This window comes from Odocoileus virginianus, unplaced genomic scaffold (genome assembly GCF_023699985.2).
Source record: "Odocoileus virginianus isolate 20LAN1187 ecotype Illinois unplaced genomic scaffold, Ovbor_1.2 Unplaced_Contig_11, whole genome shotgun sequence".
Taxonomy (NCBI): Eukaryota; Metazoa; Chordata; class Mammalia; order Artiodactyla; family Cervidae; genus Odocoileus; species Odocoileus virginianus.
In genome coordinates, this window is record NW_027224328.1 from 391,905 (window position 1) to 536,083 (window position 144,179).

A 144,179-nucleotide genomic window follows, 5' to 3' on the forward strand; every position below is an offset into this window, starting at 1 on the left:
TCTGGGCTCTGATGTCCTCATCTGTAAATGAGAAAGTAAAATTTCTAAGTCTTGTTTCAGCTCTCAAGTCACAGAATGTCTTTAAATACATTTTCCCCTCTCACAGGATTTTTGGTCTAGTGCCTCAGTATCGTTTTACTGGTGAAATGTGTCCATTAATATTTACTCTAGTTACCAACATCTTTGCATGGTGGTGGTGGTTTAGTTGCTAAGTCATGTCCGACTCTTGTGACCCCATGGACTGTAGCCTGCCAGGCTCCTCTGTCCCTGGGATTCTCCAGGCAAGAATACTGGAGTGGGTTGCCATTTCCTTCTCCCTGCACCCGTTTCATTGAAAGCATGGAGTCTTAAACCACTGGACCACCAGGGAAGTCCCATTATGAGTTAAATTGAAAAAAAGAGAAAAAAGCAGCACTGATGATATTCTGATTCACCTCCTGTGACAATCACTAAATGACAACTCCAGAATCCTGGCTTCCAGTCTGTGACTCTCACTTTAGTTCTATCTCAAGCATTGATTCCCTTTATTTTTGCCAATCATAGTTCTGGAATATGAAAGGTGGCTAGATCACGAAGATAACTTGAAGCAAATAAAATTAATGGTACCAGCAAATAATAAAGACAAATGGTCTCTACAATGAGCCTCTGTGGGTTGAGAGCCAGGAGGACAGAGGTCGACCCTTCACCTCTTAAAGGCTCCATCTCTCGAAAAAGAGTTGATAAAGTTTCCTTTTATTACCTATCGGCCCACCTATATTGGGTCAATTAAATTTAAAAAAGGGAAACAAGCAAATGAAAAGACAAAAGAGAGGCCTTTTCCGTACTTTTAATTACCATTATTGCACCAATACAGCATACGTATGCTTTATATACATATATCTTAAACATCATTTTCAATTTTTCAGCAATTCAAATACATAATATATTATCATCTTGAGAATACAAAGAACACAACATACAGGAAGATTGAAAAATAGGTTCCCAGTAGTTATTAGTCACTAGTGATTCTATAGACTTTCCTTCTAGTGTTTTCTATTGGAATTTTTAAATGTCCTGCCATGGCTCTGTAAGAATAGAGCTGCCTGGAACGGGAAGCAATGAAAACAAAATGGACCCAAAGTTAAAAAAAGAGTCAAGAAGGAAATCTAAGAGAGAGAATCTATTTAAAAACTAAACGTAAGGACTCCCTTCAGCCAGTACATATCCAAATAGGTACTAAGGGAAGAGGTGACATCCTCACATTCACTCTCAAAATTGCCCCTTGACAAATCAGATAGCTGGAGCCCGTTCACCCAAGAGCGGGACCCCTTCACAGCATTAATAAAAGGAATGGTGGGCGGACAGAGGGAAAGTGGCAGGAGAGCTACCTGCTTCTCACATACCCCTGGTGACAAGTATCACAGCCCTCATCCAGGCAAAATCTGTCACAGCTAAAGCCATGGCTCTCCAGCTTCCTTCATCAATGACAATACATGTAATATAGCAGCTTTCTGCTGAAGAGCTGGTGGATTCAAAAAGTGTTTATGAAAAGGGGCCAGATACCCAGGCAGCAAGGCAATGTGGGTACTGATCAAGAGTTAAGTGCATTCAACCTCTCTACTCTACAAATGAGGTTAAAAACCCCAAACCCTTTAAACTTTCGGTCAAATAATGGGGCTGTTACAAAGTAACACCGGGCTTCAGAGGCAGCAGCAAGATGGAGCTGCAAGAAAGTGACTGCTTCTCTAGAATATAACTAGGAAAACACAGCCCCTTGAGCCTCCTTCATCCAAGAGACAACCACTGATCAAAGATGCTGCACTGCTCAACAGACACAAGAGTGGAAGCACCACCAACACAACCCTCTTATCACAGGAAGGGATGTGTAAACGCGCTAGAGGGTCAGGGGGCTGCACCCACAAACTGGATGTTCACTCAACAGGACAAGCCTGGGGGAGGGTACACAGCAGAGACCCAGGACGCAGGTCTTTCCTCAACCTACCCCCTATCAAAATTCTGAATCTGTAAACACTGAGGTCAGTCTGTCCATTTTTAGAGTCTTCGGCTAATGGAAAAGAAGTTCCAAGGTTTTTGTCTCCCCTGAAATTGCTAGAAAGGGCTTCACAAAGAGGCACGCCAGGGTCTTGAGATGATTCTGAAATAAGAATTTAAAGATGGAGAAAATTTTTAGAGATGGTAGGGACTATTCCCCCCTCAGAGACCCTGGCCTTTTGAGCCCTATAGAGCCAGCCACAAGCATCATTAAGACCCACTGCTTCCCTGCCTTGACAGGGAACAGAAGCCAAGAAATACTTTCTTGGCTGCACTCCAAGGAACAGCATAAGGGGGGTGACACCACCAGCCTGAATGCAATGGAGAAGCTATGAGAACGATTGTCCAGGATTTTGGTTCTGGGGAGGGAAGTGGCTCTGAACCCCCCTCTCAGATTGGTGCCCTCAAAGTCATTGTTATTCTTCACATCTCTCCTGAACATCGTGCCAGCGCTCTTCAGAACTGGACCCAGTTGGATGGCTGTGGTGCCTGGTTCGGAACAGAGCTGCAAGAGTGGAGAACAGAGACAGCCAGAAGCATATTAGGATAGGGACTCCATTCTTAACAGTTTCCAAGAAATCTCTGCCCAGAATTTCTGAAACTGTACTTCAGAGCAATTCTGCTCACCAAGCCCTGCACCAGGCTACCCAAGTTCCATCCTGCCTGCGTGCATGTGTGCTAAGTAGCTTCAGTTGTTTCCAACCCTTTGCGACTCCATGGACTGTAGCCTGCCAGGATCCTCTGTCCATGGGATTCTCCAGGCAAGAATACTGGAGTAGGTTGTCATTCCCTTCTCCAGAGGATCTTCCCAACCCAGGGATCAAACCCACGTCTCCTGTGTCTCTCTGGCACTGCAAGCGAATTCTTTACCACTGAGCCACCGGGAAAGCCCAAGCTCCATCCTACAGTAATCTTATCCCACCATCCCAGTACTGCTGCACTCCTTACCTAGAATTCCTCCCAAACACCATGTATGACCTACAGATGCCCTGCTTTCCCAGATCAGAGATGTCACTGGACTGGCACACATCACTGAGAGCCCAGTTGAGAGGATGGTGGTTTCCCTACACTAATACCTGGATGCAGTGCTGAAGTCTCCCCACAAGTCATTGCTTGCAGAAACTGGAGCTGGTGCTGGTGTCGTGACAGGAGCCGGAGAATCCAAATCTAAAAGGATATCTGAGTACAAGGTAAGAGAAGAAACAGAAACAGGGAAACATAAAGTTATATTCACACAAAAACCTACACACAATTTCACGGCAACTTTACTTGTAATAGCCAAAAATGCAGTCAACCCAAATGTTCTTCTGTGGGTGAAACATACTGTGGTACATCCATATGATGGACTACTATTTAGCAATAAACAGATTGTTGACATATATCAAAACAACCTGATGAATCTCAAGGGAATCATGCTGAGTAAAGGTTATATACTGCATGATTCCATTAACATTCCTGAAGTAACAAAATTAAGAGATGGAGGACAGATTAGTGACTGATTGCCAAGGGTTAGGAAAAGGGGACGGGGTGAAGAAGGAGGAAGATGTGGTTAAAAATGGGGGACACAAGGGATCCTTGTCCTGTGGAACTGTTTGGTGTCCTGAGCCTGGTGGTGGATCCAGGAACCTACACCTGATGAAACTGCACAGAACTAGAGCTGACCCGTGAACAATGTGGGTTTGAACCACATGGGTGCACTTATGCATGAACTTTTTTCAATAAACACTCAGTACAGTACTATATGATCTGTAGTTAATCTAATCTACAGATATGGAACCACAGATATGGAGAGTTGACTGTGAAATTATACACAGATTTTCTACTACATGGGACAGAGGTGGGCAAGAGGTGGTCAGTGTACAAAAGCTCCGCATTATTCAAGGGTCAACTGCACACACAAATGAGAATACCTAACCATGAAGAAATCTAAGGAAGATCGGTAGACAGTCTCACTGTCAATTCTGCAAAATGTTACCATTGAGGTTAACTGGATAAAGAGTATATAGGATTTCTTATTTTTTACAGTTGCAAGTGAAACTAGAATTATCTCAAAACAAAAGGGTGAATTTAAAAAAAATAAATAAATAAACCTTAGATATTATCCTCAGTGCCTTCTGGCAACACTTACCAAAGGAAGTAGCCTATAACCACTTTTACCTCAAAAATTCCAGAAAGAGAAAGTCTTCTCCTATAAGCAATCACTTATAATTGATTAATGATATAATTTTAAACAAATAATATTAAGTTATAATTAACTAATTAATGCTATAACTCTCAGAGTCTAATACTAGGTTCTCTAATCTCAGGAAAATTCCTTTTAGAATTCTAATTTCTCATCTTTTAAATGGAAATGACTTTATCTCTTCTTGTTTCCCACCAGATAGTAAGGAAGAACAAAAATGTACTCAAAAACCCAGATGTTGTCTAATTTCCTCTCAACTACCCTGTGAAGAAATGGAAAGGATTGAGAAATAACATTCACTGAATGATAACTACATGCTAAGTACTGAGCTCATCATTTTACCCTCAAAGTCTTGGGATAAGTTTTACATCTCCATCTTACAGGTAAGGATACTGAGGCTCACAGAACCTAAATGTTACCAAACACATCCAGATAAAAACAGAGCTATGACCAAAATCTTGGTCCATCTGACTCTTGGGCCTACTAGCATTTCACCAAGGTCCAATGAAGGAAACAGTCTTTTTAATATCTACCCATTTTTAGAAAAAAAATCAACCAGATACCATGACTCTCAGCTCACTAGAAAAGCTTTAATCCCTTGCTGGAGGCTGCCAGAGTCAACTTGTCAGAGCCAAGTGCCTTTAATAGCAAAACCACTGACATTCTCTTCGGCAAACAGGTTATTACCAATAAACCCTAAGCTATGATTTCTCAAAGTTAAAAGTACTAGAGAGATTTACCTGCATCACTACCTCCATGACTGGATTTTGGTATGGGTGGTGGAGTGACATGATTGCTGATGGCAACTGAGGAGGATGGAGGGGGAATTGTGACTTTGCCTCCAGGTGGGGGTGGGAGTAAGCTGAGGCCCCCAGTCCCTGCAGTCTTGGGCTTAGAAGCACCTCCTTTCTTGGTTGTAATGTTCTACAAAAGAAAAAAAGGAGGGTGAGAAAAAGAAAGAGAAGTCATAGCCTTATGGAAATACAAGGAGAGGTGAGGGGAACCATACTCACCCCAATACTCAACTTGATGGTCTGCCCTTCCTTGAAGCCCAGATCCAACTTGGGACGACTATCCATTTCCTGAGATTCTTTGGAAATCTCAGATTCCTGTTTCACCCACCTTCAATAAAAGGGTACATTATTTTATCTTGGATTCCCTGAGAGCAGAGTTTGACACATCAATCTGTGGCTAACTTATGTGAAACATAATTCCAGAAAGCAGAGTAAGGGAACATGAGACGTAGAAAGGAAAGGAAGAAAAGCCAAGGAAGAGGGCAACTGGAGCTCAATACCACTGGGGAACTATATACAATGGCAGATTAAAATGTCCCTCCACAAGAGGGCAACTGGCCACCAATCCCCATCCCCGTGATCAAGGGCCACCCCTGACGGAGCAGGCCGGTTGCCCCCCTCACTGACTGGGTGGCTTTCCACAACCTCAGCAAGTTCTGAGGCAGAAAAACCTACCCTTTTCTACCAGTGTGCATGGTGCTAGTCACCACAGCTAAGACAAAAGCACAAAACATGTGAGTTAGATGGAGTGACAAATCTGGCACGTAACTCCCCACTATCTCACAGAAAGCCCTGCTGCTACTGTTACGCCCTTCCTCAGCCCCCTAAGAGCTATGGGCAACTTCCCCAGAGGCATAAACAGCAGCATCTTCCCAAACCAGTGCACAGTAGATTAAGAACATATTCCAGCTATAAGGATAGACTAGATACAAAGATAATGGAAGAAAACAGTGAACGGGACGATTCATAGTCATAAGACCTAGTCTACGAAGTAGAGAAAGCAGGAGGTTAAGAGACAGTGCCCACTCAATGGAGGGGCAGCATTCCCCACACACTCAACCTGGTAACTCAGGACACGCTTCACTCACTTGAAGTGATCTTGCAGAGAGACATTGAAGTCAAAGGCATCACCCCGATCTGAGAAGCCAATGCCAATGAAAGCGCTTCGCCCTGTGAAAAAGATAGGAATCCTCCCAACAGGAAGCATGCCTGGGGCAAATGCTACCCAATGAAAATATAATAGTTACCATAACTAGACAACCTCTGTGAAAGATTCTCTCAGGATTGGCAAACTGCATGCAGTCCATGAGCCAAATGCAGCCAGAGCTTGTTTTTGTAAATAAAATTTCACTAGAACAAAGCCATGCCAGTTTGTCTACATATTATCCACAGCAGCTTTCATACCATGGTGACAGAACTGAGTAGCTATGAGAGACCATGTGGCCCAGAAATGTTTATTATCTTATTTCTTTAGAAAAAAGTCTGCCAGCCTCTGACTGGAGAAAAGATGCCTGCCATAAACATTGATGATATAAAGTAGTCCCACAAAAAACCCTGCAACAATGAACAGGCAGTATTTGCCAGTTCTTTGGTTAGACATATATTCTGATTTATTTACATCTACTTTTAATCACCTCTTGAACTTGTGTTTACAACTATTACAAATAACACATTAATCCTTCTCCTCTAGCAACTGGAGTTAACTTTGGACAAAGAGAAGAAAAATTTTAGTAAACTGAAGATAAATGCACTGGGACACACTTCCATTGATGTGCATTAACTATTTTCCGAATCTCAATTCATTCAAAATCCCCAATCCCTTACCAGTTCCATCCTGGATCCGGATTACAAAGTAGCGGCTGGAATCGGTCACTGTCTCCACGGCAATACCAGGATATTGTTCTACTGGTGCCTGAGCAAAGAGTTCCCCTGACAGGTAAGAAAAAGACTTCTTTAAGCAAAGGAAGCAAAAAGCCTAAAATTCAATTAGCAAGTATTTCCACTCCAGTCCCCAGTTTGAAAATATTTATAAAAGAACACCAAACCAATATCCTTAATATGGCAGAGGGTCACCAGTAGATTACCTGAAACTTTATCCTCGAGTTTGATATAAGCAACCTTCCCTTTTGAAGTGATTCTGAGGCGACCAGTCCAATCAGGTTGATCTAATTTCCAGTCAGATGCCCTAAGATAGAAAAATGTAAAGTCTCAGGCCTCCGGTCTATGTCTTTAATTTGCCAAAAACCTACACACAATCATTTGCCATATTTCTATTTCCCTGTTCTGAATTACTTACTCTTTCTGCCTATTAAATAATCAAAAGACTAATTCATCATTCTCTCTACAAAGATGCCTCAGGTTACAACACAGTCCAAAGCAAACAGAAAAAAATGTTACTACTGAAGTCCAGTAAGTATCACTAAAAATATGTAAAACTACAAAAAAAAAGTAATTTAAACATTTATCACAATGACACTATTTTCACACTGAGGATAGTACTTTATATAATAGTATTTTGCTGATCAGGGAACAACAAAGCCTACTAAATGAAATATCCTGGGTAACAGAAGCCTCCCAAATCCCTAAATGTATTATCTTTCACTGAATTCAACCAATATTTACAGAGTGTGTATTAAGTCACAGGCACTATTCTAAGTACTTGGGATACAAGAGGGAACAAAGTTTAAAGCCATCATGAAGCTTACAGTCTAACAGGAGATAGATAATAAAAAAGAAACAGTAAATATGTAAAATCATTAATAGCTCAGAAGGTGCTAAATGCTAAGGCAAAAAGAAAATGCCAGGGCAGAAAAAGGAGCTCAGGAAGGTAGTGGGAGAATGAATAGCTACAGCTTTCAAAAGTGTGGTCAGGGCAAGTCTGACTAACAAGGTGAAATGTGAACAAAATGTGAAGGAAGTGAGTTACCCATGCAGATATCTGGAGGAAAAGCATTCCGGGTGTAGGAAACAGAAGCTGGTGCAAAGATGCTAAGATGGGAGCAGGCCTGCTATATTGCCCTCAAGCAAGGAAGCCCCTGTGATTAGAATACAGAAAGAGATGAGGTGGGAGAACTAACTGAGGGACAGATCATGTAGGGTCTTGCAGGCCACTCTAAGAACTCTAGCTTTTAGTCTGAATGAAGAAGCCATTAAAGCAGAGATGTGACATGATCTCCCTTTTATTTCAAAAGGATTAGTTTGCTGCACAGAGCAGAGATGCAGCGATATGAATGCTAAAGCTGGGGATTAGCTAAGAGACTACTGTAGTAATCTGGGGGAGTCACCATGGTGACTAGGAAGAGAAAGGAGAAGTGACTAGACAATGGATATATTTAAAGCAAAGGCAGCAGGATTTTCTAATGAATGGATGCAAGGTAAAAGACAAAGGGAGACACCAAAGATGAAGTCAAGGATGACGCCAAGGTTTCTAGCCTGAACAGAGGAGCTGCCAATAATTGAGATGAGAAAGACCACAGATAGAACATCTCTGGAAATAAAGATTAGTAGTTCAGCATTGGCTCTGTTAGGTCTGAGATGTCTAATAGATTTTCAAGAGGAGATACAGAGTATACATGTGAATATATGAAACTGGACTTCGGAAAGACATGTAGATTAGAGATACAAATGGAAACATTACAAAACACTGAATACTTATTATCTGTGTTCTAGAAGAATTTGAATGAAATCTAAGACATTATTTAAACATGAACCAATTTTACAAAACACTGCATTTGTGATTCTGTTTTGCAAGTAGTGTGGAAAAGGGAAGGCAAGGTTAAAGTTAATGACTCATCCCTTGGGAACCTAGAGACTAACACCTGCAGTTAAGAAGGTAACAATAAAGTATATCTGGGTAAACATATGTTTAACAAGATGGTAAGCAAATGGCAGACAGGAAGACATGAAAATTTAAATTAGGACAAATTCTGAACAGGATTTTACAACATACATCTTTGTCATGCCCTTCTCTCTTGATGTCCTGTCTCAAAGTCCCCCAAGTACCTGAGTCTGATCCAGCTCAGAGCGTGCTCTAGAAGTCCTTGTCTATTAAATTTTTTGAATGAGTCGTTACTTACTCCACTCTTCTGTCATGAGGTAGACATAGTGTGAATGGGCTACTGAAAACACTAGGAACAAGTTTACTAGATGCGCTTCTTTGGACAGGTTCCTTGGTTTATTTGTATGTCTAGTGGCCAATATTTAACAAATTCTCAGTAAATGAATGGATATTCACGCAGCAGTTTTCCTTAGCCATGAACCTTAACTCCTCTCCAACTCCCCAGACCTAGCCAGGGGTACTCTTGGTTTTTACTGGTCTTCGAAACTGACTTCACCTATTTTCATCTACCTTGGCAATAAATCTTATAGCAGCTATATGGAACAGACATGAAAGCCTACTCTGTTGTTGCTGTTCATTCACTCAGTCACGTCTGACGCTTTTGGGACCCCACAGACTGCAGCCCGACAGGCTCCTCTGTCCATGGGATTTCCCAGGCAAGAAGACTGGAGTGGGTTGCCATTTCCTTCTCCAGGGGATCTTCCCAACCCAGGGATCGAACTCACATCTCCTGCACTGGCAGGGGGATTCTTTACCACTGAGCCACCAGGGAAGCTCACTAAGAAGGCTGGAGGTTGAAAAAACTACTCTCTCTAAATGAAGAAAAGGACAATAGCACAGTAACAATCCTTATCTTCAAAGTCCAGCATTCTTTTCATTACATTAAAACACAGTGTAGGGTTAGTACTGATTTAGTTGAGGAGACGGGTAACGATAAATAAAAAAAGGTTTTACAGGTTAAGAACCATTTTCTAATCATTTATAAGTTTCCCATCAACCTAAATTCTCCTTCTGTAAGTCCAGTCAGTGAAAGTCCGAGAAGCGACAGCTTTACAGGTGAATCAACAGTTTATACAGGTGAATCAAAGTCAATTATTCCCTCTCATTTCAAAGAAAGCATTTCTCCTGCTTCCTATAAAGTCCAGTTGTTCCTTTAACGGCAGCCTAGAGAATAAATCATGCTCATAATATAAAATGAGTTCTGGTAAACAACAAAAAAGATTACACAGACACAAAGACAGAAAAGCACTACTTATGAAGTACCTGTTCCAGGAGTTATTATGCCCATTCTTGTGAAAACTGAAAGAATCTCACAAAGTGAATAATATTATACCCATCTTTACAGATGAGAAAACTAAAGTTCAAAAGATTTAAGTGACTTGCCAGAGGTAACCCAGCAAATAAATGAGAATCACGATTCAAACTTAATTCTGCTCTCTTCACTAACAGTGGTTGATATAAAAAGCCTCTTGTAGGATAAAATGTCAGTAATAAGCATGGAAAACATAAAATGACAAGAAAAAGGGTAAAAGAGGAAAATTAAGAAATTGCTTTGATGGCTCAGTGCAGTTAACTGACATAATAAAGGATAAAGTAAAAGTGAAGACAGAGAATCTAGATGGGTAAAAGGTATTTTTAAAAGCGTGAAGCAAAAGAAAAAGGCTTCCCTGGTGGCTCAGTAGGTAAAGAATCTGCCTGCAATGCAGGAGACCTGGGTTCAATCCCTGGGTAGGGAAGATCCCCTGGAGAAGGGAATGACAACCCACTCCAGTATTCTTGCTTGGAGAATTCCATGGACAGAGGAGTCTGGCAGGTTCCATGGGGTCACAAAGAGTCAGACTGAAAAAGAACTGAAACCCACTCCAATGTGTACCATATCTTTTAGGAAGAATTAATACCTAAAGTTACAGGTCATCAGCTATTTTACCTTATTCAACAGATCAATCAATGCTACTTTAAGTGTAACCTATTAATTCTTTTCAGTCAACATTTACAGAGTCTCCACTATGTGCAGGACACTGTGCTAGATCCTAGAAAATGATTAAAAGATCTTCTAAAGTTTAAGAAGACCTCAAGTTGTTCATGGTCTAGTCTGGAGAACTGGGGGAACAACCAACCAATTAGAACATAGAAGGAAGGCAAGTGAGAGAGTCAAGAGCAGGTACTATGGAGGCATGCGGAGCACACCTAAGCCAGAGCAGAAAAACCAAGGAAGGTTGGCCAAAGGAGGAGAGGTCTCAGTTGACTCACAGGTATTAGTCCCTGTGACTATCATCAAAAAGCATGTAGAGTCTTATTCACGGTCAGCTGGGGTCTGATTGAAAGCTTGAAATTAGGATTACCTTTTAAGATACAACCCATAGGATTTAGTGCACAGGTCAGCAAGCACAAAGATACTGATTCACGATGAAAGCACCTCTGATAAGGAAGCACAACATAAGACACACAGAGAGGGTAACTTTTAAGCCGAGGTAACAAATGCCAAGAGGAAAATCATGCTGGTGATGTGAGTCAGAAAGAGAAATCAAAATGCTGTATTTATAGACTGCTTTACTGTTTACCAAATCCTTTTTAGGAAACTCATTTTTAATTATTTTTCACATTTATTATGATTTCATTTAACCCTCCAAAAACTTCTAAAGGTACAAAGCTAGAGCAGGTTTTATTATCACCCCCTCCCCATTTTTTTTTTTTCTATTTTACAGATGAGAAAACTTAGGCTGGGAGAGGCTAAAAGATTTGTCTCAAATCACACAGCTGTTAAATTGCCAGGGCTCACACTCATATTTTTTTAACAGGTAACCCAGTGAGTTGCATGTTAATTCTTTGGACTGCATGACCGTAACTTTCGACAGCATCCTCAGGCCCTCACAGTCACTGGATTACAAGGTGGTTAGTTAGCCCTCCAGATAAAATGCTGTCTTAACTCTGAAAGTAAAAGCTGTATGAGAAGATAAGAGGGAAGGACGGCTTGAAAATACTACAGTATCACCTATACTATAGTATCTTCAATATATAGAAAACACATTGAAGAGAAACAGACTAGACAACCACTGGAAAACTTAACATCATTTGCCCACTAACAAAAGTGCTGAAGGGAAAAATCAAACGGTGGATGGTGGTATTTGGTGGCAAGACTGAACGGCACAAAAGACAAATTATCTCATCCAGAGAAGGGCCTAAGACACAATAATCACCAACAAATGCGCACGAGATATTGGAAAAGGGGGGTGCGGGGGTGGGGGGTAGGGATGGGACGATAAGGGTGACAACCTGAAGGACGCAGGGATGAGCGAAGGAAAGGTGACTGGCCGAGGCGCAGACACGACAGGAGGAGGATAATGGGGAGCAGATGGGTAATCCAGAGGGTTCCGGGGGGAGAGCGGTGGGAGGGTACAGAAAAGTAATTTTTTTTTTTTTTTTTAAGAGGGGGAAAGAAAGATGTCGGCAGTCCAGAGTGGGGGAATAAATGGGGGAAAGGGTGACAAAAACCCAGGTGGCCAGGCTAGCAAGGTAACAAGCCAGAGGCGGCAATGGCAGGGAAGGGCGGTCTGCTACCTGAGAAACAAAGTGTCAAGCTCAACCGGGTGCGCGCGTGCCGCAGTGACTCGAAGTTAGTACCTGTAACCGCGGTTGGAGGCCCGAGGCGGAATCCGGTAGACGCTGACGTCAGGTTTCACACACAGTACAGACTCGTACTCCAACTCGGACGCCATCTTGACTCTGCTCGCAGTGCCGCTGGGGGCGGGGCGTCAGCGCGGGGGCGGGACGTAGAGCCGGGGTGTTGAGTTCTAAAACAACTTCCGCTTACGCACTTCCGCTAAGGCTGCTTCCGCGAGAGTTCGGCTGGCTTCCTGAGATTAACCTCCGTTGGCTCGGGTTGGGGAAGCCATGTTGAAACCTGGAAACGGTGAGGTTGCGTGAATCACCATCTTGGGTAATGGCAAGGATGCCCTCCAAGTGCGTGATTCATGTTAAGGATATCTCCATCCCAGAAAAGCGAGGAGGGAAAGCGCCATCTTGCTCTCGGCAGGTACCAGCAGTGCTGTGGGAGAACGACGACCATCTTGAAGCTTGGCGGATTTTTTTTTCTTCCAAGTCACTTTTTAACCGTAGTTTCCAAGCAGAAAGGAGGTATCCGCGGGTCCGTAATCCCAAATTGGATACCTAAAGAAAGTGTATGACCCAGGCCTAGACATGGTGGATTTTAATCTTCCAGAGTCCAAACTTCAAAAATGCCGGGCCTGATCCATTGCCTTATAATAACTCCTTTTTATCTCAGAGTTTTGAGAATGGCACCTGTTGAAATAGTCTGCCACACTTTCAGTGTGTACTTGATTATCGTTTGGAAAGTTTACCCATGTTAAGCTGTAAATGGGCTTCCTTGGTGGCTCAGGTGGTAAAGAAGCCTCCTTTAATGCAGAAGACCTGAGCTCTATCCCTGGGTCCGGAAGATCCCTTGGAGAAGGAAATGGCAACCGATTTCAGTATTCTTGCCCGGAAAATCCCATGAACAGAGGAGCCTGGCAGGATACAGCCCATGGGGTCACAAAGTCAGACACGACTGAGTGACTTAACACGCTAAGTTGTAAATGGGATCAATTCAATTCCTGACCAGTTGAGACAGCATTATGAATTATTTAATAGCCTATGTTTGCTCTCAGTTTTATTATAATGGTAAATTCTACTGCAGTGTCTCCATAAACACCTGCCTTGTACACTCCAAATTTAAACTTGCCACAACAGTCACCTAATTGATTTAATTAGCACAGAGGGCAAGTGGAAAACCAAGATACCAACTCAAGTCTGCCTAATTACAACAGTGGTGTAGGCACCACTTCATCATGTTGACTGGTTGGAAACCTGTCTAATTTGTCTGCCCTGCATAACAAAGTGATACCTTAAAACTCTAAAATGAATCATAAATATCTAGCTATTATAAGGATATGGGGAATCAACTACTCACTGTTTGCTGGAAGGTAGTGGTATAGCATTTCTGAAGGTAAATTTCGAATTAATATCCTGTATGTAACATTCAATGTGGCAAATCCACTAATGGCTATTTTAGGGCAATAATTTTGTGTGTGCAAAATAATATATACAATGATGTTTATTACAGCATTGTTTGTAATGGTGAAAAATGAAAGCTAGGTAAATGAATATCAACAGAAAATGGTTAATGGCATATCTATTACTATAGGATGCTTTGAGATGTGTGTGTGTGTGTGTGTATGCTGTGCTCAGTCATGTCTGACTCTTTGCTACCCTGTGGACTGTAGCTGGTCAGGCTCATTTGTCCATGGGATTTCCCAGGCAGGGAAATTGGAGTGGGGTGCCTCCTACTCCAAGGAATCTTCCCGACCCAGGGATGAAACTCAGGTCTCCTGGATTACAGGCAGATTCTTTACCATCTAAGCCACCAGGGAAGTCCTTGTGAGTGTATAATACAGGCTTCCCTCATAGCTCAATAAAGAATCTGCTGGTAATGCAGAAGGCCCTGGTTCGATTCCTGGGTTGGAAAGATACCCTGAAGAAGGAAATGGCAACCCACTCCAGTCCTCTTGCCTGGAAAATCCCATGGATGGAGGAGCCTGGTAGGCTACAGTCCATGGGTCTCGCGGAGTCTGACACGACTGAGCGGCTTCACTTTCACTTTTCACTTTCATGCATTGGAGAAGGAAATGGCAACCCACTCCAGTATTCTTGCCTGGAGAATCCCAGGGACAGAGGAGCCTGGTGGGCTGCCGTCTATGGGGTCGCACAGAGTCGGACATGACTGATGCGACTTAGCAGCAGCAGCAAGGTGTTTTTATTCTTCAAATATCTCCCACTAAACTATCAGCTACATAAGGCAAAAACTTTGCCTTTTCAGCACATAGCACAATGCCCTTCACACAGTAGGTAATAATGGTTGAATAATATAAGATTTATACTGAAGTACAGTCATTTAGCTTATTTAACTTGGCCATTTCTCCCAAATCCCCCAATTTCAGGGTCTTACATATACTTTGCAAAAAATTCAAAGACTATGAAAGAGACTTTGGGGGGGAAGGGAGTGATGGAGATACACTGTATCTTGATTGTGGTGTTAGTTGCACAAAATGTATATGTTAGTCAAGACTAAATAAAATGTGCACTTAAAATGCATGCATTATGTTATATGTAAATTATAACTAAATAAAATGTATCTTTAAAACTTTAAAGTCCATCTTCATGCTTCTCAAGATCCGTCCTTCTGTTGGTCTCCATTGAGTTGACTACTAAACAATTTTTTGTATGTTCTTTCTGGTATTTTCTATGCATTATGCATTTGTAAGTGTATGTGAGTCTATGAATTTTCACAAATGGAATCATATATGCTGTCCACATTTTGATTTTTACCTGACGATACATCAGGATACCGTTTTATATCAGTACATATAGGTAGACCTCAAACTTTTAAACATTTCATGCATTCCATTGAAAGACTACCTATAGATTCTTTTCAAAGTACCTGTGAATTAGATTAATGAGATTTACTTTCAAAGAATCAGCCTATTATTAGAAAGTACATGCATGCATGCATGCTAAGTCACTTCAGTCAAGTCTGACTCTTTGTGACCCTATGGACTGTAGCCTGCCAGGCTTCTCTGTCCGTGGGATTCTCCAGGCAAGAATACTGAAATGGGTTACCATGCCCTCCTCTAGGGGATCTTCCCACAGGCATTGAACCATAGTCTCTTGTGTCTCCTGCACTGGTAGGTGGTTCTTTACCACTAGTGCCACCTGGGAAGCCCAGTACTCTGCTACCCCATGGACTGTAGCCTGCCAGGCTCCTCTAACCGTGGAATTCTCCATGTAAGAATGCTTGAGTGGGTAGCCATTCCCTTCTCCAGGGATCTTCCCAACCCAGTGATTGAACCCAGGTCTCCAGCATTGCAGGTGATTCTTTACTCTCTGAGCCACCAGGGAAGACCCAGTAGAAGTGCAGGAACTTTAAATTAGGAGAGACCTTTAGACATACTGCCCTTGGTCTGGAAGATCCCCTGGAGGAGGGACTGGCTACCCACTCCAGTATTCTTGCCTGAAGAATTCCATGGACAGAGGTTACAGTCCATAGGGACACAAAGAGTCAGACACGACTGACTAACACTTATAGACTTATTTGGTAGTCTTTTCCAAGCCATTTTTTTAAAAAATATGAGAACCCAATGCACCCATACAAACTCAAATATATATGCCTGAAACAAAGATTTCCCAAAATGCTAGTCTTACTAAACCTTTGTCAACAAAGGTCCATCCATAGTCAAAGCTATGGCTTTTCCAGTGGTCATGTATGGATGTGAGAGTTGGACTATAAAGAAAGCTGAGCACTGAAGAATTGATGCTTTTGAACTGTGGTGTTGGAGAAGACTCTTGAGAGTCCCTTGGACTGCAAGGAGATCCAACCAATCCATCCTAAAGGAAATCAGTCCTGAATATTCATTGGAAGGACTGATGCTGAAGCTGAAACTCCAATACTTTGGCCACCTGATGTGAAGAACTGATTCATTTGAAAAGACCCTGATGCTGGGAAAGATTGAAGGTGAGAGGAAAAAGGGGCGACAGAGGTTGAGATGATTGGATGGCATCACCGACTCGATGGACATGAGTTTGAGTAAACTCTGGGAGTTTACTCAAACAGGGAGGCCTGGTGTGCTGTGGTTCATGGGGTCGCAAAGAGTCGGACACGACTGAGCAACTGAACTAAACTATAAACCTAATGGCAGTTTATAGTTTCTATTGTATTTTATTCTAGTTTCTGCTGTTCTCAACCCACAAAATTGATTCCAATTTCAGTTAGTACATCTGAACTTAGAGTGAAAAGGTAAAAAGAGGTCTAACATTCCTCACCATTTAACAGGTTGGGAAAAAAAAAACGTACTAAAGAAAGACCAAGAGTATAACTGATGATTAGATCATTTACTTAGGCCCTTATGAGCATTGAACTCTGCTTTTTTAAGACATCTTATAAACTCTCCACTGGCTGTACAATAGTGTCTAATGTCCTTAGTCAGATGCTTCTTCACCGTCTTGCCCCAAGTTTTCCTTCCAGACTCATGTAGAGCCACTTCTTCTCACCCTTCCTTCCTCATCTGCACCTCCAATGTCCTCTCTAACTTACCTGCTCACAGTGCTGTAATTTCCCAAATGCATTACTTTTATTCATGCCAAACGTATTTGCAAAGACTGAAATGCCCTTCCCATTCATTCTTTGGTAAAATGGCTTCAGATTCAAATTAAATGTTAGTTTGGGAAGCTTTCTTCAAATTCCTTGAATAGAACTAGTAACACTCTCCTCTGTGCTCTCACAACATTTTTCTAAATCGGTTTTAGCCCATTGCATTCAACTGTTTTTAAGTATGTTTATTTTCCAAAAGAAAGAAGCATATTTATATTTCCCCAGAATCTATCATAGTTTCCAGAATATAATAAAAGCTCCATACATTTTTTTGTTTGTTAAATGAATGATCATTTCTGTCCATCTTTACAGGGGTGATTTGTCCTTTCTCAATCAAGAAAATTTCAAATGTCTTGACTGGAATTCACCTCTGCCCACCGCTAGAGGGTAGTAGCCACACAATTCCAAAATTCTAGACTGTCTATGGTAACTGTGCAAGAAATCAAGCCAATTTTCTCACTATTTGTGACTTTCTAAGTATATGTGATTTAACCAAGCTCAACAAAAGCATTTTTGCTGGAAATGATGGAGGCCTTATCCATCTCAAACCTTGATTCCTTTTAAATGTGTTAAACATGAAAATAGAGGTCGTGGTTTTCTTGCCTTATACCAGTAACATATTTCTCTGCTCTTTCTTCTTTGCACATACACAAAAAGTTCTTTATCATAGGCTTTTAAATTCTGGTTTACTTTTGCTCCATCCACTATTATTTATCATGAAATCATACTTGTTAAAGTACAATTTTCCTAAATCCTGGAGTTGCTACAAATGCAGTTATAAAATTGTAATGCAACTTGAATCATAGTTTATGGATCTTGCTTACTTAGAAGGGATCTTAGGGACCTTGTAGTTAAAATTCCACATTTAAAATTTTGTTATTTTGTATTGGGATGTAGCTGATTAAAAATGTGATAGTTTCAGCTGAAGAGGCTCAGTCATACATATACACGTATCCATTCTCCCCCAAGCTCCCCTCCCATCAAAACTGCTCCATAACACTGAGCAGACTTTCCTGTGCTATCAAGTAGCTCCTTGTTGGTGTTGGTTATCCACTTTAAATATAGCAGTGTGTACATGTCATCCCAAATTCCCTAACTATCCCTTCTCCTCCTCCTTCCTCCCCTCCCACCCAGCAACCATTAAGTTCCTTCTCTAAGTCTGTGAGTCTGTTTCTGCTCTGTAAATTACTTCATTTGTATCATTTGTAAATTACTTCATTTGTTTCATTTCTATTTAGATTTCAGGTGTAAAAGATGTCATAGGTTATTTCTCCTTCTCTGTCTCCTTCTCAATACGACAGTCTCTAGGTCCATCCATGTTGCTGCAAATGACATTATTTTATTCTTTTTAATGAGAAATCCCACATTTTACATACGAAAGACTTGCATACTAGACTTATTAAATGATCTATCTAAGGACATAGGTGGTGATGCAGTGAGGACTGGAACCTCATGTCTCATGATTTGGAAACTTATTTTTTACCACTTTACATTATACAAGAAGCATACAAAAAAAAAAAAAAGAAGAAGAAGCATACAACATACTGGTTCAAAAATAGTACACATGTAATTTTGTGCACACGTTTGTTTCTCATTTATTATAAGCCATAATGATACCTTCTCAAGTACACAAAAATACATGAGATATTTATTACAGTACTTTTGCAGTTAAAAAATAGAAATAATTTAAGTGTCCATCAGTCCGAAGTTGATCAATTCCATAAATAAATTATGGTACATCTATCAGTGAAGTACTATTTGTGTCTGTCAAAAATTGCAATTAATCTGGATGTTCTGATCTGAAAAGGTAAACTGATAAGGGAAAACTTCAAGAAACAGAAGAAAAGGTATAATATTAAGTCATTTGTATAAAACTGTGTTAAAAGTACTTAGGTTTGATAGGCATAAAATAATTATGGAATTATAGTTGAGACACTTAACAAGGACTGTTATTTCTGGGAAATGAAGAAAGGGGGAAAAGGGAAATTCTTTCCCATTTTATACCCTTCTTATAATGGTTATAATAACTTATCAAAGTAAATCAAGAACTGTTCACACAAAATTTTTAAACTTAAAAGTATAACCACATATTGCTTACAGAATCATACATACATAGAAAATGTATAAAAGTACACACAGAAAGAAAAATAATTACATCTGGGGAAAAGGGAAGATAAAAGATTTGGGATAGGAGTATATACATCTTTTAAAAATAACTTAAGTAAATAATATCAAAATATTTAAGATCTTAATAAAGCTGATTAGTTGCAACTTGATAAAGCTGATATTAATGATATTTTTTGTATACTCATTTGTCTGTTTTAAGTATTTCAATATAATAAAATGAAGAGTCCAAAAGGTAAAAATTAAATAATGAAGAGTTGCAGAATTACATGTATACTTTTATATGTATATATGTGCGATGTTCAAAAACACACATATACTTACACATACATATAATAATATTGAAAAAGATATAAAACCCACATTTAATATCCTAGGTGATATATAAGACATCATCTTTTGTTCTAACACTTGGTCACTGATCCCAGTTTCTGACACAAGGGAAACTCTTGCGGTGACTCTAGGTGGGTTCTTGAATGGCTCCTGGATTAGGGCTCTGGAAAAACCAAGCCATGATTCCGTGAGTGCTCAGTCTTTACATAATGTCCAACTCTTTGTGACCCCATGGACTGTAGCCCACCAGGCTCCTCTGCCCAAGGGATTCTCCAGGCAAGAACACTGGAGTGGGTTGCCATGTCCTCCTCCAAGGGATCTTCCCGACCCAGGAATCAAACCCAAGTTTCCCGTGTCTCCTGCATTACAGGCAGATTCTTTACTGCTGAGTCACAAGGAAAGCCCAAACCATGATTAGAAGCTTGGGATTTTCAGCCCCACCCTGCACACTCTGGAAAAGGGGAAATGGCTAGAAATAGTTAATAATTGAACATGCCTATGTGATGAGGCCTCCAAAAAATTGCAATAACATGGGGTTGAGAGAATTTTCAGGCTGTTGAACAGATCCATGTACTGAAAGGGTGACACACCCCAAGTCTACTGGAGACAGAAGCTCCTGCACTCAGGAACCTCCCAGACCTCACTTTATGGATCCCTTCGTCTAGCAGTTCATCTGTGTCCTTTATCATGTCCTTTAACAAACAGGTAAACCTAAATATTTTTTCCCAGGGGTTCCCCAGGTGGCGCTAGTAGTAAAGAACCTGCCTGCCCATGCAGGAGATGTAAGACATGCAGGTTCAGTCCCTGGGTTGGGAAGATCCCCTGGAGAAGGAAATGGCAACCCACTCCAGTATTCTTACCCAGAGAGCTCCAAGGACAGAGGAGCCTGGAGGACTGAAATCCATCTACTAAATGAATTACTGCCAAATAATTGTTTCCTGAGTCTGTGAACCACTCTAACAGATAATCGAACCCAAAGAGAAGAAAATCATGAGAACCCCTAATTTGTAGCCAAGACAGAATTTGTGGATAACATGGGGAACCTACAACTTGTGATTGGCATCTGAAGTTGGGAGCAGTCTTATGGAATGTACATGCATGCTCAGTCATGTACAACTCTTTGGGACCCTATGGACTGTAGCCCACCAGGCTCCACCAGGCTCTTCTGTTCATGGGATTCTCCAGGCAAGAACACTGGAGTGGGTTGTCATTTCCTCCTCCAGAGGGATCTTCCCAACCCAGGGATGGAACCCAGGTCTCTTGTGTCTCCTGCATTGGCAGGTGGATTCTTTACCACTATACCACCTGGGAAGTTCAGCCTTTAACCGGTAGAATGTGATGTTATGTCCAGGTAGATAGTGTCAGAATTGGGTTAAATTGTAGGACAGCCAGCTGGTGTTGCAGAATTATTTGATGCAGGGAAAGAACACACACACATTTGGGGACTTCCTTAGTGGTCCAGGCAGGGGTACAGCTAGTTTGACCCCTCATCAGGTAAGTTTTGCACAGTGTAGCAAAGGAGGAAAAAAAAAAAAAAAAAAAACCACCTTTGGTGCCAAAAGTGTCAAAAATGAATGTCCTGTGTGAAAGTAAGAGAGACATATGGGAGCTAAAGACCTGGTGTTTTCCTTGCACAGAGGGAAAAACTGGGTGGTTTTTCAAACCAGTATCATTTTGTATCATCACCTTGCCCATTTCTAGTGGAAATAAACCAGGGAAGGAAAGGCAAAGGAGAAAGGAAACAAAGAGGACATTTTCTAAATAGTGCACAAATAAGATAGTTAACCTAAAACATCCATCGAAATTTACTCAAAACTTTATCTACACTTCAAACATTTATGAGAGCCATCTAACCCTCAATAATCCTGAATCCTGTCCCACCCCCACCAATTTTCTTACAGCCTCTCATTGGACTAGATGAACACAAACTAAAGCCTTATTCCTTGTCCATTTTGGGTTTCATGGAACTAAAGTCATAAAGGGTGTTCAAGAAACACTCAGTTTACTTCCCTTTCAATCTCTCTTCCTTAGGTGGCTACCAGCATCTAAAACAAAGCACTTTCATTTCCACCATCCTGACCTGTTTATTGGCTTTTGAGCAGCAAGTAACTGGACCCCACACCTTTAAGTAACAAAACTAGTAATCCTGGCCAGAGCCCACAACCACCAGCAGCTGCCAAGGTCACCTGCCATCTTCGTTGCAGAAGGCCACCAGAGTTGTCTGCGGCTACAGAAGTCAGAAACTAAATGATTCCTCTTTCAGTCTCTCTTTCTTTTATATTTTAATATTTTTAAGGTTTATTCTATGTTATGGGTTTTGTTCTTTTATTTTAAAAACATATTTGCAAACTTTTTGCACAAACTAAATGTCCATAGATGGAGGAATGGATAAAGAAGATGTGGTACATATATACAAGATAATATTACTCAGCCATAAAAAAGATAAAATAATGTCATTTGCAACAACATGGATGGATCTAGAGATTTTCATACTGAGTGAAAATAAGTCAGACAGAGAAAGACAAATATAACATCACTTATATATGGAATCTAAAAATAATGGTACAGACAACTTATTTGCAAAACAGAAAGAGACACAGATGTAGAGAACAAATTTATAGATATTAAGGGGGAAAGGGGCATGAGATAAATTGGGAGATTGGATAAAATAGATAACTAATAAGCCACTGTATAGCACAGGGAACTCTACTCAATACTCTGTAATGACCTATATGGGAATAGAATCTAAAAAAGAGTGGATATATGTATATGTGTAACTGATTCACTTTGCTGTACTGCAGAAACTAACATAACATTGTAAATCAACTACACTAAAATAAAAACCAATTAAAAAAATACAACCATTCCCTTTTGTCTTCACTTCCCAAGAGCATATGAACATACCCCTCTGGCAGAGCCTATTCAGAGCCTACCAAAGTGAAGGTCTAGGAAATGCAATACCGAAACTTCTCATAGAGAAATAGCAAGAAAGAATGGAAATGGGCTTGAGTATCAATAAATAAAAATCTGACACAATCCCTGTTTTGCAGGCAAGGAAGTGAAAACACAGAGGCTAAATAACTCTTGTGTGTGCGTGCTAAGTCACTTCAGTCGTGTCTGACTCTGTGTGACCCCATGGACTGTAGCCTGCCAGGCTCCTCTGTCCATGGAATTCTCCAGGCAAGAATACTGGAGTGGGTTGCCATGCCCTCTTCCAGGGGATCTTCCCCACCCAGGGATCGAACCCACGTCTCTTATGTCTCCTGCATTGGCAGGTGGGTTCTTTACCACTAGGGCCACCTGGAGAGCCAGAATAGCTCCTGAACGATCACACAGTTGGTAGGTGGCAGAGCCCGGATTCAAACTCGGGGTCTCTACGTACCTTTATAACTCCCACGTGTACTTTTTGCTCAAGGCAACCCACTTGATTTGTATCAACCACTCGTGTTGGTCTTACCTCCACCTTAGTTTGTGTTTTGCTCCTGCTTGAAATGGGAGAATTATGGGTTGTTAGATGTAAAAGAAATGTTAAAGATCATTTGGTCCAATCCTTTCATTTTATCTCTAAGAAAAAAATTCTAGGTCAAGCATCCAGCCCAAGGTCAAGCAGTTAAAGCTAAAACTAGAACTCACTATGCTGATTATGCATTTACTATCCTCTTTTCTAGTTACGTTTGGCTAGTGGGTCTTCCCACTGGGTATTTGTCCTTAGTCAACTGTACCACCTAAGGCAACTGGATGCAAAAATGCATTCTGTCCACTCACAGTCTGGGCCTTCCCGCTCTAGTCTTGGTACATTCCTTCAAGAATGTCGTTACCGTCTGGTAAGTGTCAATGAAATGTGAGGAAATAGGAATACGCATCAGACTAGGCTTTGGTTTGCCACAAGTAGCAGCTGCCTATATCAATTACAATTAGAGCTATTAATTTTGCTTTTCATTTTCCCAGTTCCTCTTAGCTTCCCTCTGTTGAAATGTTGAGATTTTGGCTGTCAGAGGCAACTGCAACATTGCCTCAGGGATCTGTGGAGGAGGGGAATTGCTCAGTGTAACATTTTCATTTTCAGAACGAAGTAATCAAGTCACTCATATAAAAGTATGCTAGTCACTCAGTCGTGTTTGACTCTTTGCAACCCCATGGACTGTAGTCTGCCAGGCTCCTCTGTCCATGGTATTTTCCAGGCAGGAATACTGGAGTGGGTTGCCATGCCCTTCTCCAGGGTATCTCCCTAATTTAGGATCGAACCCAGTCTCCCCACATTGCAGGCAGATTCTTTACCATAAAAGTGTATTCGTCTACGAAAAATCCAAATTCCAATGGCTTTTGATACCATCTTGGATTTTGAAATAACTTAAATCTGTCATTGGCATTCAGAATGCCCTTGGCATGTCAGTCTGTAATGGTAGTAAAGACCTGTTAAAACACTTGAGCCCAACTTTATTAACCAAAACGGATACCACCAGCTTTATCAGGATTTTTCAAGCCAGGTATTAACCCAAGTCTCCTGGGTTGCAGACAGATTCTTTACCCACTGAGCTACGAGGGAAGCCCCTATCTTCTAAATAAAGCTTGCTTTATTTTTATTCTCAAAAATTGAGAAATAAATTAAACTAGAATTCAGATTTCTAATCTAGAGCATTTTTCACCTCGAGAATTTTCTTCCATGAAAAAATTTCCAGCTAATTCTAAACTCGACCAGTTGTCATCAGTTTCATCCTTTGCTTTGTAGCCATAGCATTTGTCTACATTATAGTATTGGGCATTTGGTTATTTTTCACTTAGAGTAAAATTATAGATGGTCTAATGGGCTTCCCAGGTGGCTCTCATGGTAAAGAACTTGCTTGCCGATGCAGCAGAAATATGAAACTCGGGTTCAATTCCTGGGTCAGGAAGAGCCCCTGGAGAAGGGCATGGCAACCCACTCCAGTATTCTTGCCTGGAGAATCCCATGGACAGAGGAGCCTGGTGGGCTACAGTCCATGGGGTCGCAAAGAATCAGACATGACTGAAGTGACTTAGCATGCATGCCTGCACATATATGGTCTAATAATGAATCTAAGCGTTTTTTGTTAAGGAAACTTTGTCATATATTCATTTCTAATTCTCTCAGACAGAGCAGGACAGAGAGTGTACAACTCTAAAACTTTTATTTTGACCAAGTGAATACAGATTTCTGTTATTGAAAATGTAGAATTAATCAGTGACTCGTAAAAGGTTTTAATATGGCTGTGTTGCAACATATATTCAAAATTTCAGTCTTTTCAAAATATCTTATCTCTGCTTAGAAGTCTATAATTAGATACTAAAAAGGAACAATACAGAGGAAAATCACATATATTGCTCCCAATTTTTCCATAGTACACCATGAAAGTGAAAGTGAAATTTGCTCAGTCATGTCTGACTCTTTGCAACCCCATGGACTATACAGTCCATGGAATTCTCCAGGTCAGAATACTGGAGTGGGTAAAAGTGAAAGTGAAGTCGCTCAGTGGTGTCCGACTCTGCAACCCCGTGGACTGTAGCCTACCAGGCTCCTCTGTCCATGGGATTCTCCAGGCAAGAATACTTGGAGTGGGTTACCATTTCCTTCTCCAGGGGATCTTCCCAACCCAGGGATACATTGGAGGCAGACGCTTTAACCTCTGAGCCATCAGGGAAGCCAGTGGAGTGGGTAGCCTTTCCCTTCTCCAGGGGGTCTTCCCAACCCAGGTATCAAACTCAGGTCTCCTGCACTGCAGGTGGATTCTTTACCAGCTGAGCCACAAAGGAAGCCCATGTTACACCATAAAACAACTAATACTTATAAGAAAGGACAGAAACCCTCCAGAAATAAAAGCCCTGTCCACAAGGTGCGCTCAATTGTTTCCTTCTTGATCTGCAAATCTAAGTAATACAGCTGGAAGTTCTCCAACTGGCTTTTGTTCTTAATTTTATCTATTTGGCTGCTGTGGGTCTTAGTTGTGACACATGGTATCTTCAATCTTCCTTGCAACTTGGAAACTCTTAGTTGTGGCATGTGGGATCTAGTTCCCTGATCCAGGTCCCCTGCATTGGGAGAGATGAGTCTTAGCCACCGGACCACCAGGGAAGTCCCTCCGACTGGTTTTAACTGCTGTATAATCTTTAGAGAAAAAGGAATCAGTAAAACTGCATCCACACCAGAAACAACTTTAAAGACCTGAATTAATTTTTGGATTATATATTCAAAGGCCAGCATCTTTTTCAACCAAACATTCATTCTTTCATTTATTTACTTATTGGTGCCCCAGACACATGCTATTGCAAGCATGGCAGCAGGCACTGGAGATAGGAGCAAACTCTTGGTCTACCAGGGTACAGAAATAAATTCTTTTACAGCGCTATTATGTACATATGTATGCATGTACTCTGTCACTCAGTTGAATCTGACTCTCTTTGCAATCTCAAGGACTGTAGCACTCCGGGGGATTTTCCAGGCAAGAATACTGGAGTGGGTTGTCATTTTCTACTCCAGGGCATATTCCCAACCCAGGGATAAATTCTTTTGTAGTACTATTAGTAGCTGTCAAATTTCTACCTATCATTAAAGCTCAGCTCTTCAGTGCATTATCTTCCTATTTGCTTCAGTGAGAATTAGTCATTCCCTCTTCCTGGTCCCAAGGTTACTCTGCTAACAGCCCTTACTGTATTATTATAATTGTATATACAAAGCTCTTTGTTTTTTCAATCTCCCACATTGTAAACTATATAAAGTCTATAGTAAGAGTGGAGTACTTGTTATGGTACTAACTTAGTGATAAAGGCCTTATCTTTCGCAAGGAGAATAGTTACCCTCTCCACTGTTGGTGGGCATATAACCTGATAGAGTCTCCTTAGTGGGAAACGACATAGCTTTCAAAACTGTGGATGCACATACATGGATTTAACAAATACAATTCTAGGAGACTATTCTACAGACAAATTCCGAGATATGTAAAAATAAGACTACTCATTGAGGCATTGTTTATAACCGCTTAAACTTGGATAAAAATAGAATATCCACAAAGGGGAATGATTGACTAAGTGGTATAATATGAAATAACTTTAAAAGTATGATGTGAACTAATAGGTCCTGATATTAAAAGATAAGTGACTTCCCAGGTGACTCAGTGGTAAAGAATCCACCTGCCAATGCAGGAGACACAAGAGACGTGGGTTTGATCCCTGGGTCAGGAAGATCCCCTGGAGAAGGAAATGGCAACCCACTCCAGTATTCTTGCCTGGAGAATTCCATGGACAGAGGAGTCTGGTGGGCTACAGTCTACGGAGTCGAAAAGAGTCAGACACGCATGACTGAGTGACTGAACACACTCACATACTACTCTTGTTATTAAATAATAACAATGGAAAAAAATGAATATGTAAGTAAAACTCAACTCTTGGCATTTTTCTCGGGTCTTTCTGCCTCAAAAATATTCCATTGAGATTTGGCTGCAAACGAGGGGGGATGTAGATATTACTGTTTGGACAATAAGTTGATTCATATAGACTGAAAGCTTTATTTCACATGTTTATATGTAAAAGGGTAGTGTGAGTGAGAATTCCATTCAAGGTCTACATTAAGGAGAAATCACTGCTCAAGGTCCCTCTTCAGTCTTCTGCACTCCTTCCTGATAAAACTAATTAATCCAGGGAATTAGTTAATCCAATCAATTAATTAACTAATTCAATTTAATTAACTAGACTGCTGCCTGTTTTCTAATGCTGGAATCTCTCACCCACCCACCAGACTCTGACTATGCTGCATTTATTTATTTATATATTTTTATATTAATAATAAAGAATGCAAGGAGATCAAACCAATCAATCCTAAAGGAAATCAACCTGAATATTCACTGGAAGGACTGATGCTGAAGCTGAAGCTCCAATACTTTGGCCACCTGATGCGAAGAGCTGATTCACTGGAAAAGACCCTGATGCTGGGAAAGATTGAAGGCAGGAAGGCAGGAGGAGAAGGAGGCAACAGAGGGTGAGATGATTGGATGGCATCACTGGCTCAGTGGACATGATTTGAGCAAACCCCAGGAGATAGAGGACAGGGAAGCCTGGCATGCTGCAGTCCATGGCATCTCAGAGGCAGACACAATTTAGGGACTGAACAACAATCAAGAATGACAATTTTATAAATCACAACAATGTAGCTAATACACATAAGAATTTGAAGTTGATATGTGGAGGAAGAATACAGTTCTAATTACCTCAAATTTTCATAGCAAGGTGAATCAGTTCAGTTCAGTTCAGTCACTCAGTCGTGTCTGACTCTTTGCAAGCCCGTGAGCTGCAGCACACCACTCCCTGTCCATCACAGAGCCTACCCAAACTCATGTCCACTGAGTCAGTGATGCTATCCAACCATCTCATCCTCTGTCATCCCCTTCTCTCGTCTTCAATCTTTCCCAGCATCAGGGTCTTTTCAAATGAGTCAGCTCTTCGTATCAGGTGGCCAAAATATTGGAGTTTCAACTTCAGCATCAGTCCTTCCAATGAACACTCAGGACTGATCTCCTTTAGGATGGACAAGTTGGATCTCCTTGCAGTCCAAGGGACTCTCAAGAGTCTTCTCCAACACCACCATTCAAAAGAATCCATTTTTCGGTGCTCAGCTTTCTTTATAGTCCAACTCTCACATCCATACAAGACTACTGGAAAAATCATAGCCTTGACTAGACAGACCTTTGTTGACAAAGTAATGTCTCTGCTTTTTAACATGCTGTCTAGGTTGATCATAACTTTCCTTCCAAGGAGTAAGTGTCTTTTAATTTCATGGCTGCAGTCACCATCTGCAGTGATTTTGGAGCCCCCAAAAATAAAGTCAGCCACTGTTTCCACTGTTTCCCCATCTATTTGCCATGAAGTGATGGGGCCAGATGCCACTATGTGCCATGTAAACATTCTAAACAGCTTGTCACTAGGAATTCCCTGGTGGCTCAGTAGTTAAGACTTGGAGCTTCCACTCCAGGGGTCACAGGTTCGATCCCTGGTTGGGATACTAAGATCTCACATGCCACAGTGCAGTCAAATAAATAAGTAAAATACTTTGTCACCTCTTTTGAGAGAAGTCCCATAACTCTTGAAGGACCTGCCCAGATCTTATTTCTACTTTCCTAGATTGCCCAGGCTAAATCCACCCCTGTTATTTTCTGCTCTTCAGTATTTTACTTCTGCTGCTACTTCTATCATTATAGTCTGGATTGTATTACAGCACTTTTTGTTGTTGTTGTTGTATAGGTGCATATTCACACCAGATTGTGACTCTCTAGAAATAAGAACATAGTTTAATTCCTCTGATTTCAGCATAATACATTCCTTGACACATACTAAGCGTATAAGAGGTGTTGGTTGAGATTTATTACATGGGGTTATGAGGGTCATTCCCTCTAGCTACTCCTCATTCACATTCATATGCCACAGGAGCATTTTCTAAAACAAAACAAAAGCAAAACCCTATCAAGTGGGAAGCTCATGTACAAAAGTGCTTTCTCTAACCATACTCTGTACTGCTGAAAACTTCTGAGAACCACGCTCTTCCGCTTTTTAATTTTTCTTATCTGAGACATTCAGAAATGACTGAAACTCTTCCTGTGGAGTCAGATGGTAGTGGAAAGTGTTGGGTTTGGTTTATCATCAGAAAGGAAGAGAGAGAGGAAAGAGGAGGCACTCATCAAAGTTCCTAACCATACTTCAGGGCTTGACTGTGGTCCAGCGCGGGGACCAGACGGAACAAGTGGGGACCTCCAGACCCGTGCAGAAGCTTTCAGCTATTATCCCGGGTCTTTGGTAAGGAAACCTAGATGCACCTGATGACTTGTGCCCAGCTTGTTCTCTTCATTGTAGATAATGATTTGAAGGTCATTATTTTCTATTTCCCCTTCCTTCCCCAACTGTTATTTTTGTTGCTTTATTCCCATGTCCACCTTTTTCTTTTTCTAACTATTCCACATTCTGTTTATCTTTGCTGTTTACATTTCATTCTGGAACTAATATTGAATTTTTACATCATTTTCCCCTCTCTTAAATTGGCTGTTTCTCCTTCTGATCTTTGATTCCAGCTTTTCCCAAGAGTTCCATTTTCCAAATCAGTGATTATCTATTTTTCTTAATATATATGTTTTTCCATTTCATTTCACTTTTTCTCTTTTATTTTTTTCCTGCATTCTTTATTGCTTCTGATTCTGTCACCCTGTCATTAGTATTTGATTTCAGTATCTACTTTTCTTTCCCTATTATAGCTGAATTTTAGTTTCAGGATTTTACTTACCTTTTTCATTCTGATTGGTCAATTCAGTATTGAAAATTTAAAAATAAATATAGAGAGAGTTACTTTTCAACCAAAACCAATTCAGTATTGAAAACTTAAAAAAAATATAGAGAGAAAGGTACTTGTCAACCGAACACTTGAAGAAATATAAAAAGTTACCTTGAACTGAAAGATTTTTAAGATTCTGATTCAGATACATTTTCTTTTAAAAAGTGATATTTAAAGTATAGCTCATGCCAGATCATTCAGTTTCTTTGCATTGGAATTTTTCTCTTTTCAATCTTTATTACTCCCTTATTATGCTTTATTATTGCGCTGCTCTTGATGCCTTTCTCTATTAGCAATACCAAAGGCTTTTCTGTTACGTGATTATTTATAGTAAAAAGAGTTTTGGCCTGATAGTCATTGGACCTAGGATTTGAGAATACTCCTAGTTGTGACTATGTAAAAGCCGCCTAATTTGTTGAGTTTCAGTGTCCAAAACTACAAAATAAAGATAGAAACAAGAAGAAATAATTGCTAACTTTCTTTTCAACCCCTGAATTCTATGACTCTTCCCATCTCTCTATATTTTATGAATTGATGCATGAATATGTGTGCAGAACAGGTGATCAAGGTAGCTGCCATGCACAACAGCAAAGGAAATGAACCTCACAGGACTTGAATATTAGAATAAGCAAGGCTACAGAATAGAGAATAAGAAGCACTTCTTCTTTTTTGTTATTTTGTTTTCTTAGTTATTTTAACTTCTGCTAATCCCTATGATAGCATTAGTCAACTCAGCAAAACAAGTCATATGGTATTCTGGGCTTCTACCAAAGGAAACATAAAATGCTGCTATAGCCGGTAAGAATTGGGAACTGGAAAACCAAAAAAAGGAAGTTAGAAGAGATAGCATCCTTACTGGATTAACCGAATAAGAATTAAAATTTTTAATTTAATAGAAAAAGAAAATAAACCCCAAGTATGAGCATCCATCCATTCAAGTAATCTTTAATCCTTACATCTTACAAAGCATTGTGCTAAATTCTGTGGAGCAAGTATTTGGAAATAAGATTTTTTTTTTTACTATTCTGAAACTTAAGTCTAAAATAATAGACAAGACAGCCATGAAAATAATTGTAATGCAGAACAAAATGCACCATTGCACAGAGGTTTAAACCCCACCATACACACACAAAATTTAGGAGGCTGAAGAACTAAATTATGATTGGGATTATAAGAGAGGTTTCAAGGGAAATATATTTGAGCTTGATCTTGAAGAGTGACTAGGATTTCAACAGACAGGGATTAAGAACGGAGGAAAGAGGAGGTTAAGGTATAGAATATCATTCCAGACAGAAGTAAACAGCAGTCGCCAAGGAATAGAAAATGGCATTGACTTGGAATAATGAGTTGTTCAGGAAAGCTATAAAGTAGGGTATGTTTACGGGAATGTTAAAAATTATAGGAATTTCCCTGGCAGTCCAGTGGTTAAGAATCTGCCTTCCAGTGCAGGGGAAGTGGGTTTAATCCCTGGTCATGAAACTAAAATCCCACATGCCACAGGACAGTTAAACCCATGAGCCACAACCAGAGAGCCCACGTGATTCAGCAAAGACCCAGAACAACCAAAAAAAAAAGAAAAGAAAGTTAGGGAAGGGTTATGTCACAGAGGCCAAGAGAAAAGAGTGATAAGAAGCCAGTGTAAAGTAATAGGGATATTGTGGAGGATAAAGATAGAGAAAAAGATGTTTCCATTTGTTCTCTAGAGGTAGTTTTAGCAAAGTGATGGGATAGAAGACTAATTACAAAGGGTTAAGAAGTGACTGGTGAGAACAACAGACCCCAAAACAAGCCAGTATCCTTGAAAAAGAAAAGCTGCTAAATTAAAAGACTTAAGAAATATCTTGATGCAGAGTGTGATCCTTAACTGATACAGTTGTTGACAAATCAGCTATAAGGGATATTTTGGGGATAGTGGGAAAAAATGGATTAAGTCTGAATATTCGTCAAGGTAAGTCTTACTGTAAATATGGAGACTGCTAAATGAGAAAAGAGATCAAAGAAAGCAGTTTATATAAAGCAATATGCATTTACACCCATGTTCATAGCAACAGCATCCACAGTAGCTAAAATGTGGAAGCAACTCCAATGTCCATCAACGATGAATGGATAAACAAAATGTGGTACATACATACAATGGAATATTATTCAGTCTTAAAAAGGAAGGAAATTCTGACACATGCTACAACATGGATGAACCTTGAGGACATTATGCTAAGTGAAATAAGCCAGTCACAAAAAGACAAATGCTTTAGGGTTCCATCTATACAAGGGATCTAGAGCAATCAATCCTAAAAGATGATGCTATTAAAGTGCTGCACTCAATATGCCAGTAAATTTGGAAAACTCAGCAGTGGCCACAGGACTAGAAAAGGTCAGTTTTCATTCCAGTTTAAAACAAGGGCAATGCCAAAGAATGTTCAAACTACTGCACAATTGCACTCATTTCACATGCTAGCAAGGTAATGCTCAAAATTCTTCAAGCTAGGCTTCAACAGTATGTGAATCGAGAACTTCCAGATGTTCAAACTGGATTTAGAAAAGGCAGAGGAACCAGAGATCAAATTGCCAACATCTGTTAGATCACAGAAAAAGCAAGAGAATTCCAGAAAAACATCTACTTTTGCTTAATTGACTATGCCAAAGCCTTTGACTGTATGGATCACAAGAAACTGGAAAATTCTTCAAGAGATGGGACTACCAGACCACATTACCTGCCTCCTGTATGCAGGTCAAGAAGCAGCAGTTAGAACTGGTCATGGAACAACAGACTGGTTCCAAATTGGGAACGGAGTGTGTCAAGGCTATATATTGTCACCCTGCTTATCTAACTTAAATGCAGAGTACATTATGCAAAACGCTGGGTTGGGTGAAGCACAAGCTGGAATCAGAATTGCTGGGAGAAATATCAATAACCCCAGATATGAAGATGATATCACCCTTATGGCAGAAAACAAAGAGAAACTAAAGCACCTCTTAATGAAAGTGAAAGAGGAGAGTGAAAAAGTTGGCTTAAAACTCAACATTCAAAAAAATGAAGATTATGGCATCCGGTTCCATCGCTTCTTGGCAAATAGATGGGGAAATAATGGAAACAATGACAGACTATTTTCTTGGGTTCCAAAATCACTTCAGACAGTGACTGCAGCCATGAAATTAAAAGACTCTTGCTATGACCAACCTAGACAGCATATTAAAAAGCAGAGACATTACTTTGCCAACAAAGGTCCATGTAGTCAAAGCTATGGTTGTTTCCAGTAGTCATGTATGGATGTGAAAGTTGGACCATAAAGAAAGCTGAGCACCAAAGAATTGATGCTTTTGAACTGTGGTGTTGGAGAAGACTCTTGAGAGTCCCTTGGACTGCAAGGAGATCAAACCAGTCAATCCTAAAGGAAATCAATCCTGAATATTCATTGGAAGGACTGATGCTGAAGCTGAAGCTCCAATACTTTGGCCACCTGATGCAAGGAGCCGATCCACTGGGCTCTGATGCTGTGAAAAATTGAAGGCAGGAGGAGAAGGGGATGACAGAGGATGAGATGGTTGGATGGCATTACCAACTCAATGGACATGAGTTTGAGCAGGCTCTGGGAAATGGTGAAGGACAGGGAAGCCTGGTGTGCTGCAGTCCATGGGGTTGCAAAGAGTTGGACAGGACTGAGAGACTGAGCAACCAAGAGTAGTCAAACTCACAGAAACCAAAAGCAGGCTGGTGATTGCCATGGACTTCGGGGAAAGGGAAGTGAGGAGCTGTTTTTTTAAAGATAGAGAATTTCAGCTTTACAAGATGAGAAAGTTCTAGAAATTGACTGTACAATAATGTAAAAAACCCAACACTACTGAGCTGTACCCTTAAAAATGGTTAAGATGGTAAATTTTGTTACATGTGGTGGTTTTGGTTTAGTTGCTCAGTCATGTCTGACTCACTGCAACCCAACTGTAGCCCTCCAAGCTCCTCTGTCCATGGGATTTTCCAGGCAAGAATACTGGAGTGGGTTGCCATGCCCTCCTCCAGGGGAACCTTCCTGACCCAGTGATCAAATTCATATACTCTGCATTGCAGATGGATTCTTTACCAACTGAGCCACTGTATTTCACCACAATTAAAACAATTTAAATACCAGTATACACAGTATAATCTAATTTCATTAAATTTTTCTTAATAAAAAATACACATACATATAGTACACACATATGAATGTGAATAAAGATCCAGAAAAATGTAAATTAAGATACTAAAAGTGTGGGAATTCCCTGGTGGTCCAGTGGCTAAGACTCTGTGCTCCCAATGCAGGGGGCCCGGGTTCAATTCCTGGTCAGGGAACTAGATCCCACATGCTGCAACTAAAGATCCCACATGCAACTAAGACCTGAGATAGCCAAATAAAGAAAAATATTTTTAAAAAGATATTTAAGAGTAATCACTGACTAGTGGTATATAACATTTTTATTTTCTTATTTTTGCTTGTTTATATTTTTTAATTTTCTTCATGAATGATTTCTGTTTCTGTAATAATCAGGCTATTTTACCCAAGGTATATTCATAAAAAACAAATAAGAAAGCAATGATGGGTGGTAAGGAAATCAAGGGCTTCCCAGGTGGCGTTAGTGGTAAAGAACCCACCTGCCAATGCAGGAGACTTAAGAGACATGGGTTTGATTCCTGGGTCGGGAAGATTCCCGGGAGGAGGGCATGACAATCTGGAGTATATGACAATTCCAATATTCTTCAATGGAGAATCCCATGGACAGACAATGCCTGGTGGGCTAACAGTCCACAGGGTCGCAAAGGGTCAGGCACAACGGAAGCGACTTAGCACAGCACATAGTTGATTTACCATGTTGTGTTAATTTCTGCTGTAAAGCAAAGTGACTCGGTTATACACTTACATTTTCTTTTTCATATTCTGTTCCATTATAGTTTATCACAGGATACTGGATATAGTTCCCTGTGCTATACAGTAGGACCTTGTTGTTTACCTATCCTATATATACTAGTTTGCATCTGCTAATCCCAAACTCTCAATACTCCCCTTTCCCTTGGCAACCACAGTCTGTTCTCTATGTCAGTACAGTAGATTTTAAATTGTCTTTCAGAGTATGTTTTTGAGTAATCCGATGTGAAGTTAAGGAATATAAAATAAACCAGTGTTAGGGTCTTTGTGGCTCTACCTCTTTAAGTTAGAATTCTATGAATATGCTTTTTTTTTTTAGTTTTAATATTTTGGTTTATATTTTTACAGAAGTTTTAGCAATGGAGTCTTTCTCTGCTGAGACCAATTCAACTGACCTACACTCACAGCACTGGGATGAACCCCACGTAATTCTCTCCATGGTCATCCTCAGCATCACTTTTCTACTGGGGTTGCCAGGCAACGGGCTGGTGCTGTGGGTGGCTGGCCTAAAGATGCAACGAACAGTGAACACAGTTTGGTTTCTCCATCTCACCTTGGCTGACTTCATCTGCTGCCTCTCCCTGCCCTTCTCCCTGGTCCACTTGGTTCTCCAAGGACACTGGCCCTACGGCTGGTTCCTATGCAAGCTCATCCCCTCCATCATCATCCTCAACATGTTTGCCAGTGTCTTCTTGCTGACTGCCATTAGTCTGGACCGCTGTCTGTTGGTACTCAGGCCAATCTGGTGCCAGAATCATCGCAACGTGGGAACAGCCTGCACTATCTGTGGTTGTATCTGGGTGGTGGCTTTGGTAATGTGCATACCTGCTTTTATATACCGGGAGACGTTCACTATAGACAACCAGAGTATGTGTGGCTACAACTTTGGTCACCATGGCTCATTAGATTATCTAGACTTCACCTTTAATCTACTGGAAAACGGGTCTTTTGACAACTCCATTGCTGATCCGCCTGGAGAAATGGATGACAGGTTAGATTCCTTCTGGCCACAAACCAAGGATCAGCCTTGGGCAGCCACCACTGGCCTCCCTTCCCAAAAATTTCAAAGAACTTCTAGAGATTCACTCCCTATGGATTCAGCTAGATTATCTGTTCAACAACCACATTATGATCTATTTCAGTCTGCTGATGAAGTCTCAGCTACACTCTCCAGTGACTTTCCCATTGAAGATCACAGAACTCACCCCCTGGAGAACTCGGATTCTTTTCTCCCTGCTGATTTTGAGTTTTTTCCTAATGCCTCCAGGGATTCCTTATACATATCTGAACTATCACAAGGTTTCCAGGATGATTATTTTGGCCAATTTGCATATGATCATCAAGTGCCAACACCCCAGGTAGCCATAACCATCAGTAGGCTAGTGGTGGGTTTCCTGTTGCCCTTTATCATCATGGTGGCCTGTTATAGCCTCATTATTTTCAAAATGCGTCGGAGCCGCTTCACCAAGTCTCGGAGCAAACTCTTGAGAGTCGCTATGGTGGTGGTAGTTGTCTTCCTTGTCTGCTGGGCTCCATACCACATTGTTGGAGTCCTCTTATTGTTTACTGACCCAGATGATCCCTTTGGGGAATCTCTGTTGTCCTGGGACCATGTGTCTCTTGCTCTAGCATCTGCCAATAGTTGCTTCAATCCATTCCTCTATGCTCTCCTGGGAAAGGACTTTAGGAGAAAAGCAAGACAGTCCATGCAGGGAATTCTCGAGGCAGCTTTCAGTGAGGACATGACACACTCTACCAGCTGCCCCCAAAACAAAACCTCTTTCGAAAGAAACAGTATCAGTACAGTTGTATGAAAACATGGAGCCACTGACCTAAGCAGAGGTTCTTAGGCAAATGTAACATGTTTCTTAAAAGACAGGAGAGATGGGGAGCAGGGGGGTTCTTGCAGAGACCGTCAAAGAATCCATCTGGAGGTTCTCAAAGTGTGGTCCCAGACTAGTGGCATGAGCATCACCTGGAAAGTTGTCAGAAGTACAAATTCTCCAGCCCCTTCCCCTGCAGGCTGGCTGAATCCGAATCTCTAGGGGTAGGGTCCCAAGAGTGTTTGCACAAGCTCTCTTGTTTCTGATGAAAGCTAAACTTGGGAATCACTGTAAAGATAGTCTATTTCGATCCCCAAAAAAGACACGTGAGATAAATGAGAATGCGGTCTGCTTAAAAATGATGTTTCAAAAAAAATAATAATGTTTCCATTGTCAAATGTTTTATAAATTTCCTTCCAGATTCAATTTCAAACCATTTCTTCTAGTGCTCCCTGAGTGAAAGATGATCTTTTATTCAATGGCTTTGTTGGGGTGATGGCAGTGGTGATGGTTTTAAATGAAAAAAAAAAAGGGGGGGGTGGCAAAAAGAAAAAATCTAAAAACAAGGAACAGCTCTAAAAGGACTGTTTCTGAATAAAGTTGGTGCAACATGTGAAAAACAAACAAGGAGTTATGAGACTGAGTTGGGAGCAAGTACAATGCCAGATGCCTGCTACTTGGAATATTTCTGGATACAGGACACAGGAATTCTGAGTTGCCTTCGTTACAGCTAAATAAACATCTATTGTGTAAAGACTACTTAGGGCACCTAAGAACTTTTTCATGAAATTGTATATGTCACAGTTTGGGCAGATGGCTCCTCTGTTTGTTTGCTCTAACTGCTTATTGATAGAATCATCTATCTTTCGTTCCTTTTCTTAAGCTCCTTAATTCCCTTACTTCTCTCCTGCCTCGAAATCTTCTTCCAGGCTTTTTGCCTCTAATAACCGATACTTTCATAACACACAAATGACTCACTTGCTCTCACTACTCCTCAAGAAACTTATTTCAAACAAAAGGAGAAAGAGTAGAAGATGAGGGAACTATTCTTGAATTCACTGCAAAATAGCTGAGTACCCTCTGGGTTTGTTACCCATCCAACTCCTAAAAACATGATTGTAGGTTTGTATTTTTCACACCAAAATTATCAGATGTATCTGGGTTTTTTTTTAATCTTTATCTTTACCAATGTAATACATGCACACAGTTTTTTAAAGAGAAACCAATGCTCAAGATGAAATCTAAGAGGTTTCTTGCCCCACTCTGGCCAGCTTCTCCTTCCTCCCACTCCCACTACCCAGAGATAACCCTTGAAACCACAAACTGAGATGTTTCTTCTGAAATTTGCCATGATATTTCTAAGTCATGACCTTATGATGCTAGTTTCTGTACACAATAAATTACTTTTTATTTTGGAAGAGGGAGAATTTTTTCTAAACAACTTCATATTTTGTGCTTATGCAGCATCCCAATATTCACTAACCATCATCCTTTAATTTGTTCACAAGCACACATTTTCTTCTACTTTGTTGATCCATTCCAATCACACTTCTTTCATTTTTAAAAAAGCATTCTCCAACCCCATCACCTTCTCATTTTTTTCTGTATATGAAGTTTTATGTATGGATATTAATTATCTATATTTTCAGGTTTGTTTATACTATAACTTAGCCTCATCTGAGTCCAGGGATTTAACCTGAAACATAGAAAATGAGATGTAAAGCACTGATGTAAAACGAATTGCAAAGCACTGTTCCTTGTTAAGTGGTGGAGGGGAGGATCTGGACTACAAATGAGTTATAAAGTGCTATGTGGAAAATTTTCAAATCATTAGGAATGCTCTCACTTGTGCAGTAATGATATCCAAGATGATGTGATTTGTCATGCTACTTTCCAATTTAATCTGCTCATATATTTGATGTGAATAAATGCTTTCTCTCTCCACGGTTCCTTGCAAGGCTCAGAGATTCATGGATCCTTTTAATTGTTTGACACTCAGGATATATTATAATCTCTAAACATACAGCAAATAAAACTCATAGTGGATAGCTGTAGGCTTGCTGTAATGACGATTAGCTAGGTTCCTGGAAACCCCAACATTCTCATGGGACCCTGGATAGAAGTCTCAAACTCTTAGGGCTAGTGTACAGGATACCAGGGTGACTGATCTTGGCATAATTATCCCAAGTTGGCATACCTGTTCAATAGTTGACATTTCTGGGCTCCTTTTGAGAGTTCTGTTTCCCTTGGAAATGTATTCTGAAGAAATCCCTACAATTGGAATCCTCTCATTTTCAATGTAAAACTCTGGTGTGTACCTGTAAGCTTTGCCTGAAGTCCCAGAGGGGGAGCCAAGTCCTTCTCAAATTGTAGCATTTTTAATCTTTAAAATATCCCAGAATGCAAGCAAGGCAGTTTAGTCCACACATCAAACTTCAAGGCGGGATGGGCTGCCTCTTCCAACAATATTTTGCAATAATTAACAGCATTAAAAGAAAAATGCTAGAGCCATGCTTTTAATCTTCCTTTCTTATCAGTATTACCAAAAACATCAGGGTTCGATCCTGTGGGGGAGCGAGGGGGAGGGGCAGTAGAAAACAAATGATTTCACATTTCCCTTTTCCCTACTCTGGCAAAAAAGAAATTCAAGACCGGCACCTGGAAGATAAAACCACAAACATTCTTTTTGTTTTTTGGTTTTTTTATTAAGAAAGCATGCAAAAAACAACAACAACAACTTGTGAGCCCGTACACCCCCCCTTCCCAGCCTGCGCCAATGCAAAGCATTATGGGTGGTATGAAGGACTCACCACACCAGAAACATGGGGGTTGAAGACAGAAAGGCAGGGACGGGTGGATGGATACCAAAGAATTGATCCTTCTGTCCCTCTCCCCCACGCTCTCCTCTATTTCCTCTTTTGGCAGTGAGCTCCTGCAGTTTTGCACATGTCACCCAAGACAACAACAATGACTAAACTTTCAAGGCTGGCAATGCTGGATCAACAAGAAAAAGGAGTATTCTTTCCCTTTCAGGGAGGGGAGGGGAAACTGAGGCCCAAAGAGAGTTGGGTTTGTCCTGTGCCGTTTAGCGAGGCTGGTTTTAGTGGAGAGGGGGGCTAAAGGCCCCAAAGGCCTAACGGCCCATCTCCAGCCCAAGCCCCAAACTTCAGTGACTGGATGCCCACCAGAGTTCTCATTTTCAGAAGACACAGATAAACTATACAGAGGAGACATATCCACTGTCTGATTTAGTCTACCCTGGCAAATCTTGTGTGGATCTGGGTAGAAGAAGGGTTGAGAAATGTGATGATTTATAAGAGAGGAAATCTTAGGAAGAACAGATGGGAACTGTGTGTAGGAGGCACCCTGACTGGAAGGATAAGGAAGACACGCCTCAGATGGGGACACTGGGCTAAGGCATGTCACCATCCTGGAAGAGAAATTCTCCTTTCCCCAATGGGAAATCTTATGCCATACTTCAACCCCACAAACTGCCCTCCAACACAACAGGGGGTTCAAGCCACTCACACCCCCACGTCTTACTAAGAACTTCGAAGAAATAAAGTGCTGTTTAGTTAACTGCCCTTTCTTGCCCCCCTGACTTCAGCCTCACTGGACTTATTCAACAAACTCTCAATAGAGAACCCTTTACAAAGAAAGGAAGGGGAGGATGAGGGGGAAAGCAGGAGAGCGGAAAGCATGGGTAAATAAAAGGACAGGAACAAAAACCAGAAATCACAGAGACAGTGGCCTTGTCCATTCCGCACATTTTGTCCTACAACTTTGAGAAAGTGACCATTTGGTAAAATAAAAATGGAAATAAAACTGTTCTTCCTTCTCAGAACTGGAATTCAACAATTAATATCCAATATATGCTAAGTACTTTGCAGCCATAAACCATGGCCACTCCTTGATAAAGGAGGTAAGTTTTCCCTGTAACTTTTCCAGGGGCGGGGGGGTGGCGGGGGGAGGGGAGGTCCTTCCTTGGCCCTCATGGAGCTCTGTTTTTGGTTATTTATTACCCTCTCCCAAGTTCCTTAATCCCTCAAAAAACCTGATTGCAGAAGCTTCAGCCCCAGTGATCTGGATTCCAAGAGAAGCATTTGCCTACGTAGTTAAATAACTGAAATATTCCCTATGCATGTCTATACCAGCTCCCCTTTCCTCTCTCACCCTCCTGTCACCAGTACTGTAGGTTTGGTTCTGCTTTGCACCGTGGGAAACAGATTCCAGTCTTGCCTGAGGACATGGTGAGACTAAACGGAATCATGGGTTACTCTTCTTTCTTGAGAATCCCAGAAAACGGGAGAAGAAAATTTGATGGGTGGAACAGTTGGGCAGACAACTGAAGGAGGATGAAATAATATTTGCCAAATGAGATAAGGGCATGAAAGGATAACTAGTAAATGCAAATAAAAGCCACAGTTAATTTCCAGAGAACATGATGTTTAAAAAGACAGAATGGTTCAATAGAAACCCTCTCCAAAAAGCTGACCCTATGCTGAAGGGTTGTCCTCATTTCCACCAGAGAAGCAGCACATCCATGCTAAGTTGCTTCAGTTGTGTCCAACTCTGCACCCCCTATGGACTGCAGCCCACCAGGCTCCTCTGTCCATGTGATTCTCCAGGCAAGAATACTGGAGTGGGTTGCCATGCCCTCCTCCAGGGGATCTTCCCAGCCCAGGGATGGAACTCACACCTCCTGTCTTGGCGGGCGGGTTCTTTACCACCTCACACCACCTGGGACGCCCTGAAGAGAAGCAGAGTTCTGGCTAGGACTGACTCTATATCCTATAGAGAACAGGCCAGGAATAAGTCAATGGCAGTTTATTTGACAAGAGTGGAAGACACCCAATTTCTGACTGTTTTGTATTCCATCACCCCTCTGCAGCATTCTACTCTACCCAACCCAGACCTCTTATTCCACTAGGATTTTATCTCCACCACCATCACTCTTACCCTTGATGGGGAATGAGGACCAGCAGAAGTAAGACTGGAGATATAAAGGGACAAGGAAGAGCTCAGAGGACAAAATTAGCACCATTGAGTAAAACCTGCAAATTCATGGCTGCCAAGCAGCATTTTAAATCCCTTCTACTTGATGATGTGGCCTCTTCAGCCCTGGATTGAAGTGATATCCACAGAAAACAACATAGGGCTGAAAGGTGGGATTAGCACTGAATTGCCCAAAGAGAAAGGTAAATCAAAGTTTGAGACCTTTCGCTGTGGCTCTCATGGCCTCACCTTCCAGCCAGATGACTTTAAATTAGGCAAGAGGTGGACATGGACCATGGTGTGGGGACAGGAGACTGGAGACAGCATATAACCAATAATAATAATAATAATAATATAATAAGAATAATAATAAAAGAATTAGGAAAAAAAAACAAGAAGGAAGAGGAAGAATGAGGCAGGAAAGAGGGGGTTATCTTCGGCAGCATCTTGCGGTGGCTTCTCTGGCAGAGAAAGAAAAAAAAAAAGGATATATATCTATATACAGGCAAGGGCGGAAGGGTGGGTGGGGGCTGGGCTTCCCCCACTGCCCTATGTCACCACCCAGCCCTGGGCTGATGGCCAGGCTCTCGAATGCACTAGGTAATCAAGTCCCAGTCGAAGTCATCTGGGATCTCCTCACTGGCCCCAGGAGGTGGGACCGGTGGCCGAGGGACCATGTGGTGTGCTGTGGAGAAAGAAAAGGAGATTAAGAGGAGAGGGTATGGGAGGCCTTTCTGTCCATCTCGATGGACGGTGGTCAACCGCTAGCACCACCAGGGGGAAGGTCTAGGGAAACTACCGTCCTTACCAGTTCAGTTATTTTTTTCTGCCCACCACCACTTCAGTAAGGTCCCAGGAAAGAAACTAGAGTAAACTACGCCATACAGCAATGTAACAGCAGTAAAATGTAACAGCCATTAAAAATAATACTTATGGGGAATGCCCTGGTGGTCCAGGGGTTAGGACTCCTTGTTTTCACTACTTAGGGCCCGGGGTTCGATCCCCGGTCAGGAAACTAAGATCCCACAAGCCATGTAGAATGGCCAAAAAAAAAAAATTATATTTTTGAAGACTATATAATAACAACAAAAAACATACAGAATATACTACTTATTTGAAATAGCAATATAGAGATCTGTGTATAAGAAGGAATACATGGACAAAGACCCCCTAAGTTGAAAACACTGTGGTTAGGCGGGATGATAACAGTGGTCTTTCTAAAATGCATTTAAAGGTGAAGGATCTGTTCATTTTGCGCTCTTTATGACAATTTAGGGTATCCACGCTGACTCCCACCAACAGAGATAGTTCAACCCCAAACCCCTGACACTAGAGGTCAGGTGACATGGGCACAAAGCAGGTGCATGTATGTAACATGTTCATTTATCTGAGTGCATCTTCCATCCAGATTCTGAAGTGAGGCATACATGTTCTGTTTGCCAATCTTTTGTTTATAATCATGCTTCTACTTTCTTTCATCACCGTAGGCATGGGTTAACTTTAAAGCACATTGATCTTCTCTTGTCTCCCATGACATACACCTCCCTAGCAGGTGGCCCACCCTCAGTCTCAGGAACCAGGAAGGTTCACCCGCTCCAGCAGGTGCAGGCAAAAGGGCTCAGAATGCAGGCTTGAAGCCACAGGAAAGCCAAACTCGCTGGTGCTTAAAACAAGCCTCCTGGCTCTTACCTGGGCGACTGTATCCTGCTGAGTCCTGGGTGGGGAGTGGGTACATTGGTGATGGGCCAGGGTAGAGATGGGGGGCTTGAGGGTGCACGTAAGAGTTCACTGCTGTGAAAGCAAGACAAGAGTTAAGTGAGTGGGACCCCTGTACTCAAGGAAGCAGGGTCCAATAGAGAGGATGATGTACTCCCCATCGCCTTCAGCTCTTCTCCCTTCCCTACTCTGTTCTGTAGCTCCTGTAGGCTACAAGGAAGGCTACAGAAGGCTTTCTGCAGAAGCTCTCAGTCCTAGTCACTTAGGGTACAAAGGCACCCGAAACTAGCACCTACAACATCACAGCTATCAGCAGGGTGATAAACCCAGAACCTTAATCACTGACTGTCCCTCACTTCACTGGTTTGCCGATCATGACCCTATGTGATACAATCCAGGGAGGGGTTTCCTGAGACACGAATTTAGAACCGGGACTTTCTCTTCCCTTTTCTTAAGTAACCATGACCTCCCAGATCAAGATCTAAAAGGAAGACTTCCCTTGAAGTCCAATGGCTAAGAATCCACGTGTCAACGCAGGGGACACGGGTTCAATCCCTGGTCCGGGAAGATCCCACATGCCGTGGGGCAACTAAGCCCGTGTGCCACAGCTACTGAAGCCCGTGAGCCCTAGAGCCTGCACTCCACATTAGGAGAAGCCACCACAATGAGAAGCCTGCCCACCCTGACTTGAAAGCAGTACCCACTCACTGCAACTAGAGAAAAGTCTGTGCGAAGCAACCAAGACTCAGAGCAACCAAAAAGAAAAAAAAAAAAAAAAAACCTAAAAGGAAATACAGTCTATTTCTTTGGCATTTGGATCAGTGCCCGTAAGCTGATGTTTCCCAGTTCTCTTCCGCCCTTCTCATGCCCCTTCCTTCACATCATCCAGTCTCCACCTCCTTGGCAACTGGCTTTGTGCAGTACCTTGGTTCATGGCCGGCTCCTGCTTGCCACTGGTGAGGGCACAGGAGTCTGCGATGCGGGTGGGGGCGGGTGGCCGGTGGGAGCCCCCCTGGGGGGGCACGTGACCAGTCTGGGTGAGGAAGTGGTTGAGGGAGTCACACAGATTGGCAATGTGATGCTGGTCCAGGCTCCAGTTCTTCTGCTCTGCCTGCCGCAAGCTTTCCATCAGCTCTGCCAGTAAAGAAGCAAGAAATGCTAACTCCTTTTATTTTTGTGATAAGTTGTGAGATTTCAAATTTTAATTTTTGCTTTCTGAATTTATCTATTGCTTGACAGGCATTATAAAAAAATAAACTGCCTAGTCCATTAAAAAAAAAAAAGAAATGCTAACCTTGCCGAAGCCCCAACACCCCTAGTGGTTCTATACCTAAGTCACTGCTCCAGTCATACTATCAGTCAACACCTCTGATTATCTGTGCTACCAAGGAGATGGCAACCCACTCTAGTATTCTTACCTGGAAAACCCCATGGACAGAGGAGTCTGGTGAGATCTACAGTCCATGTGGTTGCAAAGAGTCAGACATGACTTAGCAACTAAACAACAACCCCCAATAATTGACATCTACATTTTCAAACTCTCATTCTATTTCTTCCTTACCAGATTCATATGATTATCATCTTACTAGTGAATAAAAGTTTCAAAATAATTGAGTGAATTAGCCGTGGTCATATTGTCAGTCACAAATTTTCCAGGCAAGAATACTGGAGTGGGTTGCCATTTCCTCCTCCAGGGGATCTTCCTGACCCAGGGATCGAACCCATGTCTCCTGCATCTCCTGCATTGGCAGGTGGATTCTTTACCACTGTGCCACCTGGGAAGCCCCCATACAGTCAATAAATGGTGGCAAAACTATAAAACGGTGATCCAGGGTTTCTGAATAAAGAGTCCTCCTTCTCCCGAGATAAAATTGAGTAGAATAAACCACTGTCATTTTGAATAAAGGCAAAAATTAATCAAGATAAAAAGCTGACTTAAAACTCAACATTCAAAAAACAAAGATCATGGCATCTGGTCCCATCACTTCATGGCAAATAGATGGGGAAACAATGGAAACAGTGACAGACTTTATTTTCTTGGGCTCCAAAATCACTGCAGATGGTGACTGCAGCCATGAAATTAAAAGACACTTGCTCCTTGGAAGAAAAGCTATGACCAACCTAGACAGCATATTAAAAAGCAGAGACATTACTTTGCTGATAAAGGTCCATCTAGTCAAAGCTATGGTTTTTCCAGTAGTTGTGTATGGATGTGAGAATTGGTTCATAAAGAAAGTTGAGTACTGAAGAATTGATGGTTTAGAATGGTGGTGTTGGAGAAGACTCTTGAGAGTCCCTTGGACTGCAAGGAGATCAAACTTCCAGTCAGTCCTAAAGGAAATCAGTCCTGAATATTCATTGGAAGGACTGATGCTGAAGCTGAAGCTCCAATACTTTGGCCACCTGATGTGAAGAACTGACTCACTGGAAAAGACCCTGATGCTGGGAAAGATTGAAGGCAGGAGAATGAGATGGTTGGAGGCATCACCGACTCGATGGACATAAGTTTGAGACAGGTAAGCCTGCCATGCTGGAGTCCATGGGGTCGCAAAGAGTCAGACACCACTGAGTGACTGAATGAAAGATTAACTTGAAGAAGGTATCAATATTATCCACCTTGTGTAACATGAAATCCTCCATCCTCAAGCTTTACTTGGAGAAGGAAATGGTAACCCACTCCAGTATTCTTGCTTGGAAAATTACATAGATAGAGGAGCCTGGCGGGCTATAGTCCAAGGGGTCACAAAGAGTCAAACATGACCGAGCATACAAGCTTCACTTAACCATCCCCTCTGGTTCCAGTTTCCATTGGGTTTTTCCACTTACACTACATCCCTCAACCCCCCCCTCCCCCAGGCACCACTGGTTCTTCTGTTTTGTTTTTTCTTATTTTAGGCACCATCACTCAAGTCACCAACCTGAGAACTGTGACTGCTCAATGCTGGACCAGTTGAGCCGGTTCACCATCTTAAAGCTTTCCTTTAAGGAATCGATGTTGGAGCACCAGTCTGGAGGAAAGGCTGTGAAGAGGATGGGGATGGGGGAAGACGACAGAGTGAGGGGTGAGACAGTCATCAACTGACAACAGGCTGAGTTATGAATGTAAGATTCTTGCATCTACACAGGTTATCGGTTGCAATACCAAGATAACTTTGGACTCTCCCTCACTGGAGATTTAAGACAAACTGAGCTATTGATGCTTTAATTACAAACAGCCCAGCTCACAGACAAGAGAATTAGTAAAACAATCCAAATTTGTCTAAAAATTCTCTTAATATAGAGCTCCAATTTGCAACTTCTGTTGCCCACAGGAGCTCTGCTGGGAGAGTAAGGCTAAAAGAGCCACTATTGGGACTTTCCTGGTGGTCCAGTGGTTACGACTGCCCTTCCAATGCAGGGCGGGGCAGGTTCGATCTCTCCTGGAAGAAGGAGGATCCCAAATACCAGTAGGCCCGGAAACAAATAAAAGACCGGCGGTTAATTTCCTAGCCAATCCCATCTCCTTCCAGAGTCAGAACAGGGAGGTCGGCTGGCAGTCCTTCGGGGGCTCCGCGCACCTCGCTTACTCACCAAAGCCAGTGCTGTTGATGGGCGCCTGGCCTTGTGCCTGTTGCTGTGGCGGCGGCTGCTGGGCGGGGTGGGAATGGGGGTGGTGCTGATGGGCGTGGTAGCCTCCGTGCTGCAGTGGGGGCGGATGCATGGCCATCACCGGGGGCGGCCCGTAGCCCTCGGACCCCGCTGGCTTCCCCCCGGGTGGGGTACAGCCGTCGGGGCTGGGGGTGTGCAGTGGCGGCGCACCCCCGACGGCAGAGGTGCCCTGGGCGGGTGCCTGCGGCTGTGACTGCGGCGGCGGCGGCGGCGGCGGCGGCGGCTGCTGCTGCTGCTGGTACACGTAGTAGTTGTTGGAGGGCGGCAGGTCCCCAAGGAGAGACGAGAAGCCTGCGGGCGGGGGTAGGGGAGGCAAAGTGGGTCAGGATTTCCACGGGGTTGAGACCCGAGACCTCAGACCCAGAAAAGGCAGCCTTCGAAGGGTAAGGACAGTCTGGACAGCAGGGGCCCCTCCAGCTCTGGTCCCCTCCAGCCCCCAGGCAGGTATAACCGACGGACAGACAGAGCGTCTTGACAGCAGGACAACTGCTGGAATTTTAGCCAAATGTCTGCATGCACCTTTCTATGCTATTTTTCAAGGGTATTGATGTAGGAATCATAGTTTCCAAAGACCTCAGACATCAGATAGAGTTCCAAACATGTGTCGGTCAGTCGTGTCTGACACTTTGCAACCCCTTGGACTGCAGCCGGCCAGGCTTCTCTGTCCATGGGGATTTCTCCAGGCAAGGATACTAGAATGGGTTGCCATTTCCTTCTCCAGGGGATCTTCCCAACCCAGGGATCGAACCCAAATCTCCTGCTTGAAGGCAGATTCTTTACCACTGAGTCATCTAGAAAGCCCCCAAATTAACATAAATATGCTAAAAATTTTTTAAAACTTAGGTTCTTCTCACAAACACAGAGATTAAGAAAAGGAAACTGCTGTCCCCTAGTGGCCATCCTCAGAATGACTTGCTAACAGCCATTAAATAACAGCCCTTAGTTCTAAAGGGGGAGTCCTCCAGCTCACTTAACTGCAGTTAAGGAGCCAGCCCACTGCTCCTTGAGACAGCTGTCCTTCAGCACTAAATCAGAAGAGAACTGACTCCAGACAGTTTTGGCTCATGACACACTTTCTTCCCTGACCAGTGATCACCCTCTCCTCGTGTTACACAGCGGAAAGAGGGAGAGAAGAGAATGTCACCATCTGTTTAAAAATACAAGGACACGGACTTCCCTGGTGGTCCATGGGCTAAGACTCCCCGCTCTCAGTGCAGGGGACCTGGGTTCAATGCCTGGTCAGGGAACTAGATCCCACATGCCACAACAAGAGCTCGAATGCTGCAACTAAGACCTGGTACAGCCAAATAAATATTAAAAAAAAAAAAAAATACAAGGACATCCCAGCTCCTCTCCCCAGCCCAGACTCACCGTGCTGAGACGAGGAGGACTTCTCCAGCATGGACTTGTAGAGGTTGCGGAAGGACCAGCTTAGATCCTGAAAATTGATCTCTGAGTAGGAGAATTTGAAGTCATGGTTGGTATTGTAGAGGGGAGGGGGCCCCTCGGTGCTCTCTCGACCTGGACCCGCCGTTGCCACTGCTCCGCCGTCCACAGACCCGGTGCCCTGCAGTAAGAGGCAAGAAAGACTTGGTCCATGTCCTATATGAGGGACCCATACAACACTTTAGTGGAGGCCAAGCTCTCCTGCCTGTCCTCTTCATCCTCTCCCATCCTTTCAATGAATGAGCATCATCTTTCTCCTTTTCTCATTCCTACCTTGATGTAGTCTCTTGCCTTTTCCCTGTGTTGCATCCATGCTCATCTTCACTTTCTCAGAACCTTTTCTGGCTCCCTTTCTTGTCCTCTCACCATTTTCATTTTTCTGATCTTTCTTAAAATTTTGTTGTCTCTCTCTGCCTTTTGCGCTCTCCCTCTCTCAGCTTCCCTGTTTCCTTCTTTTGCTTTCTCCTTCTTTCCCAATTTCTCTGCCTGCTACAGCACAGACACTCAATACATAATTTTGAACTGACAGACATATCAATCTATTCGATCACCCACCCATCCACCCGTCCATCCATCCCTTATGCCTCCTGCCACCTCCACCTCCCACCTGGCTGTAGCTGGCAATCGATGTGGGGCTCTGGAGTGGCATCTGAGGATTCCCCTCAGGAGGCAGTGAGGCTTCTCCACTCCCTGGAACCCCTCCCCGTGGACTCTTGCTGGCCTCCTGTTCTGGCGAATCCTGGGACAGCTGAGGGTTGTGAAAAAAGAGCAGTCTATAAGCAGATGCTAAACCTCCCCACAAGACCCATGGTTCCATCCTTGCTGGTGTCTGACCTTTACCCCACGTTTAGGAAATGACTGGGAGATGCGGAAGGAGCAGTGGGCTCAGAAATGGCATCTCATTGAGGTGGAGACTTACATCATCATCTGGAGGGTGTCGTCTCTTCCGGGAGATGTCAGGGCAGGTATCAATTGTCCAATAAGAGCCCTAGAAGAACCCACCGCCCGAGAGGAAAAAAAAATCATTATATGTGGAAATACCAGCCACTGGAAAAGCAGACATTTGAGAGGATTTTCATATAAAATAGGGCTTCCCTGGTGGCTCAGATGGTAATGAATCCACCTGCAATGCAGGAGGCATAGGTTTGATCCCTGAGTCGGCAAGATCCCCTGGAGAAGGGAATGAACACCCATTCCAGTATTCTTGCCTGAAGAACTCCATAGACAGAGAAACTTGGTGGGCTTGCAAAGAGTCCATGGGGTCACAAAGAGTCAGACACGACTGAGCGACTGTCACTTCTTTCATATAAAATAATAGCTATATTAAGAAAAATGACTGGCAATTCACATAGAATCCTGAGAGTAACAGCTATTTTTGAGTACTAAACCAGTCCTAACAGCTCACAGAGTATGTCAGAGGTACCCGCTGTGGTCCAAACATAGGTCTCGATCATACTGAAGATGCAGAACACAGCATCCACCTCAAAGAGCTGCAAATGCCCAAACCAACCTACCCCTTCCATGTGATTTAAGGCAAAACTCTCTGAGACGTTAGCATCCATGGCTGTCCAACAAAGAGGATGATCTATCACTTCTCCCCTTCGAAGATAAAAACCATGAGATTTTTCTATAGAAAATTGCCTCCAAAGCTTATTTTACATCTAGAAAGAGCCTGATACACCAAAAGAGGGCATCGAAGTCAATTTTTTCATGAATATTTCCATCAAGAAAAAATTTCACAGCTTTCCTTGGTCATTCATTCTTGTAAGGACCCATAAGTTTGAAAACCAAGCTCTTCCTCTGAGAGAAAAATAAAGCTATTTCTCTAATTAATACAATTTCCTCTTCTGGGTAATTAAAACAGCCACAGGACTCTGAGTTGTCAACTATTCTCCTTTCCTTCCTGGTCCTCCCCTCTTGAATTACAGCTGAATCTCACCTTTCCAGGGTCATCCCGTGGTCTGGGCACCTTCCGGAAACACTTGTTGAGAGAAAGGTTGTGGCGAATTGAATTCTGAGGAAGCAGAGAAGCAAGTTAGATTTGAGTATCATGCAAAGCAGGAAATTTTCCAATAGTTCGCAAAAGGACACAAAAAGGGGCATAACACATGCTAAAGTGCAAGTGTCAGGGTAAACTAAGCACCTCATAACCATACTGATGGAGGAAATCACCTATCAGATAGCCAGAGCAATGAGATAAGAAAAAGCAATTAAATTGATGAGAGATAACTGAGGTAAATTAAACTACTTGGTGCTTCTAGAGAGCTGATTATATAATTTTTTCAATCTTTCCACCCAAATCAACCCAACTAACGACAGATATATAAATGCCTCAAAATCACATTTGCACAAAACTAAGTGCCCATCCATAGTTGAATGAATAAAGAAGATGTAGCATACAGATATACGGCATATACATATATACATATATACACACAATGGAATACTGCTCGGCCATTAAAAAAGAGTGAAATTTTGCCATTTGCAGCAATATGGACCGATTTGGAGGGCGTTATGCTTAGTGAAATAAGTCAGACAGAGAAAGACAAACATTACATGATATCATCTACCCATGCTATCTAAAAAATAGAACAAACTAGTAAATACAACAAAAAAGAAGCAGACTCACAAATATAGAGAACAAACCTGGTAACAAACCAGGTTACCAGTGAGGGGAGGAAGGAAGTAGAGGCAATACCCATGTAGGGAGTTAAGAGGTACAAACTATTATATATAAAATTGGCTGCAAGGATATATTGTATTGATACAATATGGAGAATAAATACAGATTTTATATTAACTATAAATGAAAGTATAACCTTTAAAACTGTGAAACACTATACTGTACACCTGTAACTTAATAATATGGTATAGCAACTATACTTCAATTAAAGAAGAATCACATCTGCTCAGCTCCTTAATTCATTCTATCAATAGTGAAAGAACATTTTAAAACTAATGATGTGGGAATTCCCCAGAGGTCCAGTAGTTAGGACTCCAAGCTTTCGCTGCCAAGGGCACAGGTTCAATCCTTGGTCGAGGAACTGAGATCACACAAGCCACAGTGGCACAGCCATGAAAAAAAAAAAAAAAAAAACTGATGATTTAAATGATAACAAAATATAAATTATAAGTGAAACCAGGTACAATTCACCTTTTTGTCTTCTCAAGAGCCCATGGAATGGTCACATTTGGAGGAAAGAAATATTGTTGCATACATGCCTTAGGTGAAGTTGGTGGGGGCTGTGGCAGCTAGTAGGAACATATTTATAAAGGAAAAACTGAATGCTTTCAACAGTCTCCCAGCTCATCATCTGGCTTGTATGTAAGCTGATGATTTACAGAATGACACAGCTACATTAAATCCCCATTTCTACTCAACAACTGGCAAGTGAGTGATTGCTCCCAAGGACTGAGAACATCAGCCTTCCTTCCATGCGTGGAAGAGGAGGCCCCTTTTTCCTTCATCTCCAGCCAAACCACTTATCCTCTCCTTCCTTGCTTGGTGGATGAGCTGCTGGGGAAGGACCTAATTACATTATTTTTTCTTGGTACATAGTTTTTAAAAAGATAATGACTGTGTGCAATAGAGCTCTGCAAACCAGATGAGGTTCGATCTCCAGGTAGGATGGAGCGATTCCATGCCTTGCATGTGACTTCAACAGAGCAGAATGCCAATAAATATCTGTGAAATAAACCAAGGGACAAGAGGGTAGGATGAGCGACTTCCTTGGTGGCCCAGTGGCTAAGACTCTGTGCTTCCAATGCAGGGGGCCTGGGTTCAATCTCTGGTCAGGGAACTAGATGTTGCATACCATGACTAAGGGTTCACATGGCACAACTAAGACCTGGCACAGCCAAATAAACAAACAATTTTTTTTTTAAAGAGGGTATGGTGAGCATCAGCATCCTGCCATACCGTAACTACACTCAGAGGTTTGGTATCACTGGAATTTCCCAGATACACCCTATGAAAGTTGTTCAACTCTGAAAAATAAAAAAGTAAGGGATGGGAGATTTGAGATTTTTAAGTTCACGCATCTCTGAGACAGCTCAGAGTGAAGTGGACCAGGTTACAGGAAGACACAAAAGTAGAGGAAAGTGTTGTTGAAGCTAAGAACCATCTCAGGGCATAGAACTGTCCCACCTTCCAACCAATGCCTGCATTCTTGTAATAGGGGAAGTTGTCACAGATCCAGCGGTAAATCTCACTGAGGGTCATCTTCTTAGCTGGAGAGGAGTTGATGGCATAGGTGATGAGGGTGGCGTAGCTGTACCGGGGTTTGCCATCCTGGTGAACGGCAGCCTCGTCTTTGCTCAGGGTGGCATTTGGATCTGTGGGGGAGCCTGGTGGACATTTGCGGCTCCCACCAGGAGGCCCAGCCTGGGAGGCACTTCCCAGCTTCTCGATGGTGGCCCGGAGGGTCAGCTGGGGAAGCCAGTCTATGGAGGTGAGGCTGCTCTCTAGGTCAGAAGCCATGGTATTTTTGGATTCTGCAGAGACGAGAAAAATAGAATAGACAAGTGTTACCTGTGGTCACTTGTGGCAAGTAATACCAAATCTTAGGGCTTTCAGGGAAGGAGAGTTTCTTCTCTAATTCCTATAGAAGACTCCACTCACAAGATAACCAGGTTCCCAGAACCTTCAAATGCATACGTCACCAATCACCTGCCAGATGACAGACTGGCACGTCTCCTGCATCTTCTCATGGGACATGGCCAAGAGGCCTCTTGCTTCATGCAGGATGAAAAGGGAGATCAAACCACCCAGCAAGTCAAGCTGTTCCTCAATTCTCCTTACTTAAAGCCCTACAACATAATATTTTAAAGCTTCGTGGAGGGCTTTGCTGGTGGTCCAGTGGTTAAGAACCCACTTTGCAATGCAAGGGAGACCGGTTCAATCCCTGATTTGGGAAGATCCCACAGGCTGCACAGCATCTAAGCCCATGCACCACAACTATTAAGCCTGCACTCTGGAACCCTGCAGTCACAACAACTGCACACACATGCTGCAATTACTGAAGCGAGAGCCAGTGCTCGGCAGCTCGTGCACCGAAACTACAGAAAGCCTGAGTGCAGCAGAGAAGACCCAGCACAGTCAAAAAAGAAAATAAATAAACCTAAAAAAAAAACAAAAAACAAAAACACCTGTGTCGAAATGATTTCTTAAAAAACCACTTAGACAGCAGGTAAAACCCGCCAAAGTTTATTCTCCAATTATGTGTCACCTGTTATATTTACATTCAACGTCCACAGAGAGACAGCACGAGCGAACGTGTAAAGAAAAACAGAGTTAACACAAGTATACCCTAATGAAGCACACATCAACACTTTCAAAGGTATTTCGCATTAGTTCCATCCCCAGTGCTCGCCCTTGGATCCCACATCCATGTGCACATGAGGGGTATTAGCTAAGTAAGTGTGACAACCAGCCAAACAGGGATGCCAGCATCAGACAGCGGCCCACGACCAGAGATCATAAGGAGATACACGGCATACGTTACCCACGGGACACCGACTCACAACACAGAGGGCGCGGGCGGGAGCGGTGCTACCCTCGCACCTTTAAAGCACCGCCCCCTCACGAGTCCCCGCCCACAGACGGCGACACCAGGAAGAAGTCACTGGTGAGGCCCTCCCACCCTTCGGCCCGTCCGGCTGCACCAGGGAGACACCCAGCTGTGCGCACACCGGTAACAATCAGATAGGCGGCTAAAAATAGCCACTCTGGGGCTCAGGGTTGGCTCCCCTTCTGCCGCCGCCTCCTCCTCTCTCTTGCCTTCCCGGCCAGGCACGCACACTCGCGGCACCTCCATGCAAACTCCTGGCGCTGCCAACCCGCCCACGCCGGCTGTCTGCACGCCCTGCCGCCACCCACGCGGCCTGGGCGCTCTCTCAGGCGGAGGGGTGCAACCGGAGTGACGTCTGGGTGGGGGAAGGTGAAGGACAGTGGGTGAGATTTGCATTGCAGGGGCTGGAAAGAGTGGCAGGATCCCCTCGGTAGCCATTTGCACTTCCCTAGGGTGGAAGCCAGCACCACCCCACCCCACTCCACCACCACCCCCACTCTACCCCATCCCCCTTCCCCTACTCCCCCACCCCATCCCCTTAGGCACCCCCCCAACCCCGCCCAAGCACACAAACATACATCAGTCGTGCCTGCATGCTCAATCGCTAAGTCGTGTCTCTTTGCGACCCCATGGACGGTATAGCCCACCAGGGTCCTCTGTCCATGGGATTCTCCTGGTAAGAATACTGGAGTGGGTTGCCATTTCCTCCACCAGGGAACCTCCTGACGCAGGGATCAAACCGCCTCTCCTGCACCGGCAGGCAGATTCTTTACCACTGAGCCACCAGGGAAGCCCTCCTGGGAAGCGTCCTGCCCCTCCCCACCGCCCCACCCCCACGATTGCTGCCGAACCACCTTATGCCTGCACTGTTGGCCCGGTTCCAGCTGCGGTTTCTTCCTCGGACCCCTGCTGAAGGGGTAATCACTCTTGAGGAGCCAAGGCTAACAAGTCTCAGAATCCTGGACAGAAAACATATTGGGTGTGTAACCCCTAAATCCACACTCACATAATGTGTACCAGCGTCACATACAACTATACGCAAATCCACACACTGTAGCTAGAAGCTCAGTCGCACGTATGGGCCCAGTCTCCTGCCTCCAACACATCTTTCGGGCTATCGGCTCACTCCCCTGGTTCATAACTCGTTTGGCCTGGAGACTTTCTCCCAAGGGTCAGCATGCTCACTCATCCCCTAATCTCTCAGTTCCCCACCCACACAGTCTCTGCATGCATGTGCAAGTCCTGGAGCTCCTCACCAGCAACACATCAACTCCGCCCACTCTGTACTCAAGGAAACACCTTAGTGCCTCGCGGGCCTGGGCAGCATGAGCCCCAACAGCAACCCAGGCTGTTTATAAATAGCATCGCGAAGGGAATTCCCCTTTATCCTGAGCTCCTCTCCCCACCATCCTCCTTTCCCATCCCACCACCACCATTTTGCCCTAAAACCGTGGAAACTTGGAGACTAACAGGGACACTGAATCATTCCAGGAAGCCTCAGAGCTCCTGGCAATTTACTAAGGCAGAGTAGAGCAGCTACTGGGGTAAAGAAGGGTGCATTCCGCAGCCATCTGGTTTCGGAGCTATGTTAGCCCAGCTGAACGGGAACATGGCAATGAGCAGGTTCACAATGACCAGGGTTCTCCTGGGTTTCTAAGGCCATTTTACCCTATTATCTCCTGCTAAAGATCCTGGGAAGTTTCACCTTAAGAACACAGCAGGGGGCAGGGGGGAGAAAAAGAACACAGCAGGGGCTTCCCTGGAAGCACAGCGGATAAGAGTGCCTGCCACCACTGGGGACACAGGTTCGATCCCTGATCTGGGAAGAGATTCCACGTGCCACAGAGCAGCTGGGTCCATGAACCACAACTACTGAGCCCTCATTCTAGAGCCTGTGAGCCACAACTACTGCAGCCAGTGCTCGGCGACAGGAGGGGCCACTGCAGTGAGAGGCAGCCAAGAGTAGCCTCCACTCAATGCAACTGGAGACAAAGCCCACGCAAAGCACTGAAGACCCTGCCCAGCCAGAAATAAAAATAATAAAAGAAGGAAAGAACACAGAAGCCTTCAGGGGACATTTCATTTGCAACCCTCCCGACACTGGACAGGGAGGGACAGGAGGATACAATCAAAGCGGTTTACAGAACCCACTTGGCAGGTGCCAATCACTGTGAATTCTGTAAAGGGAAGTGCCCTCAGCCTTTTGCTGGTTCTGTGCCCTTCTCTAGCCTTTCCCCAGCACCAGGTTAGGACACTGAGGTTAAATTTAACCTTTCTCCAGCACCCTCCCAGCCAGCCCTCCAGCTACCGCCCCAGCACTCAAAATATCTTCCAATCTTACCAGCTACAAGCCACTTACAGCAAAAGATCCTCCTGATTTCTCAGCACCATTCTCCCTAAACCCATCCCACTTCCTTACCCCCATCACTTCCCCATTCTTGAAGGGCAGCCCAGCGTGTAGAACCTCAGAGAATGGTTCTATTATGAACCTTGACACCTACGCGCTGAGTCTCCCTAACCACCCCTTGCTCCCTGAAGTCTTCCTGCCTCAGTTTCCCTCTTCAATAAAAGGGACGCCGTCATAAACACTGTCAAAGCTTCATTCCTGGAGAGATGTGAATGAAGCTTAAAGAGCTGGTGGCTGCCACACATTCCACATTCCCCCAAAATAATGGCACCAGGCTAGTGTTCAGGGCTATTATTAGAAAGGTACACAAAAGGTACTTCCATTTCTCAGTCCAACCAACCCAGTTACCCAGACCTCTCTCTGCAGGTGGGCCTTGTGCCATGGGGCTGGGGCAGAACCTGAGTCAGGCTACATTCTTCTTTGCAAGCTGGAAGACTGAAAGGAAATACCCATAGAAACTGGGAAAGGCAGCCAAAGGGCAGGCTCCATCACATCCATGGAACGTCTAATGAAGACTACACTACTGGGAGAAAGAGAAAAACAGAAAGACATTCTGGTGGAGGGGAAGACTGATCCCAGGTGAGACGTGTAAGACCCCAGATAACAGGCACAGTGTTCTTCCCATTTTCTCTGAAAGGCCAGTAACTGTACAGAAAACAGTGCCAAGGTCAGGCATTAAGGAATGATAACTTTTTGCTCTGTACCTAATGCAGAAACTAACAGAGCAGTGGCTAAGTTTGCCATCTTGCTGATTACCAGCCCGGCTGTCTGGGTTTCAGTCCTGGCACCACAGCCTACCTACTGGCTGTGCAACCTCGGGCAAGTTACTTAACCTCTCTGTGTTGCAGTTTCTTCACTGGAAAATGGAGATGATAACTTGTCTATACATAGGGTTGTTGGGAGGATTACCTTGAGTTAAAATTTTTAAAGCACTTAGTGAGTGTTATGTAAGTGTAGCAATGACTATTTTTGAATGAGAAAAAGAGAGAATAATAGACATTGAAAATTAGGAAAATGGACAGACCATACAGGTAGGCCTGGAAGAAGCAGAAAACCTGCAGTGAGTTCACAGTAGTTTTCAGGATGTCAGAATCTCAAACTTTCCTTTGGAGAGAGTGTCACCCCCCTCCCCCCCAAGGACTGGCCAATGCCAGGACTAGTAAACTCCCAAGGATGAAGAAATGGGATAATATCATCTCTTATTTTCCAGGGGGGACTAGGTCAAGTCATAAGATGTGATCTGGAAAATATCACCCTCTAAGTCATAATTAATCCAACCCAATAGCTGTCTGCCCCTAACTGATCCCACGGAGGCAAGGAGAATGAGGGAGACTGAGTCCCAGCACAGCCACTTAGACTATGTGGCGGTGGGTCACCTGGACATGCCCTGGTCCCGTTGGCTCTGGGCCATTCAACAAGTAGCCTTCTGGCATCTGCTAAAGTGCTTTGTGGGAAACAGGCTGCTGTTCTCCAGAGCCAGCTCTTTTCAAACAAAAATGGGGGAAGGAGTTCTAGAGTAAACAGCCGAGGATCCTCATGCTTATTAGACCAGAGACATCAGAGCTGAAGCTCTCTATCAATCCTAGCAGAAGTGGTACCAGCCCGAGACTGGGCTGCAGCCACTCATGAGGGCTCCCGCTGGCCAGGGCAGGCCAACCCTGTCCTCCCAGCTGGGCATCCTTACCAGCATTCTCCCCACTTTCCTGCACCGGCGCACCTGTTTTTAGCAACCTACCAGAAACACACAATTCTAGGTAATTGGAGCCTAGTCTGAAAAGCACACATAGACTTGGCCTTGCACCCCTCATGGGATGCATGATGGGGACAGAGCCACTTCCGCGTGAAGTAAGAAACAGACGCAAGTTGTTTTACGCCGCAGCTCTACAAACCTAGATTACAGCCCTATCTCATGGACCACGACCAACAGGTAGCTTCCAGGACAGAGCGGATGTACTTAGAGATCCAGGCAGTTCACCCAATGGCCAAACAAAGGAGGAAACATAAAAACCCAAATAAGATGAAGCATCCCGGGACTTCCATGGCTAAGACTTTGCACTCCCTACTCAGGGGGCCTGGGTTGAATCCCTGGTTTGGAAACTGGATCACACATGCTACAACTAAGCTCCAGAGCAGTCAAATAAATAAATAAAAATAAGAGAGAGAAAAAAAAAAAGATGAAACCTCTCACTTGGATTCACTGTGGGGTCTAACACTCCTTACAGGAGACAAAGTATTTCCTAGTGGCAAGACAGGAACACAGGCACCTAGCTGGGGATCCCAGGTTGACAGGCAGAGCGCTACTAAACCCACAGCCCAGGCTCCACCAAAAGGATGTCCTGGCACCTTTTTCTTGCCTTTTCTCAAGATCCTGGACTTTGACAGTTCCTGCTATTTTCCTATGAAAGATAACATACATTCAAGGTTCCAGAGACCCAGAACTTGCACACAAAACAGGAAGAGATAGAATGAAGCTATCAGGTGATTTTCTGAAAAGAAATTCCTTGGGGGTCAAATCTCCCTGGTGGTCAGCTTATTTCCAGGGAAGACTGGAAGTAAGCTGAGCATCACCCCTCCCCTCCTCTTCTCCAGGGTCTGCCTTTTCCTGGGAAATTGTCAGCAAAGGACAGGAGCGGTGACAGTGGGACCCGGCCGGCATTAGGGACAAACTTCAACCCAAGAGTTGGCATTCCCTGCAGACCTTCTTCTTGCCTTGGGACATGGGATCTCCATTTTACCTGTGAATGTTATGCTTCCATCCAGGAATGGAGATGTCATGAGGGGAGGCTGGGAAGCAAAGTGGGTGGAGACAGACCACTTTTCTTATAAAGAGAGCAGTAATCACAGTGGGCTGGAGAAAACAGCTCTGGTGGATGTTAAATGACCTAGGGTTACAGATAAGAAAATGTAATACCAATGGAAGCCCCACACAAGGCCAGGCCACAAGATGCCACCATGACTTCAGTGAGAGCCCATTCTCGGTGTGACAAGGCCCAAGGATGGAGGGTGGTGTGACAGTCTGGTTGGGGTGTGTCTCATTATGACACTGTGTGGATGGAGTGCTGGAGATGCAGAGGTTTTCTGATGTCCCTTGCCCTCGGCATGAAAACAAACATTTCCCTAGGGACCTCCAATGAACCCCACCCCATCAGTCCCCCCAACACTAAGAAACCCATTTCTCATAGCCTCTGCAGCAAGATGAGGGTTTGAATCCAATAGCTTCAGAACACGTTTCCCAGAAGAGTCTCTGAGTTGTTGCTCTACCATCCCAGTAATGAAACCCAAGAGGCACCATCTCAGGCCCCCTACACCCACTAGTGCCTAAAGAAGACAGAAGATGAAAGAAAGCACTAACCTGTCTCCACGTCAGCCGCAGCAGAGGGCGGGGACCACCTGGTACTGGAGTCTGGGGTTGGAGGGACCCCTCTCTTCAAAGGCAGATGCAAAGCCTCATCCTCAGTGGCTCTTCCCGTTCTCGGCTGAGCCTCCCGAGCTGGGGAGGGGAACTGGGCCCCCCGAGGATGAGGAGTGGAGGGAGGGCGAGGGGGAGGAGAAGGAGGTCCCACCTGGGGAAGGTGGCACACCCCCCCAACTCGGCCGGCGACCCTGGGGAGGAGGGGAGGAGCCTCGTCCAACCCGGAGTTGTCTCCTCCCCCTTGGGGGAGTCCCCCTCTCCCCCAAACTGAATCTGTCGCGAGTGGAGGGCTCTTTCTGTCGGCTGGAGATCGGAGCGGAGGGGCTCTGCCCTGTTCCACCGTCCGGGTACAGGGAAGTTGGGGGGACTTCTTCCCCTCTCCTGGAAGGCTGGAAGCCGAGTCGTCTTCTCTCCCTGGGCTGTCCTCTGCTTCTGAACGTGAGCAGTCCTCGCCCCCGTGAGCACGGGCTGGGCGGCAGGGTGCCTACTCCAGAGGCATACCCCCTTCTCTCCGCCCCCCAAAAGTCCAGAACTGCGGAGAGTGTGTTTGCAGGAGTGGAGGCACGCGGGGCTGCTCACTCGCTTCCTCGGTAAGGATCACCCCTCTACTTTGGGGGCTCCATTCCCGGGCCGGTGCGGGGATCCTCCTCGCCTCTAGGAAGGAGAGACTCACCCCCTAGCGGGGTCTCCTCGGTCCCTCGCCCGCGCGCGTCCCCCTCCCGCCTCCGCTCCCGGGGCGCCCCCGAGGGTGGGGTTTGCTTGCTCCCCGCTCTCCCGGAGCTGGCCTGGGCAGCCGGGGCCGGGAGGCCGCGGCTCCGGACGCGCTTCCCTGAGGCGGCCGCGCCTCCTCTCGTCCCGTTCGCGTCCGCTCGGCTCCCGCCGGCGCGTGGGGCTCCCCGCGCCGCCGCCGCTCGGGCTCCGGCCAGTCCGGACTCCCCAGGGGAGCCAGGCGGCGGACGGAAGGTGTCAGGGCTCGGCCGGGGCTCGGGCTCGGCGCGGCTCCGCTGCAGGCCCCGGCTCCTCCCCGGCCTCCGCGCCGCGCTCGGCGCCCCTCCCCCGCCCCCGCCCGCCGGGCCGCCGCCGCCGCCGCCTCCCCGCGCGGGTTAAGGAGGAGCGGGCGGCGCAGAGCCTTGGGTGCGCTGCGCCCGGGGATCCGAGCCGCCGACCCCCGCCCCGAGCTCCTGGGGGTACCCGACGCGCGCAGCCCGCGGCCCTGGGGACGCGCGGCCCCCGCGCTCCCCTCCGGCCGCCACTGGAGCCCGTGCAGCTCGCCATCCGCCCGAGATGACACCCACTGCTGTCTGTCGGGAGAGTCCCTCGTTCGCGCCGCAGGAACTGTCAATTTCAGTTCCACGCTAATTCTGACATACTGATTTTTTTTTTTTTTTTTTTTTAGTTCATTGTCTTCTGTACATAGATGAACATCGGTTTTCTCAGGAATGCCTTTGATGGGTTTCCTTTTTTCCTGAGATGGCTTTTAAAGGGGTATGGGATTGGGCCGAAGTTAGTATGTTACACTGATACCATCCCGGAGTTCAGTAAATGCTTGTTGAACGACTGAATGTAGAAGGTCATCAATGACCGTGCAACCGAGAAAACTCTGGACCAAACATCGGAAAATCTAGCAGAATCTAAACTTGTGCCAGGCCAAGTTCTATGGCATCCTGGGCGGCGAAGAGGAGGTCCTTATACTCGCCTTACCCACCCAATAAGGCTCCTGCAAGAATTTAATGATCTCATTTATGTGGAAATGCTTTTTAAACCTCTGTACACATATGTGTAAAGAATACTGTTCAGTTCACTTGGCAATTCTATAACATATCTTATCCGGGTCACAGTATATAGTGTTCATATCCTCTGCCCTTAACAGAATAATCTCCACCCAAAGACAGAAACACCACCAGATGACTACCTCCATTTTTCTTTTTGAACTCATGTTATTCTTCTGCAAATTCTTTGCAAATTCTTATGTGTTTCATCATCTGACCTCTTGAACTTTTCTCAAACTACTCTACTTTCTGTTAAATAAGAAGAAAACAATATTATCCGTGAAATATTTTAATTGCTCAAAAAATAAAAAGGCAGAATACTCAGGATTACAGCTTGATCACTACATTTCATATTTAGATATTAAAGTTTTTTTTCTCTTCTGGTTAAATATATAATACTGTATTTTATATTATATTTACAATGTGCCAGGTATTGATTGAGCTATGCATGTATTATCACATTTAATTCTTTCCAATCCTATAAGGCACTATTAGTAAGCCTATTTTACAAATGAGAAAGCTGAAATAGAGCCATAGATTGTGTCTGAGTTCCAAATTATTAGTAAAATGCAAAATCAGGAGTTAAATTAACAAATTCAAAATCCAAATGATTCTTCTATCCCATTTTCCTGAGCTGTCAGAATTAAAAGTCATTCTTTTAATTGTAATTAAAGGCAGTCAATTCCAGCTGAGCCTTCTCTTCCCTTCCTCTCTTCCAAAATCCAGAATTAAAATTGTATTTTTCTCTCCTCTTTGAAACATTGATTCATTCTCCCACATACAGATAATTTGGCATCAGATGTTTCTTACTTTGAGTTACATGTTTTGTTATGTTTCTTTTTTCAATCCTTTTTTTACTTTTTTTATGTATATGAAATTTGAGGATCAGGGATAGAGAGGTCAAAGTACTAAAAGTGAGAAAGTTAGGCAAGGCTTAGAATCTCTTCTCCTAGAAACTGAGAAAAGTAAAAAGCTTAAGAAATTAGTTGACGTATACAAGATATTTGCTGCAACATTATCTATAGCTGTAGGAAATTAGCTAAACATCTATAATAAGGTAACTGTTAAATACCTTATAGTACTGCTATATAATAGAATACTACTTAGCTTTTAAATGAGTAAATATATTTAACTCTGGAATGGAGAATTACTGAGTGATTATTTTACTTCTTATGTCTTTACCATGTAGCTATTTTGCAATAGTCATGTTATTATTTTAAAGAGCTAATTTTTTTCATACGTCTAAATATTTTCCAGTGAGAATATCATGTTAAAAAAAGTTTGTATAATATGATTATGTAGTTGATTTTTGTAATATATATGTATTGATATCTGTATGTATATATTTGTGTATATACACACACACACACATAGATGGATATACACCAAAAATGTAAGCTTAAAGATTATTATAATTTCTCATTTCCACCATATATATAATTACTATTTGTATGGTTTTTGCTTATGCGTTTTTTTTTTAATTAAAAAAAGAACCTGAAAAGCTAGTTTTGTTTTGTTTCTCCCCTGAGACAGGAAGAAGCACTTGCATTCATTCTCCATTTACTTTCTATTAAGGAAGGTGATATGGAACAGAATCAAAATGTAGAGGATCCACCCTTCTCAATAATAGAACCTACTATCTAATTATTCTTGTGTGCTATTCTACACAAATTCATGTGTGCTATTCTACATTTTGCTATTGAGCAGAATGCTTCTTCTAATATTGGTGACCAATATACCACAATACATATTTTGGAAGCATTTATGAAACACTTGTTGTGTTACATGAAACATGGTATAGTGGATAAAATTCATGTATTCAAATCCCAGCTTTGACACTCAATAACTGAGAACTTAAGTCATTTAACTGCTCTGGTAGTCAGTTTCCTCATCAGTAAAATGGGGATAATAATATCACCTACTTCATAGTGCTGGCGAGGGACTGTGATTCCACACACAGAATGCACTTAGATATGTGCATGGAGGAAGAGGAACCTACAAGTTGAAAGAGGCTTAAAAGACAAAACAACCAAATGCAAGGCATACAGATCAAGAGACTCAACACACCTGTCAAATACAATATATGGACATTTCAGGGGAGCCCGATTTGAACAAAGCAACCGGGAAAGACACCAATTTCTCAATCAAAATTTCAATCCTGACTTTGGTGATATAAAAGAATTATTGCTATATTTTAGATGTGTTAAGAATTATGCTATTATTTTTAAAAGATCTTTATCTTTTTAAGATTCATACTAAAGAATTTAGTCATGGAATGCCTGAAATTTGCTTCAAAATAATCAAATGATAAAGAGGTATAGATAATAACCAAAGTTGCTTATGACAACATGGGATTTTTTTCATGTATCTGTTTTTAATACTATTCTACTTCTGCATGTGTTTGACATTTTACAAGATAAATAGTTTTTTAATACTGTTTAAAAAGCTATCGAACGACTGTCAATATTTGCGTGTGCTTAGTCGCTCAGTCGTGTCCAACTCTTTGCGACTCCAGGCAAGAATACTGGAGAATATGGGTTGCCATTTCCTTCTCCAGAGGATCTTCCCCACTCAGGGATCGAACCTGGGTTTCCCCGCGTTGAAGGGAGAAGCTTTAACCTCTGAGCCAATATTTGCAAGGGCTTCCCCAGTGGCTCAATCGGTAAAAGAATCCCCCTGCAATGCGGGAGGCCTGGGTTGGGAAGATCCCCTGGAGGAGGGCATGGCAACCCACTCTAGTATTCTTGCTTGGAGAATCCCATGGACAGAGGAGCCTGACGGGCTGCAGTCCACGGGGTAGCAAAGAGTCGGACACGACTGAGCGACTTCACTTTCACTTTATATTTGTAATGTTATCTGATGTGTTTACACATTTCAGATCACAATGTGTGTTTATTTACACGAAGTCTTTTAGTACTTACACTGAATGTTTATGGTAGCTATTATTATTCCCATTTTACAAATGATAAGACTGAATTAGAGGCAAGACTGGCAGGAGGCCCAATATACCACCTCCGCTCTTCCAGCTTCCAAGGGACCCTCGTAAGAGTAGTAGGCGGTAACCCACAGCCACTAAGCAACTGGCTCTTGTTTCCTTTAGCGACTGCCGTCAGATCTAGTGGGGAGACAAAAAGTAAACACACAAATGATTCACTTAGAAATATTTATCAGACAAAATTGGAGCCCACATTTGCACATCTAGCCGCTACTTTAAAAGGAATTCTCAGGGAGAAAAGAACAAAAGAAAAGATGAGATTACTCGTGAAAGTTCTCTCCATGGTTTGGTTTTCTTTTACATAACTTTATTGTTGTAAGTTTCATTCGTTTATATTCTCTACCTAACCTGTTTATTCTTTCTGAAAATAAAATCAGGCATAAGGTGAGGAGACCATAGATGAGAAACTGCGTGGGAAGCGAAGTTGGGAGGCAGGAGGACGTCACATCCCAGTCGCTTGGAGGCCCAGGCACCTCACAGCTCGGCGCCACCTTAAGAAGCATTAGCATCTCCGCCGGCCCAGCTGGCCTTCGGCTCCTCCCACTCCCGTGTCAGCTCCGACCCGGGAACGTGGGGAAGGGAGGAGAGACGCACTGAATGGAAAGATTGGCGCGGGAGTCTGCGGGGTCTCTCCTTCCCCCTGCTCTGCGGCGCGGGGAGGAGCGTGGACAGCTCGGCCCTTTGGGGTTTGGTCCTTTTCCTGAAGACTTGGGATGGGGACGTGTTCTACTGACATGAGGGTTGGGGGGAGATATATAGGGGTTGGGGGGCTCATCTTGGGGTGCGGCCGAGGGGAGACAGAACTGGGGCGTCTGAGACACACAGTAGGCAGTGATCGTTGGTCGCAAATTGTAAGTTTAAGAGGTCCGTACGCGTCTCCTTCAAACCATTTCCAAAAGTGGGGGCAAGTTTTCCATTCTCCGCCCAATTCCCCGTCTTCATTTTAATTGATTGGGTTTAAGGTAGGCCGGGCCCAGGGTTGCTTGCTGGTTGGCTGCAGAAGTAATCTATCAGGCTGACGCAAGCGTGGGGCGGCTGTTTGGGAAGGAAGTGAAGTTTATTTTGGTACCTCCCATCCCAACTACTGATTGGTTGAGATTCGTAGTGATGTAAAACAAGGCATAAAAATGTCCACTAAAGGGAAGGGCCAATTGGCCACTTTCTTAGGGACGCTGTCTAGGCTGGGACTGGGAAGAGCTAGACGGAGTCGGCTGTCGTGGTGAAGGACCAAATGGATTGAAACCCGGAAATGAGTTTAGTAGGGAGCTGAAGGGAAAGGGAAATCTGCGAAACCTTCCTTGCCCTCAAACAAGGTCATTTCCTGCGTGGGATCGATAGTTTCCTGTTTACTCAGCGAAGTCAGCGGGTACCGTGGTTTTCTGGAATACACGTGATAGTTAAATTCGTATGAGCCTCTGGTCCCAGACTTCCCATTTACTTATATTACCCAAAAGGATGAATGAGGCGTAGGAAAGTAAAAACGTGGAGTTTAACCATGCCTTTAGGGAAGGATGGGGAAACCGAGATTCTTGTATAGAAAGCTAAGGACTGACTGGATGGCAGGATCCAAGCAGGTGGGTTCCTAAGGAAACCATTCCCAAAATAATTGGAGAGGCTGGGTGGAGGTGAAGGAAAGTATAAAAGTTTGTCTGAAGGAAGGACATTGATCAAATTACAGAAACCTACTTGGATCAGTACAGTGGCTCAATTGTATCCGACTCGTTGCGTCCCCATGGAGTGCAGCACGCCAGGCTTTCCTGGCTATCACCAACCCCGGGAGCCTGCTGAAACTCCCGTCCATCGAGTTGGTGATGCCACCCAACCATCTCATCCTCTGTCGTCCCCTTCTCCTAGGATATGGATTGTATTTAATGCATCGTTGCATATCCGGTGCCTAGCAGTATCTCATACATAGCAGGTTGTGAACCCACACAAAATAAGATGTTTACAAAGTATGTGGCACACATTCTGAATATTGCAGACATTGAAATATGTTTTTAAAGGTATCTATGCCAATCAGTCCAGAATATTCATTGGAAGGACTAATGCTGAAGCTGAAACTCCTTTGGCCACCTGATGCAAAGAACCGACTCATTGAAAAAGACCCTGATGCTGGAAAATATTGAAGGCAGGAGGAGAAGGGGACGAAAGAGGATGAGATGGTTGAATGGCATCACGGACTCCATGGACATGAGTTTGAGCAAGCTCTGGGAATTGGCAATGGACAGGGAGACCTGGTGTGGTGCAGTCCATGGGATTGCAAAGAGTCGAACATGACTGAGTGACTGAACTGAAGTGATGGCAGTTTTATGATCCTGGAAAAGTGTTTCACACTTACCACCTGGATTGTTCCAGCCAAAAGTTGAAAGATAAGTCTGCTCCGTGAATCTACCTGGGAGAAGCTACCTACCTGTTAAAAACTACCAGTGAAAATGCTGCCATTTTCTCCTTAACACCCTGAGGCATTTAAAATTTGGAAGCAGATTTCCCCTTAAGGTAACTTCCTAAAAATATTGAAAAGATAGTTGGCATTAGTGAAAAGATGTCTGTACATCCAGTGAATGAAAAATAAGCTGTTTAACCTACAATCAGCAATTCCAGGGTATGAAGAACTATTTGAATTGAGAGATGTCATCTATACTGTAAATTATGCAATTCCTTTGCTTCTCAGCATTAATAGACCTTTTTTTATTTTTTTCCTAGTCCAGACTTTTTCTTAGAGCTAAATTTCAGCAATGCTTTAACATTGTCTAAATATTGTGCTTTGGAAATTGAGGGACCGGTGTAAGGACTCCCCATTAGTATTATAACTATCCCAACTGCAGAGTCTGCAAGGGCTCTGGGTCAAGATTCAGTAACAGGTACGTTCTGTTTGTCCAAGGTGATCCCATCTTTTTATGATTGTTCAGGACATCCTTGGCCAGATAGTTTACAAGGGAGTTTATCATTGGCCTTTCAGTTTCACTATGGCCATAGTTTAAAGATACGAGAAGGAACAGAGGCAGTTGTATTTGCATTAGTAAGAGTACCATGGGAAAATTATTATTAGGCTATACACAGTTCTAGCATAATAAGGTATATGTTGCTTATACCAAAGTGGCAGTAGGGGTGGGACAAGGGAGGAAGGAGATTAAAAAAATTTTTTTTGTCTAAACTTTCTGGGCACAGAGGTTGCGCACCGGGGAGAACCATTGACACAGTGGTTGCAGACGCAGTCCTGGCTGCATGAGAGGAGGAGGATGCAGAGGGGTGAGCATCAGCATGGCAGAAGAGGACACGCTGGTGTCAGTGGATTAGGAAACATTGGGGAAGGGGCAAGGAGTGTTCTTCTGCAAATATACTCAGACGGAGGGTAAAAAGCTGGGATTGAGAGGCCAGGTCCGGAACACTGACCAAGGCACAGGGCAAGGGCGATTGCAAGGTCCCGTCCCCAAAGTGCGTCATTTGCAAGAATGGCTTGAGACAAGAGGAAATCCCAAAACAAACGTTCACCAACAGAGCAAACTTCTACAGTGAGAAAGTCATCTCAAAGTTGGGTTACTCAAAGGAAGTCCCAAAACAAACGTTCGCCCACAGAGAAAACTTCTACAGTGAGAAAGTCGTCTCAGAGTTGGATTACTCAAATTCTCAACTTGTAAAATAATGGCCAGAATTTAAATTTTCCGAGATAAACTCAGTGGTTTTGTTTTTTATTGTTAATAGACATGGAACTACTCTGTGTTCAATATTAGAATTTATCAGTAAGTTACTTTAGTATCAGATATTTGATTATGACTGTATATTATAGGTATGATGGAATGATTACACTGTAAACAATTCTAATCAATGAAAACGCATTACACCCTTCAAAAAAAAAAAAAGAATTGCGTTTATCAGAGAAAAGCGTTTTGTTTCTAGAAATGTTAAAAGAATATGGAAACATATAATATTAGTTTTAGGTTAATAATTCATACATTTAAAGCACTGTCACTTTCCCAGTGATGATGCCCAATGAGTCAAACTAGAAATTGTGTCTCAGGGGACCTAGAATCCAAGGAATAAACTGCTATTGTTCTACATCACAGACCCAAGCCCTCCAGCGAGTAAAGATAAACCACTGGCATCTTGATCAGTGAGAACCTGAGACACTGAGTCAGGTAGCCTCTCGGGTGTCAGGGAAAACCTCAATCTCCAGGAGACTAGCTGCTCCCACCTCCCACCCACCTTGTGAAATACTGTGATCATGAGTTTCTTTCTTTTTTAAAAAATTTATTTATTTATGTTTGACTGTGCTGGCTCTTCATTTCTACAAGGGCTTTTCTCAAGTTGCAGTGAGCAGGTCTACTCTCTAGTTGTGGTGCAGAGGCTTCTTGTTTTGATGGCTTCTTTTGTTTCCAAGCCTGGGCTCTAGGACCCCTGGGCTTCAGTAGTTGCGACACGTGGGCTCAGTCGTTGGGGCACACCGGCTTAGTTGCTCCTCCGCATGTGAGGTCTTCCTGACTCAGGGACTGAACACGTGTCTCCTGCATTGGCAGGCGGATTCTTTACCACGGAGCCACCAGGGAAGCCCATAGTGGGTTTCTTTTTATCTGGAGGCTCAAGAAATAGCTCCAGGGCCTCAAAAGACCAAGGATAAAGACACCAGGTTATACTGCATTTGGTATTATAGAAAGAAGAGGGAAAGGGAAGGCAGAGGATGAGGAGGAGCGAGTAGGGAAAGTATAGAAGGAAGAGGACTAATTGCTCAGTCAGGTATTGTATCTGTCAGGGTTATTTGCAGTAAACAGAAACCACTTTTATTTTAAGCAGAGAAGACCTTAATACAGGGACATGCGTGCTTACAAAATCTTTTGAAGTACTGAAGGAGCAGAGTCTCAGCTGTTTCCCAGAAATGGCTCCTAGAATGGGATTACTGAACACACTCATGGGAGGGGAGCTTCAGAAAGCTGAGCAATCAGGCTTCCTGAGTGGCTCAGTGGTAAAGAATCTGCCTGCCAATGCAGGAGACGTGGGTTCGATCCCCGATCCAGGAGGATTCTGCATGCCTCACAGCAACTAAGCCTGTGGACCACAACTATCAAGACTGATCTCTAGAACCTGGGAGCTGCAACAACTGAGCCCACCTGCAGCAATTACTGAAGCCCACTCACTCTGGAGCCCATTCTCTTCACAACAAGAGAAGCCGAAACTAGACAGTAGCCCCCACTTATCGCAACTAGAGAAGAGCCCATGTAGCAACAAAGACCCAGCACAGCCTTTTTAAAAAAAGAAAAAAGAAAGGTGAGGAATCACAACTTATTGCTGGGACCTTCCTGGTGGTTCAGTGGCTAAGACTCCACACTCCCATTGCAGGGGGCCCAGGTTCAATCCCTGGTCAGGAAACTAGATCCCACACGCTGCAACTAAAGATCACACATGCCACATCAAAGACCTAGCACAGGCAAATAACTAAATGAAAGTGAAAGTGTTAGTCACTCAGTCCTGTCTGACTCTTTGTATAAATAAATATTTTTAAAAAACAAAGCTTTGTTGCTGAAACTGTTGAATTCAAGAACACAGTGCTCTGGCTGTGATCCAGGAGGCAATGTTGCTAACACTGCCTCAAAGCCTTCAGTGGCCAAGAGCTAGTGTATGGATGCGGAACACTGCTGCCAAAAGCCCGGTACCTCACAATCATGCTGGCCAGCAGCAAGCGCCAAAGCAGCCAGGAGGTGGCTCACACCTCACTTCTACTTTTCAAGTCTCTTGGGTGTGCAGATTACAGATAGATCATAACTTAGAAACAGAATCCTAGCTGCAAAAAAATCTGGAATGTATAGTTGTGGGTTTTCTAGCCTCCGCAGTACAGGAAGATGTATGCAAAGGAGACAGAATACAGGTCAGTCACATCCATCACAAATGTATATGTATCTACATGTAAAATCTGAGCCAGAAGCAGCATGAGAATGAAGCAGAAGTTTAAGATTTTTTTCATTTTACAAACCAATAAGGGGATGCAGAGGACTTTTGTTGCAGAAAGACGTTACCAACTGCGATCTACTATGACCACCATTTTATAGGAGAAGTAATACTTTTTTACACCAAAAAAGTGGGAAGGTTACATTCTCAGAATTTAAGAACTGGATAAACTTAACTTCAAGAAAAACAGTAGGTTGTCTTTCTCAGTGAACATTGTGTCAGAGTGTGGCATTCTATGAAAGCACTGAAGTAGTGTAAGGTCAGGCTTACAAGATGGCTCAGTGGGAAAGAATCTGCCTGCTAATGCAGGAAACACAGACTGCAACTATGAAATTAAAAGACACTTGATCCTTGGAAGAAAAGCTATGACAGACCTAGATATTGACAAGCAGAGAGACATCACTTTGCCAACAAGGGTTCGTCTAGTCAAAGCTATGGTTTTTTCCAGTAGTCATGTATGGATGTGAGAGTTGGACCATAAAGAAGACTGAGCACTGAAGAACTGATGCTTTTGAACTGTGGTGCTGGAGAAGACTTGAGAGTCCCTTGGACAGCAAGGAGATCAAACTAGTCAATCCTAAAAAATCAACCCTGAATATTCACTGGAAGAACTGATACTGAAGCAGAAGCTCCAATACTTTGGCCAGCTGATGCAAAGAGCCGACTCATTGGAAAATACCCTGATGCTGGGAAAGACTGAAGACAGGTGGAGAAGAGGGCAACAGAGGATGAGATGGTTGGATGGCATCACTGACTCAATGGACATGAGTTTGAGCAAACTCTGGAAGATAGTGAAGGACAGGGAAGACTGGCGTGCTGCAGTTCATGGAGTCACAAAGGGTCATACTCAACTTAGTGACTAAACAACAGCAACAGGGGTAAGGACACTGCCCCTTGCCGGGAAAAAAAAAAAGCAGCTTCTTACTCAGTCCTGCTTAAGATGTGCTGAATGAACCTTACTGCTGGGCCTTCATTTCTTCTAACTAAAATTAGTATTATATATAAATACTAGCATTTAAGAAAGGAGGGAAAAGAAAGGTATGGAAGAAACGGTTTCTAAAAAGAACATATACAGTAGCACCTCTTATTGGCAGTTTCACTTTCTGAGATTTCACTTACCTATGGCCAATCGCTGCCTGAAAATATATTAAATGGAAAATTCCAGAAGTAATCAGTCCACAAGTTTTAAATTGTGCACCATACTAGGTAACATCATGAAATCTCAAGCCATCCTACCTGGACAGAAAACATCCCATTGTTCAGTGTATGTATGAATCCATGCTGAATTCTCTACCCACCCATTAGTTTCTTAGCGTCTGCTGCTTTATCAGCTATATTGTCACAGTAGTGCATTCACATAACTTTTATTATGGTATATTGTCACAACTGTTCTATTTTATTAATAGTTACTATTGTTAATCTCTTACTGTGTCTAATTTATAAGTTAAACTTTATCATAGGTGTATATGTATCATATATGTAATTTATATGTAATTACATATATGTGTCATATGTATAATTTATAAATTAAACTGTATCATAGGTGTATATTTATGCTTAGGAAATATAGGATTCGGTACAGTCTGTAGTTTCAGGCATCCACTGAGGGTCTTGGAAAGTATCCCCTGTGAATAAGATGGTACTACTGTAATAAGAAAATGCTAATTTAAAAATAAGATAGATTAGTGAAGCTCTTAGTTCCCTTAATGGTTCTGAAGGTCTATTATTCCACTTTTTATCTGGACTCCTAATAAACTTCTACCTGAACTTCAACTTGTAGACTCTACAACTGTCCCCTTCAGCAATTCAGATTTAATAAGGAAAAACAGATTTTTTCATGTCACTCTATTTGTTTGAAAACATTCTGTGGATACCAATTATCAGTAAACTATAATACATACTATTCAGCTTGACATTCAAGATTGTCTTCAACCTGACCGTAACACATATTGCCCACAATTTCTGCCCCCAAAATGACTAGCATCACCTAAGTAGGTGTCTTTACTTATGTTACCATCTTCCCTCATTTCAACAGATATCCATTGAGCTTATTAATCATCTCCTATGTGCCAGACTTTGTGTTAGAAACATTAACAAATTCAATGATGAAACAGGCCCAGCCCCTGCTAGAGTGACCACCCATCCAGGTTGCCCAAGACTGTCTTGCATTTAGTGCTAAAAGCCCCCTGTCCTGAGAAACCCCTGAGTCCTAGGAAGGCTGAGACAGTTGATCATACCGGTCCCTATCTACAGGAAATTATGAGGTTCTTCAGATCCTTTCTGGGACTTCCTAAGTGGCTCAGTGGTAAAGAATCTGCCTGCAGTGCAGGAGATGCAAGAGACACGAGTTCGATCCCTGCCTGGGTCAGAAAGATCTCTTGGAGAAGGAAATGGCAACACATTCCAGTGTTTTTGTCTGGTAAATCCCATGGACAGAGGAGCCTGGCCGTGGGGTTGCAATGTGTCAGACACAACAGAGCACAAACACACTAAGATCCCTTCTAACTTAGAAACTAAGTAGATGCACATTCCTTTTTTTTTCCATTTGTTTTTTAAAGTTCTTTTTCAATTGGAGGATAATTCCTTTACAATACTGTACTGATTTCATACAACAACGTGAATCAGTTGTAAGTATGCATATATCCCCTTCCTCTTGAACCTCCCCCCAACACCCCACACCATCCACCCCTCTAGGGTGTCAGAGCACCGGGTTGAGCTACCTGTGTTATACTTCCCATTCAGTTCAGTTCAGTCACTCAGTCGTGTCTGACTCTTTGCGACACCATGGACTGTAGTACGCCAGGCTTCCCAGTCCATCACAAACTCCCGGAGCTTGCTCAAACTCATGTTCTTCAAGTCAGTGATGCCATCCAACCATCTCATCCTCTGTCGTTCCCTTCTCCCGCCTTCAATCTTTCCCAGCATCAGGGTCTTTTCAAATGAGTCAGTTCTTCAAATCAGGAGGCCAAAGTATTGAAACTTCAGCACCAGTTCTTCCAATGAACATTCAGGACTGATTTCCTTTAAAATTGACTGGTTTGATCTCCTTGCAGTCCAAGGGACTCTCAAGAGTCTTCTCCAACACCACAGTTCAAAAGCATCAATTCTTCAGTGCTCAGCTTTCTTTATGGTCCAACTCTCACATCCATACATGACTACTGGAAAAACCATAGCTTTGACTAGATGGACCTTTGTTGGCAAAGTAATGTCTCTGCTTTTTAATATGCTGTCTAGGTTGGTCATAGCTTTTCTTCCAAGGAGCAAGCATCTTTTAATTTCATGGCTGCAGTCACCATCTGCAGTGATTTTGGAGCTCAAGAAAATAAAGTCTGTCACTGTTTCCATTGTTTCCCATCTATTTGCCATAAAGTGATGGGACTGGATACCGTGATCTTTGTTTTTTGAATGCTGAGTTTTAAGCCAACTTTTCCTCTCTCTCTTTCACTTTCATCAAGAGGCTCTTTAGTTCCTTTTTGCTTTCTGCCATAAGGGTGGTGTCATCTGCATATCTGAGGTTGTTGATATTTCTCCTGGCAATCTTGATTCCAGCTTGTGCTTCATCCAGCCCAGTATTTTGCATGATGTACTCTGCATATAAGTTAAATAATTAGGGTGACAATATACAACCCTGACGTACTCCTTTCCCAGCTTGGAACCAGTCCATTGTCCCATGTCAGGTTCTAACTGTTGCTTCCTGACCTGCACACAAACTTCTCGGGAGACAGGTAAGGTGCTCCGGTATTCCCATCTCCTTAAGAATTTTCCACAGTTTCTTGTGATCAACACAGTCAAAGGCTTTGGCGTAGTCAATAAAGCAGAAGTAGATGTATTTCTGGAACTCTCTTGTTTTTTTGATGATCCAACGGATGTTGGCAATTTGATCTCTGTTTCCTCTTCCTTTTCTAAATCCAGCTTGAACATCTGGAAGTTCACGGTGCACATACTGTTGAAGCCTGGCTTGTAGAATTTGAGCATTACTTTACTAGCAATTGTGTGGTAGTCTGTGTACCATTCTTTGGCATTGCCTTTCTTTGGGATTGGAATGAAAACTGACCTTTTCCAGTCCTGTGGCCACTGCTGAGTTTTCCAAATTTGCTGGCATATTGAGTGCAGCACTTTCACAGTATCATCTTTTAGGATTTGAAAAAGAGCTCAACTGGAATTCCATCACCTCCACTAGCTTTGTTCACAGTGATGCTTCCTAAGGCCCACTTGACTTCACATTCCAGGATATCTGGCTCTAGATGAGTGATCACACATCATGGTTATCTGGGTCATTAAGATATTTTTTGTGTAATTCTTCTGTGTATTCTTGCCACCTCTTCTTAACATCTTCTGCTTCTGTTAGATCCTACCATTTCTGTCCTTTACTGTGTCCATCTTTGCATTAAATATTCCCTTGTTATCACTAATTTTCTTGAAGAGATCTCTAGTCTTTCCCATTCTTTGTTTTCCTCTATTTCTGTGCATTGATCAGTGAGGAAGGCTTTCTTATCTCTCCTTGCTATTCTTTGGAACTCTACATCAGATGGGTGTAGCTTTCCTTTTCTCCTTTGCCTTTAGCTTCTCTCTTTTCTCAGCTATTTGTAAGGCCTCCTCAGACAATCATTTTGCCTTTTTCCATTTCTTTTTCTTGGGGATGGTCTTGATCACTGCCTTCTGTACAATGTCATGAACCTCTGTCCATAGTTCTTCAGGCACTCTGTCTATCAGATCTAATCCCTTGAATCTATTTGTCACTTCCACTGTATAATCATAAGGGATTTGATTTAGGTCATACCTGAATGGTCTAGTGGTTTTCCCTACTTTCTTCAATTTAAGTCTGAATTTGGCAATAAGGAGTTCATGATCTGAGCCACAGTCAGCTCCCAGTCTTATTTTTGCTGACTGTATAGAGCTTCTCCATCTTTGACTGCAAAGAATATAATCATCTGATTTTGGTATTGATCATCTGGTGATGTCCATGTGTAGAGTTGTCTCTTGTGGTGTTGGAAGAGGGTATTTACTATGACCAGTGCATTCTCTTGGCAAAACTCTGTTAGCCTTTGCCATGCTTCATTTTGTACTCCAAGGCCAAATTTGCCTGTTACTCCAGGTATCACTTGACTTCCTACTTTTGCATTCCTATGAATGAGAAGGATTTTTTTTTTTTTTTAATGTTCTAGAAGGTCTTGTAGGTCATCATAGAACCATTCAACTTCAGCTTCTTTGGCATTAGTGGTTGGGACATAGACTTGGATTACTGTGATACTGAATGGTTTTCCTTGGAAACGAACAGAGATCATTCTGTTGTTTTTGAGATTGCACCTATGGACTGCATTTCAGACTCTTATGCTGGGTACAAGGGCTACTCTTGTTCATCTAAGGGATTCTTACCCACAGCAGGAGATATAATGGTGATCTGAATTAAATTCACCCATTCTGTCCATTTTAATTCACTGATTCCTAAAATGTTGATGTTCACTCTTGCCATCTCCTGTTGACCACTTCCAATTTACCTTGATCCATGGACCTAACATTCCAGGTTCCTATGCAATATTGTTCTTTACAGCATTGGACTTACTTCCATCACCAGTCATATCCATGACTGGACGTTGTTTTGCTTTGGCTCCATCTCTTTATTCTTTCTGGAGTTATTTCTCCACTCTTCTCCAATAGCATATTGGGCACCTACCAACCTGGGGAGTTCATCTTTCAGTGTCGTATCTTTTTGCCTTTTCATACTGTTCATGGGGTTCTCAAGGCAAGAATACTGAAGTGGTTTGCCATCCCCTTCTCCAGTGGACCATGTTTGTCATAGCTTTTCATCCAATACTTCCCATTAGCTATCTCTATTACATATGATAATGTATTTCAATGCTACTCTCTCAATTCGTCCCTCCCTTTCCTTCCCCCACTGTCTGTCCAAAGTCTGTTCTCTATGTCTGCATTTCTATTCCTGCCCTGCAAATATGTTCTTGGATGCATATTCTTTCCCTAAACTTTCTTCTAAGTTAATTATTTGGGACTTCCCTTCCCTGGTGGCTCAGACGGTAAAGCGTCTGTCTGCAATGCTGGAGACCCGGGTTCAATCCCTGGGTCGGGAAGATCCCCTGGAGAAGGAAATGGCAACCCACTCCAGTACTCTTGCCTGGAAAATCCCATGGACAGAGGAGCCTGGTAGGCTACAGTCCATGGGGTCGCAGAGTCGGACACGACTGAGCAACTTTACTTTACTAACCGTGTAGTGTCAAAGACTACTCCCAAGCAATGACTTTTATTTGTACTACCTCCTAGACTGAACTCCTGGGAGGCAGAGACATCTTTCCAGGACTCCACAGTGCCTCCTAGTGCCTTATGCAATAAGGCAATAGTGACAATAAAAATAAAATGAAGGTAGGTTGAATTGAGTAGAAGCTAACTAGGACAAATAATAGTTCAGACTTTTTTGTTTCTTAATTTTAAAAAAAATTTTAAAGTGAGACACATATGGAAAAATGGTCAGTTGGATATTTGTTTCTACAAAGCTAATGGCACCCAGACGAAATCACCAGAGACATCTCAGAAGTCCTGGTGTCCCTTCCTAGTTACAACCTCTCAAAGTGTAACCACATATTTAAGTTTATGACACCATAGATTAGTTTTGCCTGTTTTTGAAGCTTTATATAAATGGAATTATTCAACATGTCCTCTTTTGGACCTGGTTTCTGTGGTGCCTTGTACCAAGGTGATAGGTGTAAATCCTTGTACCAAGGCCACAGATGTGGAGCCAGTACCAAGGTCTTCTCTGGAACAGAGTGTCCCACAGCAACTGTTGCCATGAGCCCCCTCATCTAAACCAGCCTGCTCCCTGACCCCATGTTAGGTAAAAATACCCACCCTATAGCACCCTAACCAGTCACCTAATGCCACTCTTCCAGCAGGAATTTTCTTTTTGAGGCTATAAAAATTGGCTACTAGCCCACAAAAAGCTTCAGCTCTCACTTGAGCTGGCCCGCTGTTCTAACAGCATCTCCTGTTCTAATAAACTCTATTTTCCTCTCATACTGCCTCACGGCTGGAAATTGTTTTCCAGCCCATGCTTGGAGCATGACAGTTTTCCATCTCTCAACTTTGTGAGGTTCATCCATATACTGTAGTGCATTCACTCTCATTTCTGCATAATATTCCATTGTGTTAATATACCACAATGTCATTATCCACTCTCCTGTTAGTGGACCCCTGGATTATTTCCAGTCTGGCATTGTTACAAATACTGCTGAGATGAACATTCTAATACCTATTTTTTGATAGATATGTGTATGCATTTCTGTTGAGTATATATCTAGGGGTGGGATCATGGGTCATAATGTAGGCATGTGTTCTTTTAAAAATTTTGTAATTTATGTTTGGCTGTGCTTAGTCTTTGTTGATACAGCAAGGGCCTTCTCTAGATTTGGTCCACCTGCCTAGATGCTCCGAGGAGCGCAAGATCTTTCCAGACCAGGAATGAAACCTGTGTCTCCTGCATTGCAAGATGGATTCCCAGGGAAGCCCATGTTTTCTATGTCTGTGAGTCTATTTCTGTTTCATAAATATGTTTATTTCTATCATTGTTTTCCCTAGAAAACATATAAATGATATGTTATCTTTCTGGGTCTGATTTACTTCACTTAATATGATAATCCCCAGGCGCATCCATGTTGCTGCAATGTCTTTCATTCTTTTTTATGGCTGAGTAATATTCCACTATGGGCTTCCCTGTGGTTCCGCGGTAAAGAACCCCACTGCCAATGCAGGAGATGCAGGTTCGATCCCTGGGCAGGAAGATCGCCTGGAAAAGGAGATGGCAACTTACTCCAGTATTCTTGCCTGAGAAATCCCATGGACATAAGAGCCTGGAGAGCTATAGTCCATGGGGCCAAAAAAAAGAGTCAGGCACCACTTACCCCAACCATCATCACCACCACCAACACCAACACCACCACTCTCTCCTTTTCCTCCTCCTTCATTTTAACCATCCTGGTGTGCGTGCAGTAGAAATTCCGGTGGTTTTAATAAGTTGAAGATCCCCGATGACCAATTCACTTGCGCACTTTTCACAAGTTTATTGCTCACTGGGAATATTCCCTTTGGAGAAATGTGGTGTAGACCTTTCAAAAAACTTTCGTCACTATTGACTCAACCCTTGCTCAAGGCCATGTTGTTACGAGTTTCCAAACAATTCCAAATTGGGTAGGCGGGAGAAGGAAAAACAATCTCTCCAAAACAGGGGGTCCCTTTCTTGCCCCCTCCCACTTCCCGGGGCAGCTTGCGTGAGGTAATGGAGAATGACCTTCATTATTCCTAATCCCAAATTTTAAAGAGTCCTTTCCAGGAGGCGGAGGGAAAGACAGCCGGGGGCTCTTCATCCGAAAAGAGCTACGGATCCAAAACAACCATTAGAAATTGCCCTCGATCTTCTCAGCCCATCTCTGGCCCGTCCTGCAGTTACCTGGGGACACCACCTCCCGGGCGCAGAGGCGTTGGGGCAGGGGGGGCGGGGGGAGGGGGGGGGACATATCTCTTAAAACAGAAATGTTAACACTCTCTTAACGGCGGCGCTGAGAATGGTGGGGCCCAGCGCCGTTTCCCCGTAAAGGCTTCCCCTGGCTCTCGGCCTAGACGCCAGGGGTGCGGGGAGGGAGCCGGGTGGGATCGCGGTGGGCGGCGGCGGCCCGGCTGGTCAGTTTGGCTCGAAGGTGAGATGTCAGGCTGGGGCCGCGGTTGAGGGAACCCGCGAGCGCTACCCCTGCCCACGCCCCGGGTGGGTGCCTGCGTCTCGCTGACAAACGAGTCCCGTTTTCCTCCCGCATCAACGGATCGTTCAAAACAGAATCCTGGACATCTCGTGGCAGCGCGGAGCTCCTAACGGCCGCGCAGCCGTGGGGACGGAAGCGCGGTGGCGGCATCGCTGTCACCCCCGGGCGCCGCGGCCTGGGACCCGCGGAGCTGCGTGGCTGGGCCCGGAGATGGGCGGTTGAGCGGCGCCGCTGGGTCCAACCGCAGCTGCCGGGTCCGCGCGGTGGCCGCGCTGCGCTACCCTAGTGGCGGACAGGCGAGAGGATCAGCCTCCGAGCTGGACTCGGGTAAAGGTGGGTGGGGACTCGCAATTGGGCGGGACTAAGCGAGAAGTGGTCCTGGGGCTCTGGAGAACCGAGCTGGTAGCCTGAGCGTGCTGGAGAGAATATCGGTTATTTGTTCTGAGCGCCTCCCCTAACCCCAACCCTGCTCCAAGTGCTGGAGGCTCCGCGGTGAACGAGGTGGGCAATGGCCCTGCCCTCCTGGAGCTTATATTCTAGGGAAGGGATAGACAAGAACATGCGTGGATGTGTAATAAAATGCCAGACAGTGATAAATCTCAAGAAGCAAATAGTAAGAAATGAGAAGGGGGACGAAGTGGGTCTGAGGGACTGTCTTTTGACCAGACACCTGAAGAAAGTGACAGAGTCATAGGAAAAAGCCATCCAGGCGAAGGGAACTGTGCTGACCTTGAAAGATAGCTACCAGGAGTTTAAGTGCCTTGCAAATGATAACTTCGTCGGTTTTTGCAAGATAAAAATTGGAAGTTCCTTAGGAAATTATGGCTCACTTATTCAGTGCAAGTACAAAGAAAAGTGTGTTTATTTGAGTTTGAAGTGTTGTAGAGGTTTGGTGTGTGTGTTTTCCCCCAAATGAGGATGACCTGGAAGAGGAGAACTAGCAGACAGAGGAAAAGAGAGAGATTGGGAGGTGGGGAGGTGGGGAGGAAGGCAGTGGTTGCAGCAGAGAGAAGTGAAAAGCAAAGTGTAATAAGGAAGCTGTGGCACAGTCAAAGGAATGGGCTGTCCTGGTTGTCCCCTGCCTCCTAACAAACTCAGGAAACAGTACTAGTGCTTCACCATACCTCTCAGCTGAGCCCCAGAACTATGCCCCCAAGTCAGGAGAGCTGGTGGAGGAGGACACAGACTTGATAACTGGCTAAGGCAAATCTGATTTCTGACTCCACTAAAGCTCACTGATGCAGCGTAGGCTCAGGTGAAGCTTTGAGGAGGTGGCTTATTTAAAATGTTTTATATGGAGAAGGAAATGGCAACCCACTCCAGTATTCTTGCCTGGAAAAATCCACGGACAGAGGAGTCTGGCGGGCTGAAGTCCATGGGATTACATGACTGAGCATGTGTGCACGAGGGTGGAGGGAGATGGGTTGGTAGCAATAAACTGGTAGAACTAAAAAAAAAAAAAATGTTTTATAATCTTATACAGCAGCATAAGCCACATTAAATCACAGAATTTTATAACAGCGATTTCACTTCATCCCTTCTCTTTTTGCTGATGGTGAGACTGTGCCAGCTGGTGTCACAGCCATGACTCAAAATATACAGGTCCCATTTTCACCATCTTCAGCTCTTTCCCCCTTCTCTCCCTTTACTTGATAAAGTTCTTCCCACTGGCTACTGAACAAGTGGAAAGAGCTTTGTGGAGGACCCCAGAATTGAGTTAATCTAAGACATTAGAACTATATGAGGTCTTAGCTTCTTCCACAAGTATTTTTTACTGGTGTGCCAGTGGGTTGGGGGGGGGGGGGGGGCTAAGTTACAGCCTCACCTCTCAAGGAGCTCTCAAGCAAATAAATAACTCACCAATTACAATTTACAGGAAGCAGTACCTTGAAGAAGAATTGGAGGGCGAGTCAGTTCTTAGTATAGCAGAGAGATGGAGAGCAGCAAACAGGAAGTGAGTATTAAGAATTTATGTCAGATTGGTATCAGCTTGTTTTGTCATGGATATGTTAACAACTGAGTACCTATCATCTCCTTAAACGTTTGTTGTCTTATTAATGTGGACTCATTTAAGTGGTGATGGGAGAGACTACTGGGGCCAATAGACTTGGTACCTTCCCATATTCTTTTTCTTCACAGTATTTGCATGATAAACTATCCATGTTCAGCATTGTAATTGCAAACAGGCCTCAGTAAAATTCTACACGACTGGATGAGAGGGAATTTCATTGAAAACTGCCATGACTTTTGAGGGGTGAAGAATCATATACCATGAGCAGATAGAAGACTTCTTACAGAGCAGACTCTAGAGTGTAACTGAGTCATATTACTTGCAAAGCCTTGTGATGAAGATTCACAAAAAGACACTAAAGAATTTATGACCCCCCCCCCAAAAAAAAGAATTTATGACCCTTTGGACTGGGATGGAGGCAGGGTAGACCTTATCTGGTAGCTAAACTATGACCTATTTATTGCCTGAAGTCAAGGGTTTACCCCTTGTGATCCTATCTAGGAAGGCTTTAAAAAGCTTTGTTCTCACAGAATTCACTGGGATCTTGAATGGCAGTCTGACTAGTTTCTTTCCAGTGTTTATAATGGCCAGACCAAGAAAAGCAGAGCTAGGGGGGAAAGAACAAGAGTAATTGCTCTTCCTTAGCACATTTTCCAAAAAAAAAAAAAAAAAAGTACATCTTTGGGAAAATCTGAAAAGTCAACACATTTTTAAGGATGGTACGTTCACGTGATAGTTGTTAAGGCAATTTTGGAAAGACTGGTTGGAACACTGTGAGGACAAGGTGTGAGGCAGAAATCAAAGAGCCATCCTTTTTAAAAAATATGTTCTTTCCTCTACCAGTGGTGAGCAAAGCCCCCGTGCCTCCGGCCCACCCCCGCTCCCCACTAAGCCCCACTGCTGCCTGTTTATTTAATCTAATAATTAGATTTGACTGTTTAAGATTGGGAGCTACTGTTTTTGCCATTTCAGAAATCAGAGTAGTCTATCTCTGTTATTTGTGGGCTTCCTAATTATGCCAACCTTACCATTATTAAGATATATCATTGTTGTGGTTATTTTATTTAAAAAGAAGTACATGCTTGTGAAACATCTCAAATAATAGAGAAATTAAAGGACAAAGCCCCCTGTATGGTAGTGGGAATTAATGGTAAAGGCAAAAGTTTAAGATGGTTGTTGCTGTTGTTACTGGCATTAAAAACAGTGATTGGACATCAGCTCTACCCCAACAGCAACAGCAACAAAAAACAAAACAAAAAAGTAACTTTACTTTTGACAAGGCCATTTTTACATAGCCAGATGCAAATGGCTATGAAAGTTGGTCCTATTTCATACCTATTAGCCAGACACTGTAATTTACTCTTTGGATGACATCAATCTTTGCGGACAGTTAAATTAGATACTATAGTCTAAGCACTTACCAAAGAATCTTGCTATAAAGGGAAAGGCTCCGTTTTTCCACATACCAAGCAATGCTCAGTGGCTGCAACTGGATGTCCTACAGCGTAACTCGATTCTGACACTGTCCTCCATGCCCCCCTGCATACATACACACACACACACACACACACACACACACACACTTCAGATGCCAGTTGCAAGATTACCTGTGCTTCTGACCAACCAGCTGTAGATTGGGAGGGCTTCCTTGGGTTCAATTAATTTGCTGAAATGGATCACAGAACTCAAACACTTATGTTTACCAGTTGATTAAATGAGATAAAGGACACAGATGAACAGCCAGAGAAATACATAGGGCAAGGTCTAGCAGAGTCGCTAGGGAGTTGAGGTGTGTCGCCCTCCCCTTGTATGTGTTTAGCAACCTGAAAGCTCTCTAAAACCCCTACCACTGGGATTTTATGGAGGCTTCCCCACACAGGCACCATCAATTAGTAACTCATGTTTCTAGCCCCTCTCCCCTCTCTGGAGGATGAGATGTGAGCTGATAATCCCAAGCTTCTAATCATGGTTTGGTCTTGCTGGGGACCAGCCTTATCCAGGGGCCCACCCAGAGCCACTTAATTAGCACAAAAGATGCTCCTAGTGCTCTTGTCACTGAGGAATTTACAAGGGTTTTAGGAGCCTGGGACCTAGGCAAAGACAATGATTGGAACAAGAGATGTTTCCAGTGTTCTTATCGCTTAGGAAATTACAAAGATTTTAGAAGTTCTGTGCCAGGAACCAAGGACAGAGACCAATATTCATATTCTGTTATCTCACATTGGCATATAGAAGATGTTAGTACTTGGGAATTTATTATTATTTACATGCATTGATTTGTGAGGCAGATATTACTCTGAAAACCATGTTTAAGATCATGAGATAAATTTTTAAGGTCACACAACTTAGCTTCACTAAGAGAGTGTGTTGTGTCCAATATCTTTACAGGAGGACTCTCTTTCCTCTATTCTACATTATTCCCCTATAGACAGATCTACATTATTCCCCTGTAAACAGGTCTCCGTGGAGATTCTCCAGGCAAGAATACTGGAATGGGTTGCCATGCCCTCCTCCAGGGCATCTTCCCAACCCAGGGATCGAACCCAGGTCTCCTGCATTGCAGGCGGATTCTTTACCATCTGAGCCACCAGGAAAGCTATAGACAGATCAAGAGATTCAGAATTCAATAGCCCTGAAGAGAAATCAAGTATAGTGTGAAAAAGGTAACTCTGCGTTAGGAAGATCCCCTGGAGAAAGGATGGGCTATCCACTCCAGTATTCTTGGGCTTCCTTGGTGGCTCAGACAGTAAAGAATCCACCTGCAATGTGGGAGACCTGGGTTTGATCCCTGGGTTGGGAAGATCCCCTGGAGAAGGAATGGCTACCCACTCCAGTATTCTTGCCTGGAGAATTCCACGGACAGAGGACGGCCTGTGGGCTACAGTCCATGGGGTCTCAAAGAGTCAGACACGACTGAGGACTTTCACTTCACTTTGCATTATCATCCACTCGTTGAATTTCAGTTCAGGCTCAAAAGGAGATCAGTAAGGAGTACAGAGTTAAAAAACAAATGTAAAGACTTATGTAGCGCTTCAGTTCCATATTATCAGGGAAAGCTATGGAGGCAGAAGGACACATGGACATAATTATACAGTTCACAAGGAGAATAAGACCTATTGTTCTTTCAAGTATCGTTCCTCTAAAAAATAGGAATAGAGCAAAAAGTAAAATTATTTTTCCTGGAAAGATGTGGTTTCCACATTGTTCTCTGTGACTCACTTGTTTATTTAAATCTTTAAGTGATATTATATGACAGACACTATTGGAGCCTGACACTGCCCCTCATGGATCTTATTCTCATGAAGGAAGTGATAAATCCTATGAAGAAAAAGTAAGGGAGTAGATGGTGAAATCGGTGAAAGACCGCTAATGGGTATGGAGTTTCCTTATGGGGGTGATGAAAGTATTCCACAATTAATTGTGGTGGTGGTTGCAAACCCTGTGAATATGCTAAAAACCACTAAATTATATGCTTTAAATAGTGAATTACATAGTATGTGAGTTATATCCCAATAAAGCTGTTCTTTAAAAAAAAAAAACAACAGTTAAAATAATGGGCAAAAGACATGGAGCAGATGTTTCAGTGAAGAAGACAGACAAAGGATGAGTCAGCACGTGGAAAAGATGCTCAGCGTCATTAGCTACTAGGGCAGTGCAAATTAAAACCAGGGTAAGAAATAACCACATGCCTTTCAGGATGACTAAAATGAAAAATAATAACAGCATTTTCTGGTGCACATGCAGAAAAGCTGGCTCCTTCACACATTAATGGTGAAAGCATAAAAGGGTGCAATGACTCTGGTATGGAATATGACAGTTTCTTATGAAACTAAACACGCACTTAGCATATATAATAACCCAGCAATTGCTCTCTTGGGCACTTATCCCAAAGAAACAAAAACATAATCATAAAAAACCTGTACTTGAGGGTTTACAGCAGCTTTATTTGTCATAGCCCAAAACTGTAAACAACCTGATTGTCCTTTAACAGGACAGGATGAATGATTAAGCAATAAACTATAGTAAATTCATATCATGTAATGCTACTCAGCAGTAAAAAGGAACAAACTACTGATACATATAGCAACTTGGATGGATCCGAGGGAATTATGCCAAGTGAAAAGAAGCAACCCCAAATGTTATATATGTTATATGATCTTGTATGATCTTAAAGTTTGTGTTCCCTCAAAGTTTATATGCTGAGGACTTCCCTAGTGGTATGGTGGATAGGAATCCACCTGCCAATGCAAGGGGCATGGGTTTGATCCCTGGTCCAGAAAGATGTGTTCCTTCATATGTGGAGGAACAACTAAAGCCCGTGTGCCACAGCTACTAGAGCCTGCACACCCTAGAGCCTATGCTCTGCAATAAGAGATGCCACCACTTTGAGAAGCCCTCACACCTCAAATAGAGAGTAGCCCCTACTAGTGAAACAATGAAGACCCATCACAGCCATCAATCAATCAATCAATGGGCTTACCTGGTGGCTCAGTGGTAAAGATTCACCTTCCAGTGCAGGAGATGCCGGTTCAATCCTGGATCGGAAAGATCCCCTGAAGAGGAAATGGCAGCCCACTCCAGTATTCCTGCCTGGGAGATCCCATGGACAGAGGAGCCTGGTGGACTACAGTCCATGGGGTCGAAAAGAGTTGGACACGACTTTGTGCCTAAGCACAGACACACACACAAATAAATCAATAAAAAAAATTTTTTTTAAATATCATAGATTAAAAGAAGTCAGAGAGCTAGCTCAGTCTCCCTCTGCCTTGAAAGGTTGTGGTGAGAAGATGCCTGTCTAGAAACTAGGAAAAGGACCTTAACTAGAACCAACTATGCTAGCACCCAGAGACTGGACTTCCAGCCTTTGGAACTGTAGGCAATAAATGTTTGTTGTTTAAGTCACACCATCTGTACTACTCTGTTATGGCAACCCAAGCTAAAAGAGGTCACATTTACATTTTTTTAATTATAAATTATAGAGATGGAGGACAGATTAATGGTTGCCACTGGTTGGGATTGTGGAAGAGATAACTGGCTATAAAAAGAAGCATAAAATATCCACCTCCTCCCTTGCCTTCTCCTTCTCCTTTTTCAGGGGTATCCTTCTTATAGAACTATTTTGTATCTTGGCTGTGATGGTGGTCATAACAATTTACACAAGTGATAAAGTGACATAAAACTAAATACACACACACATCAGCGTATGTAAAACTGGTAAAATCTGAATAAAGTGAGTAGACTTATCAATTCCCTGGTTGTGATATTGTGACTGTGATGCAAGATGTTGCCGTGAAAGGGAAACTGGGTGAGGAGCATATGGGGTTTCTGTTTTATTTTTTATAACTACGTGGGAATCTACAATTATCTCAAAATGTTAAGGAAACAAAACTTAGCGACAACCAAAAAAAAAAAATGGGGTAGGCAGCATTTGGCCCGTGGCATTCAAAGAACAGCGGGGACGGAGGATGACGTATCAGAAAGAAGAGGGGCAGGAAGTGAGGTTAGGGAGGCAGCCCAGAGCCGACCACATAGCGCTGGCAGGCTGTGATGAGATGCTTTACCTTTTTTTCTAAGTCTGATGAAACACCACTGAAGGGTTTTGACCAGGGAGAAATAAGAGAAGACTTATTTCCGTGTGGTAACATCCAAGTCTGCAGCCTGAAGACCAGGTCCCAAATTGGAGACTGAGATTTGATGTAAATGCTATTTGAAGTCGTGGCCCTGAAGGAGACAACCCAAGGAGTGAGTGTGTATAGGAAAGAGTTTTAAGGATTCAACCTTGGGAACATTCCAGCATTTAGAAATACTGAGAAAAGGCAGTAAGATAAATGAGAAACCAGAACAGATTGGTGTATGAAAAGCCAAGGGAAGAAATTTATTCCAAGAAGAACAGAATGATAAAATTAAAAAAAAAAAGAAAAAGGACTTCCCTGGTGTTCTAGTGGTTAAGATTCCACCTTCCAATGCAGGGCACAAGGGTTCAGTCCCTGGTTGGGACACCAAGGTTCCACATGCCTCAGGGTGCAGTCAAAATTTTTTAGAAGGAGAGAGAGTGATGAGTGTTGTCATGGTTTTGAGGGGTCAAGTCAGGATAGAGAATTGAGCCTTGGATTTGATAAGACAGAGTTTTCTGATGACCTTGACAGGAGTAGTTCAAACAGCAGGAGGGACAGAAACATTAAACCTAATGGAGAATGGGCTTCCCTGGTGACTCAGATGGTAAAGAATCTGCCTGCAATGCAGGAAACCTGGGTGGGGAAGATCCCCTGGAGGAGGGCATGGCAATCCACTCCAGTATTCCTGCCTGGAGAATCCCACGGACAGAGGAACTGGTGGGCTGCAGTCCATGCAGTTGTAAAGAGTTGGACACAACTAAACAACCAACACTTTCACTTCACTCACATAATAGTATTTTAAAAGTCATCACTAACACAATATTACATAAAAGTCATTTTATGTAAATGACTTTATAAAAAGTCATTTTTAATAGAGAATGGTTTAAGGAATCGGTGGAATTTACTTTAAGGGGTGCACAGATGCGGGGCTCTTGTCTTGAGAAGGGACTTAAGGTCCAGAGAAGAATTATTTCTTTCATTACTATGAAGCAATGTATGATAAGAACTTTTTATGGTGAAACAATTTATATTGAGAATTAACTAGCTGGAGTCGGGTTTAGATGATCCTAATTTTGTTAGCACCCTCCAAAGCATCACAGTCAAGGGCCAGTTGGACTTCTCTCCATCAGACCTGATCACAAAGCTGACCTTGGCCATGACATGCCTGTTTGATCTGGTGCTTGTTGGCCTTGACCCCCTCAGTGAACACAAGCATATGGTTGTATTCTGTCTCCTTCATGGCTCACCCAGGTCAGCAGGCCTTGATGGTGGCACAGTGGTCAAGCTCGCTCCTCCTGGGAGTGCTCTTCCAGGGGTGTTTGGCTGCCTTCAGAGGGAGATGTAGATGTCTTTCAGTGCCACTTCCTTCACTTTCAGTACCATCTTTATGAAAAAGGCAAGAATCTTTAAAATGGACACCTTGAGACCCACCCTGCTTGAGAAATAGAATCTCATGTGTATTGTAAGAGTCCACCAACTTCTTACCTTCTCAGAAGCATCTACTTTTCTGAAGTCTGTCTTCATCTAAAGGAGAGTGTTGTTAAGGGATAAGATGGTATTGATCTAGTAGAAAGGGAAATGTGATGACATAAGGGAAATGTATTTAGGACGAAATTCTTGAGTGAGGTGAGAGGGAAAGGAGTCAGTTCTGTGGTGGAGGGACCGCCTTAGCAGATGGGTTTTTGTTGTCCAGTCACTCAGTCATGTCCCACTCTTGCGACCCCACAGACTGTAGCCCTCCAGGCTCCTCAGTCCGGTGGGATTCTCCAGGCAAGAATACTGGAGTGGGTTGCCATTTCCTCCTCCAGGGCATCTTCCTGACCCGGGGAGCAGGAGATAGTTCGTCCATTTCAACAAGAAGCAAGCTGAGAGTGTGGATACTGATTCAGTTAGATTTGATAGTGAAGTAGGATGGTGAGAAATTTCTTTAGTTTTCCAAAGAAATAAGAAATGAGATTATCGAATCAGTGTGAAAAAGGACAAGGAGATCTTGGAAATTTGAGGTGAGAGGAAAAGGTGTGGAATTGTTTTCTTAGACAATAGGGAATGAATGATTTGGGAAAATAAAGCTTTGCAGAGCAGTACAAGAGCTCACTTAAGAGTGTCATCTAATTCAATGTGATACCAGTTAGCATGGTTGCAGGTTTTTTCTCCAGTTATATTTATTTAGCTAGTGAATGCAAGCAAGCAGAGTAACTAGAGTTGGATTTAACCAAGGGTTGAGGTTTTACCCAGGAACATAACAGGAGGGAAAGAAGTGCTAAGGAGTTGCAAGTTTTTGCAAAGGAGTGCTTATAGTGATGAATCTAACAATTTAAGTTGGGGGATATGGAAAGTAAAAATAGAAGGGTGATGAAGTGAAAATTTCATAGAGTTAATAACTTAGAGATCCTGCTCCTGTTAAGAAATGTTAAAGGAGAATTCCCTGACCATCCAGTGGTTAAAACTGCCTTTCAATGCAGGGGGTGCGGGTTTGATCAGGGAGCTAATAAGATCCCACATGCCTCATGGCCAAAAAACGAGAACATAAACAACAGAAGCACTATCAATTTCAATCAAGAATTTTAAAATGGCCCACATTAAAAAAAAAAAAAAATGTTGGAGAGGCCATGATCAGTGTGAGATGCAAGAAACAGGTTTTGGAAGAAAAGCATTTATTATTAATGACTCGGGCTAGGGTGTCACCATGAAAATGAGTGTGAGGTGGACTGGAAAATAGGATGATTGGAAATGAGCGGATAAGGAACTGAGGCCAACACTGGGGTGAATTGTTTCCAAGGATGACGAAGCCACTAGGAATGATGACAGCAGGAGTTGTGTAACCAGGAGAATGAGTCAGGTTTTCAGATTTCCAGGGAATGAAGGAAGTGGCCCAGGGGATCAGCAGACTGCAATATCCTGATGGCACGCACTTCAGAGGCCCTGAGACTTTGAGGGACTAGATGAGGAGAAAGAGTTGGAATTAGGCAGTGTGGCTCTCCCGGCCTTCCAGTGAAACAGCTGAACTCACTCTGAGACTTGTAGAGGAATGGGGTCCCCTTCCTTGGAAGATAAGAAAAAACAAATCATGGCGTTTACGCTGGACTTTGAAAGATGAAATGAATTTTGAGAGAAATAGACTTGAAAAGATGTTTCCAGACGGAGATAAGGCCATGACCCCAGCGGAGGGAGCTAACGCTGCCGGGTCCGCGCTGGTGCCCCTGCCAAAACGCCCTCAGTCAAGCCTGTCCCCGCGTCGCCCCGAGTCGCTGGTAAACTGTCGGCCGCTAGGTGGCAGTGTGTGCCTGTGGGGCACCCTCCCTGCTCTTGTGGGTTTACAGGAGTTGTAAATTAGAATGCAGCCGAGATGAGCTAATGATGGGTTGGTGTATTTAGTTAGGCTCGAGTGTGTGGTCCTAGAAGTGAATTGGCAGCGCCCACAAAAGAAAAGAATAAACTTGGGAACGCTTAGGCGAAAGATCAGGCAGAAGGTTAAAGGAAAGGATGGGCTTTGATGTGGTATAAGAACCAGAGAAAGGAAGGGACTTGGGCAGGGGTGTGTGTGCCCGAGCAACATGGAAAGAGAGACAGATACAGTAATCTTCCTCTTGGCTTGTTTACTCAGAACATAATTTTGAAAAACTATGCAACCTGCACCTCCCCCAACTTCCCCCACGCACTCATTTTTAAGTTGACATCTAAAATGTTTTAATTACGTTCCGGGATTAGTTTCTGCTGTCTCGACGGGTTTCAGGGCTATTGTTAGCCTTTCTGGTACCTTTGTGCAGATTAGGAAAAGGGGTGCCTCTGGGGAAAAGAGGAATGGACAGTTTTCTAGGGACCCTCCCTCTGTGCAGAGAAAACGTGCCGCTCCCTCTGGTTGAGGAGCGGGGCTGGCCTGTAATTGCGGCTGTATTTCAGGCTCCCCTTGCCCCTAAACTACAACCATACCTAGGACTTCCCTGGCGGTCCAGTGGTTAAGACTTCACCTTCCAATGCAGGGGGTGTGGGTTTGATCCCTGGTTAGGGAACTAAGATCCCACATGCCTTGTGGTCAAAAAACCAAAACATAAAAATAGAAAGCAATGTTGTAACAAATTCAATAAAGACCTTAAAAATGGTCCATATCAAAGAGGAAAAACAAAAAACATAAAAACACAACCTTTAAGAGCTTCCCTGGTGACTCAGTGATAAAGAATCTGCCTGCCAATGCTGCAGTTCCCCATGTGCCACAACCACTGAGCTTGTTCTCTCGAGCCGGAGAACTGCAACTGCTGAAGCCGAGGAACCCTACAGCTTGTGCACCAGCTAGAGTGGCCTCCACTCGCTGCAGCTGGAGAAAGGCCTGCACAGCAGTGAAGACCCGGCAGAGACAAAAATTAGAGAGAGAAAAATTAAGCCTTTAAAAATAAAAATTAAAAAAAATAAGAAATTGCAACAATACACCTGGGTTCCTGTAGAACTTTTTTTTTTTTTTTTTTTTTAGTAAAAACCTTTGATTACAGACACAACTCATTCCATATGTAGGATTATCAACTGCATGACAAAGCCATTGTCCATGGGCAAGCCAGTAAGCCAAATCATACTTGGTTTGTGTCAGAAAAATTCTGACTTTCTTATTTCAAATAAAAATGTTAACTTCTGTCCCTTTACCAACCATGTTACTTCTCAGCTCAGACAGATGTTCTGGAACTTTGCTGAGGGTTTTCTTTTCTTTTTTTTTTTCTTTTTAACCAGTTGATGCCTCTAAAACTTTAGCGTGTTTAGGAGTCTCTTGGAAGGCTTGGTGTTGTTACTATGGGTTTTTTGGTCCCTACCTTTCAGAGTCTCACCCAGCAAGTCTGGAATGGAACTGTCAGTTTTCATGTCTAACAAGCTCCCAGGAGATGCTAATGTCACCCATCCATGCATGGTGACCCTCTGAATATCACTGGGAAGACACTTCCCGCTTTAATTATTCCCATCAATGCCGTATTGACTGTCAGAGCTCTATCCCTCAGGAACTATGCACTCTTAAATTGTGCCTGTTGCACCGCAGTAAAAATTTAAGATGGGTTAGAGATAACTTTTTTTTTTACGAAGTAGGGGAAAGCAGTGGAAAGGAAGATGAGAAAGCAAAAAGGGTCAATCAGGCATATTCTTAAGAAAAACAATTTTATAAAACTCATGAAAGCTGAAGTCTTGGAAAATTATTTTTATCAAAAATGGGTGGAGAAGAAAGGGAGGGATGACTGACTAGGTGGAGCATAGAGGATTTTTGAGACAGTTAAAGTACACTGTGTGACACCAGCATGCTAGATCTGAGTCGTTATATGTTTGTTCCAGCACATAGACTGTACACCACCAAGGGTAAACGCTGATGGAAACTATGTAGGCTTATCCACCGTAAGCAGTGTACCATTCTGGTGTGGGTGTTGATAATATATCTTTAAAAAAAAAAAAAAAAGCCCAGTTTGAAGCCTACTGTAGTAAAATTGCGTGTGAAATATGACTAATTAATTACAACTTTTTAAAAAAGTCTGTATATTTCATTAGGCTGTTATTAGGCTGATGTCTTAACAAAGAGCATTTATGGACTAGAAGGAACAGTGGTAAATGTTTAGGGTAAAAGGCGAGGTGGGCGGTCCTCAGAAAATAAGCAGGAACTGGAACTGACACAACTGTCTTCACAGGATGTAAAGATAGGTTGCCTAATGTAAAGAGTACTAGTTAAGAGGTTATTCTGGGAAGTGATAGAGTGATGAAGTCATGCTACTTACTGGGCAAATGATGCTCACTGACTTCCCAAGCTACATATAGGGAAAATTGCCTTTGAGGAAAGTCAGCCTGTGGGATGAACCGTTGCATGACCTCTGTCTGGTTCAAGGGATCCTGACTTCCTGTACTATGTGGGATTCAGCACGGTGACAATTTAGTGCTTTATAGTTTTCAAAGAACTTGAATCTATATTATTTAATCTTCCCAATAACTCCATGCCTGTCACCATTCTACTGATCAGCCAAGGTCATCCAGTTGGGAATGGGACTTTTGCATTACACCATAGATGTTTTTAACATCTGAAACTGCCCCATATAAAGCCAGTTCTTTGTGCTTTGTGCAATACTTTATGAAAGTATTGCATGCATACGTGCTCAGTCGCTCAGTTGTGTCCTACTCTTTGCATCCCTATGGAGCCCAGCAGGCTCCTCTGTCCATGGGATTCTCCAGGCAAGAGTACGGAGTGGATTGCCATGTCCTCCTCCAGGGGATCTTCCCGACCCAGGAATCGAACCCAGGTCTCCTGTGTCTTCTGCATTGCAGGCAGATTCTTTATTGCTGAAGCACAGGGAAACACCATTGCATGACTAAACTATAATAATTTATAACTTTTTAATATCCACTAGCAGATTTCCCTTTTTAAATACATTTCATCCAATGCTCAGTATTTTTTTTTTTTTTTCATTTTTTTTTTTCATTTCTGTAGCTGAAACAGATGAACAGCAGGGGGAAATGAAGCAGATGTATTCATTCACCAGGGTGACTGGTGTTTAACTGTTTTAATGGCGAGTCTATACATGGATAATTGAAAATGACCCATATATTCCTCAGCTTAAGGAGAAAGCAAAAAGAAGTTTTAATTATTGATATGGTGCTAAGCACTTCTTCCACTTGATCTAATTTAACCTTCTAACAACCTGTGAGATGGAACAGAACTTTAGCTACTTTGTTTAGAGTTGTGACATAAAATAGTTCTATGCATAGGTATGTTCCAAACATTTCATGGTACATATTGGAAAAAGAAGTGGCAGTCTACTCCAGTATTGTTGTTTTGCCTGGAGAATCCCATGGACAGAAGAGCCTTGGTGTGTTTCAGTCCATAGCGTCGCAAAGAGTCGGACACAATGAAAGCGACTTTGGCTGTGTACATTTATACTAAAAGAAGTATTTGTTGTTTATCTGAAATCCAAATTTGATAGCATTCTATTTATTTTTTTTGCTAGATCTGACAGCTCTGCCAGTTTCTTTTATCCTGCATATTAAAAATAATTTACTTTCTTCAAAACACATTGCACAACTTCCATTCCCTTCCCTCATACTCTTTTGTCCTACTGGTGTTTGGTGTAGTAAGAAAGGCCAAAATTTAGAAGCAAAAGTTTGTTGATGTTTGAGATAACTTTTATAAGAATTGACTGAAGGAACTGTAGGAGATCCCAGAGATTTAACTTCTATTTCCAGGTTTATCTATGTGTCTCAGGTCCTCAACCCTAATTTTAATGAAGAATCATTTAGCTTTCTTTCCAAGTCATCCCTGTGAAAAGATACGTTGCTGAAATCTTCCAACGAGAGTTGTAAAATTTTAAAACTGGGAAGGACCTTAGAGATCATCTAATTCTTAAAGTTTCCAGACCCTTAAGCAAGAACCAATGTCTCCCAGCAAGGAGAGGGAGGACTTTGTAGATAGGGATTCCTGCAACTACTGCCAGGAGATGTCAGCCTACCTCACCTTTCCCCTCTTCTTGCCTACTTTCTGTCCCAGACTTCTCTCCTTGTCTGAGTACCTAACATTCCAAGTATCTTTTGTTCTTCTGTTTTTGTGGTTGTTCTTAAATTATAAAGTGTTATCTATGGCTCCACCCGGTCGGTGATGAGCAGGAGAGAGAAAGTGACATGGAACAATTCAAGATGACAATAAATCTGTCCCAGACAAGTCCCCTTGGTGAAAACTGTGGCAAGTTGAAGGAGGAATAGCTCTTTCCAACATAGGAGAAAGAGAACGGAAGGCCAACCCACTCAGGCTTCTTGCAGTGAATAAACATAAGGTTATCCTTCCAAATCCAGTTCGAGGTCCAGAATGTTAAAAAGGAGCTCCTGATCTCTCATGAGTATGTGGTGAAGCAAACTGAGAAATAGCTGAAATATTTTCTAAAGGATTTTATCCTATAAGAAGGGCCCCCAGCGCTCAGAAATGCCCTTTTCCATCAGATAGCACATATCTTGAAGCTTAGCAAAGGAGTTAAGCCTTTCTATAACTTTCTATGGTATACAGAGAATTGTGCCAAGGAGCAGTATGTATCACTAGTGGTTGATCAGTAGATGTTTATTGAATGACTTCCCCAAGGTCGGGTTCTGTGTTTATCCTGCTTTGTTACAACTATTTCTTGGTTGTATTTTCTCATCTGTAGTTTCAGAAAAGCACAATCATATAGAAAGTTATAAAGATCTGCCTCATAAAGAAATTTCCTCGAAAACAGAGGTTTGCATTCAATGTACTTTTTATGTCCTTTTGATGCCTGATATTCTGAGTCTCCTGCCAGTACCTCGGTTTGAGCCATTGTCTTCTATTATAGAAGGCTCCTAATTAGTTTTAGTATAGTCAGTCAGTCATCTTTCTAAAATTTTTGTTCATGTTCTTACTGTATTTAACCTACTGCCTCTCTGTGATCCTCAGAATAAAGTCCAAAGCTCAGACTCCTTCACCTGGCATCAGGCCATTTGTGATACAATCCCTGCTCACTTCCAGTTTCTTCTCAGCTCTTGGCCACTGCACCTCAGCCATGTGGACATTTTTGGAAGATCACAAACACACCATAGTCTAACCCTCCAGCCCTTTCTCACTCTGTACCCCCATTCTCTTATCTCCCTCCCTCCTACTTTGTCAGGGGAACTGCCACCGAGTCTTCAGGTCTTTCTCAACCTACCTTCTCAAAGGGGAAGCCTTCCGGACACCACCACACCCCTTCCTCCAGGCTGACTTTTGTATTTCTTCCCCAAGTCCTCCACCCAAGACCAGAAATCAGGCACTGCTTGGTTGGGGGAGGAGAGGCAACGATAGCATGAACTATGATGTGAGTGGTCATCTGGGTCTACAAACACCATGAGCACAGTCTTCTGTAGTGTCACCGTGGGAGTATATGTGACCATTATATCTACTACTGTGGGCAAGAATCCCTTAGAAGAAATGGAGTAGCCATCATAGTCAACAAAAGAGTCTGAAATGCAGTACTTGGGTGCAATCTCAAAAATGACAGAATGATCTCTGTTTGTTTCCAAGGCAAACCATTCAATATCACAGTAATCCAAGTCTATGCCCCAACCAGTAATGCTGAAGAAGCTGAAGTTGAATGGTTCTATGAAGACCTACAAGACCTTCTAGAACTAACACCCAAAAAAGATGTCCTTTTCATTATAGGGGACTGGAATGCAAAAGTAGGAAGTCAAGAAACACCTGGAGTACAGGCAAATTTGGCCTTGGAGTACAGAATGAAGCAGGGCAAAGGCTAACAGAGTTTTACCAAGAGAACAACACTGGTCATAGCAAACACCCTCTTCCAACAACACAAGAGACAGCTCTACACATGGACATCACCAGATGGTCAATACCGAAATCAGACTGATTATATTCTTTGCAGCCAAAGATGGAGATGCTCTATACAGTCAGCAAAAACAAGACTGGGAGCTGACTGTGGCTCAGATCATGAAGTCCTTATTGCCAAATTCAGACTTATATTGAAGAAAGTAGGGAAAACCACTAGACCATTCAGGTGTGACCTAAATCAAATCCCTTACAATTCTACAGTGGAAGTGAGAAATAGACTCAAGAATTAGATCTGATAGAGTGCCTGAAGAACTATGGACCAAGGTTCATGACACTGTACAGGAGACAAGGATCAAGACCATCCCCAAGAAAGAGAAATGCAAAGAAGTAAAGTGACTGTCTGAGGAGACCTTACAAATAGCTGTGAAAAAAGAGAAGTTAAAAGCAAAGGAGAAAAGGAAAGATATACCCATTTGAATTCAGAGTTCCCAAAGAATAGCAAGGAGAGATAAGAAAGTCTTCCTCAATGATCAGTGTGAAGAAATAGAGGAAAACAATAGAATGGGAAAGACTAGAGATCTCTTCAAGAAAATCAGAGATACCAAGGGAACATTTCATGTAAAGATGGGCTCAATAAAGGACAGAAATGGTATGGACCTAACAGAAACAGAAGATATTAAGAAGAGGTGGCAAGAATACACAGAAGAACTATGCAAAAAAGATCTTCATGACCCAGATAATCACGATGGTGATTATCACCTAGAGCCAGGCATCCTGGAATGAGAAGTCAAGTGGGCCTTAGGAACCATCACTATGAACAAAGCTAGTGGAGGTGATGGAATTCCAGTTGAGCTCTTTCAAATCCTAAAAGATGATGCTGTTAAAGCGTTGCACTCAATATGCCAGTAAATTTGGAAAATTCAGTAGTAGCCACAGGTCTGGAAAAGGTCAGTTTTCATTCCAATCCCTAAGAAAGGCAATGCCAAAGAATGCTCAAACTACCGCACAGTTGTACTCATCTCACACGCTAGTAAAGTAATGCTCAAAATTCTCCAAACCAGGCTTCAACAGTACATGAACCGTGAACTTCCAGATGTTCAAGCTGGATTTAGAAAAGGCAGAGGAACCAGAGATCAAATTGCCAACATCTGTTGGATCATCAAAAAAGCAAGAGTTCCAGAAAAACATCTATTTCTGCTTTATTGACTATGCCAAAGCCTTTGACTGTGTGGATCACAACAAACTGTGGAAATTTCTTAAAGAGATGGGAATACCAGACCACCTGACCTGCCTCTTAAGAAACCTGTATGCAGGTCAGGAAGCAACAGTTAAAACTGGACATGGAACAACAGACTGGTTCCAAATAGGGAAAGGAGTACATCAAGGATGTATATTGTCACCCTGCTTATTTAACTTATATGCAGAGTACATCATGAGAAACACTGGGCTGGATGAAGCACAAGCTAGAATCAAGATTGCTGGGAGAAATATCAATAACCTCAGATATGCGAATGAAACTACCCTTATGGCAGAAAGTGAAGAAGAACTAAAGAGCTTCTTGATGAAAGTGAAAGAGGAAAGTGGAAAAGTTGGCTTAAAGCTCAACATTCAGAAAACTAAGATCATGGCATCTGGTCCCATCACTTTATGGCAAATAGATGGGAAACAATAGAAACAGTGACAGACTTTATTTTGGGGGGCTCCAAAATTACTGCAGACGGTGATTGCAGCCATGAAATTAAAAGATGCTTGCTCCTCAGAAGAAAAGCTATGACCAATCTTGACAGCATATTAAAAAGCAGAGACATTACTTTGCCAACAAAGGTCCATCTAGTCAAAGCTATGGTTTTTCCAGTAGTCATGTATGGATGTGAGAGTTGGACTATAAAGAAAGCTGAGCGCTGAAGAATTGATGCTTTTGAACTGTGGTATTGGAGAAGACTCTTGAGAGTCCCTTGGACTGCAAGGAGATCCAACCAGTCCATCCTTAAAGGAAATCAGTCCTGAATATTCATTGGAAGGACTGATGCTGAAGCTGAAACTCCAATACTTTGGCCACCTGATGTGAAGAACTGACTCATTTGAAAAGACCCTGATGCTGGGAAAGATTGAAGGCAGGAGGAGAAGGGGACAACAGAGGATGAGATGGTTGGATGGCATCACCGACTCAATGGACATGAGTTTGAGTAAACTCTGGGAGTTGGTGATGGACAGGGAGCCTGGTGTGCTGCAGTCCATGGGGTTGCAAAGAGCCGGATATGACTGAGCAGCTGAACTGAACTGACAGTGAAAAGATCTTGGTGTTTCCTGAAGAACTGAAAAAATATCAGTGTGTGGACATCCCTGATGGCGCAGTGGGTGGGAATCCACCTGCCAATGCAGGGGACACAGGTTCGATCCCTGGTCCAGGAAGATTCCACATGCCCAGGGGCAACTAAGCCTGAGTGCCACAACTACTGAGCCCCTGCTGCAACTAGTGAAGCCTATGTGCCTATGTGTTCCACAAGAGAAGCCACTGCAGTGAGAAGGTCGTGCACCACAATGAAGAGTAGTCTCTACTCGCCACAACTATAGAGAGCCTGCAAGCATCAGTGATGTCCCAGTGCAGCAAAAAACAAATAATTAATCTAAAAATATTTATCAGTGTGGTTGTAGCTGGTAAATAAAAGAATGTAATAGTGCAAGTGAGATTGCACATAAATTTTTTAAAACAAACTTTCTTAGACATTTATGTCATTTTCCAAATTTTTCCTATGACATAATGCCATAATGATCACTGTTATACTTTTAGCCATATGAGCTGTGGCAGTATTTTGCAGGACCCCTCCAGAATAGAAATTATGGATCAGATAGTGTGAAAGAGTTAAATTTCAATAGATATTGTCAAGCTGCCTTCTTAAACAGTTAACAATTTTACGTTCACTTTGTCTGTTTTCTAAAACTTTAGCCAGGCATAGGTATTGTCAGTCTTCATAATTTTTACCCATTTCTGTAGGAATAAATTATGAAGTAGGAAGAAAAACTAATTTTTTAGTAAGTTTGGATATCTTTTCATTTTGACAGTTACTGATTCTTTCCTTATGAATGCTTGTTCCCGTGCGTAGCCTATTTTTGTCCATTGTTGTTCAATTTTCTTATTATATAGTTCTTATTTTATTGTTCTTTTCTCTTTGTGTATTATGAAAATGAAGCCTCGGTCATATGATTTGCACACATTTTTGCCAGTTTTTCTTTAAAATTTATTTGATGACATTTTATCACAATAAAAGTTTTAATTTTATGTAGTTATAATTATAACTTTTGTCCTTTATAATTCACATATTACATATTTTGCTTAAAAAATCTGTATTAAAAAGGCAAATATAGTTATGTGATGGTATTTGATGGGTAAGGGGGTATGTTGGGGAAATTTAAGAAAATGAAATCAGTTAGTTATTCACTGTAAATTGAGTTGTGGCTATGAGCATTGGAAATAGAAAATAAATTTAGGGGCTTTTAAAAAAGTATAACAGCTTTACTGAGATATAGTTTACTTACCTTACAATACACCTGTTTAAAGTGTTGCAGTTCATGGGGTTTTTTTAGGATATTCACAGAGTTTTGCAACCATTCATCAATTTTGGAACATTCTATCACCCCTACAAGAAGCCCCATAACCATTAGCAGTCATTCTGCATTCCTTCATAATTGTTTCCAGCCTCTGGCAACCACTAAACTTATATCTATGGATTTCTCTGTTGTGGATATTTCATGGATGGACTCATAAAGTACATAATCTAGTGTGACTGGCCTGTTTGTCACTTAGTATGATGTTCCAAGGTTCATCCATGTTGTAGCATGTATTACTACTTCATTTCTATGAATAAATAATATTTCATTGTATGATGATTATTGCTGCATTTGTTTACCCATTGACCAGTCAATGGACATTTGCATATTTTCCATTTTTGGCTATTGTGAATAATGCTGTTATCAACATTCTTGTTCAAGCTTTTTATGCAGACACAGGTTTACAGTTCCCTTGAATATGTGTATTGGAGTGAAATTGCTGGGACATATGGTAATTCTGTTTAACTTTATAAGGAACTACCGAATAACTACCGAACTATTTTCCAAAGCACTGTACCATGGGACATACCCACAAGTGACGTATGAGGGTTCTAATTGCTTCATACCCTCACTAACAATTGTTATTATGCATCTTTGTTAAAAAGTTAGAGCCACTTTAGTGGATGTAAAGTGCTTTCTCATTATGAGTTTGATTTTCATTTCCTCAGTGGCTAAAGATGTTGAGCATGTTCTTTGCTTGTTGGTCATTTGTATACCTTCTTTGAAGACATGTCTATTCAAATCCTTTGTCCATTTTTTAACTGGATTGTCTTTTTGTTGAGTTGTAAATTCTTACATATTCTGGTTGTGCTCTTTATCACGTCTATGAGTTATATTTTCTCATACTATATGGATTGTCTTCTCACTTTTTTGGTGATATTCTTTGAAGCACGAAAATTTTTATGTTGATGAAATCCAATTAATTTAATTTTTCTTTTGTTACTTGTACTCATGATGTCATATCACAAAGGCTTTGTGTAACTCAAGTCAGAAAGGTTTACATTTAGATCTATTGTACATTTTGAGTTAGTTTTTATTTATGGTGTGAGGAAGAGATCCAACTTCATTCTTATGCTTATTGATAGTCAACTGTTACAGCATCATTTCAAAATGAGATTTGATTTTGTCAATAACAAGTCAGGTATTGAGGTATATTTTTTTAAAGCAGATTTGAAAGGACTTGGCAACTAAAAGGTTAAGGAGATAGAAGAATGGAAATTTTTAGTTTAGAAACTAGATAACTAGTAATGCCATTAACCAATGTGCAATGTGCAGCTTTGGGAGATGGACAACTCTTGAGAGTCCCTTGGACTGCAAGGAGATCCAACCAGTCCATCCTAAAGGAAATCAGTCCTGAATATTCATTGGAAGGACTGAGTGCTGAAGCTGAAACTCCAATACTTTGGCCACCTGATGCGAAGAACTGACTCACTGGAAAAGACCCTGATGCTGGGAAAGACTGAAGGCGGGAGGAGAAGGGGATGACAGAGAATGAGATGGTTGGATGGCATCACTGACTCAATGGACATGAGTTTGAGTAAACTCTGGGAGTTGGTGATGGACAGGGAAGCCTAGCGTGCTGCTCTCCATGGGGTCGCAAAGAGCTGGATATGACTGAGCGACTGAACTGAACTTTGGGCGTGTTTAACTTGAGATACTTACAAGATAGTCATGTGGCAGTTCATAACAGGCAATTGTAAATTTGGTCTGGAATTCAAAAGAATGTTTGGAGTGAAAACCACAGATTTGGAAGTCCCCTTCCCCTGTGGGAAAGGTTGAGATGATGGAGAATTGGGACAGAGATAAACCTGACATTTAAGTGTCATTGAGGGGAAAGAGTCAATGAGAAAGAATTAAGAATGAGAGAAGATGAGAAGGCGCCTTGAATAATGGTGGTGATGCTAAGAGAGATTAGGGGAGCTCATTAGCAATTTAAATGATGGAGAGAGTTTGATTAGGTTCTTAGCCAGGGAGGTCGGAGCCAAGGAGGTTCTAGAGTTAGGTCATTTGTGTTTGTATTTTTGCAGCTAAAGCTTCAACAGAGAGGTTGTAATGGAATATGAGGAAGAGTGCTTGAACCTTTAAACAAAAAAAAGAACATGTTTTCCTTGGAAATTATTTCTAAAGACTATAACTGCCATCTTAGTGGCCTAAGGGCAGGAGCGCAAAAAATGCCAAATGCTTCTCTTTTCCTTTGATTGTGACTTCATAGTCCAGTACTTAACAAAACTGAGATAAACCTGGAATGTTGCAGCAAAACTTTCTGAAGACCAGGAGGAGATTAAAGAAGAAGAAAAGAGTATGAGAGTTATAAATAATAGACGTTTATCTAGAAGCCAGGTGGTTCATTACAGAGCTATCTTCCTGAGAAGCTTCCAGCCTAGTTCCATTTATCAGAGGCCAGCATTACCTAGTACCCCTTGGGAAGGTCCTTAAACATGCCTAAACTTAAAGTCTAAGGGAGCAAGGTCAAGTTTCTTTATACATATGTGTGAGAGTTCTGGTTTTCTTTCTGTGGACCCACCTCTTTTCTCTAGATATGAGAATGTCCACTTAATTCAGGGAGAAATTATACCCTCTCACCAGGGTGTGGCCAAAGGAAGATAGTCATTGTTTCAGTGAAATAAATAATTCCCGTTGTGCCAAAGATATTATTGTTAGTAGCAGGTCCGTAATTTCACATAGAGGGCTGAATTTCTGTACGTCCACAAGACATTCTGAAATATATTGATGCTGAATGGGAGGGAAAGAAATAGAAACAGAGTGTAGGTGGTTCCTTGGAGGATTTTGATAGTGAAGGACAGAGTACCTTACAGGAAGCAGAGGAATGGAAGACTGAGAGAGCTTCAGGAAGGGGGTGCTTTAGAATCCCGTCGGCAGCCTGGAGAGAGAGCAGGAAGTGAGAAATTTAAGGCAGAAATGGGAATAATGGATAGAACAGAGTCCTGAGGTGTGGGTGAGGTAGATACAGAGAGGAGCATGGAAATCTCTAGAAGGAATGAATTAAAGGTGAGGTGAGCGTAAGGAATGAAAATTAGCAAAATCTGTTTTCTGAAAAAAACAGGGAGCCTGGTCATCTGGGTAAATGGAGAAAACAGAGCTGAGAGTGGAATCTGAAAAGGCTGGGAAAACGTTTGTTTTTCTGAATGCAGTATTTTCCCCACACCCTAACACCTTAGTAGTGCTTCTGTAGAGAGATGTCTTTTCCTGTAGTAAAACCTCCAAAGATAACTGCTTGGTTGAATGAGTCCTTTGGCCAACAGTCCTTGTGGTTTACCCACCTGAAAAATCCCCAGGACTGGTTTAACTTTCTTTGATACTACCCCCAGGACACTGAAAAAAAAATAAACACAACTCAGATGATCATGGAACTGTTATAAATTCATAGTCACCCATCTCACCAAGAAATTAATAATGCTCAGAAATCTGTAATTATCTAATCCAATTTTTACCAAATTAAGGAACAGTTATCCAGTTTATATTATTAATAAATCTATATTATTACTCATTTATTCAACAGATACTAATTGAGCATCTAGTCTGTACAGACTCCTTCTATATGTTAAGTATATGGAACAAATAAGGTTGATAGACAAGATCCCTGTTGTAATGGGGTCACATAATAACCAAAGGAATAATTCCAGATAGTGATAAGACCTATGAAAAAAATTAAAACAGAAAAATGTGATAAATCGTGAGTGGGCAGAAGGATAACACAGACAGCCCAAGAAAGGAGGCCTCTTTAAGAAAGAGGCCTGGGCTAAAACCTACATGACAAGAAGGACTCAGACATTTGAAAATCTCGTGAAGACATCTCCAGGCAGGTCTTGTGCCAGAAATGAACTTGATATAATAGATGGACAGGGAAAAAAAAAAAAAGCCACAAAACCTAATGTGGCTAGCACTTAATGAATCAGGGGAATAATGATAAATAATAAGGCAGTATAAAGGGGAAGAGGCCAGGTATGGTTTTGAGTCCTCTGTAAAGAATGAGTAATAGAAGAATAGGAATGAAATCGCTAAGAGTGATTAAGAGACTATTGTGGTAGATCAAATGATGGATTTTGATGGTTTTGACAAGGGTGCTGTGGTGGACATAGGAGAGTGGAAGGAATCTGGGTAGATTCTGGAGGTAAAGCTTGCTGTTTGTTGGATGAGATGTGGGATGTGGGAGAGGAATCCCGCAGAGCTTCTAGCATTTGGGCTTTGGCAAAAGGGTGAATAGTGATAATGTTTACTAGATGGAGAAGACTAAGGAAGGAAAAGAGAAACCAGTTCTTCTATTCTGGCTTTGCTTAGTTTGAGATGCCTGATGGCCACTCAAAAAGAGATATCACACAGGCTATAGGTCTGTGACTCCAGAAATCAGGAGGCGAGTCAGCAGTGAGAAACTTACTACCTATGTTTTAGGAAACATAGCAAATATTTTAAGAAAGTTATCATGTTCTCCCCTAATGTCTTCTATTCTCTAAATAACCCTAGTTCCCCAGCTGCTCTGCATGACCTTGTTTCCAGATTCTTCAACGTCCTGGTCATATCTTTTTAAAGTGGGATGCCAAGGACTAAAATGACCTGACTAACATGCCCCAGAGTTTCCCTCTGATTTGTTATTCTTTTGGAAATATGTTCACTTTTAATAACTTGTCTGTATTCTGTCTTGTCATTAGTGTGTTACAGTCCCTGCCTGAGGCATACACATTTCTTCTAATTTTCTTCTAATCTGTTGTTTGTTTGAAATTCAAATAACCAACTTATGCTCTGTATCAGACATTAACATTTTGCTTTGTATGCTTGGAATATTTTCTAGTAATTTAAAAGGGAGAGAATGTGCTTTCTATGAGGGGCCACCTGAGCCTTTCTATGAGTAAAATTTTGAACTCTACTGAGAAAAAATTTTTCCCTTACTTTGCTTTTCTAATCTATATTCAAAATAAGTGAGTTTTCCAAATAGTTGATTTCAAGATGGGTAAGGTATTTCAGTCCTTTACAAAAGGATCTCGTTAGAGATTTTCTCAGTCTAGGGCACTGGTTCTCAATCAGCAGTAATTTTGCTCTCCAGGGACATTTGGCAATTTCTGCAGACTTATTTGGTGGCTGTGGCTTGTAGCAAAGAGAACACTACCTGCATCGAGTTGCGGGGTGGAGGGCGGGTGCCCAGGGGTGCTGTGAAATGTCCCACAGTGCACAGGGCAAGCCCCAGTAACAAAGAGTTATCTGGCCCCTAATGTCAATAGTTCCTCTATTTAGAAAGGATTCTGGTCAGGTATTCCCCCAATCTTGTTTACTAACCTCATTGAAATAAGGTTGGTAAAACCTGGGTGTGAAACAAATGTACACAATTTAAACTCAATGAATTAATTCTGCTTCCAACTAATTACTGCTCTCTCCCTTTATGGTGTGGCAACCATCTGTTGATAATCTTTCTATAATTTAATAGGCCAATATCGAAGTACTTTTTGTCATCCAAGAAGATGTTTCATAGTCCCGATTTTCTGTCACCCCTCCCAATCTTATCCTTGCAGAAATGTTAACAATGTTCAGTGATCACATTAGGACTTTTTCTTTTAATTAAAAAAATTTTGACTGTGCTGGGTCTTCAATATGGCTCATGGGCTTCTCTTGTTTCCAAGCACAGGCTCTGGAGGGTAAATGCTCCATAGTTGCATCTCAAGGGCTTAGTTGCTCAGGGACTTGTGTGATCTTAGTTCCCCGACCAGGGATCCAACCTGTATCCCCTGCATTGGAAGGCGGATTCTCAACCACTGGACCACCAGGGAAGTCCCTGGACTTTATTTTCATATGCTGTTATTCGAAGCAAAATCAGGGAGTTCCTTGGTGACCTGGTGGTTAGGATTCAGCGCTTTCACTGCCGTGGACCTGGGTTCAATCCCTCGTGGGGGAACTGAGATCCCGATTGCCTTGAGGTACAGCTCCTCCCCCCAAAAAAAATTAATAAATAAAGCAAAATCATGTTTTCATTGCCCCTTCTGGACTTTTACTTTCTCTTCCCCATATTTTGCTCATGCTTTCCAGCAGAAAGGTCATGTTTCTTGAGAAGAGAAATAATCCTGCTTTTCTTTTGCACATCTCAATACTGGATAAATACAACACAACTGAAACCAGAAGCTCTGTTCTTATCGCTCAGGTGCCCCAGTGAGGCATGCAGCTATTCTGGGACGAGACAGTGCTGACAGGTTTACTAGCTGGCTAGTGGTGAGAGAGGGGAAAGCATTGCCGCTGTCCTGTCACTGGCTGTACTTCGAGGCAGGGGTGTGGGAACCAAGAAGAATGTTCCTCACTGCACGTGCACCACGGTGGGAACAGGTCCAGTTTTTCCCTGGGGTTGTTTGATTTATTGATATTGATGGCAGCTGTCAAGATCAAAGAAGAACTAGTGAGATTAGGGGTAAATAGCTTCATTCTCAGGATACCTGACGGGAGCAAAGGTTAATGGAAATTTTGAAATGCAAGGAGAAAAATAAATTCTTTAGCCAGATCCAGAAACAGTAACTAGGTAGCTCCTTTCAGGTGCTTCTGATATTTCAAATTACAACTGTGATATCATTCAGAATCTAGTGACTTCCCCAGTACCTTTATGTTTTAGAGCTGGAGAGTCATTCATTCATTCAGATATTTGCTGAATGTGTCTCTATGTACCAGGCACAAAAATGAACCAGGAAAACTTCTAAAGATTTAGGAATTTCGAGTGTGTGTTTGAAAAGTGCATACTTAATTAGTAGTCAAAATATTTACATAATTTATCCCCCTTCTCCCATGGGGTAATGATTGCTCTACATGCATGAATTCCCAGATATTTGTGTAGGTGATGTATTGGAGGTGGCAGAGAATAAATCAGTTGGAGTCTTTCCCCTTCAGCCCTAAGACCACCTTTTTTTTTTTTTTTTTTTTGGCCATGCCTCTCAGCATATGGGATCTTAGTTCCCCCATCATGGATCAATCGGAGTCTTAACCACTGGACCTGCAGGGAAGTTCAAGACCGCTTTTTAGAATTAGGGAACTGAGACAGTTTAACAACGTAAATGTTAGCATAGTCTGTAGCACAGCAAGATAGTTCCATAGTCTGAGCTGCTACCTGGATCTTCTAACTCTCAGCCTTGTCTTTGTTCTAAAAATAGACATGAGAGAAGACTGTTTGCAGGAAACGCTTTCCACTACTGTACCAAGTTGGTTTCTATCCAGAAAGCCGTCTAGCTGAAACAATGGATAGGATAATGAAATGAAGCAGCAGAGTTTGGGGTTCATAGTTGGGAGGGAGGGAAGCAATGGAGAAGAGAGATTAGAAAAAGCACAGAGCGAGGAGACCATATTTTAGTTGTTGTGAAGCACGTAAGATAAAGTGACACATTTGGTGTCTCTGGAGTACAAGTGGTATGTTGATACTGTAAAAAAGAAAAATACGCAGTAAGATTTTGCGTCACCTAAGGGCTCATGCCCAAAGTAGCATGTATGGTATTCAAAGACTGCTGTAGCAGAGTCTGAACTTGGTTTTAGAAAAACATAATCTCTTATTGGATTCCTATAAGGGCTCTACTCTTGAGCAAGATCCAAAATAGCAGTCTTCTCCAAACTTTTGCACAAATCTCCTAGCACCATTACTTCGCCCAGGCCATCCCATCTTTCTGAAATGCCCTTCTCTAACCTTTCTCTCTCTTTTTTTAAAGAATTAAAAAACAAATTTTTTAAGATTTTTTTTTAATGTGTGGACCATTTTAAAAGTCTTTATTGAATTTGTTACAATATTCCTTATGTTTTATGTTTTGGTTATTGGTCTCAGGGCATGTTTTCTCATTTGAAAAGACCCTGATGCTGGAAAAGATTAAGGGCAGGAGGAGAAGGGGACAACAGAGGATGAGGTGGTTGGATGGCATCACCGACTCAATGGACACGAGTTTGGGTAGGCTCTGGGAGTTGGTGTTGGACAGGGAGGCCTGGCATGCTGCAGCTCATGGGATCGCAAAGAGTCGGACATGGCTGAGCAACTGAACTGAACTGAACTGAACTCAGGGCATGTGGAATCTTAGCTTTCCAACCAGGGATCAAACCTGCAAACCCTGCACTGGAAGGTGAAGTCTTTTTTTTTTTTTTTTTTGGAAGGTGAAGTCTTAACCACTGGGCCACCAGGGAAGTCCCTCTGCCTATCTCTTTTCTTACCCATCTTTCAAGAACTAGTTCAGATTCTGACTTCTGGAAGATTCTAACTTCAGAAGCCTTTCTGGATTGTTTCCACATGAATAAAATCTCTGGATTATTTGACTTTCTTTTCCAGTTCCCTCCATGGACCAGACTGATCAACCCAAGGGCAGGAACTTGGGGGCCTTTGCATTGTTCAGCAAAGAACTGCACAATTTTATAGGCTCTCTCAGTATCTATGTATGTATATATTTTAATTTTTCTAAAAATCACCTTTAAAAAAGTAAATCTTAGCTTTAAGGGAACTTCCCTGGTGGCTCAGTGGTTAAGAATCTGCCTTGCAATGCAAAGGACACTGGTTCCCTCCCTGATCTAGGAAGATTCCACCTGCTGTGGAGCAGCTAAACTTGTGTGTCGCAGCTACTGAGCCTGTGCTCTAGAGCCTGGGAGCCATAGCCACTGAAGCCCAGGTGCCTGGAGCCCGTGCTCTGCAACAAGAGAAGCCCCCACTCGCCACAGCTAGAGAAAGCCTGCCCGCGGCAGTGAAGACCCAGCACAGCCAAAAATAAATAAATAGAAGGATCCGCCTTCCAATGCAGGGGCCATGGGTTCAATCCCTAGTTGGAAAACTAAGATTCACATGCCAAGAGGCAACTAAGCCCAGGAGCTGTAACTAGAGAGCCTGGGCGCCACAATTAGAGAAACCCACATGCCACAATGAAGACTCAGCACAGCCAAAAAAAAAAAAAATATTCCTAGCTTTAGAAAACTGCTGCTTCTTATTGTTTTTATCGGATGTTGTCTTATCCAAAGATTGAGAGGTCCAAGAATGCACCTTATAGGCAAGAATAGAGAATGGATTTGGAAGAAGCAAAGTTTCTGGCTAAGATGTGAGGACAAGTTTGACTGTAGATACAGGGAATATGGGAAAAGAGAATAGGAGAGATTGAAGGAGGCTGAAGATAGTGGCATATATCTGGAGAAATGGAAAGAAAAGAAACAGAAGGAATTGTAGAAATTTTGAGATGCAAATATTGAGGAGACGGACGAAGAACAGTCAAGAGACTGAAAGGGTTACATCTAAGGGAAAGATCTTAGCTTTTGCTTGTCTTTGGGAGGTTCCTTTTTACACATTAGAAAAGGAAATGGAAAACAATACAGAAGTAAGAGTATCCTCTTTATAACCTCCTGCTGGTCCCTTCCGTGGAAATCGAAATGACTCAGAGAGGCATATGAGAATAAATAAATACTTCCTTGGGACTGTCTCTGTTCTTAGCAAGGTTCCCTCTGCAGCTGCAACGGTTTTCTCCAGAATCCTGCTTGGCCTAGTTCAAGACCTGACTACGTCTTTCCCCTCCTGTGACGCCCTGGGTTTCAGCTTCCTGGGTTTGCTTATGCCCGTTGCCTTGGTGCCTCTGCTCTGTTCCTCGAACTGTGGGCAAGATGTCTCTGTCAATTTCTGTAAGTTGTTCATGGTATCTTATCACTTGGGCAGTTCCTCTTTGACTGTCTCAGGTTTCCTCTATGTGCCTTAGTCTTTTATTTTTCTCTCTGCATTCTCCCATTCTACTGCTGTCACTGCTTTATCAGTTGGCTTACTGTGATTCTATTCCCACAGCACCCCCACTCCGGGGAAGGATGAGGGGAACAGGAAGGAAGAGAAAGCCTAGAATTAGAGGGACAGTGAGAAGCTGGATTGGAATTACAGGGTGACCTTTTGACTGAATCCTGAAACAAGAGTACAGACCAACTATGTAGACAGATGCCAGCCAAATTACTCAAAATCGTAAGGGAACACACAGTAGGGGCCCAGATCCAGCCCCTGCTAGGGAAACTCATTCAGTGAATTACCTACTCTTCTTACTTCACAAAAACATAATGAAGATCACTTGAAACAATGTATTTAAAATATTTATATTACAATATTGTACACATATTAAGACAGAGAAGTAGCTCACTTGTTTGTATTTAGAATGTATTATTTATTGCCAAAAAATAGCAACACAGCAATGCAATTCCTAAATATATACCCAAGAGAAAAGAATTCATAAGTGTGGCAAATGACAGGGATGTTTTATAATAGCTAAAAACTAAAAACAGTAATGGAGGAGCGTGAATGTATACATCCACAGGAGACTGGCTACATAAATTCTGGCATATCCATAAATGGTTAGTACTTGGCAGTAACAAGGAATGAACTGCTGATTCATACCATGCAATACTCACAGACACTCTGCTGAGTGAAAAAAAAAATCCTTCCACAAAAGAAAGCATACTATATGATTCCATTTTCGTAGAGATCAAAAACAACAAAATTAATTGATGATGACAGAAGTCAGTATAGTGGGTACCTCTGGAGGGGGGGAGGCTATAGACTGGAACAGGCACAAGGAAACCTTCTGGGGAGCTAGAAGTATTCTAGAATCCAGATCTTAATCTTCGTAGTGGCTATAGAGGTGAAAACGGATGTAAATATTCACCCAGCTGTATAGTTAACATTAATGCATTTTTACCTGTTTTACTGTGTGCATATTTGTACTTCAGTAAAATAGAAAGGAGAACAAGACATAAAAGGGAGAAAGAAGTCACCCTCACTTCTAACACCACTAGAAGACAAATTCTTTATGTTGCAATGTTTCAACTCTAAACAGCTCAGCACTGTTTAAGAGGCTCAGTTTTGTAATTAGAACACGTATTACGTGGGTCTAGAGGTTATTCCCTTGGTAGGAGTTGCTGGTCAGATATCTTAGTTTCTAGACTTGAGCAACATGTGACAGTAAAGGGAAGTGGAAACCCTGTGTCACTGGCTCAGGAAGAGGGCTAGGTTTACAACAATATCGCAACAAATCTTTGTTATCATTTTTCCTTCCTTCTTATTTTTCATTTTGTGTCCTTATACCTACTTTCTATTTCTTTCTTTCTTACTCTTTCTTTCTCTGCCTCTGTCTCTCTCTTGCTTTCTTTTCTTGACTCTGCAGCTTATGTCTTAGTTCCCCAACCAGGGATTGAACCTCGGTCCTCTACAGTGAGACTGCTGAGTCCTAACCACTGGGCCACTAGGGAATTCCCATGCCTGCTTTTCTTAGCTTGATTTTTCACCCTTTCCACCAAACAGTATACCCTTTGTGGGAGCTGGTGGGGTGAAGGGGTGCAGTCTGCAAATCTTCATCTCTGGTCAGTAAACTACTCCCCCATTTTTCTAAACGTGTCTCATTAAACTCAACCGTCATATGCTGCAACTTCTTTTATGAGTCTGTTCCAGGCACTCACATCCTGCCCCGTGCCCAGAAGACTTTACAGCTGCATTCTCAGACTTCATTGGTTTGGGAACAGTGCCTGCGACAGTTCCCACTCTCTCAGTAGGGCTCCCGCCCGCCCTTCAGGGAATTCTACGCATTTTAGTGCTTTCCCCTCAGCAGCTATTCCGCGTTTAGTGTGTTTCGTTCACCTTCAGCCTTCCTGAGGAAAAAAGAAAACAGGAAAAAAGTCAATTTATTTCTCAGGAAGGATTGGTCAGCTGACCAAGTTGTCTGCGGGTCTAAAAGGGGATGGGGGCGGGGTGGATGGGCGAGTTGGGGGGTGGATGGGGAGCTGGGGGTGGGTAGTAGTATCTGAAGTAAGTAGGTGGAAGGAGAGCAATCCCACTCGGTCTTCCCTTTTAAACCTTTTAAACCGACTAGTTCTAGTTTTTAATTTCTGTAACATCAGAGCTTGTTTCATAGAAGGTACTTAAGTATTTGCCAATATATGAGAAAGGTGAATGAAAGCTAAGACTAAAACTATACAGTATGACTGAAAAATGACAGAGGAACTGTAGCAGGAATCAGGGCGCTGAGGGAACTTCTAAGATGCAAATCTGTGGGGCGCTGAGTGCATGGGTGCGTTTATCTGTCAGAAGTCATTGACCTGAACACCCAGCTTGTAAACGAAATTATCTTTAAAAAACAAAACAAAACAACAACAAAAACCAGACTAGGGTACTCCAGGTTCCTAAAGGAAGGGACGATTTTGTAAAGATCCGAGGCCGTGGGGAAATGTGAAATATACGTAGAAGAGAAAAGAGGGGAGAAGGGAGGGCGAAGGGCAGAGAAAAGAACAGAAAATAAGAGCAGGCCAGGCCGACCCCTGGCTAAACAGCCCGGGCGAGATGGAGGAACAAGGGGGATGCAGACCGACACTGCTGAGTGGCAGCAAGGGCGTTTTGGGGTTAGATGCCTGGAACAAAAACCTGCCCTAGAGGCAGAACCCTTGTGCGACCTTTTGCATCTCCCTAGAAATGCTTCAGATTCCAGGAAATTAGAGCTCTCCCCGCCGACCCGGGCGGCGCCCCGCCGGGCCCCCTCAGCAGCTGGCCGGGGGCGGGGCGCGGGCGCGGACGTGCGGGGAGACACGGCGCCCCCGGCGCAGCATCCTGTCCCGCCCCCGGCCCGGCGCCCCCGCCCGGGCGGCCCTGCGCACGTTTTTCCCGTGCGCGTCTGTGTAGTGCCAGTTTTGGCCGAGGCGGGAGAGATGCCATGGGAGGGGGCGGGAGTGGGGTGGGGAGTAGGGCGCCAGGGAGCGGCGAGGGGGCTTGGAAACCGCGTGGAGGGACGTGGGTGGAGGGGAGGGAGGGAGCGCTCGGGGCAGGGGAAACAGAGCTGGTACCCAGAGAAAAGGTGACTTAGAACGAATCAGGACGCTGAGAAAGATGTGTCGAGATCAGCAGAGCAAGAGCCGTTAAGGATTAACGGCGGCATCAAAGACGAGCGTAAATATGTGTAGGGAAATGGAGAAAAAACAGGTTACAGGCCATGGCCGAAGAGGAGCCTGAGAGGAACCTGTGGAATCTGGGGAAGGCGAAAAAAGCCTCTAAATCAAGGACTCTGTTTTACCTCCCTCACTTTCCCTTCAGGTGAGATGTAAATAAATTCCTCTGTTGGTATTTCCCTGGAGAAAAGCAAGCCAGCGCCACGTGTTTTTAAAATGAGGCGATTTACGCAAGTGAGAATCAGGACATTGTTTTTGTGCATTATAGTTAGTTATGGACTTGGTGGTGCCCTTTCACACCACGTCATGTCAGCTTTTTTTAGAACTTCGGGTAAACATCATCAGCATGTAATGCATACATCTTCAAAACAGCATCTGACATACTGTGGAAAGTTAATCATTAGCAAATTCAAGCATGTTCTACACTAAACCCACCTATTGTGCCACATTAAAATCTGAGAGTCCCTTGGACTGCAAGGAGATACAACCAGTCCATCCTAAAGGAGATCAGTCCTGGGTGTTCATTGGAAAGACTGATACTGAAGCTGAAACTCCAATACTTTGGCCACCTCGTGCGAAGATTTGACTCATTGGAAAAGACCTTGATGCTGGGAGGGATTGGGGGCAGGAGGAGAAGGGGACGACAGAGGATGATATGGCTGAATGGCATCACCGACTTGATGGGCATGAGTTTGAGTAAACTCCGGAAGTTGGTGATGGACAGGGAGGCCTGGTGTGCTGCAGTCCATAGGGTCGCAAAGAGTCAGACATGACTGAGCGACTGAACTGAACTGAAAATCTAAATTTTTGAAAAAGTGAATTAGAACAATCATTTATATTATAGAATTATGCAGGATTTTAAAAAATTATACAGAGGTTGACTTTTTTTTTTTTGGAGATTTGCTTTATTTTTAAAAACAGGTGCCCATGGTGTGTTTTTAAAATAGACTCAGCAGCAAGGAGTGATAGAAATCAGTAAGTGTTAGAATAAGCAGATCAGTGATCTAGGTTTAATAATATATTCTGTGTATATTTATTGAGGAACCTGATTTCACTAAGGTCCTTGTTCCTCTGCTAGTCTCCACGTCCTGTTTCCTCACCTGTGATTTTATTAGGTAATTGGGTGCAGATGATAACATTTTGGTTCCAGTTACCAGCCCCAGCTTTTGTGACTTCTACTTTCCAGCTAGAAAAAGAAATATTAGAAGAACAGAAATTCCTGGCAACATTCTAGCAGTGTATGACTGTACACTCCAGCCGTCCTTACAACTCACTTGCCTGCACCATCTTTGACACTGATATAAAATGCCAAACAACTGCTACCTTTTTTGGGGAGTCACAGAAAATGACCATGTAGTTAAGGAAGCTAGAGACTGAACTTGAAGATTAGACCTGAGCCCACAAAGTTAGCCACTAGATTAGCCACTTCTCTAAAGCAGTTCTGAGTTTTCTTCTCCTTAGTAACTGGAAGGCAGTTGTAAGTCAATTATACTTCAAAAACATGCAAATTCTTTAAAAAAAAAAAAAAAAGAGAGAGAGATCAGAGTTGTGATTACCAAAGGGAGGGTGACAGGAGGAGGAACAGGATGAAGGTGGTCAAAGGAAACAAACTCCCTCTCACAAGTAAGTAAGTGTCATTAACACTGCTGCATATTGGAAAAAGACCCTGATGCTGGGAAAGATTGAGGGCAAGAGGAGAAGGGGGCGACAGAGGATGAGATGGTTGGATGGTATCACTGACTCAGTGGACATGAATTTGAGCAAACTCCAGGAGATAGTGAAGGACAGGGAAGCCTGGCATGCTGCAGTTCATGGGGTTGCAGAGTTGGACACGACTTAGCAACTGAACAACAAAATGTTTTATATGAAAGTTGTTGAAAGTAAATCTTAAGGGTTCTCATCACTAAAGTTTCTTTCAATTTTTAAAAATTTTGGGTCTATATGAGGTGATCAATGTTCACAAAGCTTACTGTGATAATCATTTCATTGTGTACGTAAGTTACATCATTATGCTGTACACCTTAAACTCATGCAGTGCTGTATGTCAGTTATATCTCAGTCAAATGGAAAAAAAATGTTTCGAAGGTAACACTGTGTTCAGAGTAACCGCTTAGAGATTTAGGTGTGTGACAATATCTGTATTGTGTATCTGAAAGTGAAAGTTGCTCGGTCTTGTCCGACGCTTTGCCACCCCATGGACTATACAATCCATGGAATTCTTCAGACCAGAATACTGGAGTGGGTAGCCTATCCCTTCTCCAGGGGATCTTTCTGACCCAGGAATTGAACCAGGGTCTCCTGCATTGCAGGTGGATTCTTTACCAACTGATCTGCCAGGGAAGCTCGCACTGTGTGTCTAGATAAGTGAAAAAAGAACAGTTGGACCTATGAGCTGGGAGTGAACCTAGGGAACAGGTTTGGGAGGTCATGCTCAACCTTGAGAAGTGTCTTTCTCAGTCCCTGTTATGTAGTATGTGAGAAATTTGGAGAATAATTTCCTCTTGCCTGGTCTCCAGCCTTTCGCATCTCCATTTTGGGGGACCCACTTTGCTGCATTCTCTTCTCAGAGGATTTTACTCCCTTGAGATGTCTGTGTCCCTTTCAGATGCATTCCCTCTCTCTTCACTCTCTTCTGCTGCACTGCCCCATTTGTTCTTTCCCTTGACTTGGATGCGTGCAAAGTCGCTTTAGTCGTGTCTGTGTCTGATTCTTTGCAACCCCAAGGACTGTAGCCCTCCAGGCTCCCCTGTCCATGGGATTCTCCAGGCAAGAGTACTGGAGTGGGTTGCCAGGCCCTCCTCCAGGAGGATCTTCACAACCCAGAGATGGAACCTGTGTCTCCTAGGTCCCCTGCATTGGCAGGTGGGTTCTTTGCCACTAGTGGCACCTGGGAAGCCCCCCTCTGATTTGGGCCTAGTATATACCTATCTGTGGGTTTTCACAACTTTATGGCTCTATTCCATGTTATTCATCAGCTAGCTGTGTAACTTGGAACTTTACTAAGAGGATCAGATACTAAATATCGTCGACTTTGTGGGCCATAGAGTCTTTGTCATTAACTACTCAGCTCTACTCTTGTAGAATAAAAGCAGCCATCAACAGTATATAAATGAATGAGCATGGCTGGGTACCAGTAAAACCTTACCTATGGGCATTGAAATTTGGATTTTATACAGTCTGTACAAGCCATGAAAGGTTTTTTTTTTTTTCCCAGCCACTTAAATGTAAATATGATTCTTAGTTTGTGGGTGGTACAAAAGCAGGCCTTGGATCTCCAAATCCATCATTCCTGAAGAATACTCCTCTTTTTTCTCCTTCTAGTGTTTCTTGTTGACAGAGACAACCCTGATAGGTAACAGGAGCTTTTCTACCCTCAGGTGGGCTCCACCTAGGAGGAAGTCTGCCTAAAGCCTCCTCCACCTAGGAGGAAGTCTGCCTAAAGCCACTTATCCTCAGCCCTAGACTTACTACACCAGCTGGGCTTCCTGTTTATGATCAGCTGTTTTAAGAAGGGAGGAAGAACAGGCCCAATTTCCTAAAAGGAAAGGGGTAGGGGGTAAGAATAAAAAAACACTGGCTATATCCTACATACTTTTCTCTGAACGTACATTGGCCGTACCTTTCTGTTAATTTACAGGAATATGCTATAGTCAGACAGCTAGTACTTCCCCCAACCCTGAGTCCTTGAGCTAATTATTTATAGACTTCTCATGGCAAATTGGGATGATCAAGGGACTTCCCTGGTGGTCCAGTGGCTAAGACTCCATGCTTCCAGTGCAGGGGGCCTGGGTTCAATCCCTGGTCAGGGAACTAGATCCCACATGCTGCAACTAAAGATCCTGCATGCCACAACTAAGACCCAGAGCAGCCAAATAAATAATTTTTTAAAAAATGATAATATGAAATTTAAACTGTTGTGAATGATGTCACATGATGAGAACCAGGCATTTAATAATGGACTGTAGCTCACCAGGCTCCTTTGTCCAAGGAGATTCTCCAGGTAAGAATACTGGATTGGGTTCCCATTCCCTCCTCCAGGGAATCTTCCTGACCCAGGAATCGAACCCAGGTTTCCTGCATTGCAGACAGATTCTTTACCATCTGAGCCACCAGGGAAGCCCTCAGTTTATTAAGAACAACTAACTATTACTATAGAATAGTTCTGAGATGATTTGTTTGAGCTTTTATCCCGTGTAATTGGAAAATCTGTGAAAAGTCTTTAGGTTCTTTTTAAAAATGGGGTTTTAGACTTTAATCCATGACCTGCAGTAGCTTCTTCTTTTTTTTTTTTTAGTTCTACCACTTTATTGCTACCAACCCATCTCCCTCCACCCTCGTGCACACATGCTCAGTCATATAACCCCATGGACTGCAGCCCGCCAGGCTCCTCTGTCCATGGACTTTTCCAGGCAAGAATACTGGAGTGGGTTGCCATTTCCTTCTCCTTGCAGTAGCTTCTTTATCTCTGAGCATGTTACTCCACTATGAAATTAAATAGATATATTTGTTTCTTTTTTTAAAATCTGACACTTACATGACACTTAACATACAATGGCACTGTTGTAAGTACTTTACTCATATTAAATGATTTTTAATTCTCATAACAAATCTTATGAAATCGACTCTATTATTGCCTTCATTTTGCAGGTGAGGATACAGAAGCATAGTGAGGCCAAATAATCATCCCCAAACCACATAATGCAAGAGCTAGGATTCAAACCCAGGATGCCTGGCTCTAGGCTTCATGCTCTTGGCTACACTTGCTTGAAAATAATTTTGTCGTTGTTGTTTTTGGCTGTGCCGCGCAGCTTGTGGGATTTCGGTTTTCTGACCAGGGACTGAATCCAGGTCATAGTGGTGAAAGTGCCGAATCCTAACCACTAGACTGCCAGGGAATTCTCTAAAATAATAATAAAATAGAAATAGGGAACTTTGCCAGCGGTCCAGTGGTTAGGACTTCGCTTTCCAGTGCAGAGGGTACGGGTTTGATCCCTCCTCGGGTAGCTGTAGTCCCACATGCCTTGTGGCCAAAAAACCAAAACATAAACCAGAAACAATATTGTAACAAACTTAATAAAGACTTTAGAAGGTAAAAACATGTGCATAACCCCACCCACTTGAATTTAAGCTCCATGAAAGCAGGAAATGAGTTTTCTTAACCACCACAATATCCCCAGTATCTAAAATTGGGCCTGGCAACATGGTAGATCCAAATGAAGGCATAGATGAATTAACCCAGATCTATATCCCATTGTGGGGTTTTAAGGCTCTTCTTCACTCTTGCTCTCAGTACCTTGATCTTTTTGTGCTTACTGATAGTATGGAGAAGGAGCTGGCCAGAGAGTACCAAGCTGAGGCTCAAAGCTCCTAAAGGTCCACTTGTCAAGAGTATGAGATTTAAGGGATTATCTTGTTCCTCTTAATTTTGTAAAAACATGTATAAACTTGTTTATTTCCAAGTAGCTTAAAACAACCATTTACATGTAATTGGAATTAAGTTGGATTAAAAAGTCCACCTGGAACTTAATATTTAAGGAATTTAAACTGTGATTATAGTCAAAGTAATGCCTTCCCCTCCCCCCATTTGAACCCTTAAATAGTTATAGGATTATAGCATCAGGCCATCTAAGTCAACACTGCTTGCACACATTTTTGAAATAAGTACATTTTCATTCAACAGATTTGCATCCCCACCATGCAAGAAGGACTCAGGGTTTTACACCATGGGATTGTGCAGATTCATGTCCAAGGGAGAAGAACCAAAGAGGATGAGAGAAACAAGACAATAAGGAAGATAAAATACTGCCTGCATCCCTGGATAGCATTAGCACAAAATAAATGCTGTTGGAGGAGGGGAGAAACTGAAGAAAAAAGGGTCAGGAGACTTTCGAGTGATGGAAGTGGTCGCCACGGAGATGGGGCTGATGGTGTACGGTCTACGAAGCACGTCTACACTCTCTGACGTAGCAGCCACCTAAAGAAAAAAAGAAACAGAAAAAAACGCGGGCAGGCGGGGCTCCCCTATGGGGTGGGCACAGACCAGAAGATATTCTTGGGTTTCTGAGCCCGCCTCATCCAAATATTTCTGTGACTGCCTGACTCATTTTGAGGCTGAAAATAAGAAGTCAAAATGGCCTGTTATCATAAGAAAGTTGTGTAAATTAGGGAAGCTGGTTTTTCACAGCACAGGAAGATCACATGGTGCTGGTAAGGCAAGCATATGTGAGGGACATAGAACGACAGTGGCTGGAACCCTGTCGCACCTGCTCAGCCCTGGACGAGATCTGTTGACTGCATGTAGTGTGAACAGTTTTGATGAGACAGACTCACAGTTCTCAGTTGAGCTCAAAAGAGCTCTGCCTTTATTGTTTCAGAGCTCCTAAAGGCAGAGGAAGAACTCTGCCTTTAGCCCTTCCTTTTGGAGACATTAAAGGCAATGCACTTTAAAGCAAGCAGTTGGATGAGCAAAGGCGAAGATTTTTTTGTCTCGTCCAACTGCGCCCTGTTCTGAGGATTGATTTTGCTCCTTGCTAAAGTACGCTGGAAATAAGGAGCACTATTCCCTGCACTCCTGCGGGACTTCAGACTCTTACCTTCCCCCACTGCTGGGAGGGGGATTAGAGTCCAGGCCTTCCTAAGAGTGGGCGGTGAAGCCCTGTGAGAACAGACAATGCCTGAGGCCTTTACTACATTAGATGATCAGGGAGGTCAGAACTCTCCTCCCTCTTCCTCCACACCCAGGGCTTGGCAGCCCTTTTTGGCTGTTTTTCAGTTTTGCACCTTTTTTTGAGACTGTGATAAGAGCTGGTGGTCCCCTTCCCCTCAGAAAAGTGTACCAAAATTAATATTTTTATTCACTTTTAGGAGGCTTATGTGTCTTCCTGGTCTGCCTTAGAACTCACTGTGAATAAACACCACCCAAGAGCTTCAGTCCTGTTCAGAGAGTTCTCAAGGCAAGAATGCTAAAGTGGTTTGCCACTTCAACATTCTTGAAAGTTGGTGGATGGCATCACAGACTTGATGGACTTTGAGTTTGAGCAAACTCTGGGAGATGGTGAAGGACAGGGAAGCCTGCCGTGCTGCAGCCCGTGGGGTCATAAAGAATTGAACACAACTGAACTACTGAAAAACAACAACAAAGAACTTTAATAGCCTTTTTGTTCGTCTGGGACTTAATGGATTTTCTCGAGGAATTAGGCTTACCAGAGTTAGGGGAGAGTTCTACTCGAAGAACACAGACCTTTAATTATGAAATATTGTACTGAAAAGTGATTTGACTTCTGCCCCCATCAATAGGTTGCCACTTGCATATGGTTCTTTGAAAGGGTGGATGTGAGTCAGCGTGAGCACTTTAGTTATCTGTGTTTAGTGGCTGCCTTCCTGTAAGTGAGCCAGGCAGGGGTATCCTGATGATATAGTGTCAGACTAATAGTCATACAGAAAAGGAAGGATGTTTGCCATTTTAGAGCATTGCTAGAATAACTTAAGGAACTCAAAAAAAGCTCTTTGCTTCCTACAAGCGATAGTCTGGGTTCCCTATTGGCACTTGTATAGAAATTGACATTTAAAGTACTTGTTTATAATCCAGCAGTCACATTCCTTGGTATTTATCCAAATAAGTTGAAAAGCTGAATCTATACAAAAACCTGCACACAAGTATTTATAACAGCTTTGTTCTTAACTGCCAAAACTTAGAAGCCACCAAGATGTCCTTCAGTGTTCAATTCAGTTCAGTCTCTCAGTCATATCCAACTCTTTGCGACCCCATGGACTGCAGCACACCAGGCTTCCCTGTCCATTACCAATTCCCAGAGCTTGCTCAAACTCATGTCCATCAAGTCGGTGATGCCATCCAACCATCTCATCCTCTGTCATCCCCTTCTCCTGCCTTCAGTCTTTCCCAGCATCAGGGTCTTTTCCAATGAATCAGTTCTTCGCATCAGGTGGCCAAAGTATTGGAGTTTCAGCTTCAGCATCATGAGTCCTTCCAATGAATATTCAGGACTGATTTCCTTTAGGATTGACTGGTTTGATCTCCTTGCAGTCCAAGGGACTCTCAAGAGTCTTCTCCAACATCACAGTTCAAAAGCATCAATTCTTCCGTGCTCAGCTTTCTTTATGGTCCATTCACACATCTATACATGATTACTGGAAAAACCATAGCTTTGACTAGACGGACCTTTGTCGGCAAAGTAGTGTCTCTGCTTTTTAATATGCTGTCTAGGTTGGTCATAGCTTTTCTTCCAAGGTGCGAATGTAAATGTCTTAATTTCATGGCTGCAATCACCATCTGCAGTGATTTTGGAGCCCAATAAAATAAAGTCACTGTTTCCATTGTTTCCCCATCTATTTGCCATAAAGTGATGGGACCAGATGCCATGATCTTAGTTTTTTTGAATGTTGAGTTTTAAGCCAGCTTTTTCACTCTTCTCTTTCACCCTCATCAAGAGGCACATTAGTTCTGCCATAAAGGTGGTGTAATCTGCGTATCTGAGGTTATTGATATTTCTCCTGGCAGTGTTGATTCAAGCTTGTGCTTCATTCAGCCTGACATTTCACATGATGTATGCTGCACATAAGTTAAGTAAGGGTGACAATATACAGCCTTGATGTACTCCTCTCCCAATCTGGAACCAGTCTATTGTTCCATGTCCAATTAGAACTGTTGCTTCTTGACCTGCATATAGATTTGTCAGGAAATTATGGATACATTTGTCCAAATTTGTAAAATGTACAAAAGCAAGTGAAAGTGAAGTGTGAAAGTGAAATCACTCAGTGGTGTCCGACTCTTTGCCACCCCTTGGACTATAGCCCATCAGGCTCCCCCATCCATGGGATTCTCCAGGCAAGAATACTGGAGTGGGTTGCCATTTCCTTCTCCAGGGGATCTTCCCAACCCAGGGATCGAACCTAGGTCTCCTGCACTGCAGACAGACGCTTTAACCTCTGAGCCACCAGGGAAGCCCAAAAGCAAGAGTGAACCCTAATGTAAACTATGGACTTAGGGTGGCTGAGGTGTGTCAGTGTATGTTTATCTGTTGTAACAAATGTACACACTAACACAAGAGGCTAATAATAGGAAGTTGAGAAAGTATATGGATCCTTTCTAACCAATGTTTCTATAAACATAACCCTGCTCCCCCGAAATAAAGCCTATTAAGTTAAAAAAAATTTTTTTATGTCTCTTCACACACACACCCCCTTCCTGGCGTGAGACCATAAAGGCAGGAAGTGTATCTTTTGTATCTTTATGTTGCCAAAATCTGGGGAAGAGGAGGAGAGTGTTTTATTGTTAGAACCCTGCTGTTAATGCCATATCTCAGACTTCACATGTTTAAAACAAAGCTCTTAAGTTGACCTCTGCTCTCCCTGTTTCCCTGACTGAATGAAATGGCACCTCCAGTTCTCCAGTAATCCTGGCCAAAACCCATTCTTGACTCTTTTTTTTCCCCCTCATGCCCAGCATCTAGGCTGTTAGTTATCCTGCTGGTTGTACCTTGAAAATATATTTCAAATCCAGTGACTCCCTGCCTCCACTGCTACCGCCGTCGTCCAAACCCTCATCATTTCCCACCTGGACCAGTAACCTCCTAGTCGGTCTTTGATTCCATGCTTGCACGCCTCTCTCATCTTCTCCATTCCACAGCAAATACAATTTTTTTTTCTTAGCAAATACAATTTTTAAAAACACTAATCAACTGTTGTTATGGCTTCACCCAGAAACCTAAAATGGCTTTGTAGATTCCTGGCTTTTGTCATGTTTGTAATACAATCCAGGATCCTGGTCATTGCTTACAGCACCCTTTGTCTTCAGACCCCTGCTTATCTCTCCAGCAGCGTTTCTCCATCCACCCTGGCCCTGGTTCACACCACTCACTGCTGCACATCCGCGGTTAGCACCATGCCAAGCAAACATCCTTCACTTGGTATCTCTGTATTTGAAATTCCTTCCTTTTGGAACGCTGTTCTCACAAATGCTCCCAAGGATGAATCCCTCTTGTCATACAGGTTTCTGTTCACATGTCATCTCTGCTGACATCTTCCCTCCCTATCCTGTCTTAAATAACCTTCCTCTTCTTTATTACCTCACATTGACTATGTATTCTTCTAAGGGCTCCCTTATCATGACCTGACATTATGTTTTGGTTTGTTGGTTTGTTGTAGTAGTCTGCTAGGGCTACCTAACAAAATACCACAGTCCACGTCAGCAGCATGCGTGAGGGATCTTGGTTCCCTGCCTCAGGATCGAACCTCTGTCCTGCCCCCCACTTTGGGAGCTTGGAGTCTTAACCACTGGACCACCATGGAAGTCCCTGGCTGGTGCAAATAACAGAAATCTCTTATCTCAAAGTTCTGGAGTCTGCAATTCCAAGATTAGGACTGGCTTCTCCTGAGACCTCTCTCCCCACAGGTGGCTGCCTCCTTGCTGTGTCCTCACAAGGCCTGTATCACATCCCTGGTGCCTCTTTCTCTTCTTATAAGGAGGTTGGTCATATTGGATTACATCACCTTTTAAATTAATGTTTATTTGATTGCGCTGGCTCTTAATTGAAGAATAAGGGATCTTTAGTTGTGGCTTGCAGGATGTAGTTCCCTGACAGGGAATCTAAATCTAACCCAGGTCCCTCACTTTGGGAGTGCTAAGTCTCATCCACTGGACCAGCAGGGAAGTCCCTACGTCCCTTCTTATGACCTCACTTAAATAACCTCAATAAAGCCCTGTCTCCAAAGACAGACACGTTCTATGGTCCTGGAGGTTAAGGGTTCAACATACGAATTTTAGGAGGACACAGTTCAGTCTGTACAACGCTACCCTGTGGCCCACCAAAATTCATGTCCTCCTCATATGTAAAACACAGGTACCTCCAACCCAGTAGCCACCCCCACCCCCCAAATCTTAACCCATTCCAGCATCAATTCCAAGTATTGGGTTGGCCAAAAAGTTCATACAGCTTTTTCAAATGAACATCTTGCAAATAAACCCACACAACCTTTTTGGCCAGCCCAATCCAAGGTCTCATCTGAAATCATCTATATCAGGTGTGAGTGAGACTCGACATGTGATTCAACCTGAAGTGGAATTCCTCTCCAGCTGTGAACCTATGAAACCAGACACGGTACGTGCTTCCAAAATACACCGCAAGATAGACGTGAGATAGTCCCATTCCAAAATGGGAGAAATCAGGAAGAAAGAGGAGGTGAAGAGTCCCAAACAAGTACAAAACCTAGCAAGGTAAATTCCGTTAGATTTTTTTTTGTTTCTTATTGTAGTAACAAACACCTAATATAAAAGTCACCATCCCAACCACTTTTAGGTGTACAGTTGAGTAGTGTGAAGTATATTCATGTTGTTGGGAAAGAGGTCTCCAGACATTTTCATCTTGCAAAACTGAAAGTCTACACCTGAAACTAACACAACATTGTCAACTAAAAATTGAAAGTGAAAGTTGCTCAGTCATGTCCAACTCTTTGCAAACCCATGGACTATACAGTCTGTGGAATTCTCCAGGCCAGAATACTGGAGTGGGTAGCCTTTCCCTTCTCCAGGGGATCTTCCCAACCCAGGGATCAAACCCAGGTCTCCCACATTGCAGGTGGATTCTTTACCAGCTGAACCACCAGGGAAGCCCAAGAATACTGGAGTGGGTAGCCTATCCCTTCTCCAGTGGATCTTCCCGACTCAGGAATTGAACCAGGGTCTCCTGCATTGCTGGTGGATTCTTTACCAACTGATCTACCAAGGAAGCTCAAGTCCAATGAAATTTAGAAAGAAAAACATGGAACTCTGTACCCATTAAACCACAGGTCCCCTTTCTTCCCCCTCACCAACTGTAGGTAACCACCATGCAACTTTCTGTTTCTATGAGTTTGAAACACTGTAGTTACTTCATTTAAGTTCAGTCATAGAGTATTCATCTTTTTTGACTGATTTATTTCATTTAGCGTAGTGTCCTCAAGGTTCATCCTTGTTTAGGATGTGCCAGCATTTCCTTCTTTTTTAAGACTGTGTACTATTCCATTGTGGGCTTCCCTGGTAGCTCAGACAGTAAAGAATCCACCTGCAATGTGGGAGACCTGGGTTCGATCCCTGGGTTGGGAAGATCCCCTGGAGGAGGACATGGCAACCCACTCCAGTATTCTTGCCTAGAGAATCCCATGGACAGAGGAGCCTGGCGGGCTATAGTCCATGGGGTCTCAGAGAGTCGGACACAACTGAACGAAATAAGCACAGCACAGCACTGATCCACTGTATGTATACACACAGTTCATTTATCCGTGCATCCATCGATGGACACCTGGGTTGCCTCACCTTTGGCTCTTGTGAATAATGCTGCTGTGAACATGGGTATGAATGTGTTTCTTGGAGCTTTTGCTTTCAGTACTTCCAGTACCTAGAAGTGAGATTACTAGATCGTATGGTAGTTCTGTTTTTAATTTTTTGAGGAATTGCCATACTGTTTTCCATAGCAGTTGCAGTGTTTTTAATTCCCACCAACAGTGCCCAACAGTTTCACATCCTCACCAACGCCTGTTATTTTTTTTTTTTAATGTACCCATCTTAGTGAGTGTGAAGAGATACCTCATCATGTTTTCAATTTGCATTTCTCTGATAATTAATGGTGTTTAGCATCTTTTCATACATTTGTTGGCCATTTTTATATCATCTTTGAAGATATGTCTGTTCATGTCCTATGCCCATATTCTAATCTATTTTAGTATTTTGATATTAATGTATTCTGGATATTAATCCCTTATCAAAAACATGATTTGCAAATATTTCTTCCCTTTCCAGAGGTTGCCTTTTCACTCGGTTACTGTGTCCTTTGATGAGCAAGACTTTTTAAGTTTGATATGGTCCCATTTGTTTATTTTTGGTTTTGTTGCTTGAACTTTTGGTATTATAGCCACGAAATCAATACTCCATTCCATTTTAAGCCTCAGGAATAAATAATTCTCACTGGCTCAGTGCTCTGACCTCCAGGCCCACCGAGGTGGCCCTGTGCCCCCTTGGCCCCAGACACAGGCCTGACCCACTGACACTGAAGAGGACTTAGCCTTGCCTTGATGGCCCATGTGCCCTGGGTCTGTGGGGGGTACCAGCAGCTCTCTGGTGTCTTTCCCATGGTATCATCACACATCAGGGTCATTCTTCCCTGGAAGGATAACACGTGTTGATAGATCTGCTGCCTTATCTGGTAGAATCTTGGAAGTCTCATACCCTTCCTTCAATTTGTCTTAATCTCTTTACCGTTTAGTCTTGTCTGGCAGTGATTCTGCTGGCTGTCTCTCTGTAACACCATCTCTCTTGCTAGGTTCTGCCGGGATGGATGATGAAACCCAGGAATTTCAGCCCTAGTCTCTTTATCAAATGATGTTTGAGCCATCCCCTTGGAATCCCCTCCAGAGCAAGCTGAGGGGTTTTTTGTTTGTTTCTTGCAGTATGGATAGGCTAAGAATTTTCCAAATCTTCAATTTCTGGTTCCCTTTTGCTTAACAATTCCTCCTTCAATGTATCTCCCTCCTCTCACATTACTATAAGCAACAAGGGAAAATCATGTCTTTAACAGTTTGCTTAGAAATCCCCTCAGCTGCTGGAAAAAAAAAAGAAAGAAAGAAAGAAAGAAATCCCCTTAGCTGGACTTCCTTGGTGGTCTAGTGGTTAACACTTCCCCTTCCAATGCAGGGAATGGGGGTTCAATCCCTGGTCAAGAGCTGAGATCCCCCAAACCCAAAACATAAAACAGAAACAATATTGTAACAAATTCAATAAAGACTTTAAAAACAAAAGAACAAACAAAATCTCCTCAGCTAAATAATTTATTTTGTCACAAATTCTACTTTCCACAAAACAGTAAAACACAATCTCGCCAAGTTCCTTGATACTGTTTAACAAAGACAAGCTTTGCTCCAATTTTCAATAGCATTTTCCTCATTTCTGTCTGAGACTTCATCAGAATCCCTTTTAACATTCATATTCCTGCCAACAGTTTTTTCCAGGTGATCTAGGCTTCCTCTGTGTGTATCTCAAAACTCCTCCAGCCTCTACCTGCATTTTCAGGTATTTGTTATAGCAGCACCCCACCTCTTGCTACCAAAATGTGTATTAGTCAGGATTCTGCAAAGAAACAGAACCAATAAAATGTGTAAATACAGGTTTTTCCCAGTCATCCAGGACTAGAGCCTTCCTATGAAACCTTTCATAAGCGGAAATGGCTTAAAACAAAGAGGTAATTACCTTAGGACGCATCTTGCTAACAGGCGCACAAAATAAATCAAGATAAAGTGGAGATGCTCAGAGACGTAGTTCAAAGCTGTGGCAGCTTGATGCTGAAATACTGAGTGTAGGTCCTGGGGAACTGACTTGGCTGTGGCGCTGTCAAAGCTGGGGCCATGTGCTGTCTCTTTAACGACTGGTTGCAAAACCAATGCTTATTTAACACCACTTTCACTTTTCACCTTTTTCCTTAAAAGTGAAAAGCCTCTTCTGACTTCTGTTGGTTAGTGAAAACAGGTACTAATGTAGATCTTTCATGCAAGTGAAGTGGCGTAAAGCAGACTTTCGAAAAGCTGGGGATAGTTGTATATACAAAAAAATTACTTTTGAGAGATTTATTCACTTGATTATCTAAGGTGGAAAGTCCAGAATCTGTAGGGTGGGCTGGCAGGCTGGAGATTGAGGAGAAGCCAGTGCTGTGGTTCAAGTACAAACACCATCAAGCTGAAACCCCAAGAGAGCTGGTGTTGCAGTTGAAGTCAGAGGCTGTCTGCTGGTAGACTTTTCCTCGCTGGGGGCAGGCTTGAGATGGGGAGAAAGGGGCCAGTTTTTGGTTCTTTTTTTAAGTCTTCAACTGATTAGACAAGGCCCACCCATTATGGAGGACAAGTTTTACTCAAAATCTGTCACTTAAATGTAAAGTTCATCCAAAAACACCCTCACTGAAACATCCATAATGTCTGACCAGATATCTTGGTATAGTTGGCCAAGCCAGAGCAACACATAAAATTAACCTTTCATAGACCTACTATATTACATTTTAAGCTTTATGAGGACAGGGACTTTGTCTTAGCAACATTTGTACTGCTTGTGCCTGGAACTTCAGCTAGCATACAGTAGGTATTCAATGTACAGCTGATGAAAACTGCATAAATGACTGACTAGATGAATGTCTGCTAGGGCTTTAGAGTTTATCAGTGTTTTTTTTTCACTTGCATTATCTGATTTAATTATCCCAACAGTTCTTTGATCTGGGTCTGATGGTCTCCAGTTAAATACTGAAACTGAGAAATAGCTAAAGTTAAATGACCAGTTGAGATGTCTAACCTCTAGCTCATGTTCCAGACCTGGACTCAGATTTCACTCTTTTGACTATTAATCCTCTACTTAATCAGCTACATACCACTGTAATTATTCTCTCGCCTTACCTATTCGTCCACTTATTATTAGGTAACAAGAGGAAATTGGTAACTTAATAGTGCCAAGTCTCCACTGGTTGTTAAAAGAGCACACGGTGGGTGAGAGGATATTTGCATTCTTGCTCAAGGCCGCACAGTACGGGGAGGTGTCAGAGAAGGACCTTCTGCTTCAGTGATGAGTGGTCATTTCAGGGGAGCGCTGAGATGCTCAGCCAGGAGAGAGAGCCTCTTTTGTCTCTAATCCTGGAAGAAGACCAGCTATGAAAACACTGGAGAGGATCTCTGTAGATATAACACAAACCCGGAGGCTTTTCTCTGTGCTGCTTCTCTTGCAGAATTAATCTGGCATGTCACTCCCCGGCTGGGATGGAGTGGCTTGACATGAGATTCCATCCTGCTATTCAGAACTGCATGCAGTTTTAAGCTTATGAATTGTTTATTTCTGGAATTTTCCATTTAATATCTTTGGTGGGATGCTAGTGGCATTGGGGAGAGTTTGGGGATGAATTACATGCAGCTGTTGTGTAAGGTAGTGTGGTTTGTTTGTTTGGTTTTTTTTTTTTTGGTTTGAATTGTGACATAGACACTCACTTTCCCCTTTTAGTGACCTGGTTCTTCCTTTTTCTTTAGCTCTGCCTTTGTCAACCATAATGATGTTTTAACTTCCTAGCTATTGTTTAGAACATATTCTGACATATCATTATTGATTATTAGCAATAAGTATAATAAACATGATGCTATGCTATAGTAGAGCCAATTTAATTTCTGCCACTTATTAAAAAGTACTTGATCCATAGAGTTCCTTGGTGGTTCAGTGGTTAGGACTCATGCTTTCACAGCGGAGGGTGTAAATTCACTCCTTCGTGGGGGAACTAGGATCTTGTAAGTCTTGTGGTGCAGCCAAAAAAGAGGGAAAAAAGATACTTGATACAAAATAAAAATGACTTGACGTTGGCAACAGGCTTAAAAACATGAAGTTTCTGAAAAAACAGTACTAAATAAGGGCAATTTGTTCAAAGAAATTTGGGGTATGGTATTAAACAGCAAAGTTCAGTGTTCTCTTCATAAGACATTCTTGCAAATTAATTTTTCAATAGATATTAATAATTGGATTTCATTAAAAAATTGACAAGGAGCAAGCCTTGCTGAATGATTAGATAAGACTTAAAAGTGAGCTGTGTTGGTAAAGTTGACAGAAGACAAATTAAAAATTTTTAGTTGACGTGGTGGTTTACCAGTAAGAATAAAGAGTTTATGTCCAATGAGTACATTTGCTTTCATATAGAACTTTCTGCCTCTAAAATGAAATTATTTAATTCCTAAAAAAAACTCTAAATACTGAACTATGCCAAAGACTCAGAGGATAATGGAAATGGTATTGGAGAAAGAGATGCAGAAATGAAATGAACACAGTTTCTGCTTTCAAGATGGGGGAAGATTGCTTGTATAAAGAATTGGTTAAAAAAAAATAATAAGATTTTATTCTTTTAGAGCAGTTTTAGGTTTAAAGCAAAATTAAAAGGAAGGCACAGAGATTTTTTTCCATACACTCTCTTCCTCCACAAATGCATAACCTCTCCCACTATAAGCATCTCCCACCAGAACTTGCTACATTTGGTGAGAGTACATTGCCGCATCACAGTCACCTAAGGTCCAGACTTTACATTAGGGCTCATTCTTGGTCTTTATGGACTTGGACATGCTAAGGACTGGGGCTTCTATGGACATCATCATTGCAATGTCATATAGAATATTTTACCTGCACTTAAAAACCTCTGTGCTCCAACTATTCATCTCTCCTCTCATCATCCACCCTCAGCCACTGGCAACCAGTGATCTTTTCACTGTTTCCATGGTTTTGCCTTTTGTCAAACGTCATGGAGCTGGAATTACACAATATGTACCTTTTCAGATTGGCTTCTTTATTTTACTGTCATGCATTTAATAATTCTGTCTTTTCCTGATTTGATAGCTCATTTCTTTTCAGTGCTGAATAACATTCCATTGTCTGGATATACCACCGTTTGTTTATACCTTCACTTATTGAAGGATATCTTGGTTGCTTCTGAGTTTTGGCAGTTACGAGTAAAGCTACTCTAAACTTCTGTGTGCAGGTTTTTGTGTGGACATAATTTTCAACTTCTTTGGGTAAACACCAAGGAGTGAGATTTCTGGATTAGATCATAAGAGTATGTTTAATTTTGTAAAAAACTACCAAACTGTATTCTAAAGTGGCTGTACCACTTTACATTCTTGACAGCAGTGAATGAATGTTCCTGTTGCACCACATCCTTGCCAGCAATTCATTTTGTCAGTGTTTCAGATTTTGACCATTCTAATGTCTGTGTAGTGGTATCTCACTGTTGTTTTCATTTGCATTTCCCTTATGACATATAAATTGGAGCATCTTTCCAAATGCTTATTTGCCATCAACACATCTTCTTTGATGGGATTTCTGTTCAGGTCTTTGGCCTAATTTTAATCAGATTGTTTGTTTTATTATTGTTGAGGACTTTTTATGGTTAAAGAACATCTATTATGTCCTTACTGTTGAGCTTTCAGAGTTCTTTGTATATTTTGGGCAATGGTCCTTTATCAGATGTGCCTTTGAAAATACTTTTTCTCAATCTGTGATTATGTACTCCTTCTCTTGACAGTGTTTTTACAGTCAGAAATTTTTAATTTAATAAAGCAGAAATTTTTAATTTAATAAAGCCAAACTTATCAGCTACCACATTCATGGATTATGCCTTTGGTTTTGTATTTAAAGAGTCATAGAGATAACCAAGGTCATCTGGGTTTTCTCCTCTGTTATCTTCTAACAGTTTTATAGTTTTGTATTTTATATTTAGACCCATGATCCATTTTGAGTTAATTTTTGTGAAAGGTGGAAGGTCTGGGCCTGCATTAATGTGTGTGTGTGTGTGTGTATCCTGCTGTTCTAGCACCATTTGTTGAGGAGGCTGTCTCTGTTCCATTTGTTGCCTTTGTTTCTTTGTCAAAAATCACTTAACTGTATATATTTATTTGAGTCTCTTTCTGGGCTCTCTATTCCATTCCACTGATCTGTTTGGCTGTTCTTTTATCAGTACCACAATGTCTTGATTTTTGAGAATTTACAGTAAGTTTTCTTTTCCTTTAAACTTTTATTTATCTATTTTTTGACTGGGGTAGGTCTTCCTTGTCACGCACAGGCTTTCTTTGGCTGTGGTGAGTGGAGGCTACTCTTCTTTCCGATGCTTGGCCGTCTCATTGCTGTGGTTTCTCTTGCCGTGAAGCACAGGCTGTACGTCACTCGGGCTTCAGTAGTTATGGCACCTGGGCTTAGTTGCTCTGTGGCATGCAGAACCTTCCCGGACCAAGGACTGGACCCGTGTGCCCTACATTGCTAAGTGAATTCTTAACCACTGGACCACCAGGGACGTCCCATAGGTATTTTTAAGATATTAGATTGGTTCAAAAGTAATTGCTGTTTTGCATTATTGAACTTGCTGTTTGATATTGGAATAAATTCTTAAATAAATATGGAATGTTATAACATATCATTTTAATGCACATTATGTTTTTTTGCTAATGACTTACTACTTGCTGTTTATATTTATTTTAGGCCAAAGAAATGATCTTAAACAAAAAGCAAATTCACGTAATTTTTTTTATTTGAATGCACAATGGGTTGTAAAGTAGCAGAGACAATTCGCAACATCCACAACACATTTAGACCAAGAACTGCTAATGAATGTCAGTGCAGCAGTGGTTCAAAAAGTTTTGAAAGGGAGATGAGAGCATTGAAGATGAGGAGTGCAGTGGCTGGCAATCAGAAGTTGACAACAACCAATTCAGAGCAATTTTGAAGCTGATTCTTGTAAACTACATGAGAAGTTGCTGAACAATTCAACGTTGACCATTCTATAGTCATCAACACTTGAAGCAAACTGGAAAGGTGAAAGCCTTGATAAGGGAGTGCCTCATGTCGTAAGCAGACCGCACCAAAAAAAAAAAAAAAATTGTCATTTTGAAGTGTTGTCTTCTCTTATTCTACACAACAACAACGAGCCATTTCTCGATCAGATTGTGACATGGAACGAAAAGTGGATTGTTTACAGTAACCAGCAATGACCAACTCAGTGGATGGAGTGAGAAAAGGCTTCAAAGCCAAACTTGCACCCAAAAAAAGGTCATGGTCACTGTTTGGTGGTCTGCTGCTGGTCTGATCCACTACAGCTTTCTGGTGAAACCATTACATCTGAGAAGTATGCTCAGCAAATCAATGAGATGCACCAAAAACTGCAACACCTGCAGCCAGCATTAGCCAGCAAAAGGGTCTAATTCTCCTCCATGACTACTCCCGACTGCATGTCACACAACCAATCAATATTCAGCAGTTGAGCAAATTGGGCTACGAAGTTTTGCCTCCTCCTCCATATTCAACTGAACTCTTGCGAACTGATTATACTTCTTCAAGCATCTTGACAACTTTTTGCAGAGAAAACACTTCCACAATCAGCAGGAGGCAGAAAATGCTTTCCAAGAGTTCGTCAAGATCCCAAAGCATTAAAAAAAAAAAAAAAAAAAAATCCCAAAGCATGGATTTTACACTGCAGGATGGAACCAACTTATTTCTCATTGGCAAAAATGTGTAGATTGAAATGGTTCTTATTTTGAATTAATAAATGTTTTTGTTCTTTGTTTGTTTGTTTGTTTTTTTCTTTTTTGGCAATAACCGTGCCTTGGATAAACCTCATTGAATACGATACTGCCACTGTGCAAACCTTGAGCCTAGTTATAATGATTTAAAATTCATGGTCCAAAACCACAATTACTTTTTCATCAACTAATAAATTATGTCAGCAAATTTGGAAAACTCAGCAATGGCCACAGGACTGGAAAAGGTCAGTTTTCATTCCAATCCCAAAGAAGGACAGTGCCAAAGAATATTCAAACTACTGCACAATTGTGCTCATTTTCACATGCTAGCAAATTAATGCTCAAAATCCTTCAAGCTAGGCTTCAGCAGTACATGAACCGAGAACTTCAGATGTTCAAGCTGGATTTAGGAAAGGTACAAGAACCAGAGATCAAATTGCCAACATTTTGGATCATAGAAAAAGCTACAGAATTCCAGAAAAACATCTTCTTCTGTGTCATTGACTACACTAAAGCCTTTGACTGTGTAGATCATAACAACCTGGAAAATTCTTAAAGAGATAGGCATGCCAAACCACCTTAACTGCCTCCTGCGAAACCTGTACACAAGTCAAGAAGCAGCAGTTAGAACCTGACATGAAACAATGAACTGGTTCCAACTTGGGAAAGGAGTACACTGTATATTGTCACCCTGCTCATTTAACCTGTATGCAGAGTACCCCATGAGAAATACAGGGCTGGATGAATCACAAGCTGGAATCAAGATTGCCAGGAGAAATATCAACAACCTCAGATATGCAGATGATACCACTCTAATGGCAGAAAGTGAAGAGGAACTAAAGAGCCTCTTGATGAGGGTGAAAGAGGAGAGTGAAAAAGCTGGCTTAAAACTCAACATTCAAAAAAACAAAGATCATGGCATCTGGTCCCATCACTTCATGGAAAATAGATGGGGAAAAAATGGAAACAGTGGCAAATTTTATTTTCTTGGGCTCTAAAATCACTGCAGATGGTGACTGCAGCCATGAAATTAAAAGACGCTTGCTCCTTGAAAGAAAAGCTATGACAAACCTAGACAGTGTATTAAAAAGCAGAGACATCACTTTGCTGACAAAGGTCCGTATAGTCAAAGCTATGGTTTTTCCAGTAGTCATGTATGGATGTGAGAGTTGGACCATAAAGAAGGCTGAGTGAGTAAAAGTCACTCAGTCGTGTCCAACTCTTTGTGACCCCATGGACTGTAGCCAGCCAGGCTCTTCTGTCCATGGAATTCTCCAAGCAAGAATACTGGAGTGGGTTGCCATTCCCTTCTCCAGGGGATTTTCCCAATCCAGGGATCAAATCCAGGTCTCCCACTTTGCAGGCAGATTCTTTATCATCTGAGCCACCAGGGAAGCCCAAAGAAGGCTGAGTGCCAAAGACCTGGTGTTTCAAACTGTGGTGCTGGAGAAGACTCTTGAGAGTCACTTGGACAGCAAGGAGATCAAACTAGTCAAGCCTAAAGGAAATCAACCGTAAATATTCATCGGAAGGATTGATGCCGAAGCTCCAATACTTTGGCTACCTGGTGCAAAGGGCTAACTCATTGGGAAAGACCCTGATGCTGGGAAAGGTTGACAGCAGGAGGAGAAAGGGTTGACCGAGGATGAGGTTGACATGACAGACAGGGGTGACAGAGGTTGGATGGCATCACCGACTCAATGGATATAAATTTGAGCAAATTCCGGGAGCTAGTGAAGGACAGGGAAGCCTGACATAATGTGGTCCATGGGGTCACAAAAAGTCGGATACAACTTAGCAACTGAACAACAACAATAGATTATGGCACAAAGAAGCTTATATCTACTGATTTTTTATGGGAATGTTTTCAAAGGAGAAGAGACACTAGTTATTTTAGTATGACCAAGAGTTAACCAGTTGGAAATGATATTCAAGATGGAAGAGTACAAAAGAATGAGTCTCCAATAGAAACATGATGTAATAACTTAATTGTATCTTTCCAAAATTCATGTTGAAGTCTTAAATTCCAGTGCCTTAGTTATGATTGTATTAGGAGAGATAGCCTTTAAAGAAGTGATTGCATTAAAATGAGGTCCCCAGGGTGGGCCCCAATCCAGTTGTGTTATGGAGTCGAAGCTCAGTCTTCTCTCTTCAAGACAAGCCAGTTAACCTGAGAGACAAGGAATATAACTTTATTCAGAGATCAACTGACAAAGAGGATGGATTTCTGCTTTATTGACTATGCCAAAGCCTTTGACTGTGTGAATCACAATAAACTGTGAACAATTCTGAAAGAAATGGGAATAGTAGACCACTTGACCTGCCTCTTGAGAAATCTGTATGCAGATCAGGAAGCAACAGTTAGAACTGGACATGAAACAACAGACTGGTTCTAAATAGGAAAAGGAGTACGTCAAGGCTGTATATTGTCACCCTGCTTATTTAACTTATATGCAGAGTACATCATGAGAAACACTGGACTGGATGAAGCACAAGCTGGAATCAAGATTGCCAGGAAAAATATCTGTCACCTCAGACATGCAGATGACACCACCCTTATGGCAGAAAGCAGAGAAGAACTAAGGAACCTAAGGAGAGTGAAAAAGTTGGCTTAAAACTCAACATTCAGAAAACTAAGATCATGGCATCTGGTCCCATCACTTCATGGCAAATAGATGGGGAAACAATGGAAACAGTGACAGACTTTATTTTTTTGGGCTCCAAAATCACTGCAGATGGTGACTGCAGCCATGAAATTAAAAGACCCTTACTCCTTGGAAGGGAAGTTATGACCAACCTAGACAGCATATTAAAAAGCAGAGACATTACTTTGTCAACAAAAGTTCGTCATCTAGTCAAGGCTATGGTTTTTCCAGTAGTCATGTATGGATGTGAGAGTTGGATTATAAGGAAAGCTGAGCACTGAAGAATTGATGCTTTTGAACTGTGCTGTTGGAGAAGACTCTTGAGAGTCCTTGGACTGCAAGGAGATCCAATCAGTCCATCCTAAAGGAGATCAGTCCTGAATGTTCATTGGAAGGACTGATGTTGAAGCTGAAACTCCAATACTTTGGCCACCTGATGGGAAGAACTGACTCATTTGAAAAGACCCTGATGCTGGGAAAGATTGAAGGCAGGAGGAGAAGGGGATGACAGAGGATGAGATGGTTGGATGGCATCACCGACTCAATGAACATGAGTTTGAGTAAACTCCAGGAGTTGGTGATGGACAGGGAGGCCTGGTATGCTGCAGCCCATGGGGTTGCAAGGAGTAGGACATGACTGAACTGAACTGAGCCATGTTGTTGAATATACAGAAAAGTAGAAGAATATAATAGACTGAAAAGCACTATGAACCGATTCAACATAATTAAGTGAAAATTGCTAAAAAAAAAAAAAAAAAAAAGTTGCTTCAGTCATGTCTGACTCTTTGTGACCCTGTGGACTGTAGCCTGCCAAGCTCTTCTGTCCATGGGATTTCCCAGGCAAGAATACTGGAATGGGTTGCCATGCCCTCCTCCAGGGGATCTTCCCGACCCAGGGATCGAACCCATGTCTCTTATGTCTCCTGCATTGACAGACAGGTTCTTTACCACTAGCACCACCTGGGAAGCCCCAGGGTTCCCTGAGGCAGGCATTTATGTGTGACTATAGTAACAAAAGTAATAAAAACAAAGAGTAAAGTCAAAGAAAGAGATCCACCATGGAGTCAGAATTGGCTCTTCCCTGCAACAGTTGACTGATGTTCTTTTTTAAAAATTATATATTTATTTTTGGCTGTGCTGGGTCTTCGTTGCTGCTCGTGGGCTTCCTCTAGTTGTGGTGATTGGGGGTTACTCTCTGAGGTGTGCGGGTTTGTCATTGTGTTGGCTTCTCATTGCAGAGCGTAAGCTCTAAGGGATTGAGCTTCAGTGGTTACAACTTGAGGACTTTAGGGTTCGTGGGTTTCAGAGTTTCAACACATGGGCTCACTAGTTGTGGCTCACAGGCCCTAAAGCATGCAGTCTTCAGTAGTTTTGGCATGTGGGCTTAACTGCTCTGTCATATGTGGAATCTTCCTGGACCAGGGATAGAACCCATGTCCCCTGCATTGGGAGGTGGATTCCTATCCACTGCAGTACCAGAGAAGTCCTAACTGATGGTTTTATAAGAAGAAATGTAAGCCCCAAAATAGTTAGCAATAACACATGCATGCAGGGAGAAGGCTGTATGAGGACACAGCTAGAAGCTGGCATCTCCAAGTCAAGGAGAGAAGCCTCAAGAGAAACCAGAACTGTCAACACCCTGATCTTGAACTTCCAGCCTTCAGAACTGCAAAAGGATAAATTTCTGTTGTTTGAGCCACCCATTCTGTGGTGTAACATTATAGCAGCCTGATGTGTGTTTTTCCACACCACCAGGAAATTCTCTAGTTCTCAGCTGACCCTAACTGGGTACTCTACCAATTTAACTGAATTCTGACGCTGTCTATTTGATCATAACATCAGACCCTGATGACAAAAGTTTGGCCTCTGTGTACCACTGCCGAGTTGAATCTTGGAAACAGAGTTTTGGGTGAAGTAGAAAAGAGTAAAAATAAAAAAATAAAAATTTTTTAAAAGTAGTAGCTTTACTGCTTTGCCAGGCAAAGGGAGGGACACAATAGGTTCGTGCCTCAAAAATGTGTGTCTCAACCCAGGGAGATTTGGTGAAGAGTTTTTAGCAATGGCTCAAGGATGGAGTTGCTGAGAAGGATCAGCATGTGCACAGGGCCTGCATCCCTTTATTTATTTACTTTTAATTTTTTTAACTTTTTTTCTGTGCGGAATCCTTGTTGCTGTGAGTAGACTTTCTCTAGTGGCAATGTGGGGGCTACTCTTCATTGCAGTGCTCAGGTTTCTCATTGCAGCGGCTTCTCTTGTTACAGAGCACAGGTTCTAGCCACGCAGGCTTCAAGTAGTTGCAGCACATAGGCTCAGTAGTTGTAGCTTATCAGCCCTAGAGCACACAGGCTTGTGACGTATGAGCTTTGTTGCCCTAAGGCATGTGGGAATCTTCCTGGACCAGGGATTGAACCTGTGTCCCCTGCATTGGCAGGCAGATTCTTATCCACTGTACCACCAGGGAAGTCCTCTGCATCTTTTTGTGTGGCCTCAGATGGTCTCCTGATGATCTGTGGTTCTTGAGGTTATTAAACTGTGGACTTCTCTCTGGAATAAAGAATGCCTCAAGTAGTTAACATCTTCTGTTTATTAGGATTTTCAGAAGAGCTCACAGATACTGTTTTGTGTGTCTCTTGAGGGAACCAGGATCTTTTCTCAAGGCTGCACTATTGTTGCTTGCTCCTCCCTTGTCTCTTCATCTCTTCTCTTCCATGTTTGAATCTGCCCTTTGGAACTCAGGGAAGGTCTGGAAATGGTGGACACAGAAAGACTTTCATGGCCAAGAGCCTCACAGGGTCCTGCTCAGTTTCAGCCCCACAGATTCAAATCTCAGTCTCACAAGACTTCCCCCACTTCAGCTCCAGTTGAAAGTCTGAGTTGTCACTTGTGCTTCTGATGGACTGGCTGTAAATCGGAGGTTCCTATGAACCCCTCCTTGGGTTCAATGTGCCAGAGAAGCTCACAGAACTCAGAGAACATTTACTTACACTTACCAGTTTATTACAAAAGATAAAAAGTATATAATGAAGAGTGTCACCTACAGATTGACACTTAACATCTATCTCTACAAGGATCAAATTATGAGTGGCTGTGGGTGCTGACCTTTAACACCCCCTGAAAGGAGTTCAGGGTAGAAATCAGGAATCAGGCACTCTGTGCTCTGAGGGAAACTAGCAGAACAAGTCTTCAGATAGAAAGATATTTTCAGGAGACTTTATGAGCCCAGTTCTTTCATCTCCTCAGATCTAGAGAAGCACTAAAGTCCTTCATGGTGATGTCTGCTCATTGCAGCTAGCAAAAAAAAAAAAAAAAGAATATGTGCTTAATTGCATGTACTCCCCCTTCACCAAAATCACATATATACTGACCTTCTCCCCTACCTCTTGGAGCAATTTCTCAGAGCTATTTGAAATGCTTTCTCCCAGGCTAAAGTCCTCACTTAGCCCCAAATAAAACCTAAATTACAGCTCTCTTGCTGTGAGGTTTTTTTTCCATTTTTTTTTTTTTTCCAGTTGAAAATAAGTACATACGTAGGGTAAGGTTTAGAAAGATGTCTCCATGGAACTGGGTTGCACCACCTTCTCCAAATATGGATAGGCTCACCAACCCGGAAACTCACTAAATCCCTTGTTTCAGAGTTTTTATAGAGTTTAATCTGTAGTTCCTCCTTTCCGCTTCCGAGAGGTCAGTGTTGTTACTATTCAGTCACTAAGTTGTTTCTGATTCTTTGATGACTCCATGGACTGCAGCTCCAATCTCCTCTGTCCTCCAGTATCTCCTGGAGTTTGCTCAAATTCATGTCCATTGAGTCGGTGATGATGCTATCTAACCATCTCATCCTCTGCTGCCCCCTTCTCCTTTTGCCTTCAGTCTTTCCCAGCATCAGAGTCTTTTCCAGTGAGTCAGCTCTTCTCATCAGGTGGCCAAAGTATTGGAGCTTCAGCTTCAGCAACATTCCAATATATATTTAGGGTTGATTTCTTTTAGAATTGACTGGTTTAATCTCCTTGCAGCCCAAGAGGTCAGTGGCTAGTGCTAAAAGTGTTAGTCCCCTAACCATTGGTCTCTCTGGTGACCAGCTCCATCCTTAGGCTATCTTAGGGCCACGGATTTGAATCACTTCATGTGCGTAAATTTAGGTGTGGCCCAAAGGATTCCTTATGAATAACAGACATTCCTACCACTCGGGAAATTCCAAGGGTTTTAGGACATTTTTATGCCAGACATGGAGACAAAGATCACAAACATTTCTCATTAAATCACCCAGTCCTAGCAAACAAATAGAGATGGTTTATTTAAATACTTGTAAGTAGTTAGGTATAGTTGAAACATAAAGGTATATGTGGAAAAATAGTAGAAATAAGACTGAATGACATAAGGAGAGGGAACATATGTGATTCTGAAAAGCAAAGACTTTGGAGCTTGACTCTCTAGGTTCAAATCTGGTCAATAACATGTGCCAACCATGGATGTCAGCCTAAGCAAGTTATTTTCTCATTTAACAAAATGATTTCTTTGTGTCCCATCAGAGTCACTAGTAGATAATGCATATTAACTGATATGGTAACTGTTTTCCAAAAGAGTTCAAAATGCAGTACTTGGGTGCAATCTCAAAAACAACAGAATGATCTCTGTTCGTTTCCAAGGCAAACCATTCAATATCACAGTAATCCAAGTCTATGTCCCAACCAGTAATGCTGAAGAAGCTGAAGTTAAATGGTTCTATGAAGACCTATAAGACCTTCTAGAACTAACACCCAAAAAAGATGTCCTTTTCATCATAGGGGTACTGGAATGCAAAAGTAGGAAGTCAAGAGATATCTGGAGTAACAGGCAAGTTTGGCCTTGGAGTACAAAATGAAGCAGGGCAAAGGCTAACAGTTTTTCCAAGAGAACACACTGGTCATAGCAAACACCCTTTTCCAACAACACAAGAGATGACTCTACACATGGACATCACCAAATGGTCAATACTGAAATCAGATTGATTATATTCTTTGCAGCCAAAGATGGAGAAGCTCTATACAGTCAGCAAAAACAAGACTGGGAGCTGACTGTGGCTCAGATCATGAGCTCCTTATTGCCAAATTCAGACTTAAATTGAAGAAAGTAGGGAAAACCACTAGACCATTCAGGTACGACCTAAATCAAATCCCTTACGATTATACAGTGAAATGACAAATAAATTCAAGGGATTAGATCTGATAGACAGAGTGCCTGAAGAACTATGGACAGAGGTTCGTGACATTGTACAGGAGGCAGTGATCAAGACCATCCCCAAGAAAAAGAAAATGCAAAAAGGCAAAACAGTTGTCTGAGAAGGCCTTACAAATAGCTGAGAAAAGAAGAGAAGCTAAAGGCAAAGGAGAAAAGGAAAGATATACTCATCTGAATGCAGAGTTCCAAAGAATAACAAGGAGAGACAAGAAAGCTTTCCTCAGTGATCAGTGCAAAGAAATAGAGAAAAACACTAGAATGGGAAAGACTAGCAATCTCTTCAAGAAAATTAGAGATACCAAGGGAACATTTCATGCAAAGATGGACATAATAAAGGACAGAAATGTTATAGACCTAACAGAAGCAGAAGATATTAAGATATTAAGAAGAGGTGGCAAGAATACACAGAAGGACTATACAAAAAAGATCTTCATAACCCAGATAAACGATGGTGTGATCAAGTGGGCCTTAGGAAGCATCACTACAAACAAAGCTAGTGGAGGTGATGGAATTCCAGTTGAGCTCTTTCAAATCCTGAAAGATGATGCTGTGAAAGTGCTGCACTCAATATGCCAGCAAATTTGGAAAACTCAGCAGTGGCCACAGGACCGGAAAAGGTCAGTTTTCATTCCAATCCCTAAGAAAGGCAATGCCAAAGAATGCTCCAACTACTGCACAATTGCACTCATCTCACAAGCTAGTAATAATCAAAATTCTCTCCAAGCCAGGCTTCCACAGTACATGCATGAATCGTGAACTTTCAGATGATCAAGCTGGATTTAGAAAAGGCAGAGAAACTAGACATCAAATTGCCAACATCTGTTAGATTATCAAAAAAGCAAGAGAGTTCCAGAAAAACATCTATTTCTGCTTTACTGACTATGCCAAAGCCTTTGACTATGTGAATCACAGCAAACTGTGGAAAATTCTTCAAGAGATGGGAATACCAGACCACCTGACCTGCCTCTTGAGAAATCTGTATGCAGGTCAGGAAGCAACAGTTAGAACTGGACATGGAACAACAGACTGGTTCCAAATAGGAAAAGGAATACATCAAGGCAGTCTATTGTCACCCTGCTTATTTAACTTGTATGCAGAGTACATCTTGAGAAACGCCGGGCTGGAGGAAGCACAAACTGGAATTAAGATTGCCGGGAGAAATATCAATAACCTCAGATATGCGAAGGAAACCACCCTTATAGCAGAAAGTGAAGAAGAACTAGAGCCTCTTATGAAAGTGAAAGAGGAGAGTGAAAAAGTTGGCTTAAAGCTCAACATTCAGAAAACTAAGATCCTGGCATCTGGTCCCATCACTTCATGGCAAATGATGGGAAAACAGTGGAAACAGTGACAGTTAATTTTTGGGGGCTCCAAAATACTGCACATGATGACTGCAGCCATGAAATTAAAAGACGCTTACTCCTTGGAAGAAAAACTGTGACCAACCTAGACAGCATATTAAAAAGCAGAAACATTTCTTTGCCAACAAAAGTCTAGTCAAGGATATGGTTTTTCCAGTAATCATGTATGGATATGAGAATTGGACTATAAAGAAAGCTGAGCACAGAAGAATTGATGCTTTTGAACTGTGGTGTTAGAGAAGACTCTTGAGAGTCCCTTGGACTGCAAGGAGATCCAACCAGCCCATCCTAAAGGAAATCAGTCCTGAATATTCATTGGAAGGACTGATGTTGAAGCTGAAACTCCAATACTTTGGCCACCTGATGCAAAGAGCTGACTCATTTGAAAAGACCCTGATATTGGGAAAGATTTGAAGGCAGGAGGAGAAGGGGACAACAGAGGATGAGATGGTTGGATGACACCACTGATTCAGTGGACATGAGTTTGAGTAAACTCCGAGAGTTGGTAATGGATAGGGAGGCCTGGCATGCAGGAGTCCATGGGGCTGCAAAGAGTCGGACATGACTGAGCGACTGAACTGACGTAAACTGAGGGCATATTAAGTTAAATAAAGTATAATTTTAAAAGGGGCCACTTATTTTTTTCATTTTTTATATGTGGCTACTGGAAAATTTTTAATTTCATATGTGACTCACATTATATTCCTAATAGCACTGATCTAGACTTTATTCAATAACTTGTTGAAGTGACTTGATTAGGAGATGATGTGATTATATTTTGGCTTGTGTGCATGCTCTTTGTGTGAAGCTAAGTCGCTTCAGTTGTGTCCGACATTTTTTATTTAAGGTAATTCATCTAGCACTGGCATGTGATAGATTAACTTTTGAAGATATTGAAAGAGCAGAAGAAAATCATAAGGATCTGGGAGATGGGATTAGGTCCTTCAGGATCAATTGGAATGATGAATGGTTGAAACCCTGTTTAGACAGGAAAATCAACATTTCTCAAATTTTTTCTTTCTTCACCCTGAGAGTTTTATTTTCTACTCTGAAAATAAGTAGTGTTTTCAGATTCACAATCAACTCCATCTAAACCTAGCCTAATAAAAGAAGATTAATAAATAACATCCTGTGCAAAAGTTGTTCTTTAGGAGGAATATTACAAATACTAGCAAAGAGTAGAATTAACTTCGGATATCTTCAAAGCAGTTGCTAGCTTTTTTGTTGCGCCTTGAAATACCATTTACATTGTTCTCTTGAAGAGGTAGTTTTCCCTGTCTTTATCTTGACAAGGTAAACATGTTTACAGCCCTTTGTTTCCAGGCTTTAGGATTTGGGATCTGTTTGTTTTCCTGCTTGGTTATCACATTTCCAAACATCTTCCACAAAGGAACCCGAAACTGGGGTTGAGATTCTCGGTGGCAAATACCTGCATTTGGATCTAAGAGATTTCAGGTCATGATCTCCATTCTTCTAAGCTGACCTCCCTTAAACCATTAAGCAGGGATTTCATGCCAATTCCTCCCCAGCAGATTCCATTTTGAAATTTATCCACCCCATTGCCTCCTCCTGTTTTCAGTAAAGATGGAAGAACATCACACAGGAATTAAATGACACAGGAGACCCACTGTAGGACAGTTTGCTGGCCTCCCTGGCTTACTTTCTGGAGGCTGGTTGCCTGAGCTGTGGCTCCTGACTGCATGGAGCTTGGAAGCTAGTGCTGCCTGCTTCCAAAGTGCCCCCAAGACCCCAGCACCCCCCCCACCCCGCAACCAATCCCCCCAACACATCAGGAAACAGTCATCTTGAGCAACTGTTATCTGTGGCCCAGGATGAAGATTGCCTAACTGGGAGGTCCCTGTCCCCTTGGGGACAAGTCAGGTTCCTGATTTGGTTTCTGAGAAACCCACTTGCTCAAGGAGCATTGTCTCAATATGCTCAGCCCAGTCTTAAATTCTTGAGATCCCGTTGAATTCCAGTTTTTACCGTTTAAAAATACCATTTAAAAAATGTCCCCCTCAGCCACTTAGCCACTTTCTTAAAGGCAGTTTGAGTTTAGCCACTGCAAGCAGGTTTCAGATCTCCCTCCCTTTCATCCTCTCTCCTCTTCTAGCAAGAAGGAAAAATCCTACAGATTTCAGACATCTAAAGCTTGACCCTGGAAATTGTTTCACTACCCTGATTTTACACAAATCATTTCAGGCAGATATAATTCTAGGCCTTTACAATGATTTCATCTGTCCTTTCATTAAATATGGGGAAAATAAATCTTCTGAAATCACATTGCAGCCTGCTCT

General features: G+C 42.6%; 3 protein-coding genes, 2 long non-coding RNA genes and 1 other non-coding gene across 8 annotated transcripts; 4 read left to right on the top strand and 2 right to left on the bottom strand.

Annotated features, from left to right (window-relative positions):
- Positions 1-810: 810 nt before the first annotated feature.
- NECAP1 (NECAP endocytosis associated 1) lies at positions 811-12,597 on the bottom strand. Its single transcript, XM_020898748.2, has 8 exons — positions 12,467-12,597; positions 7,092-7,192; positions 6,832-6,936; positions 6,096-6,177; positions 5,227-5,335; positions 4,954-5,137; positions 3,108-3,210; positions 811-2,536 (listed from the first exon to the last, which is right to left on the bottom strand). Exons 1-8 carry the CDS (start codon positions 12,559-12,561, stop codon positions 2,488-2,490), a joined length of 828 nt encoding a protein of 275 aa, XP_020754407.1. The 5' UTR covers positions 12,562-12,597; the 3' UTR covers positions 811-2,487.
- A 16,445-nt stretch (positions 12,598-29,042) lies between these two features.
- Positions 29,043-38,493, top strand: C3AR1 (complement C3a receptor 1). Its single transcript, XM_020898745.2, has 2 exons — positions 29,043-29,297; positions 35,070-38,493. The coding sequence occupies exon 2, from the start codon at positions 35,081-35,083 to the stop codon at positions 36,533-36,535; it is 1,455 nt and encodes a 484-aa protein (XP_020754404.2). The 5' UTR covers positions 29,043-29,297; positions 35,070-35,080; the 3' UTR covers positions 36,536-38,493.
- On the top strand, positions 34,078-34,150 carry TRNAG-CCC (transfer RNA glycine (anticodon CCC)). The gene has a single exon. It is a non-coding gene; the product is annotated as a tRNA-Gly (tRNA).
- Positions 38,494-39,224: 731 nt separating the features above from the next.
- Positions 39,225-59,768, bottom strand: FOXJ2 (forkhead box J2). Of its 2 annotated transcripts, XM_020898743.2 has the most exons (12): positions 59,679-59,768; positions 59,062-59,208; positions 52,497-52,843; positions 50,289-50,363; positions 49,269-49,337; positions 48,957-49,097; positions 48,275-48,470; positions 46,826-47,194; positions 46,174-46,275; positions 44,180-44,389; positions 43,229-43,330; positions 39,225-42,224 (listed from the first exon to the last, which is right to left on the bottom strand). In XM_020898743.2, the coding sequence occupies exons 2-12, from the start codon at positions 59,099-59,101 to the stop codon at positions 42,136-42,138; spliced, it is 1,740 nt and encodes a 579-aa protein (XP_020754402.2). In that variant the 5' UTR covers positions 59,102-59,208; positions 59,679-59,768; the 3' UTR covers positions 39,225-42,135. The 2 variants fall into 2 exon arrangements, with proteins under 2 accessions (XP_020754402.2, XP_020754403.2); XM_020898744.2 differs by lacking the exon at positions 59,062-59,208 and having other exon boundaries at positions 59,679-59,761.
- Positions 59,769-60,239: 471 nt separating this feature from the next.
- Positions 60,240-63,008, top strand: LOC139033959 (uncharacterized). The gene is made up of 2 exons (XR_011486432.1): positions 60,240-60,328; positions 61,135-63,008. It is a non-coding gene; the product is annotated as an uncharacterized lncRNA (long non-coding RNA).
- An 18,064-nt stretch (positions 63,009-81,072) lies between these two features.
- LOC139033960 (uncharacterized) lies at positions 81,073-119,467 on the top strand. 2 transcript variants are annotated; one of them, XR_011486433.1, is made up of 2 exons: positions 81,073-81,152; positions 118,285-119,467. It is a non-coding gene; the product is annotated as an uncharacterized lncRNA (long non-coding RNA). The 2 variants fall into 2 exon arrangements; XR_011486434.1 differs by lacking the exon at positions 81,073-81,152 and adding an exon at positions 112,486-114,227.
- The last annotated feature ends 24,712 nt before the right edge of the window (positions 119,468-144,179 follow it).

What these genes read in the sequence shown, in the direction of transcription:
- NECAP1 (XM_020898748.2), bottom strand. Translation starts at nt 12,561, where the DNA reads ATGGCGTCCGAGTTGGAGTACGAGTCTGTACTGTGTGTGAAACCTGAC. An exon ending in GCCTCCAACCGCGGTTACAG is followed by an intron (nt 7,193 to 12,466) that starts GTACTAACTTCG and finishes TTTCTATCTTAG; the next exon opens with GGCATCTGACTGGAAATTAG. An exon ending in GACTTCAGCACTGCATCCAG is followed by an intron (nt 2,537 to 3,107) that starts GTATTAGTGTAG and finishes CCACTCTTGCAG; the next exon opens with CTCTGTTCCGAACCAGGCAC.
- C3AR1 (XM_020898745.2), top strand. Translation starts at nt 35,081, where the DNA reads ATGGAGTCTTTCTCTGCTGAGACCAATTCAACTGACCTACACTCACAG.
- FOXJ2 (XM_020898743.2), bottom strand. Translation starts at nt 59,101, where the DNA reads ATGACATCTCCATTCCTGGATGGAAGCATAACATTCACAG. An exon ending in TGGAAGCATAACATTCACAG is followed by an intron (nt 52,844 to 59,061) that starts GTAAAATGGAGA and finishes TCGTCTCTGCAG; the next exon opens with AATCCAAAAATACCATGGCT. An exon ending in AGCAGGATACAGTCGCCCAG is followed by an intron (nt 42,225 to 43,228) that starts GTAAGAGCCAGG and finishes CTTTCTCCACAG; the next exon opens with CACACCACATGGTCCCTCGG.